Source organism: Hyperolius riggenbachi, chromosome 5 (assembly GCF_040937935.1).
Source record: "Hyperolius riggenbachi isolate aHypRig1 chromosome 5, aHypRig1.pri, whole genome shotgun sequence".
NCBI classification, from domain to species: domain Eukaryota; kingdom Metazoa; phylum Chordata; class Amphibia; order Anura; family Hyperoliidae; genus Hyperolius; species Hyperolius riggenbachi.
Genome location: NC_090650.1, coordinates 80,075,057 through 80,219,235, shown reverse-complemented (window position 1 = coordinate 80,219,235; position 144,179 = coordinate 80,075,057). Strand labels below are relative to the sequence as shown.

The following is a 144,179-nucleotide window of genomic DNA, read 5'->3' as shown; positions in this document are numbered from 1 at the left end:
CAGCAGTAAAGATGTCACCATGTGGTAAATGTCAGAATGTAAATTAGGGAGAGTAAGATTTTACAATGGGCAAACATTGACTAAATAATTTATACATAATTATTGTAAAAATGAAGCACTTTTTTGTTACATTATTTTCACTGGAGTTCCTCTTTAACCACTTCTCTGCACTTATCGGTTGTTTAGTGCTCTATGGACATTGCATGTCACATTTTCTTGACCATGCTTAACCTCTCCACACCTCTTGTATGCCGACACATTGGCTCAAGTGGAGATTCCAAGCATGAGCAGGGCACTCACACTTGTAAGCTATTGGGCTGCTGGAAAACCATGCAACATATTGTTTAACCAACAGAGGGCAGTGTTGCATACTTCTAGCAAAGACAACATTAAATTAAATGAATTGCTGTATGATTCACTCTGTAAAAATAAACATTATCTTCAAATACAGTAGAATCCCGTTATAGTAAACTTTGATATAGTAAACCTATAGTAAAGTAAGTAGTACAGATGGACACAGTATTTGCTAGAGCACAGAGGCGCCAGCAGGATAACAAATAATACAAATTTTAAAAAAATTGCTGGGAGGCAGTGGTGGACTTACCTCCGGAAAGCAGACATGATAAACTGTCTGAATTAAGTAAATAAATGTATTATTGTTACCCCAAAAGATGCAACGCGTTTTGCAGGCAAAGCCCACTTCATCAGGCAATAAAGTAGGGGACAAGCAGTATCTTGTCAGTAGCATGAATAGCGCTATTCGTGCTACTGACAAGATACTGTTTGTCCCCTACTTTATTGCCTGATGAAGCTGGCTTTGCCTGCGAAACGCACTGCATCTTTTGGGGTACCAATAATAAATGTATTGACTTAATTTAGACAGTTTATCTTGTCTGCCTCCCAGCAATTTTTTAAAAACCTTTATTACTTTTTATCCTGCTGGCACCTCTGTTCTTTAGCAAATTTATTCTTTATATAGACACCCCCTGAAAAAGATTTATACAAAGATTTATACTTCTCCCTGCTGTGACTGCCATTCACTAAGTTCTTTTGAAAATAAATAAAACCCTGTGAATCCCCCATGAAGAGATGGACTGGTACAAAATCTGTTTGTTCTGTCCGATTTCCATTACTTACTGTTAGTGACAGCAACATAAGAGAAAAGTAATTTATGGCTTATTTTACTCTGGAAGAAATGTACTTCTTATTTGAATGCATTTACATATTTTTTGAACTAGCTGATGGCCCAGCGTTGTCCAGGTATGTATTTGGCTGGTGTTGGATCCACCCACTTTTTCTAACCCTAACACTCAATTACTCGACGACCTAGTTTGCAGTATTTGGCATCAATAATTTGCATTGAAATTAAAGAAATCTAATTGGCTGTTTGTGGCTCCACCCCCTTTTCTGAAATTGAACCCTGGTGACCCAATGGCCAACTGTACCAGGTTTGAGGCTTGTGCCATTAACATTGCAAGAATGGCAGCAATGAAATATTCCCCTTGAAGCAATAGGTAAATTTTGATTTGCTTTTGTAGGCTCCACCCACTTTTTTGAATATTAACCCCAGTCACCCAGTGACCAACTGTGCAAAGTTTGAGAACCCCACCATTAACAGTGTAAAAATGGCTGCAGTTTACATTTTAACAAATTTGTATTTGTCTCCATCCACTTTTTGGTTCTGGGATAAAAAGGATCCTATATATTGTTCCAAGTAATGTACTATGTGTGTGCCAAATTTCATTCAAATCAGCCATTGTTGCATGCTTGAGTAACAAACATCCAAACTTTCGCATTTATAATATGAGTGAGATTTTACAATTTTCGCAATAGTGGTCCTTTAACACCACCGGGAATTTGAACGGCAGAGGGTGAGCTGTCATTTGGGTTGATTTGGGCGCTGCTGTTTAGCTGTGATTGGATTTCAGCTGTTAATTACAGTGGAATGCAAAAGTTTGGGCAACCTTTTTAATCGTAATTATTTTACTGTATAAATCGTTGGTTTTTAAGATAAAAAATGTCAGTTGAATATATCATATAGGAGACACACACAGTGATATTTGAGAAGTGACATTACATTTATTGGATTTACAGAAAGTGCAATAATTGTTTAAACAAAATTAGGCAGGTGCATAAATTTGGGCACCATAAAAAAGAAATGAAATTAATGTTTAGTAGATCCTCCTTTTGCAGGAATTACAGCCTCTAAACGCTTCCTGTAGGTTCCAATAAGAGTCTGGATTCTGGTATTTTGGACCATTCCTCTTTACAAAACATCTCTAGTTCATTCAGGTTTAATGGCTTCCGTACATGGACAGCTCTCTTTAACTCACACCACAGATTTTAAGTTATATTAGGGCCTGGGAACTGAGATGGCCATTCAAGAACGTTATACTTGTTCCTCTGCATGAGTGCCTTAGTGGATAGTGAGCAATGTTTAGGGTTGTCGTCTTGTTGAAAGATCCAGCCCTAGCGCAGCTTTAGCTTTGTCACTGATTCCTGGACATTGGTCTTTAGAATCTGCTGATACTGAGTGGAATCCATGCGTCCCTCAAATTCGACAAGATTCCCAGTTCCTGCACTGGCCACGCAGCCCCACAGCATGATGGAACCGCCACTATATTTTACTGTAGGTAGCAGGTGTTTTACTTGGAATGCTGTGTTGTTTTTCCTCCATGCATAACACCCCTTGTTATGCCCAAATAACTCAATTTTAGTTTGATCAGTCCACAGAACCTTATTCCAAAATGAAACTGGCTTGTCCAAATGTGCTTTAGCATACCTCAAGCGGCTCTGTTTGTGCTGAGGGTGGAGAAAATGATTCCTCTGCATCGCTTTCGCATACAGCATCTCCTTGTGTAAAGTGCACCAAATGGTCGAACGATTGTGAGAAAACGCGGAAAAGCCTCCGCGAGTACTCAGAGTAAGGCGGCTAATTCCGCGTCCAACATAGCAGCTGACGCGCATGGGCCTGCATCCACTAGCCTGACGGAGCGCGGAGAAACCGCCGCATGCCCAGTGAACAAGGCGGCGGATTCCGCATCCGACGCGGTGGTTTGCACGCATGGACCGACCACTAGCAGTATGGTTGAACGCGGAGGAACCGCCGCATGCTCTGACAGCGGTGCAGCTGGCCCCGCGTTCAAACCAGCAGATACATTACAACCTAGGTTCTCAACGTGTGGTACGCGTACCCCAGGGGGTACTTCTGATGGTTCCAGGGGGTACTCAGGCTTGATATACTTAACCAAGAACAACAAATTTAGAGTTTATATAAAATGATAAATCTTATTTAAACAACACCAAATTAGTGTTTTAACTAATTAAAAGCAATTGTAAATGCTTAGAAATTGTTTAGAACCAATGATCATGTACTACGATTAAATATATATTTGTCAAGGGGTACTTGTGATAATGTTTACTCTGCTAGGGGGTACTTGGTGAGTACAGGGTTTTAAAAGGGGTACATACTAATAAAATGTTGAGAAACACTGCATTACAACACATGTCTGGTGTGGCTGGGACTGATAGTCCACACAGATTCAGAAGGACGCGCGCGCGCGCTGAGAGGCAGAGCCTTTATGACAGTCAGAAGGGTGTCAGCTGATCCAGCCGGTCAGCTGACAATTCTACCAGGTTTCATTGGTCCAGCACTTAGGGGAGGCGCAGGAGAGCGCTGGTGTATATATACTGGGTGCTGGTCATTTCTCTGGTGTCTGGCGTTGTGATCACTACGTGGTAGCACTCAGACCTTGTCAGTATCTGTGATATTATCTGTTATTACTTCAGACTAGTTCCAGGGTGTTGATGATCAAGGAACTCACACCCAAGACTAGGGAACTGTATTACCATCCTGTTATATATCAGACTAGTTCCAGGGTGTTGAGAATCACGGAGCTCACACCTAAGATTAGGCATTGTTATTATCTGTTATGACTTTCTGCTTTCCTGACAACTCTCTTGATCTCTGAATTGGTACCTCGCTATATCTGATACTCTGTTGCTGAACCCTGCTTGTCTTAAGATTTTGTATCTGTCTGCTGTATCTGTATCTAAGCTGTCTGTCTGTTACCGACCTGGCCTGTCCGACCTCGAGAACTATCTTCCCTGTTGGAAGATAGTTCACAGACCTGTCAGTGACACTTCACCAATGGTGTCACTCACTCTCTGGTCCTTCCCACTCTCAGCCTGGCTCCGCCCCTTGGGGAGCATCAGACCTTTGGAAGGAACCAGATCTCTAAGCAGTATCTCGTGCTGCCTAGCACCCTCTATACGGGTGCTCTCCTCAAAGTATTACTGTTGCACCAAACACTCATATTACTCAGGTGTCCATAGGTCAGAGATATATCTGATTATTGGTGATACTGCAGATCAGGGGCGTAGCAATAGGGGGTGCAGAGGTAGCGACCGCATCGGGGCCCTTGGGCCAGAGGGGCCCCGAAGGGTCCCCCCCTTTATTACAGTATTAGCTCTCTATTGGTCCTGTGCTGGTAATAATCACTTCTATAGATGCTTTGAATAGTAGTAATCCTTAACACACTGTTCCCCATCCCCTTCTTGCACCTATGACACTGGGGTTGTACTTGGCAGGTTTTGGTGCGCCGCATCAATTGTTATGTATAGAGTGCTTGGGGGGCCCCATGTAAAACTTGCATCGGGGCCCACAGCTCTTTAGCTACGCCACTGCTGCAGATCATCAATAATCGGGTATATATCTGTATTCTCTGTGATACTGCAGATCACCGGTAATCAGATCCTCTCTGTGTTACACCGATCGTTACAGAACGCCAGACCCAAAATGCAAATGAACGCACACACCGACCGTCTGGGCACACTTACCACCTCGGTGGATACCATCAACAAAGTGCTGGGTAATCACCGGGCATTAATTGACACTTTGTCCGGGTCTTTACAAACCCTCCAGACGGCTGTGGATGAAGTGCGATCCCCTCCTAATACAGACATACGTATGCCTGTACCTGAAAAGTTTTCTGGTCACAGAGCTGATTTCCGAAATTTTAGGAGTAGAGTGTTATCTTACTTTGAGTTGAGACCTAGATTTTCAAGAACCATGACCCAAAGGGTCACATTTATTAAGACACTGTTAACAGGCGATTCTCAGACCTGGGCATACAGTCTACCCACTGGAGACTTAGCCCTAACCTCTGTAGATGAATTTTTTAAAGCTATGGCAATAATTTACGACGATCCAGACATTGCCTCGACTTCTGAGCGGAAGCTCAAGTTATTACGTCAAGGCAAGAGTCCGGTCGAGGAGTATGCTGCTGAATTCAGAAGGTGGTCAGTATCAGCCAGGTTGGACACCTATGCTCTGTTAGATTGTTTTTTATCAGGATTGTCAGATGAGGTCTCTGATCTTATGTTAAGTCAGCCTGAACCTAAGACCATTGATGAGGCCATTTCATCGGCCATCAGGATAGACCGTAGGCTACGCTATCAGAGACAGACCCGGGGTAGAAATCATGTTAAATTGGTGTCCTACGCTGCGCCTCCTGTGGCTCCACCTCCTCCCGTTTTGCCTCCACCCGAGCCGATGCAGATTGGCCGGTCAAAGTTATTTCAGGTGGAGCAAAGACGCAGGATTTCAGAGCAGTTGTGTCTTTATTGCGCAGAGGGGGGTCATAGAGTACAGAATTGCCCTAAGAAATTGGGAAACGCTACTGCCTAGGTGTAGTTGGGGGTAATACCCTAGACGTACAACTTTTACCCCTAGATGATAAAAGGTTGTTTCTTCCTTGTACGATTACATGGGAAGATAAATCTGAAGTGACTGAAGCCTTCGTTGATTCGGGCTCAGCGGCTAATTTTATGGATTACGAATTTGCTAAAAGATTGGGTATTCCGCTCACCCCGGTAACACCACCTATCCAGGTTACGGCAGTGGATGACTCCCCTCTGCAACGTAGCCGTCCCCTGTCTCAGACACCAGAGTTGGGAGTCACTATAGGGGTGCTGCATAGGGAGAAGTTGCACTTTTTTGTGTTACACATGACAACCTCCACCATTATACTCGGCATGCCTTGGTTACACCTTCACTCTTCGCAGATTAATTGGGCCACTGGTCAGCTAACTAGCTGGTCAGCCCATTGCTTCCATCATTGTTTAGTGAAGGTGACCTTGGGTCAGACCAGGATTCATGTGGAGGGAGTACCGGAACAATATTCCGAATTTTCAGATGTGTTTTGTCCCAAGGCTGCAGATAAACTACCTCCACATCGCCCCTTCGATTGCCCCATCGATCTCTGATCCGGTTGTATGCCCCCTAGAGGTCATCTCTACAATTTGTCTGGGCCAGAGAAAGTGGCCATGCAAGAATACATTCGTGAAAACTTAGCTAAGGGTTTCATTCGTCCTTCCCGGTCGCCTGCCGGAGCAGGTTTCTTTTTTGTAAAGAAAAAAGACGGAGGCCTTCGGCCATGCATTGATTACCGGGACCTGAATAAAATCACGGTAAAAAATCGCTATCCATTGCCTTTGATAGACGATTTGTTCACTCAGGTCACCAATGCTAAGATTTTTTCGAAATTGGATTTGCGGGGTGCATAAAATCTGGTACGGATCAGAAAGGTCGATGAGTGGAAGACGGCCTTTAACACACCCGATGGGCATTACGAGTACCTGGTGATGCCCTTCGGGTTGTGTAACGCCCCGGCCGTCTTTCAGGAACTCATTAACGAGGTATTCAGAGAGGTGTTGGGTAGATTTGTCCTGGTATATCTGGATGATATACTAATCTTCTCAGATAACCTCTCTGAGCACAGGGGTTATGTCAGATTTGTGCTGCAAAAGTTAAGACAAAACATGCTTTATGCTAAATTGGAGAAATGCATTTTTGAGGTAACATCTGTCACTTTTCTGGGTTACATAATTTCCACCTCGGGCCTTTCTTTGGATCCTGCCAAAGTCTCTGCTGTACTGGAATGGCCTCAGCCAGTGGGACTAAAACCTCTCCAGAGATTTTTAGGATTCGCCAATTACTATAGAAGGTTCATAAAGGGGTACTCCACAGTCATAGCACCCCTCACCAGTCTCACAAAGAGAGGGGCAGATACCAACCACTGGTCCCCCGAAGCTCTAGCTGCTTTCTCCACTTTGAAAGATTTGTTTTGCTCTGCACCCATTTTGAGACACGTCGACACCTCCTATCCCTTTATTGTGGAGGTGGACGCCTCAGAGGTCGGGGTAGGGGCTGTGCTGTCTCAGCGTTCTGGGTTGCAGGGAAGATTACACCCGTGTGCCTATTTCTCCTGTAGGTTTTCACCAGCAGAGAAAAACTACGATATAGGCAACAGGGAGCTCCTAGCCATTAAATTGGCCTTTCGAAGAATGGCGCCATTGGCTAGAAGGAGCAGAGCATACGATTACCGTTTACACTGACCACAAACATTTGGAATACATTGAGAGGGCTAAGAGATTGAGTCCCCGTCAGGCTCGGTGGTCACTGTTTTTCTCGAGATTCAGATTTGTAATTACGTACACTCTGGGTAGTAAAAACGTTAAAGCAGACGCTTTGTCCAGATGCTTTGAGCCAGAGACAGCACAGCCCTCAGACCCAGAGACTATTATCCCACAGAGAGTAGTATTGGCAGCCACAGAGACCTGGAAAGACTGGATGGAGACTTTAAGTCCCTTCCAGCAGGATGTCCCTGAGGGAAAGCCTGAAGGGGTGATGTTTGTACCACTGCCTTTTCGTCTCCAGCAGTGGCGGACATACGGCCGTGCAGGCCGTGCAAGCGCACAGGGGCCCCTCAAGCTCCGTTTTTGAGGGGCCCATTATGTATTGCAGGCGTTTTTTTTTTTGTTTTTTTTTTAGTTTTTTTTATCCCCGGGGGGCCCGACTCTTATCACTCCCTCACCTCGGCGGGCCCCCCTCCTGTTATGCTCGGCGCCTAGCGGGAGATACAGCTATTGTCTCCGGGCTGCAGCAGACACTAGAGCACCAGCCGCCTGTCCACTCCTGTCTCCTCCTCAGCAATACCGCTCTGCACTACTTCCTGATTCAGTGCGTGCAGAGCGGTATTGCTGAGGAGGAGACAGGAGTGGACAGGCGGCTGGTGCTCTAGTGTCTGCTGCAGCCCGGAGACTAATAGCTGGCTGTATCTCCCGCTCGGCGCCGCGCATAACAGGAGGGGGGCCCGCCGAGGTGAGGGAGTGATCGGGCCCTCCTCCCAGCCTCGGCAAATAGTCCACCCACCAGGTAATCTTATCTTTCACCCTCCCAGACCGACCAGCCCGCCCCCCAGGTAATCCTACAGCCCGCCCCCCCAGGTAATCCTACAGCTTCACCCCCCCAGGTAATCCTACAGGCCCCCCCCCAGGTAATCCTACAGCCCCCCCCCAGGTAATCCTACAGCCCCCCCCCCAGGTAATCCTACAGCCCGCCCCCCAGGTAATCCTACAGCTTCCCCCCCCCAGGTAATCCTACAGCCCGCCCCCCAGGTAATCCTACAGCCCACCCCCAGGTAATCCTAAAGGCCCCCCCAGGTAATTCTACAGCTCCCCCCCCCCGGTAATCCTACAGCCCACACCCAGGTAATTCTACAGCCCCCCCAGGTAATCCTACAGCCCACCCAACCACCCAGACCCAGGTATTCCTACAGCCCACCCACCCAGACCCAGGTAATCCTATAGCCCACCCACCCAGACCCAGGTAATCCTATAGCCCACCCACCCACCCAGACAATCCTATAGCCCAATCCAGGTAATCCTATAGCCCACCCACTCCCAGGTAATCCTATAGCCCACCCACCCAGACCCAGGTATTCCTATAGCCCACCCACCCAGACCCAGGTATTCCTATAGCCCTAAGACCCAGGTATTCCTATAGCCCAAAGGACCCAGGTATTCCTATAGCCCAAAGGACCCAGGTATTCCGATAGCCCACCCACCCACCCAGACCCAGGTATTCCGATAGCCCACCCACCCACCCAGACCCAGGTAATCCTATAGCCCACCCACCCAGACCCAGGTAATCCTATAGCCCACCCACCCACCCAGACCCAGGTAATCCTATAGCCCAAAGGACCCAGGTATTCCTATAGCCCAAAGGACCCAGGTATTCCTATAGCCCAAAGGACCCAGGTATTCCGATAGCCCACCCACCCACCCAGACCCAGGTAATCCTATAGCCCACCCACCCACCCAGACCCAGGTAATCCTATAGCCCACCCACCCAGACCCAGGTAATCCTATAGCCCAAAGACCCAGGTAATCCTATAGCCCACCCACCCAGACCTAGGTAATCCTATAGCCCACCCACCCACTCAGACCCAGGTAATCCTCCACCCACCCAGACCCAGGTAATCCTCCATCCCACCCTCACAGGTAATTTTATTAGCCCACACACCCACCTACCCTCCCGACCAGATAATCTTTTAGCTCACCCACCCTCCCGACCAGGTAATCGTTTAGCCCACCCACCCACCTGCAGCACTTTACAGAGTACATCGTTATGTCGCTCACTGTCCTTTAGAGGAGCTCACACTACTCCTACCATAGTCATAGTTGAATGTCTTATCATATTATTATGTATTTATATAGCTCTGACATTTTCTGCAGCGTTTTACAGAGTACATAGTCACGACACTGACTGTGCTCAGAGGAGCTCACTATCTAATATCTTCTATATGTATAGTAAATAGCGCATAATTTTTTATTAGGAGACAGGGCTTTACTCAAAGTTCCCTGTTGATGTCAACTGCTGAATTAACTGCTGCTAAGTTCATGTACCCGTCATCGCACGTACGATTGCACGTATTTTCTGGGCATATCTGCCGACTTGCTTGCACGTATTTTCTGGGCATATCTGCCGACTTGATTGCACGTATTTTCTGGGCATATCTGCCGACTTGATTGCACGTATTTTCTGGGCATATCTGCCGACAAGATTGCACGTATTTTCTGGGCATATCTGCCGACATGATTGCACGTATTTTCTGGGCATATCTGCCGACATGATTGCACGTATTTTCTGAGCATATCTGCCGACATGATTGCATGTATTTTCTGGGCATATCTGCCGACATGATTGCACGTATTTTCTGGGCATATCTGCCGACATGATTGCACGTATTTTCTGGGCATATCTGCTGACATGATTGCACGTATTTTCTGGGCATATCTGCCGACATGATTGCACGTATTTTCTGGGCATATCTGCCGACATCATTGCACGTATTTTCTGGGCATATCTGCCGACATGATTGCACGTATTTTCTGGGCATATCTGCCGACATCATTGCACGTATTTTCTGGGCATATCTGCCGACATTATTGCACGTATTTTCTGGGCATATCTGCCGACATCATTGCACGTATTTTCTGGGCATATCTGCCGTCATCATTGCACGTATTTTCTGGGCATAAGGAAATAAATATGGCAGCCTCCATATCACTCTCACCCCGGGATCACTTTAAATTACAGTTAGCTCCGCCCTTATCCGGTCATTGCCACGCCCATTTTTTGCCGCGGCGCTGCGTGCCGCAGGTTCTATCCACACCCATTTTTTGCCGCAGGTTATAGCCACACCCATTTTTTGCCGCAGGTTATAGCCACGCCCATTTTTTGCCGCGGCAGGTCAGGGGGGCCCACATTTGATATTTTGCACAGGGGCCCACTGCTGGCTGTGTCCGCCACTGGTCTCCAGATATTGCAGATGTTCCACTCCCACAAAAATGCTGGGCATCCTGGGGCCACTAGAACACAGGACCTTGTTGCTAGGTGTGCTTGGTGGCCTTCATTGGCAACTGACTGCAAGGAGTACGTTAGAGAGTGTGCAGTATGTGCATAAAAGCAAACCCTCCCGTCTGGCACCTGTGGGAACGTTGCAGCCTTTGCCCACCCAGAGTGAACCATGGACCCATTTCAGTGGCGGCTCCAGGAAATTTTTTTAGGGGGTGCTATGTAGGTGCTGGACCAATTTCCGGGGGAGCTGACGACCTGCGGCGCGCGAAGCGCGTCGCGCCAAAAATGGGTGAGGTTACAACCTGCGGCGCGCGAAGCGCGCCGCGGCGAAAAAATGGGCGTGGTCATGACCGGATGAGGGCGGGGCTAACTGTAATTTAAAGTGAACCCAGGGTGAGAGTGATATGGTGGCTGCCATATTTATTTCCTTTTAAACAATACTAGTTGCCTGGCAGCCCTGCTGATCTATTTGGCTGTAGTAGTGAACTGAATTACACCAGAAACAAGCCATGCAGCTAATCTTGTCAGTTCTGACAATATTGTCAGAAACCCCTGACCTGCTGCATGCTTGTTCAGGGTCTATGGTTGAAAGAATAAGAGGCAGAGGACCAGCACGGCAGCCAGGCAACTGGTATTGCTTAAAGGGAGATAAATATGGCAGCCTCAATATTATTCTCACCTCGGGTTCCCTTTAAAAGTGCAACGCAAAGACAGAGGGCCCAAGTTTTGGTGACCCTTTTCCCAGAAAATTCACATAATTGTGCAGGTTTTCTCAAGAAAATACACGTAATGTGAGCAGATTTTAACAAAAAACACGTCCAATGACCCCAATATGCACAATCGTTATCAGATATGGCCCCAATATGCACAATCGTTATCAGATATGGCCCCAATATGCACAATCGTTATCAGATATGGCCCCAATATGCACAATCGTTATCAGATATGACCCCAATATGCACAATCGTTATCAGATATGGCCCCAATATGCACAATCGTTATCAGATATGGCCCCAATATGCACAATCGTTATCAGATATGGCCCCAATATGCACAATCGTTATCAGATATGGCCCCAATATGCACAATCGTTATCAGATATGGCCCCAATATGCACAATCGTTATCAGATATGGCCCCAATATGCACAATCGTTATCAGATATAGCCCCAATATGCACAATCGTTATCAGATATAGCCCCAATATGCACAATCGTTATCAGATATAGCCCCAATATGCACAATCGGTAGCAGATATGACCCCAATATGCACGATCGTTAGCAGATATGACCCCAATATGCACAATCGTTATCAGATATGGCCCCAATATGCACAATCATTATCAGATATGGCCCCAATATGCACAATCGTTATCAGATATGGCCCCAATATGCACAATCGGTAGCAGATATGGTCCCAATATGCACAATCGGTAGCAGATATGGTCCCAATATGCACAATCGGTAGCAGATATGGTCCCAATATGCACAATCGGTAGCAGATATGGTCCCAATATGCACAATCGGTGGCAGATATGGTCCCAATATGCACAATCGGTGGCAGATATGGTCCCAATATGCACAATCGGTGGCAGATATGGTCCCAATATGCACAATCGGTGGCAGATATGGTCCCAATATGCACAATCGGTAGCAGATATGACCCCAATATGCACAATCGGTAGCAGAAATGACCCCAATATGCACAATCGGTAGCAGAAATGACCCCAATATGCACAATCGGTAGCAGAAATGACCCCAACATGCACAATCGGTAGCAGATATCGCCCCAATATGCACAATCCGTAGCAGATATGACCCCAATATGCACAATCCGTAGCAGATATGACCCCAATATGCACAATCCGTAGCAGATATGACCCCAATATGCACAATCCGCATCACCTGAAAAAGAAAAGAAAAACCCATTTACTCACCTACAGCCAGAAGACCTTCTTTCCCGACCTCCTGTCCCGAGTCCCGACCTCATTGTGGCGCGCAGCGCCCGCGCGCCCACGATCCTCTTCCTTCCCGACGTCACGACGAGACTTCCTGCCTGCATGCAGAGAGCAGGGCTACGGGAAAATGGCCGCCCGAAGTCTGCAGAACAGGGCTCCGGGCGGCCATCTTACCGTAGCCCTGCCTGCTGCTCCGTGCTGCCGGTGTGTGAACTGACTTGGCGTCTTTTAGACGCCTGAAGTCAGTTCACTCCAGGGGGTGCTTTGGGGGTGCTTGGACAATTCTAGGGGGTGCTCGAGCACCCCCAAGCACCCCCCTGGCGCCGCCCCTGACCCATTTGTCCATGGATTTTGTGGGTGAGCTTCCGAGGTCTGAGGGCATGTCGGTCATTTGGGTGGTAGTCGACCGTTTCAGTAAAAATGCCCATTTTGTGCCCCTGAAAGGACTCCCCTCGGCCCAGGAGTTGGCCGATCTTTTCATCATCCACATTTTCCGGCTGCATGGCATTCCGGAAAACATTGTGTCAGATCGGGGAGTCCAATTTGTTTCTAGATTTTGGAGGGCATTTTGTCATCAAATGGGCATGGAACTGTTATTCTCGTCGGGCTACCACCCACTGACCAATGGTCAGACTGAGAGAATTAATCAGTCATTGGAGCAGTTTCTAAGCTGTTATGTTGCGGATGCGCAAAATGATTGGGTCAAATTCTTGCCGTTTGCAGAATTTGCGCACAATAATTTGAAAAGCTCTTCCTCTGGATTTTCTCCGTTTCAGGTGGTAACTGGAAAGTTGCCTAAGTTCTCTCCACTGCCAGTAGCTTCCACTCCGTTTCCAGCTTTGCAGGCTTGGCAAAAGTCATTTAAGAACATTTGGGGGATCGTGAAAAATAATTTGGAGAAGGCTTTTCAAAGTCAGAAAGGTCAAGCTGACAAGAAACGTTCCATAGAGTGGAAGTTCCGGCCAGGAGTCTTGGTCTGGGTGTCCACGCGTCATTTGACCCTGAAACAGCCCTCGCCCAAGTTAGGACCCAGATTTGTGGGCCCTTTTCCAGTGACCAGGAAGATCAACAATGTTACTTATGCCATTGATCTCCCTGCCAGCATGCGTGGTGTAAGATCCTTTCATGTGTCCCTGCTTAAGCCAGCAGTTCATGTAGGTTCCACTCCTCCTCCTCCTGTGATGGTAGATGACCAACCTGAGTACGAAGTAGAAAAGATTTTAGACTCACGTGTTGTACAGAACTCAGTGCAGTATCTAGTTCACTGGAAAGGGTATGGTATTGAGGAGAGAACATGGGTACCTGAGTGTCGCATGCAGGCGGATAAATTAAGGAGGGAGTTCCACGCATTATATCCTGAGAAACCGGGTAGGAGCTGTCCGGAATCCACTCCTCAGGGGGGGGGGGTACTGTGAGAAAACGCGGAAAAGCCGCCGCGAGTACTCAGAGTAAGGCGGCTAATTCCGCGTCCAACATAGCAGCTGGCGCGCATGGGCCTGCATCCACTAGCCTGACGGAGCGCGAGAAACCGCCGCATGCCTAGTGAACAAGGCGGCGGATTCCGCGTCCGACGCGGCGGTTTGCACGCATGGACCGACCACTAGCAGTATGGTTGAACACGGAGGAACCGCCGCATGCTCTGACAGCGGTGCGGCTGGCCCCGCGTTCAAACCAGCAGATACATTACAACACATGTCTGATGTTGCTGTTATGACTTTCTGCTTTCCTAACCACTCTCTTGATCTCTGAATTGGTACCTCGCTATGTCTGATACTCTGTTGCTGAACCCTGCTTGTCTTAAGATTCCGTATCTGTCTGCTGTATCTGTATCTAAGCTGTCTGTCTGTTACCGACCTGGCCTGTCCGACCTCGAGAACTATCTTCCCTGTTGGAAGATAGTTCACAGACCTGTCAGTGACACTTCACCATTGGTGTCACTCACTCTCTGGTCCTTCCCACTCTCAGCCTGGCTCCGCCCCTTGGGGAGCATCAGACCTTTGGAAGGAACCAGATCTCTAAGCAGTATCTCGTACTGCCTAGCACCCTCTATACGGGTGCTCTCCTCAAAGTATTACTGTTGCACCAAACACTCATATTACTCAGGTGTCCAGAGGTCAGAGATATATCTGATTATCGGTGATACTGCAGATCATCAATAATCGGGTATATATCTGTATTCTCGGTGATACTGCAGATCACCAGTAATCAGATCCTCTCTGTGTTACACCGATCGTTACAACGATGCACAGTGACTCCATCTGCAGCAAGATGATGTTGTAGGTCTTTGATGCTGGTCTGTGGTTTGACTCTAACTGTTCTCACCACTCGTCTCTTCTGTCTATCAGAGATTTTTCTTGGTCTGCCACTTTGAGCCTTAACTTGAACTGAGCCTGTGGTCTTCCATTTCCTCAATATTTTCCTATCTGTGCAATCTCTGAGACAGTGTGAGAAAACGCGGAAAAGCCGCCGCAAGTACTCAGAGTAAGGCGGCTGATTCCGCGGCAGCTTGCGCGCAGAGACCTGCATTCACTAGCCTGTTGGAGCGCGGAGAAACTGCCGCATGCCCAGAGAACAGGGCGGCGGATCCCGCGTCCGACGCGGCGGTTTGCACGCATAGGCTTACTTCTGTTAGTACTGCTGAATGCGGAGAAAACGCTGCACGCTCGGACAGCGGTGCGGCGGATTCCGCATCCAAAACAGCAGAGGCATTACAACACATGTCTGGTGTGGCTGGGACTGATAGTCCACACAGGTTCAGAAGGACGCACGCGCGAGCGCGGAGAGGCAGAGCCTTTATGACAGTCAGAATGGTGTCAGCTGATCCAGCCGGTCAGCTGACAATTCTACCAGGTTTCATTGGTCCAGCACTTAGGGGAGGCGCAGGGGAGCGCTGGTGTATATATACTGGGTGCTGGTCATTCCTCTGGTGTCTGGCGTTGCGATCACTACGTGGTAGCACTCAGACCTTGTCAGTATCTGTGTTATATTAGACCAGTTTCCTAGGTGTTGATGATCAAGGAACTCACACCTTAGTCTAGGAATTCTGTTATTATCTGTGTTAATATCTAGACCAGTTTCCTAGGTGTTGATGATCAAGGAACTCACACCTTAGTCTAGGAATTCTGTTATTATCTGTGTTATTATCTAGACCAGTTTCCAAGGTGTTGATGACCAAGGAACTCACACCTTAGTCTAGGAATTGTTGATTATTTGTTATGACCCTCTGCTTTCCTGACCATTCTTCTGATCTCTGATTTTGTACCTTTGTCATTCTGATACTCTGTTGCCAAACTCTGCTAGCCTTTGGATTCTGCATCTGTCTCCTGTCTCTGTAGTTATCTGTCCGTGTGTTAACGACCTGGCCTGCCCGACCTCGAGAACTATCTCCCCTGTTAAGAGATAGTTCACAGATCTGTCAGTGACACTCCCTCATTGGTGTCACTCACGCTCTGTCCTTCCCACTCTCAGCCTGACTCCTCCCTGTAGAGAGTTCAGACTGACGGAAGGAACTTGCTGCGGAGCAGTACTCCTTATTGCTCTAGCACCTGATCTTCAGGTGCGGTTCTCAAAGTATTACTGTTGCATAACACTCTCATCACTCAGGTGTCCAGAGGTTAGAGATATATCTGATTATCGGTGATACTGCAGATCATCAATAATCGGGTATATATCTGCATTCTCGGTGATACTGCAGATCACCGGTAATCAGACCGTCTCTGTGTTACACCGATCGTTACAGAACGCCAGACCCAAAATGCAAATGGACACACACACCGACCGTCTGGGCACACTTACCACTTCGGTGGATACCATAAACAAAGTGCTGGGTAATCACTGGGCATTAATTGACGCTTTGTCCGGGTCTTTACAAACCCTCCAGACGGCTGTGGATGAAGTGCGATCCCCTCCTAATACAGACATACGTATGCCTGTACCTGAAAAATTATCTGGTCACAGATCTGACTTTCGAAATTTTAGGAGTAGAGTGTTGTCATACTGTGAGTTGAGACCTAGATCTTCAGGAACCATGGCCCAAAGCGTCACATTTATTAAGATGTTGTTATCAGGCAATTCCCAGACCTGAGCATACAGTCTGCCCACCGGAGATTTAGCCTTAACCTCCGTAGATGAATTTTTTAAGGCTATGGCAGTAATTTACGACGATTCAGACATTGCCTCGACTTCTGAGCGGAAGCTCAAGTTGTTGCGTCAAGGCAAGAGTCCGGTCGAGGAGTATGCTGCCGAATTTAGGAGGTGGTCAGTTTCAGCCAGGTGGGACACCTATGCCCTTTTAGACTGTTTCTTATCAGGATTATCAGATGAGGTCTCTGACCTTATGTTAAGTCAGCCTGAACCAAAAACCGTCAATGAGACTATTTCATCGGCCATCAGGATTGATCGCAGATTACGCTATCAAAGGCAGACCCGGGGTAGGAACAATGTTAAAATGGTGTCCTATGCTGCGCCTCCTGTGACTCCATCTCCTACTGTTTCACCTCCACCTGAGCCAATGCAGATTGGTCGGTCACAACTGTCTCAAGTGGAGCAGAGACGCAGGATTTCTGAACAGTTGTGTCTTTATTGTGCGGAGGAGGGTCATAGAGTACGAAATTGCCCTAAGAAGTCGGGAAACGCTACTGCCTAGGAGTAGTTGGGGGTAATACCCTAGGCGTACAGCTCTTACCCCTAGAGGATAAGCTGTTACTTCTTCCTTGTATGATTACATGGTATGATAAATCTGAAGTCTCTGAGGCATTCATTGATTCAGGCTCAGCGGCTAATTTTATGGATTTCGAATTTGCTAAGAAACTGGGTATTCCGCTCACACCGGTAAAACAACCTCTCCAGGTTACGGCAGTGGGTGATTCACCTCTGCAGCGTAACCATCCTCTGTCCCAGACACCAGAGGTGGAAGTCGATATAGGGGTGCTGCATAGGGAAAATTTGCAGTTTTTTGTGTTACGCATGACAACCTCCACAGTCATCCTTGGTATGCCGTGGTTACACCTTCACTCCCCTCAGATAAATTGGACTACTGGTCAGCTAACGAGCTGGTCAGCCCATTGTTTTCGTCATTGTTTAGTGAAGGTGACCTTAGGTCAGACCAGGATTCATGTGGAGGGAGTTCCGGAACAATATACTGAGTTTTCGGACGTGTTTTGTCCCAAAGCTGCCGATAAACTACCTCCACATCGCCCTTTCGATTGCCCCATTGATCTCCGTTCAGGTTGTATGCCCCCTAGAGGTCATCTCTACAATTTGTCTGGGCCAGAAAAGGTGGCTATGCAAGAGTATATCCGTGAAAACTTAGCTAAAGGATTCATTCGCCCCTCCCGGTCACCTGCCGGAGCAGGTTTCTTTTTTGTAAAAAAGAAAGACGGAGGCCTTCGGCCATGCATTGATTACCGGGGACTGAAAAAGATCACAGTTAAAAATCGCTATCCATTAACTTTGATAGACGATCTATTCACTCAAGTCACCAATGCTAAGATTTTTTCGAAATTGGATTTGCGGGGTGCATACAACCTGGTGCGAATCAGAGAGGGCGATGAATGGAAGACGGCCTTTAACACACCCGACGGGCATTACGAGTACCTGTAATGCCCTTCGGGTTGTGTAATGTCCCGGTCGTCTTTCAGGAACTCATTAATGAGGTCTTCAGGGAGGTGTTGGGTAAATTTGTCCTAATATACCTGGACGATATACTAATCTTCTCAGACAACCTCTCTGAGCACAGGGCTCATATCAAATTCGTGCTGCACAAGCTTAGACAAAACATGCTTTATGCCAAATTGGAGAAATGCATTTTTGAGGTGACATCTGTCGCTTTTCTGGGATACATAATTTCCACCTCGGGCCTTTCTATGGATCCTGCCAAAGTCTCTGCTGTTCTGGAATGGCCTCAGCCAGTAGGACTCAAACCTCTACAGAGATTTTTAGGGTTTGCTAATTACTATAGAAGGTTCATAAAGGGGTACTCCACAGTTGTAGCCCCCCTCATCAGTCTCACTAAGAAAGGGGCAGATACCAACCATTGGTCCCCCGAAGCTCTAGCTGCTTTTTCCACCTTGAAATAACTGTTTTGCTTGGCACCCATTTTGAGACACGTAGACACCTCTTATCCATTCATTGTAGAGGTTGACGCCTCTGAAGTCGGGGTAGGGGCTGTGCTGTCTCAACGCTCTGGGCTGCAGGGAAGATTACACCCGTGTGCTTATTTTTCTCTGAGGTTTTCACCAGCAGAGAAAAACTACGATATAGACAACAGGGAGCTCCTAGCCATTAAGTTGGCCTTTGAAGAATGGCGTCATTGGCTAGAAGGAGCAGAACATACCATTACAGTCTACACTGATCACAAGAATTTGGAATACATTGAGGGGGCTAAAAGATTAAGGCTCGGTGGTCACTGTTTTTCTCGAGATTTAGATTTGTAATTACGTACACTCCGGGTAGTAAAAACATTAAGGCAGATGCCTTGTCCAGATGTTTTGAGCCGGAGACAGCACAGCTCTCAGACCCAGAGACCATTGTCCCACAGAAAGTAGTGCTGGGAGCCACAGAGACTTGGAAGGACTGGACGGAGACTTTAAGTCCCTTCCAGCAGGATGTCCCTGAGGGAAAGCCTAAAGGGGTGATGTTTGTACCACTGCCATTTCGCCTCCAGATTTTGCAGATGTTCCACTCGCACAAGAATGCTGGGCATCCGGGGGCCTCCAGAACACAAGACTTGGTTGCTAGGTGTGCTTGGTGGCCTTCTCTGGCAACAGACTGTAAGGAGTATGTTAGAGAGTGTGCAGTGTGTGCTAAAAGCAAAACCTCCCGTCTGGCACCGGTGGGAACGTTGCAGCCTTTGCCCACCCCGAGTGAACCGTGGACCCATTTGTCCATGGATTTTGTGGGTGAGCTTCCAAGGTCTGAAGGCATGTCGGTCATTTAGGTGGTAGTCGACCGTTTCAGTAAAATGGCCCATTTTGTGCCCTTGAAAGGACTCCCCTCGGCCCAGGAGTTGGCCGATCTTTTCATCATCCACGTTTTCCGGTTACATGGCATTCATAGTGTCAGATCGGGGAGTCCAATTTGTTTCTAGATTTTGGAGGGCATTTTGTCATCAAATGGGCATGGAACTGTCATTTTCGTCGGGCTACCACCCACAGACCAATGGTCAGACGGAGAGGGTTAATCAGTCTTTGGAACAGTTTTTAAGGTGTTATGTTGCGGATGCGCAAAATGATTGGGTCAAATTCTTGCCATATGCAGAATTTGCGCACAATAATTTGAAAAGCTCTTCTTCTGGATTTTCTCCGTTTCAGGTGGTAACCGGAAAGTTGCCCAAGTTCTCTCCATTACCAGTAGCTTCCACTCCGTTTCCAGCTCTGGAGGCTTGGCACAAATCATTTAAAGCCATTTGGGGAAGCGTAAAAAATAATTTGGAGAAGGCTTTTCAAAGTCAGAAAGGTCAAGCTGACAAGAAACGATCCTTGGAGTGGAAGTTCCGACCAGGAGATTTGGTCTGGGTGTCCACACGTCATTTGACCCTGAAACAACCCTCGCCCAAATTAGGTCCCAGCCTCCCAGGTTTGTGGGCCCTTTTTCGGTAACCAGGAAGATCAACAATGTTACTTATGCCATTGATCTTCCTGCCAGCATGCGTGGTGTAAGATCTTTTCATGTGTCCCTGCTTAAGCCAGCAGTCCATGTGGGTGCCACTCCTCCTCCTCCTGTGATGGTAGACGACCAACCTGAGTACGAAGTAGAAAAGATTTTAGACTCACGTGTAGTGCAGAACTCAGTACAGTATCTAGTGCACTGGAAGGGGTATGGTATTGAGGAGAGAACATGGGTACCTGAGTGTCGCATGCATGCGGACAAATTAAGAAGGGAATTCCACGCGCTATATCCTGAGAAACCGGGTAGTAGCTGTCCGGAGTCCACTCCTCAGGAGGGGGGTACTGTGAGAAAACGCGGAAAAGCCGCTGCAAGTACTCAGAGTAAGGCGGCTGATTCCGCGGCAGCTTGCGCGCAGAGACCTGCATTCACTAGCCTGACGGTGCGCGGAGAAACCGCCGCATGTCCAGAGAACAGGGCGGCGGATTCCGTGTCCGACGCGGCGGTTTGCACGCATAGGCTTACTTCTGTTAGTACTGCTGAACGCGGGGAAAATGCCGCACGCTCGGACAGTGGTGCGGCGGATTCCGCATCCAAAACAGCAGAGGCATTACAACACATGTCTGGTGTGGCTGGGACTGATAGTCCACACAGGTTCAGCAGGACGCGCGCGCGTGCGGAGAGGCAGAGCATTTATGACAGCCAGAAGGGTGTCAGCTGACCAGGCAGGTCAGCTGACAATTCTTTCAGTTTTCATTGGTCCAGCACTTAGGGGAGGCGCAGGGGAGCGCTGGTGTATATATACTGAGTGCTGGTCATTCCTCTGGTGTCTGGCGTTGCGATCACTACGTGGTAGCACTCAGACCTTGTCAGTATCTGTGTTATATTAGACCAGTTTCCTAGGTGTTGATGATCAAGGAACTCACACCTTAGTCTAGGAATTCTGTTATTATCTGTGTTATTATCTAGACCAGTTTCCAAGGTGTTGATGACCAAGGAACTCACACCTTAGTCTAGGAATTGTTGATTATTTGTTATGACCCTCTGCTTTCCTGACCATTCTTCTGATCTCTGATTTTGTACCTTTGTCATTCTGATACTCTGTTGCCAAACTCTGCTAGCCTTTGGATTCTGCATCTGTCTCCTGTCTCTGTAGTTATCTGTCCGTGTGTTAACGACCTGGCCTGCCCGACCTCGAGAACTATCTCCCCTGTTAAGAGATAGTTCACAGATCTGTCAGTGACACTCCCTCATTGGTGTCACTCACGCTCTGTCCTTCCCACTCTCAGCCTGACTTCTCCCTGTGGAGAGTTCAGACTGACGGAAGGAACTTGCTGCGGAGCAGTACTCCTTATTGCTCTAGCACCTGATCTTCAGGTGCGTTTCTCAAAGTATTACTGTTGCATAACACTCTCATCACTCAGGTGTCCAGAGGTTAGAGATATATCTGATTATCGGTGATACTGCAGATCATCAATAATCGGGTATATATCTGCATTCTCGGTGATACTGCAGATCACCGGAAATCAGACCCTCTCTGTGTTACACCGATCGTTACAGACAGCTTTCTGTATCCTTCCCCTAAACCATGATGGTGAACAATCTTTGTCTTCAGGTCATTTGAGAGTTGTTCTGAGACCCCCATGTTGCTACTCTTCAGAGAAAATTAAAAGAGGAGGGAAACTTACAATTGACCCCCTTAAATACTCTTTTTCATAATTGGATTCACCTGTGTATGTAGGTCAGGGGTCACTGAGCTTACCAAGCTAATTTGAGTTCCAATAATTAGTTCTAAAGGCTTTGGAATCAATAAAATGACAACACTGCCCAAATGTATGCACCTGCCTAATTTTATTTAAACAATTATTGCACATTTTCTGTAAATCCAATAAACTTAATTTCACTTCTCAAATATAACTTTTTGTGTCTCCTATATGATATATTTAACTGACATTTTTTATTGTAACAACCAACGATTTATACAGGAAAATCGTGACGATTAACAAGGTTGCCCAAACTTTCGCATCCCAGTGTAGTTAATCTGGGCACAGGTGTTGACCTATTATACAGCCATAGAACAAACTATAAAGATTTAAGCCAGTAGTGGTTGGATTTCTTGCATGAAGGCAATGGGTGGTTATGATGATTGGCTGGGGTGAGGCATTGACTGGGAGAGTTAGCAGCCGTACAGCACCCGGCAACTTTCCCTGCATGCCACATGACATGCATGGATGGGAGCAGCATAGTGCTGTATGGCGCTTGAACAGTACAGAGAAGCTATCCCATTGTCAGAAGCTGGTAATGTGTGTTTCCACTGCTGCTCTGCATTTACACACGAGTGGGGCCCCCCAGACCCTGGGCCCTCCCCCCCGCCCCGGCATGGACACATCCCTCAGAAAGATTTAATACTGACACAAAAGAACATCCAACCAGATTGGGCTATCATTTATATCATGTGGCTAGCAGATGTCTCCTGTACTGTATCTCCAGCAATACCAGAACTATGTTGTCTCATGTTGGAACTATTCAATCTTTAACCTGTTTCTGGCTTGTGGTGCATCCTTCAAACTAGAGACAAGCCAATTAAAGGGCCTGCTATATAATGTATTATTGTCTCCCTGTGGCCTTACTTTTGTCACAAATGATTATATTCAGCACATCACTGAATGCTATTAAAACTATGAATGTTCCCAGTGTAAGCTATAGAGATCATGTTACGGCTGCTGGATTTTAACGGACGGGTTGCAGTGACAATGCTGTCATTGTAAATCAATAAATGTATGTGCACACAGTGAACCTCGCCTATGGCTATTAGGAAATATAATCCATCTTAAAATCCTTATGTGCAATATTTTGGTTCACCAGATAGTCAAAAGTCCAACCTATTTTGTCATGGCTGGTAGCTCCTAAAGATCAATGTACTCATAATGTATGCATCTAAAATGTCCTCTTCAGCCCCCTAATCCTCATCCTCATTCCACAAGTGTGTCTGACACCTGTTCCCCCAAAGCCTCTTTCTCCTTTTTTTCTTCATTATTATGGACAATGAGCACTTACCTACCTCTGGTGCCCAGATGGAGATGAGGGTGATAGTATGGGTGGGTGGGGGGGGGGGGGGGGGGGGGAGAATTTATGGTGTAATCTGAAACCCCTTTTGATAAGGACATCCTAGTATATCACTTCTCTTCTAGGTTTATAGGCAGGGCCACTGTCAGGGCTGTACAAATGGTACAGCCGTATGGGGCCCAAGCAGAGTCTGGGGCCCGAATAGCGGCAGCTCCACACAAGCCCCAGCTGTGAATCACTGCCTGGGCAGGAAGGAGGATGGCGTCTGTAGGCCCTGCCCCCGCATTTACAGTTACTGAAATTGGGGCACAATGTATAAAGTATTTAAATAAACTTTATCCAGAAGACCTCAATAGGGTGTATGATTCATCTGCCATTCTTTGATTTTAATGCATGTTTATTATTTTGCATATTTTACATGTAACCTAAAGAATAATTTTTCTTATGCGCCAGAGGCTACCCTGATCCTTCTAGAAAACCTCAGTTAACAGCCGCTCTTCCCTCCATACATGTGCAGCTTTGCGCTGCTGCGCAAGTGTGAGCTGCACTAGTGGCCGCGTCTGAGTGTGGCCGCACTTGTTCACAGAGGGGAGCATAGCTGCAAGCCCCATATTCAGGTAAAAGGAATTTGATTTTGTGCTCGACAATCCCTCTTTAAGTGATTGGCCACTTCTTAAAAGTTTTTTTTCCTTTTTTTGATAATCTTGTTTTAGACCTGTTTTTTAAATGCTCAGCTGCATAGGGAACATATTTGGCAACACTTCATATTTCTGCAGATAGTAAATTGGTGAGTGTATACCTATCCCCCTTACACTGTATCTACACTGTATAAATGTAGGAAGTAGTAAACAGAAGGCTTTGCATAGGTCGCAGGCAGTGGTAAAAAATATTTTTCTGGTAGAATGAAGATATGTTAGAACATCTGTCTTGTTTCCATTGATAAGTGTATTTTAATTAGAAAGAGTTAGGAAGATTTCTCTTTATTTGACATCACACACAGATAAGGGTATATTCATGTAGCCAGCGCTGATATCCCAGAGATGAAGGGAAAATGGAAAAAATGTCTGACATCTCCGCTATATTACTGAAGAATGCCTTTCACTTGTTTACTTAGGCTATTCACAGAACTGTGAGGAAGGTTTGCAGTAGAACAGTAGACAAAGGAGAGAATGTGCTCGAGTATAGATAGTGGGGTACTGGTGGTCCTTCAGTGTAGGTAGTGAGCTGTGGGTGCTCCAGTATAGATAGTGGGGGAAATGGTGGTGCTTCAGTGTAGGTAGTGAGCTGTGGGTGCTCCAGTATAGATAGTGGGGTAATAGTGGTCCTTCAGTGTAGTTAGCGAGCTGTAGGTGCTCCAGTATAGATAGTGGGGAAATGGTGGTGCTTCAGTGTAGGTAGTGAGCTGTGGGTGCTCCAGTATAGATAGTGGGGAAATGGTGGTGCTTCAGTGTAGTCAGTGAGCTGTGGGTGCTCCAGTATAGATAGTAGGGTAATGGTGTTGCTTCAGTGTAGTCAACGAGCTGTGGGTGCTCCAGTATAGATAGTGGGGTAATGGTGGTGCTTCAGTGTAGTCAGCGAGCTGTGGTTGCTCCAGTATAGATAGTGGGGTAATGGTGGTGCTTCAGTGTAGTTAGCGAGCTGTAGGTGCTCCAGTATAGATAGTGGGGAAATGGTGGTGCTTCAGTGTAGGTAGTGAGCTGTGGGTGCTCCAGTATAGATAGTGGGGAAATGGTGGTGCTTCAGTGTAGTTAGCGAGCTGTAGGTGCTCCAGTATAGATAGTGGGGTAATAGTGGTCCTTCAGTGTAGTTAGCGAGCTGTAGGTGCTCTAGTATAGATAGTGGGGAAATGGTGGTGCTTCAGTGTAGGTAGTGAGCTGTGGGTGCTCCAGTATAGATAGTGGGGAAATGGTGGTGCTTTAGTGTAGTTAGCGAGCTGTAGGTGCTCCAGTATAGATAGTGGGGTAATAGTGGTCCTTCAGTGTAGTTAGCGAGCTGTAGGTGCTCCAGTATAGATAGTGGGATGCAGATGGTCCTTCAGTGTAGTTAGCGAGCTGTAGGTGCTCCAGTATAGATAGTGGGGAAATGGTGGTGCTTCAGTGTAGGTAGTGAGCTGTAGGTGCTCCAGTATAGATAGTGGGATACAGGTGGTCCTTCAGTGGAGGTTGTGAGCTGTGGGAGCTCCAGTATAAATAGTGGGGAAATGGTGGTGCTTCAGTGTTGGTAGTGAGCTGTTGGTGCTCCAGTATAGATAGTGGGATACAGATGGTCCTTCAGTGTAGTTAGCGAGCTGTAGGTGCTCCAGTATAGATAGTGGGGAAATGGTGGTACTTCAGTGTAGTTAGTGAGCTGTGGGTGCTCCAGTATAGATAGTGGGATACAGGTGGTCCTTCAGTGAAGGTAGAGAGTTGTAGGTGCTCCAGTATAGATAGTGGGATACAGGTGGTCCTTCAATGTAGGTAGTGAGCTGTGGGTGCTCCAGTATAGATAGTGGGGTAATGGTGGTGCTTCAGTGTAGTTAGCGAGCTGTGGGTGCTCAAGTATAGATAGTGGGGTAATGGTGGTGCTTCAGTGTAGGTAGTGAGCTGTGGGTGCTCCAGTATAGATAGTGGGATACAGATGGTCCTTCAGTGTAGTTAGCGAGCTGTAGGTGCTCCAGTATAGATAGTGGGGTAATAGTGGTCCTTCAGTGTAGGTAGAGAGCTGTGGGTGCTCCAGTATAGATAGTGGGGTAATGGTGGTGTTTCAGTGTAGGTAGTGAGATGTAGGTGCTCCAATATAGATAGTGGGATACAGGTGGTCCTTTAGTGTAGTTAGCAAGCTGTGCAGGGCTGGGCCGAGGCAGAGGCTGGAGAGGCTCCAGCCTCAGGGCGCAGTGTAGGAGGGGGCGCACAATTCATTCAGTTGTCATTCCCAATTGTGTTTGAAGCAGAAAGAAATAGGAAAAGGGGATACATGGCAGTGACTGCAAGTCAAAAACTAGAGATTAAGGTATTGGGGAGGTTGGGGGCCCTGGGGCGCCTCTTAGTCTAGTAGCAATCAGTGTGTTACGGCTGGGGCGGAGGTATGGAGGGGCGCACTTTGGTGTCAGCCTTGGGTGCTGAAGGACCTTGTCCCAGCTCTGGGTGCTCCAGTATAGATAGTGGGATACAGGTGGTCCTTCAGTGTAGGTAGTGAGCTGTGGGTGCTCCAGTATAGATAGTGGGGAAATGGTGGTGCTTCATTGTAGGTAGGTAGTCTTAACTTGACTTCGGCTGTGCGGACGTGGTCACACGGGTGCTCACTACCGCTCGTGTCTACGGAAGATTACTGCGCAGGCGCAGTACCAGAAATCCTCGTACGGCGCATGCACAGTAACCTACTGGAGACGCCTGTGCGCAGTATTCGTCTTGTGAACGGGTGATCGGAGGAGGACGGCGTGGGACATGTCAGCTACAGGGGGCTGATAGAAGCCCCAGGTAAGTGTCATTTTTTTTCCAGCACTCCACAGAACACATTTACGAATTTAAAAGTAAAGATCTATGATGCGTTTGCGCTTCCTGTTGTCTTAATAATGATTTGCGTATAATTAATTAATAAAACTCTTATACATTTTCTTATGGCTCTTTCACACTGGAGTCCTATTCCTCCGTACTAACGCAAAGCCTAAACTTTGTGTTAACCAAGGTAAAACGAAGTCCATAGACTTTCATTTTACCTTTCACACCCGATGCTGCGTTTCGGTGCGTTGTGGTCCAACGCACCCGACAGCGTTGAACTACCGGGAGCCAGTATTTTGCCATCGGGTGAATAATAACTACCGCCGCTGATTGCGTCATACCACAGTATCCCGACGACACGCCGCAGGCTATTAAACGCTTGCAGGAGAACAGCTCCTGCACGCGTTGTATAATGTGAAAGTGCCCGAAACGCAAACGCGTACAAAGACACGCAAAACACATGAAAAAGTGTCTGCAGTAAAAAAAAGAAAAACACACTACATCAATGCAAAAATTACAAAAAAGAAAAAACACCTGTGGCAAGCACCAGTCTTGTTCACATCATACGCACTTCCGTGCGCATTTGCACATTGGGAAGCGCGTATGACGTGGTGACACGCAAGAACGGCAGAAGGGCATAGACAGCCCTTCTGCCGTTCACATCTACTGTGCTGCGATGATTTGCACGCATGCTACTGACAATTTAGTAGCCTCTTCCAAAACAACAAGACCAAGCTGCACTAAGCCTAAAATCCCCACACAAATCCTGAGCACAATATTACAACTGTATTGTGTGCCAGTCTATCATAAGACATTCCCTGTTCCCTGATGCGGAAATGTACACGCTACAGTATCTGAACTGAAATCTGTATCCTAAAAACATTTATATGAGTTAAACTTACCTGGAGACTGGAGTCTAAATACTCAAATTTGACTTTATAGCCAGGGAACTGTAATTTAGGTCTGGGCTTTTGTGGAATCTTCACTAAAAATAATTACAAGATGTAGGCCTCTATTCCAAGAACATCTGACACAGACAGAGAATTCATCATGAATTCATCACATGTCCACCAGACGGCGTTTGCTAGCACTTTGTGTAGACAGGCGGCCCCCCCATGCAGTTTCATCTGAGCAAGGCGTTTGCCGTGATCAGACGTGACATGAGATGAGGTTTTATGCCGCATGGTAACACCAGCCCATGTCATGGTTGACGTGTGGTGTTACAACCGCTGCCATTCGGCTGCATTGAAATTGCACTCCAATGGCAGTCGTGGGCGGCAGACAGGATGCTGAACTGCGTGACAAACAAACAGTTCAGGACTCAGGAGTCCATGGAAAAGAGGCCTTACTATTGCTCTGCTTATAATACTCGAGGCAGATCATTGTTGTCTGCGGTTTATTAAAGTGGTTTGAAAGTCAGCATTTTTACTTTGCTCTAAAATATTCCTCACCGCTTAAAAGCTACTATCGCAGAATTTTTTTTTTTTAGCAGAACATCACTGAAATGGTTAAACAAAGCACTCTGTCCTGCTATTCAGCTTCAAATCTGCATCCAAACTGGAGATAACAGTATCTTTGTTTGCATTCCAATGTTGATACTTGTGTGTAAACACGGTGTAACAAGTGAAAAGGAGCTCTCTGTGCTTCAAGCGCAAACAGCTTAGAACAGCTAATTAGAAGATGTTAATATATAATAAAAAAGTAGTTTGAATAAAATGCAATGTAGTAGTCCAGGGCAAGAAAAACTACTCTTTGAAAACTTGTAATTTGTAAACAGACAATATTACTTGTGCACAAAAGCAAATATGATAATTGTATGAGTAATAAAAAGTAGGAATGTTATGTCAGAGTTTCAGACTACTTTAACACTGGGTCAGAAGAAGGTATATAAGGAATGAGATCACTAAGGTGAAATCTCATTGGTTGCTTGCTGTGAGTTATAGTTCTTTGAGCCTGATACACTTACCAGTGGTAATATTGCCTTGCAGAGACAGCGCATGGAAATATTACCGGTACTACTGCCAGCTGTGTTCCGTGAGTTTTGCTAATAGTGCAGCCTGCGGTACTCGAGTAACAGGAGCATTGCTACAATAATACGCATTCGAAATTAAAAACATGAAGCATACAGAGACCTGAAAATAGTTTTTGATATCCTGATGACATCATCACTCTTGCACCATAGTGCGATCCCAGCACATGGCATTTGAGAGGCGTTGTTACTGCTCCTTCACCAGCTGTTTGGCACTGGACTACGCTTCTCACGATCTGTATTGTGGCCATATGTATTATTTCAGCAACGTATTCACTCATACGAGTGTGTATCCTGCCTACGATTACATTCAATGTACAGGAGAGACTTCCCATACCTGGATTATACACCGATAAGAGATTTAAAACATGCATTACATGAATAAGAAACCTACAAATAAGTAAAACAGACAGCAGGTGAGTCCCTATTATTACTATTTTTCCTTGTATCTCTTTGTTTTTTATACTGATTAAGCAGCCAAAACCTGATCGGCTGTTCTGAGAAAATTTGCTCCAGTTTCCTGTGCGGCCATCAACTATCATTTACATTATACCGTAGTTAGGGAAACTAAAGGGGACCTGAACTCAGAACTTCATCTCTGCTCTAAAAGATAAACAACAGCATAAAAACACTTATTTGTTACAGCTGATGCAAATCCTGTAAGGCCCCGTTCACACTTGCGTTTCTCTGCCAAACGGACCGGATGACCTGACCGGATCCGGATCGGATCCGGATCGGAACCGTGCGGTTCTGATCCGGATCCGATCCGGATCCGGTCGGGTTGCATCAGTTGTACATCAGGCTGTGATCCGGATCCGTTTGGCAAAAGAGAGTACAAATAAATAAAAATTTTGGGGTCTGGGAGGTCAACAGAAGGTGCACCTGTGGAATCAGGTCCTCCGCTGTTTAGGCCTCACCTCCACCTCCGACATACTGCCAAACAGCTCCAGCACGTTAAGGTCACTGCTGCTCCACTCCAAAATGCTTCCCATGTGTCCCCATCCAAAATCCCCGCTAGAATACGCATAGGCAGTGGGGTAGAGCGTCAGGTGTTTGTAGCCAGTGTGTTCTGTGCTTCCGTTTCCCATTGCTTCCTATTTACGGATTGTGCAGTCAGGCTCCGGTCCGGGTGCGTGGGCCGGATGATCCGGACCGAAAAATAGCGCATGTTGGAAAAGTGTCCGGATCCGGTCCGGCTCCGTGCTGTACGGAACAGACACGTGTGAATGTCCGCATAGCCTTTGCATTTCTATGCGGAAAGTGCGTTCCGTTTGTACAGTATACGGTCCGGATCCGGCCCGGCGAATCCGGACAGGGAACGCTAATGTGAACCGGGCCTAATAAATCTGCAGTGTGTCTACTTCCTGTTTTCATGGAAGCAGACATAGGGTTAACATCTGGGGGTTGATTCACTAAACCATGCTAACTCATAGCACGGCCGTGATAGCGTTTACGTGCGCAAACGTGAATTTTCGCTTGCAAATGCTGCAGTTTGCGCGTGAAAATTTGCGTCTGCGCGTAAACAAATGCTAGCGCGGCCGTGCTATGAGTTAGCATGGTTTACTGAATCAACCCCCTTGTGTTTACAATTTAATTGCTCTGCTAAGGCAGAGAAGATTCCTGAGCTGACACAGCTGAGAGATCAATTTTCAATCTAAAGTCTCTAAATACATGCAGGGTGCATTTCTCTAAGTTTTCTTTCTGTCCTGTGCAAGAGTTCAGGTCCGCTTTCACATGGGCTTTATGTGCTTCAGTTCAGGAGTAAATATTTATCCAAGTATTTCAAGACACAAGAAGGTCGTTCTTTGCTTTCTGTGAGTCCATGGACGAGCCTCCCAGCTGCACTGATAGGAGCAGTCTGAGTATAATGAATCATTTACAAGGACAGCATTTCCATGTACTTGGTAAGTTGGCTGGAACAATGAATTCCTTTTCACCAAAGCATTCTATACATTCTTAGTAAATCATATGCAGGACTGTCTCAACCAAATGTGGGGCCTCAAGAAAATATGCTTTAAGGTACCGTATCTAGATGCAATATGTTTTTTTTCCCCGAAATCTTGGTAGTTTTAATACTCACCTCTACTGATTGGAGAAATATTCATGGCTGCTGTCCAGAAAACTATAGTCCCAACTCTAATCTCTCTGTAAGCTTGGTTTACTAAAGCTACCCATACTCTATTATATGTTTGTAATAGATTAGATGTTCGATCTATTAACAGCATTGAATTTAAATCTATCAAACACTAGGCCTGATTATGTAACTGTTATGTGTTGCTGTGCTCTGTTGATTTGGTTGTCAAATGTTAACAATCTTTATTAATCCCCTTGGCGGTATTCCTGAGTGTAGCTTGGGCTATTTTTTACTGTAATTACCGGTAGCCCCAAAGATTCACTCATGAAGACCACTAGGAGAGCAGGGTACAGAGTGTGCAGCGGACCTCTAAGTCACTCACCTTCCCATGATCCAGCTACAGTAGCTTATCTTCTCCGTGGCTTCCCATCTATAAGCAGAGATCGTCACCTGTCACATGACAACAGAGGGAACTCTCAGCATAAAGTCTCCCCCCCCCCCCCCTTTCCCCGAAGAACAGGAGGAAGTCTTGCAGCATTTGGCTGAATCCAGGGGAGGTGATTGATTTACAGACTCCGCTGCAGACTCTGCATAGGTTGTAGTGGGACGCAGGGATTGGGGGGGTGGAGTATGGTTTACTAAACCATCAATACTGGGGGGGGGGTGCTCTCTGGCAAATTAAACTGGTGGGAAAGGGGGGAGGGAATGCCTGGCTACCTATAGAAAGGGGAGCACTCTCTGCCTACCTATACTTTGTGGACCTTTCTGGCTGTATTTGCCGGTGGGGGCGGGGGGCATTCTGGCTACCTGTACTGGGGTCACACTTTGACTACCCAACCCGACGGGCATACACTCTGGCTACTTACACTCAGGGGCAGGGCCGGGCCGAGGCATAGGCTGGAGAGGCTCCAGCCTCAGGGCGCAGAGTAGGAGGGGGCGCACAATTCATTCAGCTGTCATTCCTAATTGTGTTTGAAGCAGAAAGAAATAAGAACTAGATATTAAGGTGTTGGGGAGGTTGTGGGCCCTGTGGCCCTCTTAGTCTAATAGCAATCAGTGTGTGACAGCTGGGGTGGGAGGGATGGAGGGGCGCACTTTGGTGTCTCAGCCTTGGGTGCTGGAGGACCTTGTCCCAGCTCTGCTCAGGGGTCACTCTCTGACTGCCTAAACTGGGTGAGGAGCTCTCTGGCCGCCTATACTAAGCAGTATGATTCTTTCCAGAGAAAACATTCTACTATTGGTAGTGGTGCAAAGCTAGTGGTGGGAGTAGGGATATAGTGGTGCAGAGACAGTGACTGCTATGGGACCCAGGAACAGTTGGAAGCCCAGTTTGTACTCTCCCTATTACCTTTGACAGCCAGTTACTCGTACTTAAAGTGGATCCGAGATAAAAAAAACTAACTATAACAAGTAACTTGTCTATACATCTTATCTAAAGTTTAGATAGTTTACACAGCAAATCTAGCTGAAAACAGCTTCAATAGAATATGATTATTTCTTCCTGTAATACAATGACAGCAGCCATGTTGTTTGTAAACATTACACACAGCACTCAGCCTCTGAAAAAAAAACCTAATCCCCCCTCCTTCTCCCTCCTCCCCTCTGCCTCTGAAATCTCTGGCTAGTAATACCTCCCCCTCCTCCTGCCCAGATTGAGCTCACATGAGCCCTTGCTACTGTCAAGGCTCTTTGAAATGCTGTGGGTGAGGCTTGTTCAGTTTATAGGGAATTAGAGTATTAAAACAAAAACAAAAAAAGTATTTGGCTTGAGGAATGCCCTATAAACAATAGGAACACAATTATGCAAAAATAAAAGTAAAAGTTCATCTTGGATCCACCTTAGTTCCAGGGCTACATAAAATTCTTTGACCACCTTTGATTTCACGGCCAACATGAATGAGCAGTACTGAAGCACATGTCATGTTTTATTTTTTTTAATTTAATCTGTTAAAGAAACTACAAGTATTTAAGAAACCTAAAGCTCAAACTAAACATTCAAACAATAAGGTTATATTTATTGTTTTGTTTTCTTAAATAAGAAACTATACAGTTTAAAACAACATTACCATACACCAAAATCAGGAAAAAGGTTTACGAGTAATTGGACAGCTCAGTCGGTGCAGGGGAGATGGAGGGCAGAGGGAAACCACAGGGGGGTGGGGGGGGGCACTTATCTGACTGCCTGCTACTGAGGTGGCATGTAAAAACTCAAGCTAAAATACACCCAGGAGCATATGCAGGTAGTGTAGACAAGCCCTCTGAATGCCGTTGGGACCTGGGAAATAGTTTTGGTGTTTTGAACTGGGTCACGAACAAGTCTACATATTGCTGAGATTTGGGTTTCTGTGTTCAGGTGCGCATTCTCATTTGGTAATAAATGAATTTCAATGCATTTTTATCCACTTTTAACGGAAGCACAAAACCACTTAACAAGTTACTGTTACAAATATTTGCCACATGATTTTGAACTAATTTAGTAATTTAGGCCAAGTTTTCCAGATGATATGTAGAGATGGGCCGAACCTCCGATTTTAGGTTGGTGAACCTACCGCAAAAGTTCGGTTCGTGCGAACTTTCGCAGACCGCAATAGACTTCAATGGAGAGGCGAACTTGGAAATTTAGAAAAGATTATGCTGGCTAGAAAAATGATGGAAAAGATGTTTCAAGTGGTCTAATACCTGGACGGAGACATGGTTGAGTGGGATACACGTCAAAAGTCTCAACAAAAAAGATTTGACGCAAACCACTGTTTTAAGGTCAGAAATCACATTGAATGTTGAATTGCAGGCCTAAACTGCTTTACAGCATCTTGCATGTGTATACATCTATCAGAAAGTGTAATCCCTTCCTCCTTTCCTCCTTCTCAGGAGGATCTTGTCTTCCAGGGATTTGTAGGATGTCAAAAGCACACTCACATACATTGGCCAGGAATCAAACCCAGGTCAACTGCTTGGAGGGCAGCTATGCTCACCACTATACCACCAACACTACAGGCTGACGCCAGCCTAGCTGGCCTGGGAAGGATGAAAAGCTAGGTGGCCATGCAACTATTCCTGCTAACCTAAAGCTTACTTGTGTCTTACAACACATTGGCTTTAAGCCTCATCTACATGGGTAGATGAGGCGGCGATGTGGCTTATCAATTGAGCCGCTGATGCGGCTCCATTGATAATATCTGACAGGACGGATCTTGCTACCGCCGATTCCCTGCTCGTTCCCCGCGAGGGGACAATGGCAGGGAATCGAGCGGAAGATAAGCGGCGCGGAGACGAGCGGGGATGAGCGGGTATCGAATCCGGCGCACGCGCGGGTGAGCGGGGACGCGGCGGGGACGCAGTAGAGGCGATCCGGCGGCTAATCGAGCCGCCGAATCGCCGCCTCATCTATCCGTGTAGATGAGGCTTAAGACTTTACCAAACCCAATGCTCCAATATGGGGAAGCTTCTCTGTTTGCTGTTTTTTTTGTTTTTTTTAAAGCCAATGGGTACCGTTTCTAAAAACAAAAAGTCGGATACTCACCTAAGGAGAGGGAAGGCTCGGTCCTAATGAGCCTTCCCTCTCCTCTCCCGGTGCCCTCGGTGCTGCGCTGGCTCCCCCGTTCGCGTCCGCCGCCGCAGGGACTTCGGAAGGCTTCGGGAGCACTCGGGCTTCCGAAGACGGGCCGCTCCATACTACGTACGCGCGAGCGCGTCATAGAGGGCGCTCGCGCATGCGTAGTATGGAGCGGCCGCGTCATCGGGAGCCCGAGTGCTCCCGAAGGCTTCCGAAAGCTCCCGAAGGCATGCAGAAGTGGCAGTATTTGACCGAACTGGTCGAATACTGCCACGGGGGATCCTGCGCGGGACCGGGCACCGAGAGAGGAGAGGGAAGGCTCATTAGGACCGAGCCTTCCCTCTCCTTAGGTGAGTATCCGACTTTTTGTTTTTAGAATCGGTAAACATTCACTTTAAGTGTGGTGTCACAGTTCACTCATCTCTTCTACTACAAGAAAGGCCCAGGAGTAGTCTTAGGTACCATAATATCTATGTTACGGAAGGGCCCTTATTACACTTTCTCTTACAGGGCTATGGAAACCGTTTTGCCGATGCGATAAAGCGAGGTGCAAAAATGAAATCATGCCTAGCAGAGGATGGTTTAGATCCATCAACCTCTGGTAGGCCCAGCACACTTCTGCTGCACCATTCTGCAGTCTGCTTACATTTGTATACAATCTTTAAAGGGAAGGTCCAAGCAAAATAAAAAAAATTAGTTTCACTTACCTGGGGCTTCTACCAGCCCCATGCAGCCATCCTGTGCCCTTGTAGTCACTCACTGCTGCTCCAGTCCCCCACTGCCTGCTTGCCGACCTCGGAGGTCGGCGGGCCGCATTGCGTACATTTTTACGCATTCCCGCTAGTGCATTAACATTAACACATACATTTTTACGCGTTACTGGTTTAATGCGTAAATTTGTACGCGTTGCATCACTAACGCATAAAAATTTATGTGTTAATGTTCCTGCACTAGCGGGAATGCCTTGAGGTCTTGGTGAAGATGGACCGGAACCGGGGTCTCCGGCTCGAGGGGAGCTGACTCAAGAAGCGATGGCCTGGGTGTGAGGGGTCGTTGGTGATCTTTAATGCTCTGGAGTACAGCCTGAAATGGTAAAGGAGGTCCAGAGAGGGAAGGGATCTCCCGATGATCCTCTCTGCTGATCTGATGACCCTCTGCAGTTTGAGTCTGTCGCTGGCAGAGGAGCTGGCGTACCAAACCAGGATGGAAGAGCATAGAACAGATTCAATTGTAGCAGAGTAGAAGTTTGTCAGAAAGTTTTTGGGCCATACCAAACTTTTTTAGTTGACGGAGAAAGAAGAGTCTCTGTTGGGCTTTCCTCTGTGTGGAGGCAGTGTTGGCCTTCCACTTCAGGTCATTTGAGATGGTTGTGCCCAGAAGGCGGACGCTGGGGACTCTTTCCACCTCCTTGCCATCGATGCAGATTGGGGAGGCGCATCTCCTGAAATAAACAATCATCTCCACAGTTTTCGCTGTGTTTAGGACCAATCTGTTCTCTCTGCACCAGTGACAGACACCTTCAACCTGGTGGCGGTACTCTTTCTCATTGTTATTGGTGATGAGACCGACAATGGTTGTGTCATCAGCAAATTTGATTACTTTTACCGAGTCTGACGTGGATTTGCAGTTATTTGTATACAGAGAAAACAGAAACAGCGACAGGACACAGCCTTGTGGGGCTTCTATGTTGGTGATCCTAGGTTGTGAGGAGATGGTGCCCAGCCTAACAACCTGGGACCTGTTGGTGAGGAAGTCCGTGATCCACAGGCGTAGGGTGGGGTGGACTCCTATTGCGGCAAGATTGTCTTGCAGTATTTTGGGGCTGATGGTATTGAATGCTGAGCTGAAGTCCAGTAGGAGGATCCTGGCGTAGGATTCCGGTCTATCCAGGTGATCATAGACGAGCTCCAAGCAGATGTTAATGGCATCATCAGTGGACCTGTTTGCTCTGTACGCGAACTGGTGCGGATCCAGCAGTCCCTCTGTGGAGTGCTTAAGGAGGGGGAGCACCATGCTTTTGAAAGCTTTCATGATCACGGATGTAAGTGCCACGGGCCTAAAGTTGTTGAGGTCAAGGATTCCTTGCTTTTTGGGGACAGGGATAATGATGGACCTCTTGAAGCACGCGGGTACTTTGCCTCCCTGGAGGGGCCTCGTGAGGATGGAAGTGAGGGTGGGAGCAAGCTGACGAGCGCAAGTTTTCAGGCAGGCTGGTGACACTCCATCCGGACCAGAGGCTTTCCTAGCATTTAGCCTTAGCAAGTGTTTCAGTACGTCCGCCTCCCTCACTGACGGTGGGGGCGGGTTCGGGCCCAGGGCGTCAATGTCAGAGGATTGTGCAGGCGGCTGTGGGAGTCCTGCAGGTGTTGGCTGGTTCTCGAATCTGCAGTAGAAGTCGCTGAGACTCTCTGCCAGCTCAGTGCTGGGTGTAGCATGCTGAGGGGGAGGCTTGTAGTTGGTGGCAGCCTTAAGCCCTTTCCACACAGCTCGTGAGTCGTTTGAGGAGAGGTTCTGTCCCAGCTTTTCCGCGTAGCACTTCTTTGCGGATCTCAGTTCCCTGTTTAGGTCGTTTCTTTCCCTCTTGTAGTCCTCCTGGTTGCCGGACTTGTGTGCAGCTTCTTTGCTGCGTCGCAGTTGTCGAAGTTTTTTTGAGAACCACGGTTTATCGTTGGGATATAGTTTGAAGGATTTTGTAGGGATGCAGGAGTTCTCGCAGAAGCCAATGTACGAGGATACATTGTCTGCCCACTCGTCCAGGTTAGGCGATTCCAGAGCCTTCCAGTCTGTGCAGTCAAAACAGGCCTGAAGTTGTAGTTTAGCCTCACTTGACCACACTTTGAAGGATTTGGTGACAGGTTTTGAGGTTTCCAGGTGCCTTTTGTAAGTAGGTATCAGGTGGATGATGCAGTGGCCAGATGATCCTAGTGCTGCCCCCGGAGTTGCTTTCTATGCATCTGTAGAGGGAGGGCTCTGTAGGGTTAGGGTTAACTGTAGTAAATTATTGGGAAGTTTACCGATTTTAACTAGTGGCTTGTAATGATCTGTGCCCGTGTCATCCTGCTGGTAGCAGCACTAGGAACTTGAGGTGGACTTCAGCTGTCTACCAGCAGGTGGCGCTCATATTGCTGGGAGCAGTGCAATTCCTCAGCTCACCAGCAGATGGAACTGTGAAAGACTCTGGTTAGTCACCTGAGCAATGTGCTGCATATTTAAGGCCGGACTTCCTAGCAGCACATTGCTAGGTCATTGTGTCTTGTTCCTGCAGTGTTGTGACTCTGGCCATCTGTCCTGTATCCTGAGCTCCTGGTATTTTGACTCCTGCTTGTTCGACTAATCTCTTGTCTTCTGATTCTGTACTTCTGATCCATTCTGATTTCCTGGTATTTGATCCTTGCTAGTCTGACGATTCTTCTGTGTGCTGATTGTGTTGAGACGTGTCTGTATATATTGTATTATTGTATATATTCTCATATTGTGTGGGTTGCTGTATATATTTGTATAGATAGATAGATAGTCAGGGTTCTGGTATTTGTGGTGCACCACGCGTTGTTTGATTGTATATTGTATGTGTATGGTGATCTGCATTTGTACACTTGCATTATTGTAATAAAACACATTTATTATTCTACTCTGTTGTGCAGACGTCAGTATTTCTATTGTGATCTTCCAGTTTGTTTAACCAAAACGATTGCCATGCAGAGATCGTGGATCTGCCAGTCTGGTTCCAGTCACGACCACGATCTGCATGACCAATCGTTACAGAATGACCTAGCCCAACCATATATTGATCACAGAAATACTGCAGATTCATCTATCTGTACAAAGAGTTGGAATTTTGATAATGTGTACTACTATGTCTTGCTCGCTGAGGATAGCAAAAGTTATTCCTTCATATATTTTGCAGCTTACTCCAGAAAGCAGCTTCAGCAGTTATTGGAGTTAGTGCAAAACTATGTTAATCAGAAAATCTTGTCTGCAGAAGAGGTGCAGGACTTGCTGCAAGTCCTTCAATGGTTGCTGAAAAGTAAATTATCCAAGGATAATTTTCTTGATCCTCCATTTAGCCCATCTGATATTACTGTTTTGATTTCTATTTTGAAAAATGACAGGGAATCTTTCTTTAAAGAGACTCCGTAACAAAAATTGCATCCTGTTTTTTATCATCCTACAAGTTCCAAAAGCTATTCTAATGTGTTCTGGCTTACTGCAGCACGTTCTACTATCACCATCTCTGTAATAAATCAACTTATCTCTCTCTTGTCAGACTTGTCAGCCTTTGTCTGGAAGGCTGCCAAGTTCTTCAGTGTTGTGGTTCTGTAATGCATCTCCCCCTTCCAGGCCCCTCTCTGCACACTGCCTGTGTATTATTTAGGATTAGAGCAGCTTCTCTCTTCTCTCTTATCTTTTACAAGCTGGATAAATCCTCCTCTGAGCTGGCTGGGCTTTCACATACTGATGAATTACATATGGGCAGAGCTGTCTGCACTCTGCAGTAAGAAACAGCCTGACACTTCAGTGGAAGATAGCTGCAGGGGGAAAGAAACACACAAATGATCTCTTGAGATTCAAAAGGAAGGGTGTATACAGCCTGCTTGTGTATGGATGTATTTTCTATGTGTGGACATACTGTACATCAACCTACTTCCTGTTTTGGTGGCCATTTTGTTTGTTTATAAACAAACTTTTTAAAACTGTTTTTAACCACTTTTAATGCAGCGAGGAGCGGCGAAATTGTGACAGAGGGTAATAGGAGATGTCCCCTAACGCACTGGTATGTTTACTTTTGTGCGATTTTAACAGTACAGATTCTCTTTAAGTTCTACTCCAACAAAGACAAAAATATTATGCAAGCTTGTGTTCAATCCTTCCAATCATTAATTGATTTAAGAGTATGCAAATTTGAAAGAACCTCATTATTAATGTCTGCCTGGAAAGATATGTTAATTACTCAATGCAAACCTTGTTCTGTGACAGCAAAGAATAAAATACAAACTGGTTCTTTGTCTGTTACAATCCAGTCCAGTCTTGATTCTGTTTCTGATGTAGTTCAGTCAAGTTCTATTAATAGACAAATACATTATTTGCCGGTTAGGAACCAATCTCGTTTAGAACCTGTCTTTTGTGCAGCAGATATTAACTATCTAGCTGATCATTTAAAGAAGGATAGGAAAAGTTTTTTAAACCACTATTCTAAAATGGAAAATTCTTGTCTGCTGAAATATGTGCATGCTGTGAAAAGGATGAGTGGTTACAAATTGTGTCCGCAGAAAGCCGCCTCTGCCATGATCCAAGTTTGGGAGGAAATCTTGTCATTTGATGCAGATGCAGGCATGCATGTGATTGAGGAGTCAAATGAGTGGAGAGATTGCAGCAATCGAGTCAGTTTTGATTTTACTGCAGAAGAGATCAATGCTTATTATGGCTATTTGAAGAATGATAGGGAAGAGTTTATGTCATTCTATTTGCAACAAGATGAGGAGTTTATTAGGAATTGTATCTGTGGAGTAAGATCTCTGATGGTTAATGCCTTGTGTGAGAATGAGTCTGCCTCTGCTTTGATTGCCATCTGGCAAGAAATTCTTTCCTCTAAATTTCAATCTCATCCTCTCTCTGATAACCCTTATGTCCAGAGTTCACAACCTGCATGTCAGTTATCTGTACAAACTCCATTGCAAACTGCAGTCAGAACCACACCTTGGTCCTGGCAAAAATCATTAGAAAACAAGTCATCATCCAAAAAGAGAAAGAAATTCTTTCCTACCAACTCCATTCAGCATGTGCAGCCTCCAGCCGATTCCAGTCGTGTGCAGCCTCCAGACGATTCCAGTCGTGTGCAGACTCCTTGCAGCTCCATACAAACTCCATCCAGCTCCATACAAACTCCATCCAGCTCCATACAGACTTCATCCCAATCCGTGCAGACTTCACCCCGATCCGTGCAGATTTCACCCCGATCCGTGCAGACTTCAACCATGTCCATGCAGACTCCAGGTGATTTGTGTCCTCAGCAATCTCCAGTCTGTCCTGAGCAGTCCTTCGCCTTTCTTTGTGGACTCTCTTTCATGGACTAGGTTTGCTGACAGTGGGTCAGCCTGCCAGGCCTGCAGAGCTCCAGAATGTTTATCCTGCAGTATCCAGTCCTGCAATCCAGCCCGCAGAGTGTTGCATCCAGCCCGCAGAGTGTTGCATCCAGCCCGCAGGGTGTTGCATCCAGCCCGCAGGGTGTTGCATCCAGCCCGCAGGGTGTTGCATCCAGCCCGCAGGGTGTTGCATCCAGCCCGCAGGGTGTTGCATCCAGCCCGCAGGGTGTTGCATCCAGCCCGCAGGGTGTTGCATCCAGCCCGCAGGGTGTTGCATCCAGCCCGCAGGGTGTTGCATCCAGCCCGCAGGGTGTTGCATCCAGCCCGCAGAGTGTTGCATCCAGCCCGCAGAGTGTTGCATCCAGCCCGCAGAGTGTTGCATCCAGCCCGCAGAGTGTTGCATCCAGCCCGCAGAGTGTTGCATCCAGCCCGCAGAGTGTTGCATCCAGCCCGCAGAGTGTTGCATCCAGCCCGCAGAGTGTTGCATCCAGCCCACAGAGTGTTGCATCCAGCCCGCGGAACTTTGCTCCTTGCCTGCGGAACTTTGCTCCCAGTCCGCACAGGCTCAATTCACACAGTTTCAGTGCCAGTCCGCACAGACTGTATTGGGATCTCAGCCAACGGTCCAGCCAAGCGCTCAGCCAACGGTCCAGCCAAGCGCTCAGCCAACGGCCCAGCCAAGTGCTCAACCAAAGGTCCAGATCCATGAGGTTACACAGTCTGCTGTCCTGTCTGAAACTACTGAGCCTGCTGTCCTGTCTGAAGCCTCCCAACCTGTTAACTTGCCTAAAGTTATCCCGTCTTCTGTTTTGCCTGAGGTTATGCAAGCTGCTGCCCAGCCTTCACAGACTTTTGTTGCTGCTGTTCCTGTAGGTGCCAAGTCTGTTGATGTTCCTGCTCCTAATGGTGCTCAGACTGATGTTCCTGATGGTGCCTTGCCTGCTATGGTTCTTGCTTCACCTGGTGGTGCCTGGTCTGCTGGACTATTTGAGGGCACCCAGTTTACCATCCAGCCTGTTGCTGCCCTGTCCGAGACAATCCAGCCTGTTGCTGCCCTGCCCGAGACTATTCAGTCTGTTGCTAATCTGCCTGCAGCACTACCTGAAGCTTTTCAGTTAACTGCTCAAATGTCACAGGACTCTGCTGTTGCTTCCAAGTCTGGCGACTCTGCTGTTGCTTCCAAGTCTGGCGACTCTGCTGTTGCTTCCAAGTCTGGCGACTCTGCTGTTGCTTCCAAGTCTGGCGACTCTGCTGTTGCTTCCAAGTCTGGCGACTCTGCTGTTGCTTCCAAGTCTGGCGACTCTGCTGTTGCTTCCAAGTCTGGCGACTCTGCTGTTGCTTCCAAGTCTGGCGACTCTGCTGTTGCTTCCAAGTCTGGCGACTCTGCTGTTGCTTCCAAGTCTGGCGACTCTGCTGTTGCTTCCAAGGTTGGTGAGTCTGCTGCCGCTTCTGAGGGTATCCAGTCTGCTGCCGCTTCTGAGGGTATCCAGTCTGCTGCCGTATCTGAGGGTATCCAGTCTGCTGCTGCTTCTGAGGGTATCCAGTCTGCTGCCGCTTCTGAGGGTATCCAGTCTGCTGCCGCTTCTGAGGGTATCCAGTCTGCTGCCGCTTCTGAGGGTATCCAGTCTGCTGCCGCTTCTGAGGGTATCCAGTCTGTGGTTCCAGTTGTTGCTTCCAAGTCTTCGGTTCCAGTTGTTGCTTCCAAGTCTTCGGTTCCAGTTGTTGCTTCCAAGTCTTCGGTTCCAGTTGTTGCTTCCAAGTCTTCGGTTCCAGTTGTTGCTTCCAAGTCCGCAGTTCCAGGTGTTGCTTCCAAGTACGGTGTTCTTGCGGATCTCAAGTCTGCTCCGGCTCTTCTTGATCCTGATGGGTTCCAGTCTGTTCCTGCTCCTTCGGATCCTGATGATCTCCACGCTGCTGATGTCTCTGTTTCCCAATTTGTGTTTCTGCGTGACTCTTGCCAGTCACATCATGTCCAGGCTATCCAGCCTCTAAAGACTTTGGTGGTCCATCCATATTTTATGTTTTTTTGATTTCTCTCCCTCCCTGCCCACCCAGCCTCGGTTTTTCTATTGGGACCCAGGTGGGGCTAACTCTGGAGATCGTGTGGAGCGTTCGGAGTCCGCTCCTAAAAGAGGGGGGTACTGTAATGATCTGTGCCCGTGTCATCCTGCTGGTAGCAGCACTAGGAACTTGAGGTGGACTTCAGTTGTCTACCAGCAGGTGGCGCTCATATTGCTGGGAGCAGTGCAATTCCTCAGCTCACCAGCAGATGGAACTGTGAAAGACTCTGGTCAGTCACCTGAGCAATGTGCTGCATATTTAAGGCCGGACTTCCTAGCAGCACATTGCTAGGTCATTGTGTCTTGTTCCTGCAGTGTTGTGACTCTGGCCATCTGTCCTGTATCCTGAGCTCCTGGTATTTTGACTCCTGCTTGTTCGACTAATCTCTTGTCTTCTGATTCTGTACTTCTGATCCATTCTGATTTCCTGGTATTTGATCCTTGCTAGTCTGACGATTCTTCTGTGTGCTGATTGTGTTGAGACGTGTCTGTATATATTGTATTATTGTATATATTCTCATATTGTGTGGGTTGCTGTATATATTTGTATAGATAGATAGATAGATAGATAGATAGTCAGGGTTCTGGTATTTGTGGTGCACCACGCGTTGTTTGATTGTATATTGTATGTGTATGGTGATCTGCATTTGTACACTTGCATTATTGTAATAAAACACATTTATTATTCTACTCTGTTGTGCAGACGTCAGTATTTCTATTGTGATCTTCCAGTTTGTTTAACCAAAACGATTGCCATGCAGAGATCGTGGATCTGCCAGTCTGGTTCCAGTCACGACCACGATCTGCATGACCAATCGTTACATGGCTACTTCCAGTGCCCAGATTTCCGGAGGAGGGGCGACAGTTTCAGTAGGTTATTATTATTATTATTTTCGATTTATATAGTGCCAGCATCTTCCATGGCTGTGCCCAGAAAGAGAAGTAATCATTAGTTTAACAATGTAGGCTGCTGCTAAACAGTTTAAAATGGTCTTCTTGTGGTGAATCAGCTCCATGACTGCCATCTTCTGGCACATAGCTCCACCCCCTGCTGAAAAACTTCATGGTGTTTTCTCTACTCAGGATTGGTGTTTTTCAGCAGGGGGCTGGGCTACGTGTCGGAAGCTGGTGGCTACTAAGCTCCGGGCCTGATTCACTCCCCAAAGACCTTGCAGGTAATTATAACATTATAGGAGACCCAATGAATAGGAAATTAACACCGGAGGTCCATTTTAAAGTATGTGTAATGCTTATATTTTGTATTTTAAAGGTCATGTGTTACGTTTATCTTTTAATTAGGGTGCTGAACCAAAAGCAGAAGGATTATTCCTGATTCCTGAGCAATGTAATGCTTAGTTTCTGTGTAAATGTTAATCTCCATCTCGCACAAAGAGTGTTTTTGTTAACGACAATCTGTGACTGGGGCTATTTTTGCTTTAGGCACAGGAACCGTAAGTAATTTTATTTGGCTTGATGTTTTTGTTTTGTTTGGTCGGTCATCAAACCAGCAGCACATTTCCTTTTTAATATATGGCCAGGTACATAAAGCCAACTTCCAAATAGCTAAAGTGAAGCCCACAAGATTTTAGATGTTTACATATATGCAGAGAGCTTGGCGTAGCAAAGTATTATAAAACACTTTTATACTGTTTGCAGAAAATGAACTGAGCATAATAAACATGAAAAAATCTGTTTAACTGAATTAAGAAAACTATTTTAGAACCACAGTCATCTTAGGCTACTTGCACACCAAGACGTTGCGTTAGGTGCTACGTTAAGGTCGCATAACGTGCACCTAACACAACGTATGGTGGTGCGGGAGAGGACGGTAGAGTGACCCGCGTTAGGCGGCTCTATCCGTATAAGGTCTCCCAGAGTGGCGCTGATTGGCCGGCGGGACCACGTGATGCGGAGCGAGGCACTCCGCATCATGTGGTCCCGCCGGCCAATCAGCGTCCGCCAGTGCAGTGAATATTAAGTAGCCATGTGCGCGGCTACTGTAGCTGCATCTCCCAGCCTCCTCTCCGCCCCCCACTGAGCATGTGCAAACAGTCTAACGTGGCTATAGCCGCTCTAACGCCGTAGCATGCTGCACTTTCGGAAGAACGTGCAGCGTTACATGTAACGCAACGTGGGCTGTGTGAACAGCCCACTTGTGTTACATTGCTGTGCGTCGGGAGCGTTACAGGCGCACTAACGTGCGCCTGTAACGTCTTAGTGTGTAAGCAGCCTGACAGTAGAATATCAGTTATTCAGCACCAACAGGGATTGGCTGGTGCTGGATAGTTGTGCTTTCTGGTTGATAAGTTATGTGAGGATTGAGTAAACAAATGGTCTTATCTATTTGTCATAAATCAGCTAACATCCTCTGAAGACCCTATTTAGATGTGTTCTTTCAGTGAAGGCATCTTAATGACATGTTTTTAAGTTTCCTCCAAAAAATCTATGTATCCCCTTGATGTTGCATGAATATACAGTTGTGTTCAAAATTATTCAACACCCCCCCCCCCCCCCTCCCTGAAATTGAGTGTTTTGGCCAGTTTGACATGATTTTGACATGATTGTGATCATTTCAGTCATCTTGTTTACAATTAAATCAAAGAGGCACTTGTAAGTCAGATAAATATAACATAACATTTATAATGAAATAACCACAAATGTCTTTTCTGTGTTCACATCATTATCAGTTTTATTCAACCCCCAAGTGACATTAATTCTTAGTACTTAGTACAACATCCTTTTCCATTTATAACAACTTTTAAATGTGAAGCATAGCTTGACACAAGTGTCTTGCAGCGATCTACGGGTATCTTAGCCCATTCTTCATGGGCAAAATCCTCCAGTTCAGTCACATTCTTAGGCTTGCGCGCTGCAACTGCTTTCTTTAAGTCCCACCAGAGGTTCTCAATCGGATTTAAGTCTATTTACTGCGATGGCCACTCCAAAATGTTCCAGCCTTTAATCTGCAACCATGCTCTAGTGCAGAGTTCCCCAACCCGCTCCTCAAGGCCCACCAACAATTCATGTTTTGCAGAAAACCACAAACATGCACAGGTAATGTAATTAGTGTCTCAGCAGAGCTGATTACCTACCTCTGTGGATTTCCACAAAACATGCACTGTTGGTGGGCCTTGAGGACAGGGTTGGGGAACACTGCTCTAGTGGACTTGGAGGTATGCTTGGGATTATTGTGCTGTTGAAAGGTCCAACGTCTCCCAAGCCTCAGGTTTGTGACGGACTGCATCACATTTTCATCCAATATCTCTTGGTACTGAAGAGAATTAATTCCCTGTACCTGCAGAAGCAAAACCGCCCCAAAGCATGATTGACCTCCCGCCATGCTTCACAGTAGGCAAGGCGTTTTTTTCTTCATAGGCCTAGTTCTTCCTCCTCCAAACAGATGTTGATCCATGGGCCCAAACAGTTCTAATTTTGTTTCATCAGTCCACAGAACACTATCCCAAAACTTTTGTGGTTTGTCCACATGACTTTTAGCATACTGCAAACGACTCTTCTTATTCTTTGGAGACAGCAAGGGGGTGCGCCTGTGAGTTCTGGCATGGAGGCCTTCATTACGCAGTGTGCGCCTTATTGTCTGAACTGAAACTTCAGTACCCGCATCTGACAAATCAGTTCAGTAATCAGTTCAGTAACAGCTCTACTGTAACAGTATTTGAAATCTGCTACACAAAACCGCTCCAAAAAACGCTAGACATGTTAAGAAAACCTCTGTAAACATGCCTAGAGTCGCTCTGAAAATCTGCTTCAAAAACCGCTAGCGTTAACAGATCTGCTAGATGTTTTGGGTGTGCACTGGCCCTAACTGTGGACCTATAAGTCCATATAGTTCATAACAAGGTTAGACACTTGTCTTTCAGTGCCTAAGAAAAGTGTCTAACCTTAAAGCCAGGGCTACCCTTACCCTGGCCTAAGACTTGTCTATCAGTTTTATACGTGCGTTTTTCTGCATGCATTTTCTGACAGTGTTACATGGCTGTCTTTTTTTTTTTCTGCATGTGAAAAATGCATTCAAGTGTGCATTCGACCTGCGGTGGGCTGGAGAAACCCCCTAGTAAGTACCGATTTTGTTTATTTTTACTGCTCAGGGTCCCTTTAAGATTAAACATTCTAGAAAATTGCTAATTTTTAGGACATTCAGCTCTTATCAGGTAACACAAATTTGGTAAGGCAGCTGGTTTTCGTGTCCTTGCTGTCAAAGGTGGAGGAGCAGTCCTCCTGATGGAGAAATTAGTCAAACCACACAAGTACCGGAGACTCTGATCAGCTGCAGGTCATCATCTGAAAGGACTCGCTGTAACATTAACAGGGTCACATTTTTTCTTGGCAGTAGTCCACTTCTATTGCAGTAAGGTCACACACATTCTGCAATGATTATCTAGCTTTGTGAAAGGATGACTGCTTTTTGCTCAATTTGTAAGCAAACTTGAAGGGAGAAAAATCACTTCAGGTTTTATACTTAAAGGGAACCTAAACGGAAGTAAAAAAAAAAAAAAAGACTTTAACTTACCTGGGGCTTGTACCAGCCCCCTGCAGCTTCCCTGTGGCCGCGCTGTCACTAAAATGATCCTCTAGTCCCTGCAGCGACTCTCTTTCTGTCCACGGGAGCGCGATCAGGAGGCAGGGCCGGCGCTACCATTAAGGCAAAGGAGGCAGCTGCCCCAGGGCCCCAATGCTTGTAGGGGCCCCCAGTAGCTACAAGAGGAAAAAATTTTTTCAAAATCGGCCTTATAGTTTTTGAGAAAATCGATTTTTAAAGTTTCAAAGGAAAAAAAACACATTTAAAAACCTGCCGACTTTAATGGTTAATAGCAAATCCACCTTAAATGCTAGAAACCCTAAATGTGCAGGGTATGTTAAGGAGATCATTAGGAATAAGAGGAAAAAACTATTTTTTTCAAAAAGACCTTATAGTTTTTGAGAAAATCGATTTTAAAGTTTCGAAGGAAAAAAAGTATACTTTTAAATGCGGTAAATGTCACTTTTAGTAGCAAACCTAACGGTAGTGTAATTTTACATGCATCAAACGAAAGCGCAATAAATTTCCTGACGGGGTTTCCAGGGGGTCTATACGCAGCCGCAGCGCTTTGGCCAGGGATCGCTATACAGCCGCAATATGGCTGTATGAAGATCCCTGGCATGTTTTCCTATTTTCCCAATTTTTTTTTTTTTATGTTTAGAGTGTGGGAATTTAAAAAAAAAATTGTGGGGTCCCCCCTCCTGAAACTTTTTAACCCCTTGTCCCCCATGCAGGCTGGAATAGCCAGAATGTGGAGCTCCGACCGATTGGGGCTTCACACCCTGACTATACCAGCTGCAAAAAAGGTCTCTTAATGCCGATTTTTGTTCCGGGGTATATGTTGGGGGGCCCCCCCAGGTTTATTTTGCCCTGGGGCCCCATTGTTGCTTAAACCGGCCCTGTCAGGAGGTGTGCATCTAAATGACAGAGGGTCGCTATGAGCGATCGGAGGATCGCTTTGAGACTGCAAGAGCACAGGGAGGCTGCAGAGGGCTGGTAGAAGCCCCAGGTAAGTTAAAGTATTTTTTTTACTTCCGTTTAGGTTTCCTTTAACTTCTTGGCGACTGCGTCACGCCACCCCAGGACTGCCTAATGCCAATCAGCGTAAAGTCCTTAGGGAGGAGTTTGCAGGGGATAGCACGCGCCGATGAGAGCTCCTCTCCGTCATCAGCCTCCCAGGAGGCTTGGAGACTTTTAGATGGCTAAACCGCCGTCTAATAACCGTGTCGAGCGCTGCGATCCAAGACAGCGCTGAACTGGAGACAGCTGTGTGACACCGCTGTCCTGCTGGGGCAGACGGAAGTGATCAGCTGTCATAGGCTGAGGCCTATGACAGCTGATCATGGTAATTGGCTGGTGGAGGAGGGAGCGCTGTCCTAAAAAAAAATAAACAAAAAATGGTAAACCTTATTAGAAAAATAATAAAATAAATATTTGGTAAAAAAAAACATTGGGGGAGCGATCAGACCCCACCAACAAAAAGCTCTATTGGTGGGGAGAAAAGGGGTAGGGGGGGGGGGGGGGGGGGTGTTCGCTTGTGTGCTGAGTTGTGCGGCCCTGCAGCGAGGCCTTAAAGCTGCAGTGGCCCATTTAGTGAAAAATGGCCTGGTCCTTAGGGGGGTTCAATACTGCATCTGGCATGTTGTTTCAGTGATGTTCATCTGGTAAAGCTGTTCAACCAAATAGCTCTTTATAACTACCTGTCCCTGAGTAATTTCAAGAAAGCGTGCATTGCTATTGCACATGCGTGAGTCCAGGATTGCGCAGCAGCAATACATTCGCCCTCAGATCTAAAAAAGGAGCAGTTCTGAATAGTTGTTCGACCGAGCAGAGCTGGTTAAATAGCTTTATCAGCAGACAGCACTGGAATAACGGGCTGGATAGAGGAACAGGAAGGCTGTATTTTATCCAGAGACTTCCCACTACTCAGGTACCTATCAAATCTTAAAGAGAAGGTCCGAGGAAAATAAAAAAAAAAGATTTACTTACCTGGGGCTTCCTTCAGGGGTCGCCTCTGTTACAGATGCTGACCTCGCCAGGTCGGCATCTACTGTGCCTGTGCGAGTACCACTCGCAATCGCTCTGACGTGGTCTCGAGTGTTCTGCACAGACGCAATAGTTCTGAGCCTACGCAGAACTCTCCAGACCACGTGAGCGCGATCGTGAACGGCATTCACGCAGGCACAGTAGATGCCAGTTGGTGTCTGTAACAAAGGGGATCCCGAAACGCCAGCTAGAAGCGGAGCTGTGGCAAGGGACATATCGGCTGCCAGGGGCTGGAGGTGGGCCCGGGTAAGTAGATCTTTTTTATTTTTAAAAAACTCCTCGCATCTGTCCTTTAAGCAAGTTTTCTCGCTTCAGGTTTACCTTCAAGAACTGGTCGATCAGCGTGGCAGATTTTCTTCACAGAGATAATGGCAACTGGTTTCTACGGGCCAGTTCACACAGTCGGCTGCCACGTCTTGTTTCGCCATTGGGCACTGTTTCCCAAACCCAATATACGTTAGAAGCACCATGCAATATCTCGGAAAATTCAATCAACCGCAGCGCTTGCTCAATAGTCAACAAAGGATGGTAAGCGCATTGAGATTAATGCTTCCATCCACCTCAATGCGGGACAAAGTGGATCCCAGCGGTAAATGACGAGGATGCACACCGGCAACCGTCTGTCTAAAGGTGCCAATTAACTGTGCAATTTTTCACTGAATGCGATTTGAATGATTGTAACTAATCGGAAGGCAATTATTGATTGTTCACCTTTACTGAACGATTCTTTCTTTAAATGCGATCATAAAATCCAACTTTTAGATCGATTTTATCCTATATGGAATCAACCAAAGAATCATTCCTTATCGATTGCCTTCATAAACGGCAAATTTTCTATAAAATTCGATTGTAAAAATCGTATCGAAAGATCACATTTGGTGAAAAAATTGTACCATTAATGGGCACCTTAAACTATCAAGAATACCTGAGGCGACTTACTTTGTACAAATGGAGAGTGCAGGCATGTATGTATGTGCAAGAATCCACATGCCCACTGCTCCCCTGTTCACCTCAGACCACTACAGTCCCTGTAAAAGCCCCTGTAAGGCCTTGTTCACATCTAAAATCGAAATCGCTGACGGCAGCGATTTTTGATTTCTTGTGCTTTTTCTTCCCCTCCCGGCGCTCCACTGTGCGCTACGATTTTGTGCAAAGCGCTTTTGTGGAGCAATTCCGTTTTTTCCCTTCCTGACTTCAGTCAGGTAGTGAACTCTTTGACCTGGAAAAGAATACAATGTATTATTCTTAAAAACGTGAACGCAAAAAAACCCAAAAACATTTTGTAAGTGTTTTGCGTTCTTCCTATGCGTTCCATTGTAGCAAAATCTCCCCAAAAATGATACAGGCATCGCTTTGCGCAGCGCAAAGCAGACGAAACGCACTGATATGAACCTTCTCATAGAGAATTATTGCACAAGCGTTTTGTGGGCGATTTTGAAAATCGCCTGTGCTTAAAAAGAGGCTGAAAACGCCCTAGATGTGAGCGAGCCCTAAGTGTTCCTGTCAGCCAAGTCATGCACTACTGCCACAGGAGCAAAAAAAGTTACGGAATACGAATGCTGAACAAGAAAAAAAGGTACTATTCCGGTAGCCACTGAGCTAAGTAATGTACTGATTCATGTATTTTCTGGCTGTCTCGCTGCAGCCAAATGTATCAAAAGTGAGTTAATTTAATTTAATTAAGCCGGCGGCAATGTAACAGATGAAGCCGCCTGCCTCTCTCCTATACAATACTAGCAGCCGGGGACATGAGTGTCCCCCCAGGGTCGTTCGGGAATCCTGCCGTTCGTTCTTGCAGAGCGGGTGCTGGCAGAAGCAATGTCTGCAGCCTCCCCGCGCTGCTTCTTTCTTGCGACGAACGACCCTCGGGGACACGCATGTCCCCCGGCTGCCAGTGTTCTATAGGAGAGAGGCAGGGGGAGGAGAGGAGGCAGAGCAGAAGCCGGCAGCTTCATCTGTTACATTGCAGCCGGCTTAATTTAATTAAATTAACTCACTTTTGATACATCTGGCCGCAGCGAGACCGCCAGAAAATACATGAATCAGTACATTGCTTATTGTAGCTCAGTTACGCACGCCCGGCTAACGGAATAGTACCGAAAAGAGCATCCTGATGAGTAAAGTCAAATGGTCATTAGAAGGTCTTGCTAATAGCAAGATTCCAGGAAGTGATGGAATCCCACTTCTGAAAATCTTGCATGAAGTTGCTGTTGGCAATTGCATCAAATATGGAAAACACAAGAGTGGCCATTGGATTTAAAAAGGTCAGTTTACATTCCAATCCCAAAAAACACATTTATCTCGCATTCTATGCTCAAAATTCTACAATCCAGACTGCAGCATTGTATGAAGCGAGAACTGTCAGATGTGCAAGCTGGGCTGGTTTTAGAAGGAGAGGCACAAGGGACTTTCAGATTGCCAACATTCAATGGACAATAAAGAAAGTAAGGGAACCCTAGCAGGGGCATAACAGTAGACCATGCAAGGGATGCAGCCGCAGGGAGGACCAGAAGCCACAGGGGGTCCCGTAGGGGGAGAAGTTTCTTTTCCCTGTCCTGAGAGACAAAGTTTTCTTGTACTGCGTCTGCACAGTAAGCTTCTGATGACGCACGCGGGAGCGAACACGCGCGCCACCACAGTTAGATGAGATACTGCGTTAGTTAGACCGGGGAACGGCGGATCATTGGAGCACGGCAAGGGCCTCAGGTAAGTGTAATGATCCGCTCAGCTGTCTGCACAGGCAGACAACTGTTTGACCATTCCTTAAGTCTGAGGGCTGCAGGTCTCTGGAATAGAGACCTGTCTTCACTTTGCAAGTTTCAGACCTCCTCTGCTGCTGAGGAATTTGCATATACTTGTCATGCTGATTGCCTAGTTGCCTCCTTTGAAGGCTTGTAGTATAAATACCATGTTCTCCCAGAGTCCTTTGCTGGTCATGATGGTTTGTTCCTGCTAACACCGGGAGTGTCAGCCTTGCTATTGTTTGCTAAAGATTATCTTAGAGTATTCCTTGGGACTGTGCTAGGCATCCCTTCTAGTGCAGTCAGGTTGTATTATCTGTATTGCCGTGTTCTGTCTCTCTGTCTCGATTGTCTTGTCGCCAGCGGTGGTCGACAGGAAATCGTTCTGTCTGTCTGGGAGTGTAGACCAGAGCTGTGGTTGCTACTGGCTGCTCCATCTGTTTGGATTGCATTTGCCCTAGTGGTAGTGGCTGTGCTTCCTTCTGTATTTTACCTTGGAGGTGCTAACCAGAGCAGCGGTTGCTACTGGTAGCCCCATCTGTTGTCTTTCTGGATCGCATCCGCTCTAGCGGTAGCAGCGGTGGTTCCTTCTGTGTTCTGCCTTAGGGGTGCTAGCCAGAGCAGTGGTTGCTACTGGTAGTCCCATCTGTCTGTCTTGTCTGGTACGAACGCTTGCTGTAGGCTCGGTGAGGTAACCGTTTACCAAGTTGTTATGATCGCTTCTGCAGCGTTTACTGCTGACTGCACTGGTATTGCAAACCAAGCAGTTCTAATGTCATTACATGCATTTGCTTGCATAGTTTGGTTTGCACTTAAACTAGTTGCTGATTCCATCTGCAGTCGCTCTGAAGTTTATGACAGTTTAATATGCTTTTGTGTAAACAAACATTGTCTGCTGCAGTGGAGGGGCGGTCCCTTTCCTGCAGGCTGCATATCATTGTCTGCCTTTTCCTGCTATCAGCCTGTGATTAATTACCATTCACTTGTGTGGGAATCTGCAGGTCTGCTCCCATTGGATGACCTCAGTATAAAGAACTGCTTCCTGCAATGCCTCATGGGCTATCATAGTTTCAGACTCTATCTGTTACTCTGCTCGTGCCCCACCTCGTTCCTGGTCCGTGTGGACTGCGCTGACTCCTGCAAAGGGGTCAGCGAGTCCTCCTAGTTCTGCTCTTGTTCTAGAAGTTGCTACTTGCTTGTCTTGTGTCATATATTGGTTCATCGCCAATATATACGCATACTTGCGCATTTTGTTATTTTCCTTGTATTCGTGTTACGTACACGAACTGTTTATTTCCTGTGTTCAGTTAGTCAGTTTTCCAGCACGTTTTGGTAGTTTGCGCGTATCGTGAACACCCGTGCTGAGTTAGTTATCCTGTTCCTGGTCCTGTTTGTGGATTGCGTTCATCTCTGCGAAGAGATAACGAATCCTTCTGAATCCTGTTCCTGGTCCTGTTTGTGGATTGCGTTCATCTCTGCGAAGAGATAGCGAATCCTTCTGAGTCCTGTTCCCTGTATTACTTCAGTCTTAGTCAGAGTTCCTGCTTCTGTCATATATCGGTTCATTGCCAATATATACATATGTTAGTCAGACGTTACGAATAGTTTCATTGATAGCTGTAATTGTAATACGCTAGGAAAACATACTTATTGTATATTTATCTGTGTTACGTTCATCTATCTCGATCCTGCTATTCCTGTCTCTCCTGTCCTGTCTTTGTGAGGCACGCCATCGCCGCAACGCATTGGCTGCCTCATTCCAGTCTGTCTGGTCTTGGACGCTTGCTGTCGCTAAGTAATCGCTAGCTAGCAAGCGTTCATTCTGTCTACCTGTCCTGATCTCCTCAGTCCTGGTTTATGCGCTCAGCGCTACTTTGCGCTGAGACGTTATTACGAAAGTGTTTGTGGCTGTTCAGATCTGCACCGGCTCTGTGCACCACAATCTCCTATTGGAGTCAGTCCTCTCCTCCACTAAACTGGGGATATCCTGATCCCTTGTGCTGGTGTGTGTACCTCCTTCACGTCAGCTTATGTGTTGTATGCTGACTGTGGAGATTACACCCCCAAGCTTAACATCATGATAGCCCCATTACCAATCCCCATTGTGGGGGGGGTTCCCAGCAAAAATGACACTGTTTGTTATGGTTCCTGTTCCTTTAAGAAATTTGAGAAGCTCAATTCTGAAACAGAAAATGAGTTTTTTTCTGAATGTGCCAGGTTCCTGGCCAATCCTGAGCTCCAGGCTACTCCTGTTTCAACGTGGGCCCCCCAGCTAGTTTATGTTTTATTTAAGGGAAGATTGTTTCAGTGGGCCTACGATGTCTTGGATCATACCAATTTAAAAGAAAGACCACTGGAATTTCTAGCGTTTGTGATCCATAACTGGCTGCGCAAAACCGATTTGCCTAGCCCTTTTGATAAGCTCCTGGCAGCTTGTCAATCAGCTGCTCCTTCTACTGCCTACAAAAATAATCAGCAAGCAGATAATTGTTCTGATAACTTTTCTTCTGCTAAGGCAGCAGGGTCTAAAGCCAAACATAAACGCTCCAAAAGAAAAGCGTTACAATCAGCGGAGTCGTTGCCCTTGGCGACTGCGCATCAGATCTGTAACGAGACTCCACCATTAGCAGATAATGAAATTCAGTCACCATTCAGGGGAGTCAAATGGACCTATGAAACTACTAATGAACTTTCATTGCTAGCCAGGGAAAATAAAGGTTCTTGTTTAAATGAATTATCTGAATATGATTATGAAGATATATTACAGAGTATTGAACAGATCAATTTATTCGTGCAGCAAGGGAAATTTGCATACACTACAGTTCAATACTTGCTACAGGTATTGGAGATCCTTAGGAATAAGAAATCGGCCAATCACCTGCTAAATAACCCAATGTATGTTTCTGCCACTAACACATTTGCAAACTATGATCAGCCGGAATGCTCAGCTGTTAAATATGCATGGGATCCTCCATTTGAGAAAGGAGAGATGGAAGCTCTGGTCTATGAATGGAAGAAAGATGCAAGTTCATTTTGTCAGTTTTACAGTGCAAAAAGTGAATTAGTATTGAATGCATGCATTAAGTCTGCTTATAACCTAATAAAAACTGGTGTGTGTGGGTATGACTTTGTGGCTCCATTGATCGATGTGTGGAGAATGATTCTGGACGATTTTTATGCAATTCAATCAGTTGATACCAGGGAAGACACACTGTCAAGTGGAGATTGTTCCACTTCCTCAGTTCCTGAGGACTCGCCTGCTTCAGCACCTTTGGCTGATTCAGCGAGTGATTCTGAGCTCCTTTTGTGTGAAATTGAAGTTCCTGTAATTCCACCCTGTACCATGGATAACTCAGTGTTACTTCCCAGTAAGACAGAAATTACTAATACTTCCTTAATCTTGCCCTGCACAAATTTCTCAGCAGAGGACCCAGAGGTCCTGCTGACTTTCGAGTCCAGCCTAGCCAGTACTCATGACTCTTTGTTTAGTGAAACAGACACCAGAAAAATCTTGCCTGTCTCTGCAAACACTTCTGCAGAAATTACCTGTGTTAATAAAGTTCAACTCCTGTCTGATCCAGCAGATGCCAATAGATGCACTACATCAGTTTCCGAGTCCCAGCAATCCTGTCTAGTAAACTCAGAACCCCAGCATCTGAATTTTCCAATTTTACAAATGAATGGTGATTCAGATGCGCAAACATTGTGTCTTGATCTTCCTGTTTCTACACCTCGCTCTAGTTTCGTGAATAGCTCAGAGCATCTGCTATGTGAACCTGAAATCGCAGAATTATTACCTTGTTCAGAAAATTTTCCAATAAATTTGCCCTGTACCATGAATTGTGCAGTAGATCTCTCCAATGAAACTCAGGTCACAGAATCATTATGCTGTCCAGCAGGTGCTTCCATGGTTTTGCCCTGCAATATGGACTGTTCAGTGATCCTGTCCAGTGAAGCTGTGGTCGCAGAGTCTTATGCTTCACCCAGTACTTTGGATACTTTAAACCCTTTAGCAGAGGAGGCTGAAGCACTGCTTACCTCAGTTGGTGTTGCAGTAATATTCACTTGTCTAGCAGCTGTTTTGGAATTACAGTCTGCTCTAATAAAACTTGATGAATTTCTGCCCAGCGAAGCAGAAGCCATTGAAATATTGTCCTCGTCAGCAAGTGTGTTAGATACCTTGCCCTGTACACAGTCTGATTTAACCAATGTTGTTGAGTCCCTCTCCAGTGTTGTAACAGCCGAGGAACTCCAGCCCTGTCCTCTGAATGTTTCAAAAGTCTTGCCCTGTAACATGGATAATTCTGACTCGCTGGAAAAAATAATAGAAATCTCAGAATTTCAGTCCGGGTTAATGAGTGTTTCTGAAACCCAGCCCTGTATCCTGGAAAATTCTGGTTCTCTGGCCGGTGTGGCAGAAGTTCCAGAGCCCCCTTCCTGTCCAGTGAGTTACTCAGTTTTGCCTAGTTCAGTGGGGATTGCTGCAATATTGACTTGTTTTGCAGCCCTTCATGAGCTCCAGTCCAGTGTATTTGATGAGTCTCTGTCTAGTCCAGAAGAAGCTATGGGAACCCTGTCTAGTTCAGTGCATACATCAGAAGATTTGCCCTGTCTTGTAAATGCCCCTGAACATGATTTGTTAATAACCCTGCTGGAATCAGCGACATCTAAGTCTGATCCTGCAGTTTTTAGTGAGAATCCAGTAACTATGAAGTCTAGTCATGATGAATTTTTTTTGCCCAGTTCTGGTTTCGGTCCTGTCTTGACTGACTTTGAGGTTCGCAGTTCCTTGACATGCCCAGAGGTTTCTCTTGTGCCGGTGTGCCCAGATGTGCTTCGTATGCCAGACTGCCCAGATGTGTCTGTGTTAGCGTGCTCACGTGCTTCCCTAGTGGAGACATGTTCTGATGTTGCCGGTTGGCCTGCATGCCCGGAGATGGTTCTGGTCCCTAAAAGCCCTGATCTTGATGTTTGTCCTTGTGACCCTGACTCTGGAGTTGCCCTGGGTTCCATAGGGGTTCTTGATAGTTCTCCATGTGAGCCTAAGGGGCGTTCTGACCTGTGGGGATCTCTTTGGAGCTTCCAAGTGTTCTGGGAGATCTCTGAGGAAACTTGTCCTGGTACCTTGGACTGGTTCAACGGTGGGTTTTGTGTTGGTAGGGACAGTTCCGGTGGGCATTGCAAAGGCTTTGGCGTTTTTGGACAGTCCTTGGAAGGCGGTGGGTATCGCGCAGAGAGTTTCTTGGGGTTGTTTTCTGGAAGTCGTGGTTCTGATGGGTGTCACACTGAGGCTTGTAGTGCTGACGGGCATGGTTCGGTAGGTTCTGGTTCCAATTGGTCTAGTTTTGGTGAGACTGATTCGGGAATTTGGTTTTGTCGGACGGATCCGACCTTCATGAATTTTCAGTCAGATCAGTTTGCTGGATTTCCCACTTCTGATTTTTTGGTTTGGGTGGTTCAGGAGAAATATGTCAGTTTTCATAGGCGTCCAGAGGCCGCGTTTAAGGGAGGGGGTACTGTTATGATCGCTTCTGCAGCGTTTACTGCTGACTGCACTGGTATTGCAAACCAAGCAGTTCTAATGTCATTACATGCATTTGCTTGCATAGTTTGGTTTGCACTTAAACTAGTTGCTGATTCCATCTGCAGTCGCTCTGAAGTTTATGACAGTTTAATATGCTTTTGTGTAAACAAACATTGTCTGCTGCAGTGGAGGGGCGGTCCCTTTCCTGCAGGCTGCATATCATTGTCTGCCTTTTCCTGCTATCAGCCTGTGATTAATTACCATTCACTTGTGTGGGAATCTGCAGGTCTGCTCCCATTGGATGACCTCAGTATAAAGAACTGCTTCCTGCAATGCCTCATGGGCTATCATAGTTTCAGACTCTATCTGTTACTCTGCTCGTGCCCCACCTCGTTCCTGGTCCGTGTGGACTGCGCTGACTCCTGCAAAGGGGTCAGCGAGTCCTCTTAGTTCTGCTCTTGTTCTAGAAGTTGCTACTTGCTTGTCTTGTGTCATATATTGGTTCATCGCCAATATATACGCATACTTGCGCATTTTGTTATTTTCCTTGTATTCGTGTTACGTTAATATATCAGTGTCGCTGATATATACGTACACGAACTGTTTATTTCCTGTGTTCAGTTAGTCAGTTTTCCAGCACGTTTTGGTAGTTTGCGCGTATCGTGAACACCCGTGCTGAGTTAGTTATCCTGTTCCTGGTCCTGTTTGTGGATTGCGTTCATCTCTGCGAAGAGATAACGAATCCTTCTGAATCCTGTTCCTGGTCCTGTTTGTGGATTGCGTTCATCTCTGCGAAGAGATAGCGAATCCTTCTGAGTCCTGTTCCCTGTATTACTTCAGTCTTAGTCAGAGTTCCTGCTTATGTCATATATCGGTTCATTGCCAATATATACATATGTTAGTCAGACGTTACGAATAGTTTCATTGATAGCTGTAATTGTAATACGCTAGGAAAACATACTTATTGTATATTTATCTGTGTTACGTTCATCTATCTCGATCCTGCTATTCCTGTCTCTCCTGTCCTGTCTTTGTGAGGCACGCCATCGCCGCAACGCATTGGCTGCCTCATTCCAGTCTGTCTGGTCTTGGACGCTTGCTGTCGCTAAGTAATCGCTAGCTAGCAAGCGTTCATTCTGTCTACCTGTCCTGATCTCCTCAGTCCTGGTTTATGCGCTCAGCGCTACTTTGCGCTGAGACGTTATTACGAAAGTGTTTGTGGCTGTTCAGATCTGCACCGGCTCTGTGCACCACAATCTCCTATTGGAGTCAGTCCTCTCCTCCACTAAACTGGGGATATCCTGATCCCTTGTGCTGGTGTGTGTACCTCCTTCACGTCAGCTTATGTATTGTATGCTGACTGTGGAGATTACACCCCCAAGCTTAACACAAGTGTTTGCGTTCTCTATTTCGTGTTTGTGTTTCATTGGTTAGTTAGGGTGGCACGCTTATCACTGGGTGCCTAACGCGCGGTGATCGTGCTTAAACGCGTTTGCTGTTGCGAATGAGTGCGGTGTTCACGTTTAGCTAGCGTTTGTTATTTTCCTTGACGTTCTGATCATTGTTATTGTTATGTCTTTCCTGCTACACTTGTGCTCTGTCTAATCTGGTCTTGTGTCTCTATTGGCAATCGCCACTCTTGCTATTGCGTTCCCACTTCTGTTCCGTTGTTGTGTGTTGACCGTTGCTGGATGGCGGCTGGATTGGTGGACACACATACATTCTATCTCTGTGCTTATTTAGTCTTGTTTCCCTGTTGGCAATCGTCATCTCTTGCGATTGCGTTCTCACTTGGTTTCTGCTGTTGTGTGTTCGTCGTCGCTGGGTGGCGACTAGATTGGTGGACATACATACATTCCTTCTCTGTGCTTACTCAGTCTTGTTTTGCTATTAGCAATCGTCATCTCTTGCGATTGCATTCTCACTTGGTTTCAGCTGTTGTGTGTTCGCCGTCGCTGGGTGGCGACTAGATTGGTGGACATACATACATTCCTTCTCTGTGCTTATTCAATCTTGTGTCGCTGTTAGCAATTGCCATCTTTTGCGATTGCTTTCCCACTTGGTCTTCACTGTTGTGTGTTCATCGTCGCTGGGTGGTGACTAGATTGGTGGACACACATACTTTATCTTGCCCTGCATTGCTTCCCATCGTACAATTCCTCTCTGGCATCTGTGGCAGTACAGAGGGGTTGTTCCTCTGTTCTCCACAGCTCCATCTACCGGCAGGAATTCCCCTCTACAGGTGCATAGCACCACCATTGCTGGGTTCTCTCAGATTATACGCTTGTGGAGGATTTCCGCAGTGTCAGCGCGCATCCTGTGCGCTGACCACGGAAATAATTACACAATCGTTACAGTAAGTGTCTGTTTTTATTTTCTCCTCTCTTCCCCCCCTGAGAACCCCTTTAAAGAGAAAATTTAACCAAGGATTGAACTTCATCCTAATCAGTAGCTGATACCCCCTTTCCCACTAGAAATCTTTACCTTTTCTCAAATAGATCATCAGGGGGGCCTGTACATATCTCCCAACTTTTTGAGACGAGAAAGAGGGACACTTAAGCCATGCCCCTGCCACACCATTGATCACGCCCCCATCACACTCCTAGTCACACATACCATAGAAGTTTCATAAGAAAAATATGTTGTTTTATAATTCAAACCACACTTGTCCTTTCTATCCTGGTTCATTTTCCTTCATATTAAAATTAGTAATATATCAACTTAAAGGATGGGAATAAAGTTTAGAGTCAATCAAACACATTTTTTAGTAGAGAAATATATATATATATATATATATATATATATATATATATATATATATATATATATATATATATATATATAGTCCTGAAAGAGGGACAAATGAGGAGGAAAGAGGGACAGAGGGACTGGGTTCCCAAAGAGAGACTGTCCCTCCAAAAGAGGGACAGTTGGGAGCTATGAATGGCTTACGTGGTGCAACCCCACCCTCAGTGTGATGTCAAGACCATGGTCCAGATAGTTGCTGTCTGTGAACCTCGTTGCATTGTGGGAAATACAGGGTTTCCAAACAAGTACTAACTCCCTCTGTGCAATGAACTCTCAGTAAAGAACATTCCATACAGATCACCCGGCAGAACTAATGATGTCCCACATGTGACAAATTTCAGATTGTAAATCAGGGAAAGATTTTACAATGGGCAAACACTGACTAAATCATTTGTAAATGAATACTGTAAAAAATAAGCAACTGTATTCATTATGTTATTTCCACTCTTTGAAACATCAGGTAATCTTCCTAAGTCCTAAAGCTAGATGTACAACGGTTAGTTAAACGAATAAAACAAAAATAATCACAATTGGTAATGTATTTATTGAAGATAGGATTCAGGAACAGATACAGTATGTGAAATTGATGAAAGCAGCGCTAAGATGGCTCCCTGTTGGAGACACACACTAGCAGCTCTTGTACCTCTAGCGTCAGACAGCCACAAACACGTCTACCCCACCCACAAGTGTCGTATAGGGAAACACGCCTACTCAGCTGTAAAGCTTATCTAGACTGGGCACAGGGGCGGCGACGCTTCAGTCGGGGGCGGCGGGGGGTGTGACTGTTTGTGGGGGGCGGAGATTACGTCCAGTCTTCCCTCAGAGCAGAGCACTCTGGAAGGGGCCCAGGTAAGCGGTCCGGTGCAGGGCCAGGCTTGCTGCATATGGGAATAGCGGTATTGATAGGAAGGTGAGTGGGCGTGGCCAGGTTGTGGCGGAGTGATATTATCCTGGTGTGTTCTGGGGCTGCAGGATTTGCACACTGATCTGCAGGCTCAGGCTGAGCTCTGGTCACCGCTGTCTCCAGCTGGATTATGGGTGAGCAATACATGTAACATACAGAGTAGAAGATTTGGCATACACAGAAGGGGCTATTGCAGTGGTAGGGGGCTGTGCTCACTTCAAGCTTTCAGTGATGTTGGAGGGACTTGGAGGAATTTTTTTCATATGACTGTATTGAAGGGAACGTAGCTTGAAGTCCACAAATCTCTTGTAATCTACTGGAGCTTTCTGGAATACACAGTGATTACACTGTGTTGTTGTTTGTGTTGGCTGAGATGTGTATCTATAGATCTACTGTATTTCATGTGACTGACATCCTGAGCAGATTTATAAAGTATACAGTGAACAACTCACTTCACCTGCTGGTTCTGAGGAGCTCACAATTCTTATGCTGGGAATACACGGCTCGATTCTGGTGCCCGATCGGTTTGCCCGCTCCTTATCTTCTGCTCGTTTCTCTTTATATTTTTTTCAATTCACTTCAATAAGAAATCGAGCGGCAAAACGATTGGACGGTGATCGGACGTGTCGGAAATTATCTATTGAGCGATCTGAAAGGCTCAAAATCGAGCCGTGTATTCCCAGCGTTAGTCTTTCCAGAGGTTTGTGGTTTTGAAATCTGGAAGGAATATCAGAGTGTGCATTTTGGATGATAATAATGTAGGGAGTACAGGTGTTCCCTGACATTGGTTGACTTACAGCTGTCTTTAGCATTAAGGTGCCCATCACGACACAAACCATTTATACAGTATTGCGCTTTCCTCCTGGTGGCCTTAAAGAGCTTCAGGGCTGCAGCCACTTAGGGCACTCTCCACAGGTTACCAGCAGCATTAGGGAGCATTGCTTAAAGACTCCTTACTATTTTACGTACTGGCTTGTGTTGGCATTCGAACCCAGGTCAAGGGCGCAAACCCTACATCAAAGGCAGTAACCTTACCAGTATGCCATCCAGCTGGCCTGGTACAATCTCCCGGGTGATCGATCAGAGACGATGGTTTGGGCACAGAAACGGAGACAAAAGTCAGCATGATCATTCTGAAAAATGGTATGATTAATACATTGATTGTTAATTATTGAGCAGCAGCAGCATCAACACTGCCTGGTTCGATCAATCTTGCGGTTGATCGTAAAGGACTTTGTACTGTTAATGGGCACCTTTAGGCCTGGTACACACCATGCATTTTTCCTATGAAATCGACAGGAAATTTCCTGTCCGATAACTTCCAATGCTTCCGATCGAGAAATGGATCGATTTTGTGCAGTACTGATCTCACAATCCATCTCTTTCTCAATCGGAAGCAGATCGTACCTTCTGGAAATGATCAAATGATGAGTAATTTCCTGTTGCTCTGATTGGAAAATTGCATGTCGTGTACCATGCATCATGCTGGGCATACACGGCTCTATTTTGCCCCTCGATTCTACCTCTCGATCAATTCGCGGCTCGATTCCACAGTCAATTCTCTTCCGCTCGTTTTGTTATTTTTCCATTCACTTCAATTCGGAATCGAGCGGCGAAACGATCAGGCGGGAGATTGGGCATGTCGGATATTATCTATTGAGCCGTTGTAATAGCTCAAAATCGATGCGTGTATTCCCAGCATAAGATTCAACTTCTTCAGTGATCTGCTGAACTACATACAATTTGGCCAACTTTCACTGTTGCAGTCCCTGGTGTGCGCTGCAAGAGTATATTATCTTTTTGTGTTTCCCTCCTCATATGGGCTTTTTGGCAGAGACCCTCTGTTCACTGATTTAGAGTAGGGATGGCCAACTCCAAGTTGATGCAGGATAACTTACATTTTTATGCTAATACGTATATGCAGCTTGGAAATTAACCAATCAAATGAAGACTAGGTGAGGTTTGACTGGTCAATTTCAAGTTGCTTATATTTGCATTAAAAATTGGCATAATCCTGCATCAATACAACATTTGGTGCTAGTCTACTTTAGGGGACCCAGCAGGAAACCTCATAGGGAAGAGTTCTCCAATCACAACACCCTTTACAGCATGAAGCAATGTGATTGGGCAAATAGGATGTAGTAAACTACGCCCACACTATTTGGCCAATCACATTGCTTCATGCTGTAGAGGGTGTTGTGATTGGAGAACTCTTTTCCTGCTGAGTACCCTAAAGTAGACCAGCGCCTATAATTTTTGTAAAAATACAAAAAGCGGGCACCACCATGTAAAATATAGTTCTTTTTATTAAGTAATTATAGCGCATACCGTTTGTTTAAATGTAACAGAACCAAGCTGTAGTATCGACAGCCATGCTGCTTCAGGCGTATAGCCTTTTTTTTAATTTTTATTTTTTTATATCATATCAATCTTTTAGTTATAGTTCTGTCACACAGGATTCTCAATACAGAAATATTTGCATCTTCTTGACCATCCCTAATTGAGAATAAACTGTTCCCTGAAATGATCAGGGAAATAGATTATTTTGTTAAATGCCAATGTATAGAGTGTTGGTTAGTGACAAATTACCCATTTCTTATTTTATTGCCTAATTCCATTCAACGGAACATATTATTTTGCAATATAAGTGGATTTTGGGGTGCAGTTTAGGCACTTTTGGAGTTGATGCACAAAGATGCAATAATATTGCTGTGTGCAGATAGCGCACAACCATATTACCGTTTCTATCTGCAGCAGGTTCCTGTATTTTGCTATTACTGTAGTGTGATTCACAGTACTCGAGTACCGCAAATATTGTTGCGCTAACAGTTTCCAGACCAACATTGTTGGAATCTACTTCCTGCCAGTGGCTGTGTGGTGCTGACAAGACCTAGATTCCAATTATTTGCCGCCGCACACCCTCGCCGTCCTTCTTCCTTGGCCATTCTTGCTGCTGTTTGGCATTGCACCTGCTCTCTCCTGTCTGTTACTGCAGAACTTCTGCATTTCGGTCAGGAGCCAATGCCATTGGCTCCTTACCACATGATTACTGTTGGCCAATTGCAGAGCACAGTAGGGCAAGGATGGCTCTGGTCCTTAAAGCAGATCCGAGATGAAAAACTAAATATAACAAGTAACTTGTCTATATATCTTATCTAAAGTTTACATATTTTACACAGCATATCTAGCTGCAAGCACCTTCAAAAGTTTGATTATTTATTCCTGTGATACAATGATTGCAGCCATGTTCTGTTTGTCACATTGTCACAGGCTGAGGGCTGGAGATGCTATCAGCTTGCCTGTCTGTAAATTCAGTCCCCTCTCCTCCTCCCCTCTGCCTCTGAAATCAATGGCTAGTAACCTCCTCCTGCCCAGACTGAGCTCCCATAAGTCCTTGCTACAGTGCCAAGGCACAAAAGCAGCTGTGGGCGAGGCTTGTTTAGTGTATAGGGAATTAGGGCATTAAAACAAAACAAGTGTTTGGCTTGAGGAATGCCCTATAAACTATATGAAAGGAACGCAATTATGCAATGAGTAAAAGTTTATCTCGGATCCACTTTACGGGGCCAGAGCTGTCCGGTCCCAAAAGAGTTAATTTTATGATTTAGTATTTTTATGGCGCTGACATCTTCTGCAGTGCTGTACATAGTATATGGTTTTGTCACTTAACTGTCCCTCACAATCTAATCCCTACCATAGTCATATGTCTTTGTATAATAGTCTAGGGCCAATTTTAGGGTGAAGCCAATTAACTTCTGTATGTTTTTTGGGATAGTTACATAGTTATTTAGGTTGAAAAAAGACATATGTCCATCGAGTTCAACCAGATGTTGGAGTAAACTGGAGGAAACCCACAGAGACACGGGGAGGACATACAAATTCCCCAGGCTGAGATTTGAACCGGGAACTCAGAGCTGCAAGATGAGTGCTAACGACAATGTCAGCGTTCTGCCTGCTAACGCGTGTTAGTAATGCTATCACTGTAGCAAGGCTCGCATTACTTAAAGCGGATCTGAAAAATGTTGAGAAAAAGTTTCACTTACCTGGGGCAACTGCCTGCCCCCTGCAAGCTCCCTGTGCACATGCTATTACTATATGTTCCTCTGGTCCCCCGCCACAGCTGCATTTCTTCACCGGCAACTTACAAGTGGACGGCCACTGCGCTTGCGCGGCCCTGGCCAAGCGCATCTTCGCTCACATTGCCAGTAGAGTCCTGCATAGGCCCAGTACGAGAAAATATCTACTGCACCTGCGCAGGACGCTCCCGGTGAAGGGAGTGTGTACGAGGACGCACGTGGCCTGGGCCGCGCAGGTGCCATGGATGGCGGCTGTGAAGGTGATCCGCGGCGGGGGACCGGAAGATCGTATGGTAATGGCACAGGGAGACTTCAGGGGGCTGGTGGAAGCTGCAGGCAAGTTTTTTTTTTTTTTTTTTTTTTTTTGTTTGTTTGTTTTGTTTATTTTTAACTCTGGTCAGTTCCGCTGCTTCAGGTAATAACAGTGATATTGCTGTGCGCTGTCTGTGCACAGCAATATTACCGCAGCTTCGTGCATCAACTCCATTATCTCTGATGTTTGCCATCACTGTAATACTTCTTTCTCGTTTTCAGTGCATTGGAGAATAGTGTTTTTCCCTTTTACACCATGTTTGAGGAAAGTGGAGTTCCTGTGTGGCACTTGCTAACTAGAGTCCTTTTGTATGTCATCTATTAAACTGTGTTGGTACACATTTACAAGATGCTAACTTAAGAATCCCCTTGATCTCTTTACAGGGCATTGAGCATGGAGCCTCGACAATGCTAGGGTTACAATGGGCAGCGCCGCTCTCCGCTGTTTCTGCTATGGGTGTCTCTTCACCTCTGTGACCTGGACGCTTCTGTTGTTTATATATTTTAACTTTAGTGACGAGAGCCAAGGTGTCAGACATGTGCCCATCAAGGGGCTGGAGCCTTACAATCCCTATCCAAAAAAAATCTTCCCCCGCTTCTCCCGGGGGTCAGTTGGACATTCTGATGGGTCCCACAATGGTCGAGCTGCAGAACAGTTGGGAAATCACGTTGGGGACTTTGCGGATTCCAATGGCAATTTCTCTCCTGAAATGGGTAAGGCAGAAACGTATTTTTTTTTTTTTTTTGTTTTTTGTTCCTTGTGAAGTCTGAGTAAACAGAGCCACTAAGGTTTAGTACATGTGGAGCTAATATTCACTTCTGACCAACAATGCCATCAGATTATATTGTTTGGGAATTGCAGCTGATAAATACTGATCAATCATACATTAGACAATGCATTTATCAATAGGAATTTTGACACCATATGACTGGGACAAAAGACTGGGCAGAAAAGGCACAGTGCACCTAAAGGTACCCATACATCAGGCGACTTAGAGGCCAATCGACCATCCAATTTGACAATTATCGAATTGGATGAAAATCTGTTCCGCCGAGTACATGCCCAATTGACGATGCAACCAATTTTAGTCTGAACATGTCGATCGGACATGCTACAAGTTGTTGGGCCGTTGTGGTCGGTCGGATGCGCAGTGGTAATGGCGAGCGATATAGGGACAAGCGACAAAGCCCCCAACGCTGTGCCCCGTGCACTATACATTACCTATCGGATGCCATCCACCGTCCATACACACGCCCCATGTGGTTGCCTGCGCAGATTGCTCCCGGCGACAGGAACGAGGCAAAGTGGCTGGTAGGCCTGAACGATTTTAGGAAAAGATTGAATCGCACGATTTCTGTCAAATTGCGATTTCGATTCACGATTTTATTTAAATCAAGATTTAGCACTATTCACCATGTACATTAACATTTACAAACGCACATCAACAGAAAATGACATTGTACTATCCATTTGTGGTGATTATTCGGGATGGCAGCTCTGTGAATGAGTGCAGTACAGACTTGCTATGAAAAGGGAGGGAGATTGCGAGTGACAGATTAGCGAGGGGCACTCAGAAGCATGAGGACAAATTATTAAAATTAAATGAATAGACACACGTATATAAATTAAATACATTATTCATATACATACTAACACTTATTTTAAGCTGTCATGACAGATGACTGAAAATGTTGGTGAAACTTACTGCATCCGCCCAACTAGATGCCACTCTGTGCCCCCCGCACTCTCCTGGTATCAAAAGATCCCGGCTGACTCACCTAGTCTGGCACTGCAGTAACCTCAGGAGGCCCCTGCTGGAGACGCACCGGCCTTCCGTTTCGGAAGTGGCTCTCCCTCTGCCCTGTTAGGCCTTGCACGTGCCGCACCAGTCTCTCATAGCCCTGCCGGGAGAACCACAATTAGCGCAGACCGGCATGTACTCCCGGAACCTGCCGCTTGCGGAATACGTCACTGAGTTGAGCCGCGGAACGCAGGAAACAGACGTGAGTCACTGAGCCTCCACTCGCTACTGTGCACAGAGCAGCAAGGAAAAGGACTGCGCCGCCCGGGGGGATATCTTCAAAAAAATCGCCGCAGTGACGATCTCAAGATCGTCATTTCCGAAATCGCGATTTCGATCTTAAAACGATAAATCGTTCAGGCCTAGTGGCTGGTGACATTAAAGAGGAAGCTGTTAGGTATAAGGTCTCAGAGAAAAAATACACATATATCAGTAGCTAAATATTGGCTGTACTTTACATTACATATGCATTTCACTGTCCACGTTTGGATTTCACAGAATTTTTATAAAGTATTTGCAGAGAATGATGCTCCTGACAGCTCATGGCAGGCTCCATGTTTGTCTGTCTCCTATGAAGCTAATTGTGATGTCATATCCTGCTTTTCACGATTTACATGCTACCGTTGGGAAAACTAATCCAAAAACATGGCCTGACATACCACTGCTATGCAGACGACACCCAACTATATCTTTCCTTCAAGCCTGGTGTGACAGACCCAACTCTAACTATAAACGCCTGCTTACGTGAACTACAGCAATGGATGAATGACAACTGGCTGAAACTAAATGCAGACAAAACTGAAGTCCTTCTGATTGGAGGGCAGAGCATGATAACAAAACAACTTAACTTGCAGTCTTCACCACTGGGAATAGGAGGCTCGGATCTACGCAGCTCTGATCATGTGCGTAGCCTGGGAGTTCTAATTGATGGGGATTTAAACTTCAGAACTCAAATCTCTGCTGTGGTGAAATCATCCTATTTTCACCTGAAGAACATTGCAAAAATCAAGCACCTTATCCCCCCAGAAGATCTGCCAATCTTAGTCCACGCCTTCATCACATCCCGACTGGACTACTGCAATGCTCTATACACTGGCCTTCCAAAAAAGGCCTTGTACCGCCTACAGCTGATACAGAATACTGCTGCCAGACTGCTAACCAACCAACCCCGTCACTGCCACATAACGCCAGTCCTGCATTCCCTTCACTGGCTACCTATAGAATGGAGAGTCCTATTCAAGATCGGCCTACTGACATTTAAATCCCTGAATAATCTAGGCCCTGGATACATGAAAGATATGTTACAGCTGCGTAGCAATCCCCGCATTCTCAGATCCACAGGTTCTAATAATCTAGTCATACCCAGAGTCCACTTGGAAACTTTTGGTCCCAGAGCCTTCTGTCATGCTGCCCCTACGTTTTGGAACTCCTTACCTCAACAGATCAGGACAGCCCCATCCCTGGACGTGTTTAAATCCAGACTGAAAACCCACCTGTTCAGTCTGGCATTTGCAGAAATATACCGTATTTTTCGCCGTATAAGACGCACTTTTTCTCCCCCAAAAATGGGGAGAAAAAGTCCCTGCGTCTTATACGGCAAAGGCAGGGAATCCCCAACTTAATAACGCCCGCCGTTCCGAACCGCCGACCCGCCGCCATGTTGGGGATTCCCTGCCTGCTTTCCCTATGCCTGCCCGAGTCTCCTGGCCCCCCCGGATGAAAATGTCAATAGCAGCGGCAACTTACCTTTGGCAGGCTCCTGCGCTGATCCTATATCATCGCGCTGCCCCCCGCTAGCCTCCTCCCTCTGTATCTGGCCCCCCCCCCCCCGGGTGAAGGAATAAGTATCGGCAGCTTACCTCCGCAGTGCGCCCGCGATGACTGCAGACGTCCGTCTTCAGGGCACTTCTCGCTCTAGTGGCCGGCTTTGAACTGCGTGTCATCAGTTCAAGCCGGTCACTAGAGCGAGAAGTTCTCTGAAGACGGACGTCTGCAGTCATCGCGGGCGCACTGCGGAGGTAAGCTGCCGATACTTATTCCTTCACCCGGGGGGGCCAGATACAGAGGGGGGAGGCAGAGGAGGCTAGCGGGGGGCAGCGTGATGATAAAGGATCAGCGCAGGAGCCTGCCAAAGGTAAGTTGCCGCTGCTATTGACATTTTTCATCCGGGGGGGCCAGGAGACGCAGGTGGGAGGGAGGAAGGCTGGGGGGCACTGGAGGACATATGGGGGGCACTGGAGGACATATGGAGGACATATGGGGGGCACATGAGGGGCACATGAGGATACACAGGAGGACACATGGGAGGCACAGAAGGACACATGGGAGGCACAGAAGGACACATGGGGGCACATGAGGACACATGGGGGGCACATTAGGATACACAGGATGACACATGGGAGGCACAGAAGGACACATGGGGGCACATGAGGACACAGGACACATGGGGGCACATGAGGACACATGGGGGGCACATTAGGACACACAGGAGGACACATGGGGGGCACAGGACACATGGGGGCACAGGAGGACACACAGAAGGACACATGAGGATATGGGGGGCACAGGAGCACACATGAGGACACACAAGGTTATGTACAAGACGCTCCTGGAATATGGACGCACCAGGTTTAGTATTTTTTTTCCCCTGGTTTTTGCCCTCTAAACCTGGGTGCGTCTTATATTCCGGAGCGTCTTATACGGCGCGAAATACGGTAACTTTTGTTGTGTGAATACTTCATCCTACTAATTACTGAATCTGAGAGAGCCTAAGCGCTTTGAGTACTATGGGAGAAAAGCGCTATAGAAATGTTATTGTATTGTATATTGTATATCCTCCCTGCTTCCCACAAAAAAGATAGCAATGGACAACACTACTGTGCAGTGAATATTAATTAGCCATGTGGCTAGGAACAATAGCAGTATACTCTAACACGGGGGTGCTCAATAGGTCGATCGCGATCTACCGGTAGATCGCGACCGCCTATTTGGTAGATCGCGGCCTTTTGGCCGCGTCTATACCTGCCTTGTGTTGTAACTGATCAGCCGCGGCTGTCAGAAAATGGCCGCGGCTGTCACAAAATGCTTCCCAGCGCACGGAGGGGAGAGGCGCGGCTGTCCGCACAGAGGTGTGGCTGAAGGGGAGAGGAGCCAATTGCGAAGCTTCTCCTCTCCCTCCTCTCTGATGGGCAGGAGTTGTGGCCACGCCCCCCCAGGTCCCGCGGGTCTTCAAATCACGCGAGACACGTATCATCCATCTTGTGTTCTGAGACACGGAGACGAGAGGCTGCTCGGATACGCCGGAGAGGCTTTGAGGTGGGCACATAAGGTGGTGGTGGGTCGGGGGCTTTCATGTCACTGGCTTTGAGGTGGGCACATTACGGTGGTGGGTCGGGTCGCGGGTGAGGTCGGGAGGATGATTACTGCGTGGTAGCGGTATTTGCAGGGGGAAGGGGATGCCATGTGCTACCAAATATGGTGGGAAGGGGGGCTTTCATGTTACTGTCTGGGGGGGGGGGGGGGGGGTATATTTTGTGCATCTGCTGCCAAATATGCTGGGGAGGGGGGCTTTCATGTTACTGTGTGTGGGTGGGGGGGGGGGGGTATTTTGTGCATCTGCTGCCAAATATGCTGGGAGGAAGGCTTTCACGTTACTGTGTGTGTGTGTGTGTGTGGGGGGGGGGGGGGGGGGGGATTTTGTGCATGTACTGCCATTCTGCCAAATATGCTGGGGAGGGGGGCTTTCACGTTACTGTGTGTGGGGGGGGGTTATTCTGCCATGTGCTGCCAAATATGCTGGGGAGGGGGGCTTTCATGTTACAGTGTGTGTGTGTGTGGGGGGGGGGGGATATTTTGTGCATCTGCTGCCAAATATGCTGGGGAGGGGGGCTTTCATGTTACTGTGTGTGTGGGAGGGGGGGATATTTTGTGCATCTGCTACCATTCTGCCAAATATGCTGGGGAGGGGGGCTTTCACGTTACTGTGTGTGTGTGTGTGTGTAGGGGGGGGGGGGGGGGTATTTTGTGCATCTGCTGCCATTCTGCCAAATATGCTGGGGAGGGGGCAATCAGCAGCTACTGTCCGGACTATGCATCCCTGGCAGATTCCATCCAGTGCAAGTCATCAGATTAGGTAAGGACCAGCAATGTTAATATCATAATTTTATTAGTATTATTATATCTATATCAGTCATGGTTGTGGTGCAATTCTGATAGCAGAGTCCAAGATATCTACCAACATTTCCCATGCTACATTTAGCCTTTATAATGCTGTTATATGACTATACAAGACTTGTATAGTAATATACCAGCATTATTAATGTTAAGTTCAGTATTTGAAATGTTGGTAGATCTCCTGGCCTCGGCGAATTTTAAAGTAGCTCGCGAGCCGAAAAAGTGTGGGCACCCCTGCTCTAACAGAACATGTGCCCTGTGATTTTTTTCAGTGCTGGCTGCTGTTACAAGCTGCTGTAACATGAGCCTGTAACTTCTCACTGAATGAAAGCAGCCTTAGGGCGTGATAGGGAAAGGAAGGGGATGACCCAAGGTACTGCAGTGGGGAGAAGAGGCAGCCCCAGAATGCTTTGCAGTATCTGTTATGCGTCCTGCCGGCCTCCTTCAGAGCTTGGGAATAACCAGCCTTGCTGTTCAGCACACATCATAGTAAGGGAGATTTTAAGCTTCAGTATTGCCTTTTTGGCTTCCTTCTAAACTGTTTAACACAGGAGAATAGAGGTTTAAATTAGCTTTTGCAGCCTGACAGGTACACTTTAAAGTAGCTGAAAACAGAAGTGAGGCGCGGCGGGGTACCAGAGGATAGTTTTGTCCCAGTACAGGCACAGGATGTCTGCAGGGGGCCAGAAGAAGCCCCAGGTAAGTTGAGCTTTTTTTTTTTCTAATAACTTACTGTTGTATTTTAAGGATATTATTAGCACCTAAATAGATGGTGATCAGCCTGTAAACCATGCAAGAGCAGCAGGGATGGTGTCAGCCTAAAGTGAACCTAGGAAGGGGGGTAAAGTTGGATACTTGCCTCAGTAGAGAGAAGCCTCTTATCCAGAGGCTTTTCCAGAGGCGTCATCCTCCCTACCGGTGCTTGCGAGGACTACCTTCCTAGTGGCCATGCTCCTGTGCATGTACGAGCGCGACCTCACTGCGTGCAGATGCAAGTAAGGCCCTTGCCTGCCCAGTAGGACAAAGCTGCTCGAGTAGGAAGGTGAAAATCTGTGGTGGGTCACTTTTCCTGCTTAGTATGCAGCCTTGCTACCTCAGCAGCACTGGCTGCTGTTGCATATCGGACTCTGAGTTCCAGCGAGTCATCATTGTTGGATCAGAATCCAGTTATGACTCGGTCAGTATCCCCTCCCCAGCTAACATCTGCCTGGCTTTAGTATTGAAGCAGCAGCCAGATGATTACATTCCCAAAGGCCTTGGATGGAGTGCAGCAGGGGTGGGAAGTGACATGGGTGGCCTTCTCAAGGAGTAAGTTCAGCCAAACTCCCATAGCTTACTGAGGCCCAGTGAAGCTTCTTCAGTGACAGCAGCCAGTTCTGCTGAGGTAGTAAGGCTGTGTATGGTATAGTCTGTACAGACCGGCAGTGACCCACAGGATCACTTCGATGCTGAGGCTTCTTTGGCTGTCGCTTATTTCAGACTTATGGTTGCAGCCGTATGATATGTGCATTATATGTAGTGGTGAGTATCCTTCATGTATAGCTGTGTACAATACTCAACTGCACTAGAAAACTGGGCTGTCTCTTTGGCCTACAATTTCCTTACAGCAATGTGGTTAAAGGACACCTGAACTGAGAGCTTTTATGAAGGCTGCCATGTTTATTTCCTTTTAAACAATACCAGTTACCTGACAGTCCTGTTGATCCCTTTGGCTGCAGTAATGTCTGAATTGCACACCTGAAACAAGAATGTGTCTAATCCAGTCCCGCTTCAGTCAAAAACCCTTCATCTGCATGCTTATTCAGGTTTTATGGCTTAAAGGAATACTACCAATACCCAAGTGTTCTAAAATGACAATGTACAAATAATGTCTAAGTAGCTGTGTAAACCTTTTCCTACTTTTCATGTTAAATATCAGAGTAAAAAGCTGTAATTTATTGAGGGTAGGATTTAGCTATATTGGGACAAATCAATTGCAGAAGGGGTGTCTGCTTCAATGCACAGCCAGTTGCATATCAGACTACAGAAAGCAAATATCAAACATATCAAACTCTGAAAGCAAAAACAGTATGAAAAGCTGTGACAATTAGTTATATTTCCTCTGCTCTCTTCAGACACTTCAGTCAGAAACACAGGACACAGAAGCTGCAGCTGTTGGGAGCTTTCTCTCTGTCACACACAGAGTTACACATAGGCCTCAATTCACTAAGATCATGCTGGAGATAATAAGGCAAGAGAAAACTTACCTCCACACGTGAGAGAGTTATCTTACTTCTTCATTCCGTAAGTTACCTCTCCTGTAGTTAATTTACCTCCTCTGTAGTTAATTTACCTCCTCTGTAGTTATTTTCACATGCAGCCAATTAACAGCCTGTCTTTAACTCTGGAGTTATTTTAAGGATTGGAGAGTTAATTTAAAGACAGAAGAGTTAACTTTAGGCTTGCCTGAAGTAAAATGTTTCCTGAATACTACATGCCCTATCACCATGGTAACAACTCTAGAAGAGTTATTAAAGACAGGAGATAAGTTTAGTGAATTGAGGCCATAGAGTTAACTGATCGAGTGTGAGGGCAATTTCCCCTCTCCTCATTGCTCAGTCTGCAGGTCAGTTTTGGTGTCAGTAAAGTTTGAAAGTATTTTGATAACAGTAAACAGAGGTTGCTACTAAAATGTATACACCAGTACTTAGCAGCACTTCCAAACAATTCCTTTGTCAATTGAAAAAAATATGTGAATCGCTAGTATTCCTCTGAAGCGGAACTCCAGTGAAAATAATGTAATAAAAAAAAAAAAAAAATGCTTCATTTTTGCAATAATTATGTATAAATGATTTAGTCAGTTTGCCCATTGTAAAAGCTTTCCTCTACTTGATTTACATTCTGACATTTATCACATAGTGACATTTTTACTGTTGGCAGGTGATGTCAGTGGAAGTAGCTGCTGCTTGCTTTTTTTGGCAGTTGGAAACAGCTGTAATCGGCAGGGCTGTGGAGTCTGAGTCGTGGAGCCGGGCAATTTTGGGTGCCTGGAGTCGGGAAAAATGCACCGACTCCGACTCCTAATGAATTTGTAACTGTAATTAAAATAGAAAATATGATAAAATGTTCTATTTCTCAGATAATAGTCATTAAAAATAATGTATATATACAGTAATAGCTGTGCTTAGTCCACAAAAATGAAATAAACCAATCAAAATTAGTTACTTATGCTGCTTCAATAAAGCAGTCCCCGTATTTTTAAGGTCAGATATACATATCTGATTGTGACTGTATATATGATGTGTACACAGGAATCTCTTATATATACTAAATAACATCTATGCTGTAAGAATAAAGCCTGATGTATAGCTGTGTCACTAATAGAGATGGTCAATGAGATGGAAATAATTCTGCACTGATGCTGATTTATGCAAATGTATGCACTCCCTTTGCTCATGAAATCAAATAATTTGATATGTTGTTAAAATTTGGTTTGGTGACTACAAATTAAAGGGTACCTGAGACTGATGAAAAGTAAAGTTTTATACATACCTGGGGCTTCCTCCAGCCCCCTTCGGGCTAATCCGTCCCTCGCTGTCCTCCACCACCTGGATCTTCTGCTAGTCCTGGTAAATCAGCCAGTCAGCGCTGTCCGGCCGCATGCCGCTCCCACAGCCAGGAACATTCTGCACCTGCGCAATAGTGCTGCACAGGTGTAGTATGCTCCTGGCGACGGAGTGTGTGCATGTGCACTACGCCCGACTGGCTCAAGTACCTGGACTCATAGCAGAATATCCAGGTGGTGGAGGAGGACAACGAGGGACTGATTATCCTGAAGGCGGCTGGAGGAAGCCCCAGGCATGTATAAAACTTTAATTTCATCTGTCTCAGGTTTACTTTGTTACACAGTAGTACTATACTCTACATATGCACTCCCCACATAGCTGCAGGGAATCCACTGAGAATGCTGTGCACATTGAATACAGAGGTGTTGTCTGTTTACAATCTCCTCATTCCCCTGCAGAGTACCTGCACATCATTCTTACATGTACCCACACTTACATTGCCTAGGTCCTGATAGATGTTCTTTGTTCCGGTTTGTACCTTTTACAAGTACTCTTACCAAGGACTAGTTTTAGTCTAAAGGGAATAAATATAGTAGTCTACATATCCTTCTCACTTCAGTTATCTTGTAAAATTCCTAAGCGTTGGCAGTTAAGAGACGAATTTCATGTTACATACTTTTAATCAACAAAATTGTAATATGCAAATTAGAGGAGTCTGAGTCGGTGGAATCCTAAACTGAGGAATCGGAGTCGGTGGATTTTTGGACCGACTCCACATCCCTGGTAATCGGCTATTTCCCACAATGCAATGAGCTTCACAGACAGGAAACTGCCAGGACCATGGTCCTCACATTTTTCCTGTGGGAGGGGTTTCACCACAATATCAGCCATACAGAGCCCCCTGGTGATCCGTTTTGTGAAAAGGAATAGATTTCTCATGGGAAAGGGGGTATCAGCTACTGATTGGGATGAAGTTCAATTCTTGGTTGCGGTTTCTCTTTAAAGTATATTGGAGGTACCAGATGATCAGCAGGACAGCCAGGCAACAATTTTATTTTATTTATACAGCACCAACCTATTATGCAGTGCTGGACATTAGTTAAGGTTACAGACAATATTTAGGGGTGTCATACAGCAATAAGACAATACAGGAATACAAGAAAAAACAGATCACGCAACACAGTATGAGTACAAGATAATGCTTAGTCAGTCACTGGATGGGAGCATGGGGATTTGGCAAGTTGAGTTAACCAAGATTCATAGAATGGGTGTACGGTGATGGAGGTGCGTGAACAGGTAGGAGCCAATCACATATGTTCTACATGTAGCATTTTCTTGGTGATTGCATTATGATTCTCACTTACTGGAATGAGAATCGCTAAATGCAATTGCGAAAAATTGTGGAACACTGCAACTCAAAATCCCAATTGCAGTGCGATTTGTGATCTGCTTTGAGGAGTGTGAATGGGGCCTTAAACATTTTAAGATCTACCAGTACTCAAGATCAGCATTGTCCGTATTAATACCGTATATTCCGGCGTATAAGACGACCCCCCCCAACTTTTCCAGGTAAAATATAGAGTTTGGGATATACTCGCTGTATAAGACTACCCCTCTTCCAATGCACACCATATAAAAAAAAAATCATATACTGGTGCTATGTATGAACAGATATTGGTGCTGTGCTGTATGTGGTATATAACAGTATACAGGTGATTGGATTAGTCAACTCTCTCCCTCTCCATAAGCGGATTTGTCAGCTCTACCGGTATGGAAGAATAGATTGCTCTGTGCACCTCTTTCACCCGTCCAGCCCGCCCTTGTATCCTAGTTACCTCCTTCTCCGCCTCTCACATGTGTGCCAGCACCTCTTCACTACAGTCCTCAGCAGTGAGATCTGAGAAGCAGTAACAGGATAGGGTGGGCCAGACGGGTGGAAGAAGCGTGTTCTATGGGCACAGCGTGATCTTTCTTCCATACCCTGGGCATCCCAGACCTTGCAGCGTGAACGGTGAGCTCCCCTCCAGCATATGCGGTAACTGCAGAATCTCCATCACCTGGTAATTAGTCATCAGCATGTCGCATATATGCATCACGTAAACATCAGCATGTCCCGTATGTGCATCACGTATCAGCATCGTGTATCACCCGGCGGATAAGACGACCCCCAGCTTTTCAGAAGATTTTCAAGGGTTAAAAAGTAGTCTTATAAGCCAGAATACACTGTAATTTTAAATAACCTACTTTTTGTAGATGGGTTTGTGCCAAAAAAAGAAATAAAAATCGTAATGGTGACACATTTAGTCATGTGCAGGGCTTACTTGTACCATGTAAAGCTTTGCACATCACAGGTGTGTAGCCACCCTGGCGTTCTATTTCCCCAGGATTTCCGTGCAAAAAGTGGTTCAATTAATTTCCCATAATTTTCAACCAATTTTTTTTTTTTGCAATCTTTTTTTTTTTGTATTGAATTCAATACAGGTTATTGTATTGAATTAAATTAAAAAAAAAAAGTGTTTGCTGCGAGATTTTGATGATGCTGTGTGACACTGGTTCCATCAACGCCGATCGACGGGGGACATGTGATCTCCAAGGGAGAAGCAAAATCCGCCAAGGGACATGGAAGAAGGCACCGGGGAAGCTATCAGAGGTACGCGACGAGGGATCAGCATGCCAATGGTGAGTATAAGACCCAGATGTATAGCCAGGTATAGTTAGCCAGATGTATAGCCAGGTATAGTTAGCCAGATGTATAGCCAGGTATAGTTAGCCAGATGTGCAGCCAGGTGTAGTTAGCCAGATGTATTAGCCAGGAATAGTTTAGCCAGATGTATAGCCAGGTATAGTTAGCCAGATGTATAGCCAGGTATAGTTAGCCAGATGTATAGTTAGCCAGATGTGCAGCCAGGTGTAGTTAGCCAGATGTATTAGCCAGGAATAGTTTAGCCAGATGTATAGCCAGGTATAGTTAGCCAGATGTATAGCCAGGTATAGTTAGCCAGATGTATAGTTAGCCAGATGTGCAGCCAGGTGTAGTTAGCCAGATGTATTAGCCAGGAATAGTTTAGCCAGATGTATAGCCAGGTATAGTTAGCCAGATGTATAGCCAGGTATAGTTAGCCAGATGTATAGTTAGCCAGATGTGCAGCCAGGTGTAGTTAGCCAGATGTATTAGCCAGGAATAGTTTAGCCAGATGTATAGCCAGGTATAGTTAGCCAGATGTATAGCCAGGTATAGTTAGCCAGATGTATAGTTAGCCAGATGTGCAGCCAGGTGTAGTTAGCCAGATGTATTAGCCAGGAATAGTTTAGCCAGATGTATAGCCAGGTATAGTTAGCCAGATGTATAGCCAGGTATAGTTAGCCAGATGTATAGTTAGCCAGATGTGCAGCCACGTGTAGTTAGCCAGATGTATTAGCCAGGAATAGTTTAGCCAGATGTTTTGCCAGGTATATAGGGAGCAAGATGTTTGCCAGGTGTATAGGAGACAGATGTGCAGCCAGGTGTATAGGAGACAGATGTTTGCCAGGTGTATAGGAGACAGATGTTTGCCAGGTGTATAGGAGACAGATGTGCAGCCAGGTGTATAGGAGACAGATGTGCAGCCAGGTGTATAGGAGACAGATGTGCAGCCAGGTGTATAGGAGACAGATGTGCAGCCAGGTGTATAGGAGACAGATGTGCAGCCAGGTGTATAGGAGACAGATGTGCAGCCAGGTGTAGGGAGTCATATGTATAGGGAGCCAGGTTTGCGGGTGCCTCTGCCCCCCCCCCATTGCCCCCGATGCCCCCTGACTCTGGCCGGGTGTCCCTTCTGTGGGGGGGCTCCCCTTCTGTGCTGGCTGGTAGTGGCCGGTGGGGATCCCCTCTGTGGGGGGGATCCCCATACTGTGCGTGCAGGTGGCTGGGTGGCCCTTCTGTGTGTGTGGGGGATATCCCCTTCTATGGGGGCTAGTCATGGTCTGTCGGGGACACCCCCTTCTGTTGTGGGGGGAGGTGGGTGTCCCCATCTATGAGGGCTGTGGGTGGCCTCTCCCTCCTCTTCCCCCCATCCCTTCCGATCCCCCGTGCCCCCCCCCCCCCCCCCCAATCCCGTGTCTCCCCCGTCAGAAGCCCTGATCTACTCACCTGAGGGCTTGCTCCTGCGGCGGAAGCGGCGCACTTCCTCCTCCATCGCGAAGTCTCGTGTTCTCTGTAATTACTGTACGCGGCTTGGTGACGTCACCAAGCCGCGTACTGTAATTACAGAGACCGGGACTTCGGCGATGGAGATGGAGGGTGTGCATCTCGGCCAGCGCAGGAGAAAGCCCTCAGGTGAGTAAAGCAGGGCTTTTGACTGACAGGGGGGAGACACGGGACGGGGGGGGACACAGGATCGGGGGTGAGGAGGGCACGGGGGACAGAGAGGGAGGAGGGAAAGGCCACCCACAGCTCTCATAGAAGGGGACACCCACCTCCCCCCCCCCCCCCCCGCACAGAAGGGGGTGTCCCCGACCGGCCAAGACTCGCCCCATAGGGGGGATACCCGCCCCCCCACACACACACTACAGGGTCACCCGCACGCACATTACGGGGATGCCCCCTCCCCCCCCCCCCCTCCCCACAGAGAGGATCCCCGCCGGTACCGGCCACTACCAGCCAGCACAGAAGGGGACACCCTCCCCCCGCACAGAGGGGATCCCCGCACCAGCCACCCGCAGCACAGCAGGGGACACCCTCCCCCCCCCCCCCCACAGAGGGGATCCCCGCACCAGCCACCCGCAGCACAGAAGGGGAATCCCGCATGCTGCTGAGCACATTCTCTGCTCCGATGGCTGCACAGGGATTCCCCAGGGTGGCTGGATGCTAGTTCTGCACGCTGTGGGTAGCACAGATCGCTACCCACAGCGTGCTGACAGGCATCCAGCCATCCTGGGGAATCCCTCTGATGAGGGAAAAGTGCAGCCGGCGGGGCAGAGAAACAATAAATCTCCCTGGCAGTATTGACGAGCTCAGCTCGTCAATACCGCTTTCAGCAAGTTTTTCCTGGACGAGCTGAGCTCGTCAATACCACCAGGGTGGTTAAAGAGGCACCGCAAAAACATATAAAAAAAATGCAATACGTTATTCAGCATACCCAACTTTACATTAATGATCCCGGTTTCAGCAGCAGAAATGCTTCCTATAAATTGCTGTATAATGGTAGGTAAACTTGCCCTCCCAGTGGTGTTTTGCCTAGGCTATGTTATGCAGCCTTCTGCTGCAGAGCACTCTATGAGACCAGGGGCCATATGCAATTCACTTTTTCACCTGATTTTTCTCCCAGGAGGTAATTTTTCTTCTCTGATTTAAAATAACTTTTCAGCACTTTTCAACTAAAAAGTACCAAAAAGTTGGTGAAATAGTACTATCAAAATTATTTTGAGTATTTTCTTGCTTTCTGGTGGCTTAAAAGGCAATTTGACAAGTTTAAAAATATCACCTAGGAGAAAACTCAGGTGAAAAAGTGAATTGCATATGGGCCCATGTGTCTCTGCTCACTTCAGAGCACATAAGCGGCAAACATTCTGCAGATACTTGCCTGTGGAGAGGGAAGTATCTGGATCCTATAGAGTCTTCTTGTCCCTCCCTTGGTGTCGTGGTTCCTGTTCGAATTCGCCACCTCAAGGAGCCTTCAGAAGCACTTATGTTCCCAAGTGCTTCCAAAGACGCATGCGCAATGCAGAGTCGCCAATCTTCAGAAGCACTTGGGGACACGAGGGCTTACAAAACCTGCTGAGGGTCCCCGAAGGTGTATTCAAGCAGTTGGTTGAATACCTAGAATGGTGGGGACAGAACGAGGGCAAGGAAGGCTCATTTTATAAATATTATGTAAGCAAGTTTAATTTAGTGACGTTCCTCTTTAAAATTTGTCTGCCTGGCTGTGGGACACTAACACTTACTTCATAGCTGCAATTAACTTTGAATTCTTATAGTTAAATCCCAGCTCCTGGACAAATATTTATTTTACCTTTTGGATTGTTTGCCTAGGAGTTGTGCATCTTTTGGAGTGTTGCCTGCTTCCTCACCTATGAGAATTTTATTTCCTGTGGGGACATTTCTCCTGACAAACCACTTTTTTTTTTAATTACTCCTATGGTGAGGAAAAGGTAGAATCTGTTATTGTTTGAGCTTGCTTTCTTCTCCCAGGGACTATTGGGTTTTCTTCGGGGGCAGAAAGTGAGTAAAATCTCTCCAGTGACAACAATAATGGTCTCCCTCCCCCAAGTTTTCTAGCCTTTTTCTTCACTATCCAAAAGTGAACTTCATTTGTAAGCAGCTTTGAAACTGACCAAGTGAATCCCATATTGACTCCTTGACCATTTTTCAGGCTGCATGCAAATGCACAATTCTACATCAATTTGGTATTGCTGGCAGTAATTGCTTGTACTTGCTGCATTCCTAGCTTCCGTAGACTATGGGCCTGTTTCGACTACACGTGGATTCTGGATGCAGAAAAACAGACTCCAATGAATGCCTATGGGCCTTTTTCCATAAACGTGGTTTTTCTGGTGCAGATTTCCCAAAGGCATTCATTTGAGTCAGTTTTCTACATCCAGAATCTGCGTGTAGTGGAAACCGGCCCTAATAGGCAGTGTGTACATAGGCCACATTGATCTATGGAAGCTCAGACCCCTGAGGTACAAGCAGATTCCACCATCCTGACAGTGAGGAAAGACTGGCAGCAAGGAGAAGGCCTCATGTGCTATGCGATGGAAGCACTAGCCCTGCTGTGGTGTATGTCTTGCTTGTAAGTCAGGTTAGTCGCTAAGTGCAAAAACTGTACAAACGGGCAGAATCTGAATGGTCTTTTGCAGAGTGTCCAGGTCAGTAATTGGGAAATATGAAAAGTGCTTCTCCAGGCATGGCTGCCTCCGATTTCATCATGTTTAAATAATAAAGTTGTGCTGGCAGAGGGCCTAGTCACGTAACGTTTGCCACAGATTATTTGGCAAAATATAAATAACATGATTCATACCTACTACTGCTGCAATTCCAAACATTCACTCTGGAGATAGGTCCTTTTTGGCACAGAATAAATTGTTTTTCTGTAGCTGTACTTCTGCTTCATTACATATCCATCATCTGTGTGGCAGATTGAGGATCTTGTTCCTGCTTTAACAGTGATCTTGGAATGGTCTTAATGAAAGTGAAGGAAGAGTTGGATTGGGGGCAAGGTCTGATACTCACCTGAGACCTCTGTGTCTCATTGTGCTATACACTGTACTGCAGCTCTCTGTCTGGAGTGCGGCTGCATCTGACCCACTGTCTGGTCCCTGAGTGGGTTCCCACTGGAGGGCAGCAGGCAGCCAAAGCATCCATGATAATGTTTGGGTCACGTATGTGATTTGAATGTATGGTGATATCCCTCGCCATATGGCCCTGTTACAGATAAAACACAGAGGGGTCGGCACCACCAAGAAGTATAAATATAGCTCCTTTTTACCATTAAACACAGGGTTTTAAAAACTCAACTCAAACAAGCTGCCTGATAATGTAATACCGCTTTGTTAAAATAGATGTAAAATCAGAATGCACTCACATTTTCCAGTAAAATCCATGCGCATATAAAAATACACATGTATGCTGGCATCTCCATCTGCTGTCCAGGCTCCGCCCAACTAGTTTTGTCACATTATGATTTATCAGGGCAGGGGCATGGCCTTTGCATTAAGGAGACACCTTATATGCTAATGAGTCATGTGATGTGGCTGCTTCAGCTATGCCCACAATGTTAGCATTGATTCTTAAATGGTACCTATGATATATTTACTACTACCTCAGTCCAATCCATTTCTCTGTATTTATTACCCCTTAAAATACTAACCTAGCTATTGCATTGGCTGGGAACTACATTACCCATAATCCTGCACACCTGCATGGCTACCTCTTTCCTAATCTGCATCATGTTTCTCAACCAGCGCTGACAGCCCATTAGTGTCAAACGAGTGTAATATTGCTCATGAGAGACTGATTTTGAAGTGACTGTTGAGCGCTATTGACCATTTCTTCTGTGTGTTAAATCTGAAGCTACGTACACACATGCGACAACGATCGTTGTCAACGACGAACAAACTTTTAATTGATGAAAGAACGACCTAAGTAAAGTTGGTTTTAAAAGGTGTGTAACGATCAGATCGTTAGAACGAACGTTACATCACGTAAAAGTAACTATTGTGCCTGCGCATAAAAATGAAAAGTTCCATGTAGAAATAGTGAAATGCGCATGTCAAGCCTAGTACGAACGATCGTTTCCAACGATGTACTACTTTTGCAAACGATCGTCGTTGGGAAAAATCCGCCAAGCTAGATCATTCGTTTTGAACGATCTAGCTCGTCCGTCGTTAGACTTAATGGTCGTTGGCTGCTTTTTTTTTTTTTTCAAACGATCGTCGTTTTGAAAGGATCGGGGAACGATCGTTTCAAACGACTATAGTCGCATGTGTGTACGCACCTTAAGGGGTTCACTCCCTCAGAGGTCGAGTGATCCAGCTGCTAAACTGCATTGATATTTACAATTTTTTATACTGCAACCAAACTGTGTTCTGCTATATAGGAGGTGTGGCTTTTGAAGGAGCGCACTTGACTCTCTATAGTTAGTTCTTTAAAATGATTTTTCAGCATTTCGCAATTAAAAAAAAAAAAATAGTAGAAAAAGTACTATTAAATTAAGTTTGCATTTTCTTGCTTGCTGGGGGTTAATGAGGCACTTTAGTGACAAGGGCCCATATGCAATTAACTTTTTCTCCTGAGTTTTCTCCTAAGTGATATTTTTAAACTTGTCAATAAAATGCCTTTTAAATTACCAGCAAGCAAGAAAATACTTTTTGAAAGTACTTTTCTGTTTTGAAAGTACTTTTCTGTCTACATTTTTTTTTTTTTTTTTATTGGAAAGCATTGAAAAGTTATTGTAAAGAGCGGAAGAAAAATTTATCACCTAGGAGAAAACACAGGAGAAAAAACTAATTGCATTTGGCCCAGGTGTGAAAAAAAAAAAACTTGTAGAAAAATGGAATTGCATAAGAGCCATTGGCCTCAATTCACTAAGCTCATCTCCTGTCTTTAATAACTCTTCTAGAGTTGTTACCATGGTGACGAGGCATGTAGTATTCAGGAAACATTTTACCTCAGGCAAACCTAAAGTTAACTCTTCAATCCTTAAAAATAACTCCAGAGTTAAAGACAGGCTGTTTATTAACTGCATGTGAAAATAACTACAGAGGAGGTAACTTAAGGAATGAAGAGATAAGATAACTCTCTCTTATGTGGAGGTAAGTTTTCTCTTGCCTTATTATCTCCAGCATGATCTTAGTGAATTGAAGCCAATTGACTTTATACTGATCTGTCTTTATAACCATTTTTTTACTTACACTAATCTGAATACATTTTTATTGCTAGTCATACAATCCTTTCCTCTTTTTTTTTTTTTTAATTTTTTTTTTTTTTTGCTTCTTTTTTTTTTTTTTTCTTCATGCCTGATCCTTGAAAATAAACTGAGATAAACCATTGTATTTATCCTCCTACTCCTAAAAATGACTTTTAGATATCCCATGATTTTTATTTTAGATTTAAACATTTCCAAAGTAGATTGGATGTTTTGTTTAGTCTCTGCTCAGTGGCAGCCTGATAAGGGTTCCAAAGTTAAAATACTTGAACTATTCACTTTTTTCCCCCCTCTCAGAAGTTGTATTCTGCCAGGAAAACTTCTATGGCTGTAATTTGCTTATCAGTGATGTCTACTATATTCCTGACAAGGTACCGACCAGACAGAAACTGTCACTTCCATGCCTAAAAAAATTAACTCTTTCAGGCACCAAAATAAAGCAAGTAAAAAAGCCTGGTTATTAATGTTTTGTACTGTACATACACAGGTTTCTGATCATGTCACATTGGGTTCACTTTAAGCTACGCACACAGCAAAAGATTTTTTTTTTCCCTGCCTGTGTGTTTGAGGTTTTATGCTGGGCATACACGGATAGCAGGGAGGCTTATCAATCGAGCCTGATGGACGAGCGGTGACGTGCTGGCTCGATACCGGCGCAAAAACGGTCAGTGTATGCCCAGCATTACTCAAGTGTCACCTATGTAATGCCACGTGTTTCTGCATAACATTAAATGGTTGTCTTCATTTTGTGTAGCAAAGTGATTTTGGTACCACAGAAAGCTCTGACCATGCATATTTGCTTTACTGTCTTCTAAAAATACTGTGTGGTTGTATAGGTTTACTGGCCGTCTACAGTGCCTTTCCCAGCAGCCTTGGTTATTATGAATAGCCTATGCTGTGCTCTGCAGAGGGAAACACACAGTACAGTGTTACAGGCGCTGCACATCTGACCTTCTGCCTACATGTCTGTAAATTCTGTGTACTGCACTACATGCTTTAATTCTGATGAAGGTTTAGTCCAACCCAAACTGTCTCCATTGTGGGCATGTGCTGATCAGGGCAATCCTGTGATTGAAGGAAGATCTTCTGTTGCATTAAAAGGTTTGTATCTGGATTGGCTTCAGGCAGTCGGCAGCTGTGCCAGACAGGGGCAGTTCAAGCCACAATAGGGCCCTAGGGCAAAATTGGCCGCTGGGGATCCTGCCCCCTACCCCAGCATATTCATCCCTCCCAGGGTGACTGGTCATGGAGAAGGGGCAGCCAGCTTGGCTGAAGACAGGCAGCAGTGCGCTGGTATAGGCGACCATTAAGTGCAGGGGGCATAAGTCTGGGGAAGACTTATGGGGGGGGGGTTGGCCCTGGAGTGCTCATGGGCCCTGGGGTAATTGCCCCCTTAGCACGGAGGGGGGGGGTTGGATAATTGTCCGCTCTTGCTGTCATTGCATATGGTACTACAGTGCCCTGATGATGGCTTTGGTGCTCGGCTGTTAGGAAGCTGGAAATGCGCATTTTGTTTTTGGCTTCGCTGTGGCTACATCAGCCGCATAATTGTTCCAGATGGGACATTTAAAACTACTGCATCCAAAAAAAATCAGCTTGAGAAACATTCAAATGACTTTTCTTTTATTATTTAAGAGGGGAGCAATGGCAGGTTTCATAATTTCTGTATTGTACATCTGCTGCTGTGTCCTCAGCAGAAGATAAATCTGTTGTGGATCCAGCAGAGAGTTGCTAGCGACTTAGCAACTGAGTCACTATATTCAGAGGAAATGGAGAATGCCGCAGCGATCAATCACCAGGACATGGACAGCAACAAAACGCTACAACGCGTCTGCCGGTGTGACGAGGAACACGAAGCGTCCAGCTTTCCTGGCTCCAGAGGTGTTATGATAGACGGCTATGAGGACCCCTGGAGGTGCCTGAGCTGCATACTGTACATAATTACCATTGCATAACTCAAGGTTCCCTTTACTCAAGGTTCTCTTTAAAGCACACGTCTAGAGTTCCAGAAGACCTTCCATTATAAGTATATGAGGCATGTCACAAGTAGCTGTAAACTGCATTTCTGAGTAAAGAGGGAAACGTGCCCAGAAGTGGAAAATCTGTGCAAGTCATTTCCTGTGTGATGAGTCCAGAGCAGGCTGCTAAATGCTGCGTGTTTCCCCTTTCCTGGGCTTGCTTTGCTCAGTGTGTATTCCCTTGTGGTTGGAATGGTATGCTCTGTAAAGTTCCACTGACCTGTTCAACATACTAAGACCAATAACACTCATCGGTCAAAACATTCACGCCATTCTCACACCAGAAACCAGCGTTATAGGTGCGGTGCGATCGCACCATAGCGTTACAAATAGCCTTTGGCGATTGCTGCAGTAATCTCGCTTCTGGCTGCAACCCCCCCCTTCCCCCTTCCTGGCGTCTAACCCCAAGACCCATTTTCTGATGCTCAATTCCCCAACCCCCGAACCTCCCCACCACCTTGCAATTTTCAAAACTACATTTCAAAATGATTTTCAAATAAAAATACCAAATAAGTAAATACCAAAGATGAAACATTTTAAAAACTATAACTTTGTAATTTTCAAAGCGATATTTATCGGGCGCGCAAAGTTCTGCTTTCGGCACCCAATAGCCGATATTTGCATTGCGCCTATGGCGGCCTCCAGGTAGTCCATTAGCCGCGGGTGCCTAGTTTTCCTGTTTCTGTTTGATCGGTTAGGCTAGAAAAATTTGATTAGAGTTTGCTCCAAATCCATCATTTTCTACTCTGGGCAATACAAAATAATCTAGAGCTGCACTGCTTTTTCTGGTAGGATTCATTTGTAAAACTCATTTCTAAGCGATTGCATAGTCTTTAAAGTATAGTGTCACTTACCGGGGGCTTCTGTCAGTCCCCCACAGTTGTCCTGTACCTGCGCTGGTCCTCAACATTCCTCCGTTCCCCCGCCGTGGCTCAGTTTCAATTCTGCTGTCCACGGGCATCCTCGTACGTGTTCACGTTGGCAAGAGCGGCCGTCCTGCGCAGGTGCAGTAAGAGAAAACCACTTTAAATTTTAAATTAAAATCAATCTGTTTATGGCCACCTTCATTAATAGTTTATATCCTTAAAGGACACCCGAGGTGAAAATTAAAGCAAGAAAGGATAAAAAATGACTTTTAGATATCCCACATTTGTATTTTACATTTAAATTTACTTTTTTTAAGGTTTGACTGTTTCATTGTTTCTGCTCAATGACACATTCATTGAAGTATGCCAGAGCTAAAATGTATGAACCATTGACCCTTGTTATCTTTCCTGGCTCTGAGAATTCAATTTCTGCTAGGAAAGTGTTTTTTGACTGTAATAGCTTATCACTGTGGGCTATACTGTAGTCTGACTCAGACAGGAACTGTCACATACCTGATTTTCTTTTTTTAAACCTTTGAGGCAGAGAAAGAAAAAAGGAACACAGCATTGTTATTAGCGTGCTTGGCTACATACATACATACATACATACATACATACATACATACATACATACATACATACATACATAGTTACATAGTTATTTTGGTTGAAAAAAGGCATACGTCCATCGAGTTCAACCAGTACAAAGTACAACACCAGCCTGCTCCCTCACATATCCCTGTTGATCCAGAGGAAGGCGAAAAAACCCCCACAAGGCACGGTCCAATTAGCCCCAAAAGGAAAAATTCCTTCCCGACTCCAGATGGCAATCAGATAAAATCCATGGATCAGCATCATTGGGCATTACCTAGTAATTGTAGCCATGGATGTCTTTCAACGCAAGGAAAGCATCTATGCCCCTTTTAAATGCAGGTATAGAGTTTGCCATAATGACTTCCTGTGGCAATGCATTCCACATCGTAATCACTCTTACTGTAAAGAACCCTTTCCTAAATGGCTAAAACGCTTTTCCTCCATGCGCAGATCATGTCCTCTAGTCCTTTAAGAAGGCCTAGGGACAAAAAGCTCATCCGCCAAGCTATTATATTGCCCTCTGATTTATTTATACATGTTAATTAGATCCCCTCTAAGGCATCTTTTCTCTAGACTAAATAAACCCAGTTTATCTAACCTTTCTTGGTAAGTGAGACCCTCCATCCCACGTATCAATTTTGTTGCTTGTCTCTGCACCTACTCTAAAACTGCAATATCTTTTTTGTAATGTGCCCAGAACTGAATTCCATATTCCAGATGTGGCCTTACTAGAGAGTTAAACAGGGGCAATATTATGCTAGCATCTCGAGTTTTTATTTCCCTTTTAATGCATCCCAAAATTTTGTTAGCTTTAGCTGCAGCGGCTTGGCATTGAGTACGATTATTTAACTTGTTGTCAATGAGTACTCCTAAGTCCTTCTCCAAGTTTGATGTCCCCAACTGTATCCCATTTATTTTGTATGGTGCTATACCATTGGTACGACAAAAAATGCATGACTTTACATTTTTCAACATTGAATTTCATCTGCCATTTATGTGCCCATATAGCCATCCTATCCAGATCCTGTTGCAATATGACACTATCTTCCTGAGAGATTCTCCACAATTTTGTATCATCTGCAAAAATGGCAACATTGCTCACTACTGCATCTACTAGGTCATTAATAAATAAAGGGCACTGGACCCAGTACAGACCCCTGTGGGACCCCACTGCTAACAGTCTCCCATTTTGAGTACAATCCATTGACCACAACTCTTTGTTTTCTGTCCATTAGCCAGTTCCCTATCCATGCACACAGACTCTTCCCCAGTCCTTGCATCCTCAACTTTTGCACCAGACTTTTGTGGGGAACAGTGTCAAAGGCCTTTGCAAAGTCCAAGTATATCACATCTACAGCATTCCCAATATCCAAATTAGCGTTCACTACCTCATAAAAGCTGAGCATGTTAGTCAAAAAGGACCTGTCTTTAGTAAACCCATGTTGATGCTGTGAAATAAGATTATTTTCTACTATGAAGTCATGTATAGTATCTCTTAGTAACCCCTCAAATAGTTTGCATACAACTTCTGTGATGTTAAGCTTACAGGTCTATAATTTCCTGGATCTGATTTTTTTTGCCCTTCTTAAATAATGGGAAAGCGTGGGCTGTATGCCAATCCACGGGAACTCTGCCAGTTGAAAGAGCGTCACAAAAGATAAGATAAAGGGGTTTATAACTAAACTTAATTCCCTTAGGACCCGAGGATGCATGCCATCCGGGCCAGGTGCCTTGTCTATTTTGAATTTATTTAGTCTTGCCTTCACTTCTTCCTGCGTTAAGTATTTAATGTTACAGTTAGAAGATTGAGACTCTTCTGCCTCTGTAATTTGCAACAGTGCTATTTCCTTTGTAAAGACAGAAGCAAAGAAGCATACGTACGTACATACATACATACATCTCTCATCATGTAGCGTGTCACTTTGGGTATCCTTAAAATGTAGTATGTTAGTTTGCTCAGTGTTGTCTAAGTTCTGCTTGCTGGCCAGTGACATACCTCCCTCTCTAGCTGCCTGGTGCACGCATCCAATTTTGATTGGCCACTCACTGAACAATTTTACTACTTCCATGTGGTAAGAAAGTTTGCCTACACAATCTATTCAAAACCTGTTGGCCCTTAAACTGCATGGAAGTGGTAAAATTGGCAGATCAAAAATTGAAGGTGTGTACCTGGCTTAACTACGTCAAAACCACTCTACGCCAACTGGCGTGGACACGGCGGCAGCCCCAGGACCTCCTAACGCTGATTGGCGTAAGATCCTTGGGGCAGAGTTTGCAGGAATTATGCGTGCGAATCCCCGTTCTGATGACGGAGCTCTGCTAGGAGACTGTTAGACGAGGAAACCGCCGTCCAATTAACCTGTACTGCGCTGCGATTTAAGGCAGCGCTGTACTGGGGACAGCCGTTGGACACAATAAAAATACATAATAACATTTATTAAAAAATAACATAAATATTTGTAAAATAAACATCTCGGGGGCAATCAGACCCCACCAACAGAGAGCTTTGATGGTGGGGAGAAAAGGGGGGGGGGGTGTGAAATCACTTGTGTGCTGAGTTGGACGGCCCTGCAGCGAGGCCTTAAAGCTGCAGTGGCCTATTTGTTATAAAATGGCCTGAACTTTAGGTGGGTTTAACACTGCGATCCTCAAGTGGTTAACTAGAGTTCCCACTTTATTACTATGGCTCTTAATCAACCCTTTTTGCTGCTGAACCCTTTTGTCACAGAAGAGATTATAATATGTATAAATACATTCTTTAGTTATCGTACATTGATACTTTATTTTTATTTTTGTTTCCTGTTTTAGGAATGATCTTCAATGAACAGGACCAAGATGTACGGGACATTGGCTACCAGAAACATGCCTTCAATATGCTGATCAGCAATAGACTGGGCTACCACAGAGACATCCTAGACACAAGAGATCCCAAGTATGTGCATCCTGCACTTTCTTTCTGTTTTAAGAAAGCAAACTCTTGTTTTCCTTAGTATTTTAGTAAAGGGGCTTTTAGGACCATTGTAGTCCCTTACACACTCCAATGAGTTCTGGTTCACCATGAGCTTGCTGGTTAGTCTGTACCTCTCGGTGTTACAAGCCCTACTCCATAGAGCCAAATTAATCCATTCCATGCACTGATGAGGATCAAACAATCCGAAACAGTCTGTATTCATGTTGGATTATGGCTCTGTACAAATTAACAAGCTGACACATCATTGCATTCCAGCAGTTCTGGAGGTGTGTTTAGCTTCTAAGGGTAACAATGGTTAATTTGCATATATTCAGCAGTGATGCACTGGGAGACATCTCAAGCTCACTCCAACCTGAATTATCACAAATTCTTTCTGTTTTAAGAAAGCAAGCTCTTGTTTTCCTTAGTATTTTAGTAAGGGGGCTTTTAGGACCATTGTAGCCCCTCACACACTCCAATGAGTTCTGGTTCACCATGAGCTTGCTGGTTAGTCTGTACTGCACTGCAGAGCTGTCTGCTAGTGTCTCTGTACTTGCATAGTTACATCAGTAGGGGAGGAGTGAGACAGGATTCTGGTGAACTGCTGTCAGGTGCTCTGTAGAGATCCTCCCATTCATATCTTATGAGTCTGTACAGAGGCACTTGGATCACAGAGCTGATGTGGTGAGCAGAGTAACAGCTGAGCATCACATGGCAGCACAAAACATTCCACAGATTTTATGGTTGCCTCCGAATAAACTATATGTCCTCCCAGGCCAGCTGTGTATACTGATGATTGTTGCATAAACCTCCATATGGTATATTTAACTAGTCATCCTCTTCATATTATTATATGTGGGGGTGTGTGTATGTATATGTTTGTGCGTGTGATTGTTTCTGTTAAATAACTCACTCACTCTTTATTCTACATAAAATGGGAGACTGATGTTGGTTGAGTATGTCCTAGTTCATTAAGGACCCTTTCAAACTTAGTCCCTTGCGGTGCAAAAAACAGTATCACCACATGATGCAATGATGTTCTTGTGGGGCTTTCACATTAAGGGCTTAATTCACAAAAGCATGATAACTGATAGCACAGCAGTTATCACGCGATCTGCCGTGCACAAAGTTTTGCATGAAGAATTACGTAAAGGATTACGTTCGCGTGCGAAAGAAAAAAGGAACACATCCTAGTTATTAGTGTGCTTGGCACTGTACTTATCAATGTCTATCTCATGTCACACGTCACTTCGGGTATCCTTTAACAAGTGTCAGTGTAGCAAGATAACCAATGTGATTAACCTCACTTTATTGGTGTTTTTACTATTGTGGTTAATAGGTGTATTTTCTTGTACGTTGTCAGGTGTGTGAAGAAGACCTACCCCACAGAGCTGCCCCTTGCCAGTATTGTCATCTGTTTCTACAATGAAGCTTTCTCTGCTCTTCTGAGAACAGTCCACAGTGTGTTAGATCGCACGCCAGCTAATCTTCTGCAAGAAATAATCCTGGTGGATGATAACAGTGAGCTTGGTGAGTGCTACATCTGATTTCTAGGCACATATAAGGACATCTAGGAGCACAAAGGACAGATACAGGCCACACAACCACAAAATGCTTCAGGTCTGTCAGTGGCATACATGGGCGCAGGGGATTGCAGCTGGTAAAATATCGCTAAACTTAGCGATATTCTACTACTGCATTTTGATAGTAAAATATTGGTAATATTGACCGATATTTTACTGTTGCTAAACTTAACCCAACTCTCACACAGAAACCTCCCCTGGTGATGCCTAACTCTAAGGGCCCATTCACACTTGAGCGTTTTGCCAGCGATTTCGGCAAAACGCTTAAACACTAGCGCTTTGCAAAGCGCTAGGGTAATAAAAGTCTATGGGCCTGTTCTCATTTGGGCAATTTGCGCTAATCGCCGCAAATCACCCAAAAAAGCTAAACACAAACACGTAGCCTGCACCATTTTCAAGCGATTTCCCGGCGATCGCATTTTACTGCTATAGAAGCGCAAAACGCAATCACTAAAAAATCGGCAGGTGTGAATGGTGTTTTTTTTTTTTTTTGCCGTTAATCGCCAAAAAAAGCCAGAGCAAAACGCTAGCAAAATCGCTAGCGTTTTGCGATCAAGTGTGAATGGGCCCTACATCCCTCTCCAAAAGCTACTATGAAAGTACATTTCTGGGCTGGGCAGAGGCCCCTCCCAGGTTTCGGTAGAGGGATGACCTGGCACCAAAACAATCATACATCTAGAAAATAGTAGCAATGGACGCAGCTCATGAAATTACATGCATTCAGTATTGTCTCCATTCCCCCAGATGATCTGAAGATGCAGCTTGATGACTATATTCAGGAGAACCTTCTGAAGAAAGTGAAATTGGTGAGAAACGAGCAGAGGGAAGGCCTGATCCGTGGAAGGATGGTAGGAGCTTCCCATGCTACAGGTACAGTGTGGATAACGATAACATTTCTATAGCGCTTTTCTCCCTTAGGACTCAAAGCACTTAGGCTCTCTGATTCAGTAGTTGGTAGTAGGATGAATTATTAACACATCAAAAAATTATATTTCTGCAAATGTCAAACTGAACAGGTGGGTTTTCAGTCTGAATTTAAAGAGCACCCGAGGTGGGTTACTGCAATCAATATTAGGACACAGAGGCACACTCTACATACAATGCCCAGCCTCTGTGTCCTTAGTGTGCCCCCAGGTTCCCCCCGTACACTGCTGTCCCCCATTATAAAAACCGCCAGGCTAACGACACACAGATTGTCGCTAGTCTGCTGTTTACCTTCTGGCTGCCACTCACCGCCGCTCCCCCGCCTCCTGTATAGCACGGCTCCCCGCCTGTGTCCCTTCCCTCCACACCACCGGAAGCTTCCTCCAATTGGCTTACAGAGGCGGCCAGGGAAGGGACACAGGCAGGGAGGTGCAGGAGCGGTGGTGAGTGGCAGCCAGAAGGTAAACCGCAGACTAGCGACAATCTGCGTGTCGCTAGCTTGGCGGTTTTTATAATGGAGACAGCAAAGTATGGGGGGGAGCCTGGGGGCACACTGTAAGGACACAGAGGCTGGTGATTGTATGTAGAATGTGCCTCTGTGTCCTAATATTGATGTAACAAACAAAACCTCATGTTCTCTTTAAACACGTCCAGAGATGGAGCTGTCCTGATCTGCTGAGGTAAGGAGTTCCATAATGTGGGAGCGGCATGACAGATGGCTCTGTGACCAAATGTTTCCAGGTAGACTCTGGGTATGACTAGATTATTACAACCTGCAGATCTGAAATTGCAGGGATTGCTACGCAGCTGCAACATTTTTTTCATGTATCCAGGTCCCAGATTATGTAGTAATTTTAAATGTCAGTAGGCCAATCTGTGTACTGCCTTAAACCTTTAAGTGCCAGTCAATAAAAGCTTTTCATTTCTAAGTAACCTGCCATCTAATATGAGGGAAACGAGGCTGTACATCACTCTGCCCAGTAACGCTTCCTTCAGCAGGATGGTCTGGCCTGCACCAGGTCTTTGAAGAAGGTGAAAGTTAGAGGAACAGACAAATGGTGATGTTGTATAAAGTGTGAGTGTCCATAGAGGAATTTCCTTTCCTCCACGTGTCGAACTCCATGCCAGTGTTTCGGATGGACTGAGAAAGAGAGGAATGTGTTCTACCTGATGAACCACACCTTTCCTGATTCAGACCCATCGATTTATTTGAACTGTCAAAAATGTGTGAGGACCTCTGCCCTCGTAGGTCCGGTTTGACATACCTGCTCTAGACTCAAGTGTTGTGTGTATCCCCCACAACTGTACCAGGATGATATTGCTGCTGCTGGGTTTTTGGAAATGCCATTTGTTTTCCCTGGTATTCTATTCAATAGTTGTTTATTACTGGTGAGTGAAAGTACAGAGATGAGCATTATCAGGACTTCACACCTAACTGGCTGCATACTGGCTGGTGCCTGCATAAGGAGTGAAATCGGCGGATAAGCAGTCGAGGAGTAGGAGCAATTTTGGGTACCTGGAGTTGGTGGTTTCATATACGGAGTCTGAGTCAGATGCTTTTTGTCCCAACTCCCCCCTTCCCCCGTAACCCACCCACCCCCGCCTTTCTCAGATTTGAGCTGTCCTAACAGGAAATTCTGATTGGTTGCTGTTGACAGGGAGATATTTCCTGTGTCTGATATTTTTCATTGTTCATTTGCCTCATTGCTGACCTTTTGATAGTTATGAACTGAAGAGCTGCATTCACTGAAATGTTTAAACCTCCTTTTCTCTCTAGCAGCACTGGTGACAGGTATACTTTAAAGTACACCAGAAGTGAGAGAGATATTGAGGATGTCAGATTTATTTTCTTCCAAACAATACCAGTTGCCTGGCAGTCCTGCTGATCTTTGGCTGCAGTAGTATCTGAATCAAACACCTGAAACTAATAAGCCACTAACTACTCCAGTCACACTTTAGTCAGAAACCTCTGATCTGCATTTTTGTTCAGGGTTTCTGGCTAAAAGTATTGGAGGCATAAAACCGGCAGGACAGCTAGGAAATTTGTATAACAAAAGGAAATAAATGTCGGCCTCTGTATTCTTCTCACTTCAGTTGTGCTTTGAAGTGATAGGCCACACCTGTTTCAAAATAAAAAACCCCAAAACTTCAGATATGTACAGTTCAAGGAAATTTGCAAACACTAAATCTTATGACTTGCTTTGTTTCTATAGAGGCATCTCAAGCACAATTGCTACCAGATTTGTAGGTTTAATTGGTGTAGGTGTCTCCTTCTTCAGAGTTATAATGCTTCCTGCTTTGTGCAGATACTTTCTCATGCATTAATATGAGAGTTACTGAAGTCTTACTGGCAGGAAAAACGTAAGTCACAATCTAAGAACCGTTCACAATAGGGGGGGGGGGGATGTTTTTTGTACTTACAGGTGATTTTAGGTAGGTATAGCTAGCTACAAACTGAATGTGTTATTTTTTTTAATAACTTACAAGATTTGTGTAGTACTGACACATTACTTTTTTTTTTTTTTTTTTCAATTTTTTTTAGTTAATAAAGGCTCATAACAACATTGTATCCAATATACATTTGTATAAGAGGGTACAGTGCAATAAAAACATAACATACTGAGACTCTTATATACTTAGATGACTATCTAGTAGTAGGCAGTATCTGCGAACTAATATATAATATTCACAGCGTAGCACCTAGCTCCGCTTCTGCATATATTATTGTAGTAATGGTACGAAAAAAACGATTAAATTTGAGCCTCGTGAGGCTTAAAGAAAACCTGAACTGAACATTAAAAGTCAAAATAAGCATACACCAGTCATACTTACCTTCCATGTAGTCTACTCCTCAGTGTCTTTCTCCTGCCCCGCGTCCTGTTTGTTCACTGTGATCAAGGGAATTTTCCGTCCTCCATTTTAAAAATGGCCATTACCCATAACAGCTTTCTGGTCAGCACACAGTTACACTGTAACATCGCCCACTTGAGCCATAGGGAAACATAGACATTACCTGGTACATCAGTTTTCCTCTCAGCTATAACTGACAGCAACTGATATTTTACTGACAGCAACTGATATATTTCAGATCTGACAAAATATTGTCAGAACTGGAAGGGATTATTGTCAGAAGAAAATGGTGAGCTTCTGAGAGGAACGGATGGCAAGGTAACTATGTAATGTTCATTTGAAGTTACCTCATGTGTTTATTTTAAATATTTTTACTCAGTACAGGTTCTCTTTAATGATATTCATAAGTTAGGAGAGGGTGTCAACTTAGACACTCCCCACCTATCCCCGTAGATCAGAAAAGAGAGGAAGATAGAGAAAAGAAAAGTTAAAGAGAAGTCAACCATGAGACCATTACCCATTCCAAGTGAACCTAAATGCATAGCATTCAAAAGGATATATCGCCCCCACATATTACTTTTTAAAACTATAGTCCAACATCACTTTAAAGATTACCTTAAAAAATGTTTTATTTTTTTTCTTAATAGCTAGTCCCTTTTAGCATAAATGCCATAGTTGAAACGCAAAATCCCGTGGCAAAAATCCACAAATCCACAACTTTCCAGGTCATGGATTTTGCTGCCTACAGGAGGCAGAGCTTTGCGCTGTAGCTTGGCCTCCGGTTGCATCAATCTCCACGAAACTCCGCCTTACCCCGCCTCTCTCAGTGAAAGAAGACTTAGAGGGGCGGGAGGAGGTGGAGATCTTCGGAGATTGACGTGAGTAGAGGCAGAGCTACTGTGCAAAGCTATGCCTCTACCCGGAAGGAGCCCTGAATTTTGCTCCGGGGATTTCGGGGTGATTAAGGCCTTGTTCTGCAGCGGGGATGCAGCGTTTCAGCTATGGCATTAATGCTGAAGAGGACTGGCTATTAAAAACCGATAATTTTTGAGGCTTCAGATTCTCTTTAGGGTCTCCACTTTTTAAATTTTGAATTAGAATATTACTGTGATATTTTTTTTTTTATTTTTTTTTATCACTATATCTACTTTGGAAATATTGAGCAGATGGTTTTATTTTCCAGGTGATGTGCTGGTTTTCCTGGACAGTCACTGTGAGGTGAATGAAATGTGGCTGCAGCCGTTACTGGCACCCATCAAAGAAAATTCTAAGACGGTGGTGTGTCCAGTCATTGACATCATCAGCGCCGACACACTAATGTACAGCTCCTCCCCTGTTGTGAGGGGGGGATTTAATTGGGGTCTCCACTTTAAGTGGGACCCAGTGCCTCTGTCAGAACTAGGAGGACCTGATGGATTCACTGCTCCATTCAGGTAACAAAATACTAACAGCTTTTATGTTTTCTAACCAATTGTCTTTCTCTGGCTTCACCCAACATAAATGTGAAATTTGTGTAGAATCCAGGAGATAAAAGGCTAAATCAATCAAGAGCAATTTTAGATGTACTAACCAAAGCGCAAAAATGTGACAAACTACCTTCCTGCCCCTTGATGCGGCAAAATACAGCACAAAAGATCCTCATACAGTGAGAGGCTGTTGTGCAGTTTTAGAATACATCCAGCCACACCCTAATCCTGCGTATTGAGCTAATTCATCCACACAGCATAAATGTAGCTTTAAACAGTGGCTGACGGAACAAACGCAGTCCCCACCCACTCTGAACTGATTTAGCTAAAGGCCTCCTTTTATGTGTGACATGGCTATAGAAAATCTGCTGTCAGTGGGCTATGCTCTGCTACCTTTATATCTGATCCTACTGCTTTAAATGTGGAGAACCAAGAAAAGATATACCGCTCGACTCACAAAACGGAGACAGTGCTGGAACTAGGGCTGCCCAGCCCGGACTCGATGATAGGTGAAGGAGATCCGCACAATGTCTCAACAATCCATACGTTTATTCAGGACGTTTCCCATGCACATAAAAGAGAGGTACTCCGACTGACATGTTTCGAACCTACATGGTGCTTTAAATGTGACTGTACGAAGCATTTGGGTTGATTTACTTAGGCTAAACAACATAAGTAATCCAGCAAACTGTTAAGCGGCAGGTATATGCAACCCTCACCTTTGTCTATACTAAGACACAAAGGATAACGCTAAAGGAGATCCTCAGCAGAGATGGGAGTATCTGTCCATAGGACAGCTTTAAGCTGTATACTCCAGAGTGGAACGATCACCTGTACCCATCACAAATATTCTTGCACTGTCTCACTTCCACCACTAGAAGTCACTGTTAAGTTAACAGAATACAGGCTTTGAATTATGCTGAGGGATAACCTGTCTTGTGATGTCTTCTGAGTGCACCTTGAAATGTAATGTCGTGCTGGTGGACCTGGCTGTTGTCGGAATACTGCAGAGATTTAGTAATGGGGATTTTATGTGTTTAAAGCTAGCTTATTTCATTACTGTATGAGAGCTTCTAGACACATTAGCATGGGTTATGTTTCCCATATCCTGCTTTTATCGCTTAAGTCTGTTTTGAATAGAAGTATGTGAGCTTTCCCAGTCTCCAAATTCTTAAAGTATCCAGAAAAGGGATCACACATAAATAACAATGAATTAATTGAAGTGTGTTTTTGTTCTCCTGAGTACTCCATGAAGCCACGCGCAGCTCCTTTCCAGCATTCCTGTCATAGCTGTTCTTGTACTCCGTGTCCCGGATCACAGAAGTACAGTGGAGTCCTCGCCAGCTCCTGTTGTAATATGAAGACATGACCTGGATCAGTGTAGCTGACTGGAATCTGAGGGATCTCTCTGACCAATAACAGGATGCTATTAGACTGGGAGCTGGATGGGGTTTTGGAAAATGTTTTGTGGTCCATGTTGGCTGCATCATTTTGTATTGCTATAAAATTAGAGCCACAATATGGAAGTGATTTTGATTTTTCCAGAACTGGGCTGCCGTGACTAAATATTTCCCAGAAACCCAACAGACCATCATCTGGTGTTTTTTCTACCACACTAAATAAAGTGTAATAATTGGCACCTCCGCCTTGGTGCTGTAGTATATGTCTCCTCATCCGTCAACAATTACCGCAATGGTGAACGAATGTTGAAGTAAACTTAAAGGACAACTGTAGTGAGAAGAATATGGAGGCTGTCATATTTGTTTCCTTTTAAACAATACAAGTTGCCTGGCAGCCCTGCTGGTCTATTTGGCTGCAGTAGTGTCTGAATAACACCAGAAACAAGCATACAGCCAATGTTGTCAGATCTGACAATAATGTCAAACGCCTGATCTGCTGCATGCTTGTTCAGGGTCTAGAGCTAAAAGTATTAGCAGAGAATCAGAAGGACAGCCAGTCAACTGGCATTGCTTAAAAGGAAATGAATATGGCAGCCTCCATATCCCTCTCTCCCTCCTTCACTAAACATCTGTAGCTAGAAAGCTCAGCCAGTGTCTTTCATCCTCATGATAATCCACTCCTGCATCCGCTGATGTTTACACAATCAAGAAGTGCTAGAAGTTGTGTGACAAGGAATAACCAGCCAGCCAGTCACTGAGTGGGGGAGGAGCCACAGATCATTTATAGTTCATTAAACCCTCAGGTGGCAGGATTTGCACTGAGTGGCAGAGGTTTCAGAGCTGGTAATCTGGACCAGGAGGGTGAGTTTCTAATGCAGTGCTTGGAATGTTTGAAGGGAAAATGAATTGAGAGGCATATGGTGGCTGCCATAATTTTAAATCAAACCCGAGGTGAGAATAATATGGAGGCTGCCATATTCCTTTTAAGCAATACCAGTTGCCTGGCAGCCCTGCTGATCCTCTCCTCTCCCTCTAATACTTTTAGCCATAGACCCTGAATACGCATGCAGCAGGTCGGGGGGTTTCTGACAATACTGTCAGAACTGACAACATTAGCTGCATGCTTGTTTCTGGTGCAATTCAGTTACTACTGCAGCCAAATAGATCAGCAGGACTACCAGGTAACTAGAATTGTTTAAAAGGAAATACATATGGCAGCCTCCATATCCCTCTCACCTCGGGTTCACTTTAATAACTGTTGCCTGGCATCCTGCTGACCTCTTTGGCTGCAGTAGTGTCTAAATCGCACATCTGAAACAAGCATGCAGCTAATCCACTCAGACTTGGCCAGAAATATCTGATCTGCATACTTGTTCAGAGTCTGTGGCCAAATGTATTAGAGGCAGAGACTCAGTTGGACATTCAGGAAATCTGTATAGACAAAGAAATGTTATTGTTTGAAGGCCATTATGCTGCTGTGTATCTTTTAGAGCAGAGAGGAAGTTCTGAGTTCCCGTCCGCTTTAAGACTTCACCATTACAAAATATAAACCCCACTTCTTGTGGATGCTCCACTTCTCAGATTGTCCCCTAGAAGGCCTCCGTATAGCCTACAAGAAAACGTTATGTAAGCCTTTCAGATGTTCAGCACAGTCTATAAATTTCCCTCTACCACCACAGTAAAAACAGTCCAATAATAAAAATCCTCTCCATGAGCCAACGACAAAGCTGAGGACACCGCACTCACCAGGCTGTAAAACCCCACAGGACAATTAGAGTTACTCTTCAGCATGAACAGCACTGGGCTGTGCTGGAAAAGATGGCACGAGATTCCATGGACTCCAGCTCAAAATAAACATTACTAAGATTTCATAGTGCAGAATCTTTATTAAAAATTGCATTCTGTGTCGGCGTGGTAGGAGCAGTGTGCCCTGCATATGCTGAATTAGCACTTTTTGACTGGTTACTGTCTCTGTGAGTTGGATCTAGTTAAACAGGAAAATGTCATGTTTTAAGATGAGTTTTTTTTTTTTTTTTCACCCATTTGGATTGCATTTTTTAATAAAAAGATTTAGCGCTGAGATCTGTCATCTAGTGGATAGTTTTAAATTTCCTGCCATCTCAACACCTTTTCCACTGACGCCCCAGTGCTGCTTTCTGTCTCCGGATTAGCGCAGACACTAACTGGCCTGTGGTGAGTGTCATGTCCTCTGGGGTGAAGCTGGCTCATGGATAGGATCGTAATACTGCACTGTTTTGACTTGGATGGTGGAGGTGGATTTATAGACTGTGTGCTGAATATTAGAAAGACTAACATAATCTATGAACTGCAAGGAGAAAGTCATTTTGTTTGGCTGCTTTTTACTCTACCGGTAATTGCTTTAGTTATGGGAATTTAGGCACTGTGTTATTTTCTTATGTAAAAAATAGTTACTTTGGGGGCTGCTCACCCTTCCTGCCACACTTTTCTTCCAGAAAGATGATCTGTTGTGTTGGTAGCATGTGAGGACACTCATGTCTAAAGGTCCATACACCGGGCGGATCGCTCAGAAACAGCCTTATCAGTCCAGCGACAGACTGTACACACGCTGTATTGTCTACTAAAAACACGCCCAGCAGGAGGTGACGACGGACCCGTCGTTGCCTTTGATCAACCGTGTGTACGGACCTTAACTGGGACTAAACTGATGAACAAATGTAATCTTCTGATTCTCCACATAATCGCCTCCTTTCCTTAACCACTTCCCTATGACTTGAATATAAAGGTCCGTACACACGCCGGACTGCAGGCAACGCCGGGTCTGTCGTCACCTCCCGCTGGGCGGGTTTTCAGCAGACAGTCCGGCGTGTGTACAGTCTGTCAGCGGACTGATACGGCTGTTTCTGAGTGATCCGCCGGGCGAATCGCTCAGAAACAGCCGTCTCAGTCTGCAGACAGACTGTACACACGCCGGACTGTCGCTGGAACGCTCACCCAGCGGGAGGTGACGGACCCGTCGTTGCCTGCAGTCCGGCGTGTGTACGGACCTTAAAGCAGGCCATACACTGGCCCGATTTGCGCTCGTTTCGACAGCAGATTCGATCACTGGGATCGAATCTGCTGCCAATCGTTCACGCTACACGCCGAATTTCGATCCATTTCGTCCGATCCCGTCGATCGTGCCGTGCGGAAAATAACCGTCGATCGCCCGCGGGTAAAGAGCGCATCGCTAGCGGCGTTCGAGTGCCCGACGACCGACGCAATAGAGCCCGCATACATTACCTGCTCCGCCGGCGCGACTGCAGTCTCCCGGTCACCGCTGCTCCGTCTGCGCTCTGGTCTCCAGGTCCGGCATGCCTCACTTCTTCTAGCCCGGCAGGAAGTTTAAACAGTAGAGCGCCCTCTACTGTTTAAACTTCCTGCCGGGCTAGAAGAAGTGAGGCATGCCGGATCTGGAGACCAGAGCGCAGACGGAGCAGCGGTGACCGGGAGACTGCAGTCGCGCCGGCGGAGCAGGTAATGTATGCGGGCGGGCGGGGGCAGCAGCAGCAGTACCACCACAACAGATTGTGAACGGTTTCAGGCTGAAATCGGTTCACAATCTGTTTGCTGTAAAGGTAGCCATACGATCCCTCTCTGATCAGATTCGATCAGAGAGGGATCTATCTGTTGGTCGAATCTGATGGCAAATCGACCAGTGTATGGCTACCTTAAGTCTCTGCACTCTCCAACAAAATCTTAGATAACACTGTTTATTTATCTCTGACCTGATAAGATCACTACAGAGTTGTAAAGTAATGACAACAATCCCCTCTCCTACTCCCAGGGAATTCAATTGCAGAGTTAATTAGTAAACAAGTGTAAAGTGAACAATCTAGGAGAAGATAGTAGCAGATTGTATACAAAGTGTGGGTTTCATGTACAATAGAACTGTTTTACATTTAAGCTAGAATGTATGAAAGTGGATAAATTGTGTATTTTTTCACTTTATTTCCTTATTTTCCCTTTAAAATCCATAGAAAATAAGGTAATTACTAAAAACAAATATCAGCCACAAAAAGCCTAGCTTTTCCTTTGTCCAGGAAAAAAATACATAAATATTTTAGTTGCGATTATTGATAGTTTATTGCCAAAGTAATCAGAGCTGAGCTGAACGGGGAAAATGACCAGGGTAAGGGAACTGGTTAAGCATTTGCAAATCTTGCAATCCTATTGTTGTAGTTGTATCACACTCCTCACCATTTATGTTAATGCTGCTGAACAAACAGTTACTGGAAATCTGCCATCATGTGACCAGCTGCTTTGTCAGAAAATCACACTATGATCTGCTACTTCAGTCTGCTGTTTGATGCTTTTGAACCAAACTCGATCTTTATTTGGATATTAATAGATCCAAATTTATGCTCCTGCAACATGTATATGTTATGCTTTCTTGTTATTGAAGGACGTAGCACAATCATGAATTAACAGATTTTATTTATTTTTTTTTAAATTCCAGGTCTCCCACTATGGCTGGAGGTCTTTTTGCCATGGACAGGGAGTACTTTAATACACTGGGCCGATATGATAGTGGCATGGACATCTGGGGTGGAGAGAACCTGGAGATTTCATTCCGGGTATGTAACCTGTCACAGGCTGAATAAAGTGGATTTCAGGAAAGATGCTAATGTGGACTAAGCAACTTGAGGATCTGTATAAAAAAAACAAAACAACTCTATGGGGATACTTGCCTCCCGAGTTTTTTTTTTTTACATACAGAGTCACTTTAAGATTACCACTGTTGTCTACTATATAGCACAATACTACTGGCTGCTATACTGATCCTTTTACCTCTAAAGTGGAACCGAAGATGTGCTGTATGGCTTTCAACTTAGAGGGCAATATGTACATTATAAAATGCAGACCTTTCTGCTTTTGAATCCTCTTGACTGCACCCCTCATCCTCTTGCTGCTGTAGCAGTGTTTGAACCCAGTGATGGATGATGACTAGAGTCAATGCCTAGTCAAAGAGCTTTGGCTCTTCCTGACAGTCCTTTTTTTTTATTTTTTTAAATTTATTTATTTATTTATTTTTTTGCAATCTGAGGTGGAAGAAGATGGGCCTTAGAAAGTGGCAGTTGGCCACCTTGACTGAGTGAAAAAGCAGGCGATTTGGGCGCAGCCGGCACCACCATAGGTTGTAATAGGAATTCCGGCTATAGCGGCGCTCAAAAGACTGAGCTCAAATTACTTTTAAAACCATGTAATTCAGCCGCCAGCAATAGCTGAAAGCCGAATTACATTCCCCACCATTCACAGTGACCTGGAGGGGGAATAGTAATTAGCGCAGCTGGGACTTGTGCAGGAGCAGGGTAAGCTGTATATTGGCTTTATCCTGCACCCAAATCTCCCAGCGGCTATTTCATAGGTATGCTTACACAGCCCACCTGCCTAGGTTGCTTTGTGGATATTCCTGCTCTTGCTGAACCGCCTCTGCTCCTTGGCCCTGTCCCACCTGCCTAGGTTGCTTTGTGGATGTTCCTGCTCTTGCTGAACCTCCTCTGCTCCTTGGCCCTGTCCCACCTGCCTAGGTTGCTTTGTGGATGTTCCTGCTCTTGCTGAACCTCCTCTGCTCCTTGGCCCTGTCCCGCCTGCCTAGGTTGCTTTGTGGATGTTCCTGCTCTTGCTGAACCTCCTCTGCTCCTTGGCCCTGTCCCACCTGCCTAGGCTGCTTTGTGGATGTTCCTGCTCTTGATGAACCTCCTCTGCTCCTTGGCCCTGTCCCGCCTGCCTAGGTTGCTTTGTGGGTGTTTCTGCTCTTGGTGAACCTCCTCTGCTCCTTGGCCCTGTCCCGCCTGCCTAGGTTGCTTTGTGGATGTTCCTGCTCTTGCTGAACCTTCTCTGCTCATTGGCCCTGTCTACTCTCCACTGCATCAGGGAAATTGCAATGGTTTTGTGAAGAGGGTTAATTGGAACTAAAAACATTGTTCACACACAGGAATGTGGCACTGCACTGGTGGAGAGGGTGGAGCAGAAGTTCATGACATCACCCACACATTTCCTAATAAACTATGCTAATTTCCAGGCTGTCATAATAATCCTGTATCTTTAATACTTTAAGCCACTGACCCAGAAGTAGTATGGACATCAGGTGCTGTGAGTAAAGTTTGGCCATATTAGCTGCATACTTGTTTCATGTGTGCTAGCCCAACAGCACTGCAGCCAAAGAGATCAGCAGGATTGCCGGGCAATTGACATTCTTGAGGGCTTATTTCCACGGACAGTTGAACTGTGTTCAGCAAGCAGTTGCCAGGCAGCAGCAGGCAGTTGTGAGAGTTTGAGAGGTATTTCACTGCCTATTAACAGTCCGTGGAAAACAGGCCTTAGGGCTGGAACCCACTAGAGCGATTTTGTGAGCATTTAGGGAGCGATTCAAACCGCTAGCGATTTCCCTCAACGCTTAGCTAATGTTAATAGATGGGCCAAATTCCACTGGAGCGATTACGATTACCAAAATCTCAAACGCAGGACATGCAGCACTTTTAGCGTTTAGCAATTAGCGTTAGCGTTTCTGCAATGTAAAGTATATAAACACTGGCATAATCGCTCATCAAAACCTAAACAGTGCGATTTTGCTAGCGTTTTTACATTACTGCACACTGTAAATAAGTTAAAATTAGTTGAAAGGACCAATCAGAATTTAAACCGCTAATCGCTACACAATCGCTGAAAAAAAGCTGACACTTTTTAAAAACTCTAACAAAATTGCTCATGAAATCGCTCTCAAACTGCTCATACAAAAAGCTAGCGATTGCGATTAGCGACAGAATTTTGTAGTGGGTTCCAGGCCTTACTGTGTTGTCCCTTTAAACACACTTAATTCAAGTAGGGAGATGAGGTGTTCTGACTTCATACTTGTTGCAAGGAATACTGAAGATCGCTTCTATTTTTCTACTCCTTGTTTAGACTAGTGGTTTGAAGACTGTTTTGTCTATTTTAAATAAAACTTGCCCTCCATGTGCAAACTTTTATTTTTTGCCATCGACTCGCACTTCTCGGTCCTGGCCAAAAAGCTGTGAAATGCTCTTGTGCCTAGTGAAGTCATGGTGGGTGGATATTCGAATGCAAGTACTGGTTGTTTGGAAGTGAAATAAAGTAACTAGGGATGTCCCCTGGGTAGGCCAGGCACAGCTGCGGCAGAGGAGTGAGCATGGTATTTTAGTATGAGGTTATGAGTTCAGCTATAGTGTATGAGTTTTTGCTATAATAAATTTATAGCTAAGCCCTGTGAGGGTTAGTGTTGGGCGATTGGGTAGCAGGGAGGGACGTTTGTGTTAGACATGCAGATAGGGGTATGCTTTAGTGATCGGTGTGCAGATAGGGGTAATATATGGGAGGGGGGTCAGTGTCAGGCATGTACGTAGGGGTATTCTTATGCTTAGGGAGTTGGTGTCAGTCGAATCAGTAGGGATTTGCTTGAGGAGGGGGATTAGTGTTAAGGTGGCCACTAACTGTCCAATTTCTAGCGAAATCTCGTTTGAGCGGTCAGAAGTTCTGATCGGATTGGTTGTAAATAATCTCCGTTGATGGGCACAATCAATTACGAATGATTATAAAAACAATCATCCGATTGAATTTTCGCCAAACCAAAATTTGGATTTTCTTGTTGGTTGTGATAGGAAGCAAAGATTGGATCGTTGATGGTGTAGTGAACAATTTCATTTCCGATCCGAATTTGATCGCTCGAACGATTTCTCGCTAGAAATTGGATCATTGGTTGCCACCTTTAGGAGATGAGAAAGAAAATGGTAGAATATTGGTTATGGAAAATTACCAATATTGTAATTCTTGGCAATACCCAGGTATTGAATACAAAATTCAACTGGCATCTCTTATAAATGTACTAAATTTTCCAGTTTTGATTTTCAGCTTGACTTTGCATTAATCAGTCGAGTGTTTTTGATTTACCTTCAGTCAAATCTGAACAGAACATGACAAGAAAGTGTGCCTGTTGAAGCTTACTGTTCTTTACACGCAGACATAACGAGGTTGAACTTTTTTTTTTTTTTTTTTTTACTGAAGAAAAACCTGCATACATATATCGTACACCACCGTCAGTAAATGCAGCTTCTTTAGAACAGTGAGAACACAGTGAATACAGGAAATAACAATCCCATTCAGATCAACATTTTATTCTACACACCCTGACATCTTGTGGTTGTTTTACTATAGTGCAGTTTAAGGTAATCTGTTGATACTTCAACATGGCCAAGTATCTGATCTATTCTGCAAATCTCTGCTGTAAAGGAGAGCTGGATTGTGCCAGTGTTAGAAGGTAGTAATAATGGAATCTATTTTGTCGGTTTCAGATCTGGATGTGTGGTGGAAGTTTGCTCATTGTACCATGCTCTCGAGTGGGTCACATCTTCCGCAAGAGACGTCCATATGGCTCACCGGGGGGACATGACACTATGGCCCACAATTCTTTGCGGTTGGCTCATGTGTGGATGGATGATTATAAGGTAATCATAGATTATGGAGATGTATCTGTTAGGGAATTCACAAGCAATTTACTATTTAAAGTGGACCTGAACTCAAGCACTGGACAGAAGGAGAACATAGAGAAATGCACCCTGTATGTATTTTAGAGAGTTTAGCCTGTCTTATTCCCCCTCATCTATGACTAATCACCACCATAATTTTATCTCTCAGCCGTGTCAGCTCAGGAATCTAGCTAATTTGTAAACACAGGATTTTAACAATTTATCTGCTTCAATGAAAGCAGGAAGTAGACACTGCAGATTTATTGCAGGATTTGTATCAGCTGTGAAATGTTGTTTTTTAAAGGTTATTATGCTGTTGCTCATCTTTTAGAGCAGAGAGAAAGTTGTGAGTTCAGATCCGCCTTAATAAAAAATCAACGTTTTGACTGTGCACCTTTCATTGCTTCCCGTGTTACATTTTGTCTTCTGTATTTAGGAACAGTACTTTGCCCTCCGACCCGAGCTCAGGAACAGGGACTATGGTGACATCAGTGAACGTTTGGCATTGAGAAGCCGGTTAAAGTGCAAATCCTTTAAATGGTACCTGGACAATATCTACCCTGAGATGCAGATATCTGGGCCCAACGCCAAACCCCAGCCGCCTGTATTTGTCAACAGAGGCCAGAAGCGACCAAAAATCCTGCAGCGTGGGAGGGTAAGCAGCTAGGATTCTACCACTTTCTGCCCAGGGGTGTACAACGTCTATAGTCTTATCTGCAGCTACCTCCTCCTTCAACAACGGCCCCTTTTTATGAGCGGTCATTTGAACACTGAATTATATCAAAGCATTCTTAGCGAACTGTATTACATAAATTCTATTAAAGGAAGCGTCTGACATTGAATTGTGCATCAAATAAGAATATTTGTAATGTGTACATTTTAAAGCGGAACTGAAATGACAAAAAAGTGTTTGACTTATGCTGGGAACACACGTTTCGTTTTCCCGCACGATAGAAGCGTTCGATTGATAATTTCCGTCATGTCCGATATTCCGCTTGATTGTTTCACCGCTCCAATTCCTCATAGAAGTGAATGGAAAAAAAAAAAGATAAGAAAAGCCATTAGCACAGGACACTACTGCAGGCTAGAAAGATACGCGTGACTTCTAAGTCGACGGTAGGACAGTACCAAAAGTAGCTGGCGGCGGGAGAACATAGGATCGTGGAGGACAGCCATGGGATAGGAAGGCTGCACGTGGCTGGCAGAAGCCCCAAGTGAACCTTAACTCGAACAAAAAAAAAGTTTCACTTACCTGGGGCATCTACAGCCCCCTGTGGCGGGGGACCAGAGGACATGACTGACTGCGAGGGCACAGGATGGCTGCAGGGGGCTGGTAGATGCCCCAGGTAAGTGAAACCAAGGTACCATAGTTTTTGGACCTAAGACGCACCTAGCTTTAGAGAACAAAAATCAGGGGGGAAAAAATACACTCAACCTGGTGTACCCATGGTGCAGGGAAGTAATGTGGAGATTCCCTCCCAAGTAATATAAGAATATAACACTAAGTGGCTGTTTGCATTAGAAGGTGACCACCAGTGTCCGCCTGGCAAAAATCCACTGCTATGCATATAAGAGGGAAGGACACAGGCAGAATGACCTGTCCAATACCAGCAGATGTTCGATACCAGCCCTACAGAATCATTGCCTTCTTCTGGGATGAATTAAAGGATAGCTTAGTTCTAACAATATGGCAAAAATTATGCCTTGTTTGTGTATGGGGGGTAGGACAGAAGCTTACCGCACCTCCCTTGCCCCGGAGTCGGCCTCAGTAAATTGGCCCATTCCAAAGTCCTGGTCGGTGCATGCGCAGTATGGCTGTGGGAGGACACAGGCACTCCCGCAACAAGAAGAATAACGCACACTAGACTTGAAGTCGGTGGGAAGCACAATCTCGAGCAGACATATTGCGCATGCACCACTTAGTATGTCTGGGTCAGAGGGCACATGCATCGGTACTACTTCCCTTGGGAGTGGGCGTGTACTCCTGAGGACATACTGCGCATGTGCCAACCAGGACTTCGTAATGCGCCAATTTACAGCACTACTCCCCACACACACAGGGTATCATTTTTGCCATATTGTTAGGAATAAGGTATCCTTTAACAATAAAAGAGCAAAGAGCGAGAACATTTGTGCCATATTACCCACAGCCTCATCCACATAATCTCTGGGAAGCAGCCTCTGACCAGGATGCTCAGAGTAAGACATCACTACTGGAGACCTGCCCGGTTTAAGGGAATATATTTTCCATCAGTGTTACACATCATGAATATTGATGCAACTGTACGTTTAGCATGATGCTCAGTGCTTATATACAGAGGCATAGCTAGGGCTTTCAGCGCTCGGGGACAGACAGTTTTTTTGCGAATTAACTATTTCCAACAGGTTTGGATCTGAGCATCATTGTCAGACTGGGATGTGTTTTTGGGGAAACTCCATGTCCGCTCACTTAAGAAATGCCATTTCAAAGCTTGGTATTGGCAAGGGAAAAATGTTATTCACAAATAGCAGTAGAGCAGTAGCAGATTTAAAGAGGTGGTGGGGGGGGGGGGGGATACCTTTTATCCAGCACATCCCGGAGTCCACTGTCAAAATGATGCAATAATTATGAATATGATCTCGTAACGAGAATTTGCATTGCTAATTGAAAGGCTAATAAATTAATCTGCATAATTTAATTGTGTTCTGCATTTGATTTGGCGTCCAGAAAAATCAGTTGAATGCATCAGTTATCGCGGTGCATTTAATGAATCCTGAATGATTAAATAAGCTAATGAGCTGCTGGAATATCTGCTGGCACACTGTGATCTGGAGTGGTGCCCGCATGTAAGGAAACCAACTCTGAGGAATATGAATGTGGTTATTTCTTAGGCCTCGTTCAGACTATATGCGCTGCCGTGCGCATTATGGCAGCGCGTATAGTGTGCGACACGCAAGAACGGTAGAAGGGCATAGACAGCCCTTCTACCGTTCCCATCATATGCGCTGCGTGGCAGCGCGATTGCGCTATCGCGTACTGCACGCATTTTTGTGAATCGCAGCGCAGATCCCATTCATTGTAATGAATGGGAACTGCAGCGCAGCACATAGGAGCGCAGATGGCGTGCGATTGGACGCGTTGCGTTCCGATCGCACAGCCATCTGCGCTAAATGATGTGAACGAGGCCTTAGGGTAATAACTGGCAGCTGCTGGGCAGTTATACTGCTCTAACAGATCTCACACACCTGTGGCAAACATGCAGGCATCTGACCACCGTATTCAGTCTGGGACATACTCTGAGTATTGGGGTGTTTCCACATTGAATGCGTTGCAATGCATATTACCATCAATGCAATTCTATTCCTGTTGGACATTCCACATCAAGTTATATTTTATGACACAGCGCACATATGATAGTCCCACTTGAGCCTCAGACCCAAACTCTTCTAGTCCGTCGTATTTCCTTGACATACAGCTGAAGTTCGTGATGCAGATAGCCTTTACAGTGCGCACCACCACCACACCCTCAAGATGGGACACTCACTGCTAGATATTGACCCTCTATCAGATCGGGTCCACAGCATCTGCAGGGATATCCAGGCCTCCCTCTGCCTATCATGATCACCACGGATCCTCTTTAAAGGCTCAAATGCAGCTTCATATCAGAAAGCACCTCAAAACAAACCAATTGGCTCCATAGTGCAAAACTGTATTTAAAGTTTATGAAAAGTTATGGTAAAACACTCACATGCTGTAGACTTATCAAAGCACTGAGTATTTATGGGCTCAACCCCGATCGTGGGTTGTACGGCAGGCTCTCAGCAGCGCTGTCTCTCCGGCTAACGCATACCACGCCAACCTCACTTCCGCCCTCTGCGTTCCACGTACACGCGTCCCGGCCCTTGTTTTGTCACTTCCTGTGACTCATCAGGGCCATGCGCGTACGATAGTACGTGTGGAATGGGCCTAAGAGGGGCATATGGTGGGTATAACCCACATCTAGATATGGGGTCCAACAGACCAGCATGGAGACGACAGGGCCAGAGAGGACCCCCTGGAAGCAGAGGGGCTTATGGACATAGAGGAACGGGTCTAGGTGGACCTCAACCACTGAAGTACTACCCCAATTATGGAGTCCAATACAGAATAGATATGATCCACTTTCACAGCAGGGGAGTTGTGAACCTTTTTTGGAGGAGGACCCACAATACCAACAGAGCGATTGGACAGATCAAGAATATATCAGGCATACCCCAGGCAAAAGAGGTCTAGAAGAGGAACAAGGGGAGGGAGAAGGCAGCATAAAAAAGAGGAGGTAGTGGAGGGAAAAGATATTTTTAATTTGAGTGGGGTACCTTTAACTAAACAGGAGACAAAAATGTTGAATGAGGGCTTGAAATATGCCCCTAAGAAAGGCCTTAATATGTTTGACAACTATATAGATCCCAAAGTTTACTAGAAAATTAAATCTTTAAATATTTTTTTGTGTCGGACTATACACAATCACAGGTGTTAGTTGATAGATTATTGGAAAAAGGGTATGAGGAGTAATTTTTGAATATGGAACAACGTAATGTGAGAAACATGAATAGGAGTGAAATGGTACATGGGCACAAGGATAAGGGGGATGAGAATCCTAGTTTAGCATTTGTCAGATTTCAATTGTCAGTATGAATCTTTGCAAAACATGTTTTATAAATATTGGGCTATACTTCTTTCAGATACAGAATTAAACTGCATATTGCCAGAAAAACTGAAGTTTATGTATCGTAAAAGTCCTAATTTGAGGAATTGCCTGTCTCCAAGTTGTGTGGAGCCAAAGAAAAAAGAAGATGGACCTTACGGTTGGCAAACTCCTGGCTTCTTCCCATGTAGAAAATGTAAAGGGTGTAGGGAGGCAAAGGCCTCGAGGAGGAAGGAAGTAGTCAGTTTGTATGACCAAAAAACAACAAACAACTAAGATTAGTTGTTTCGTGTAATGACCTGGGTGTGGTATATTTAGCTTGGTGCCCTTGTGGCTATCAGTATGTGGGTGAGAGAATAGGGAAGCATGTTAGGAATATTACCAATGGTCTGGTGGGGCATAGCCTGTCTGCCCACTTTAAAAAGGTACACCAAAGTGATCCAAGGTATTTGTCCTTTTGTGGGTTGGAGAAAATGCAACGAAATTGGAGGGGTTGTAACTTTACCAGAGAAGTCTCTAAGAGGGAAACCTGGTGGATATGCCATTTGAATACTTTAAAACCAAAGGTATTAAACATAGATATTGATTTGATGTGCTATTTGAGTAATGATTAGTGGTTGACGCTGTAGCTTTAAGGAATGTGGTGATAGTGGGGTTGCCTCTCAAGATGTGGAGTTCATGCCCCTTTGGGGCAAAGTGTAAGGGGGGCTTCATTTGATATTTGTACAACTGTACCTCTGATCTAAGGTAGATGAGTGTAACCACATGCATAGGGATGATCATTGTTGGACCTATATTTGATTTGGGTGGAGGAGGAGGTTTCACCCGATCTCCTGTAGAGTGGGGATATTTGGCTGGGGAGGAGTTGTGTTGTGAATTTTGTTAGGTGTTTTTGGGGGGGAGGGGGGGGGTATTTTGTGAAGGGGGTTAGGAGTTGGAATTATTTAATGGTTTTGGGGATTGGCTGCGGCCGAACAATGTATTGTGGGCAGTTTATATTGCTATTTAATATATAGTATGCATAAGTATTTTTGTGTAACGGCAGGCTCTATTGCGTGCTGCCTCCGGGCGGAGTGCTCACCTTGAGGGGCGGGGTAGCTGGGAGTGTTGCTAGGGTTATACATACAACTAGTTTTGATAGCTATAGATGACGGCAAAGCTGGGAGGGGTTTACAGCATAAGTTCTACACGTACCATGGTACGCACATGCCCCTGATGAGTCACAGGAGGTGACGAAACCGGTAGGACCGGGACGCGTGTACGTGGAACGCAGTGGGCGGAAGTGAGGTCGGCGTGGTGTACGTTAGCCAGAGCCCAGTGAGACAGCGCTGCTGAGAGCCCTCCTCCAAAAAAGGTTAATTACTCCCCTGCTGTGAAAGTGGATCATATCTATTCTGTATTGGGACTCCATAATTAGGGTAGTACTTTAGTGGTTGAGGTCCACCTAGACCCGTTCCTCTATGTCCATAAACCCCTCTGCTCTCGTGGGGGTTCTCTCTGGCCCTGCAGTCTCCATGCTCGTCTATTGGGCCCCATATCTGTATGTGGGTTATACCCACCATGTGCCCCTCTTAGGCCCATTCCACACGTACGCGCATGCCCCTGATGAGACACAGGAAGTGACGAAACCTGTAGGGCCAGGACGCGTGTACGTGGAACGCAGAGGGTGGAAGTGAGGTCGGCGTGGTGTGTGTTAGCCGGAGCCCAGTGAAACAGCGCTGCTGACAGCCTGCCGGACGGCCCATGATCGGGGTTGAGCCCGTAAAAACTCAGTGCTTTGATATGTCTACAGCATGTGTTTTAGCATAACTTTTAAAAAACTTTAAAGGCACCTTCACTGTAAAAAAAAAAAAAAAAAAAAAAATTTTGTTAGTTACCTGGGGCATCTACTAGTCCCCTGCAGCCATCCTGTGCCCTCGCAGTCAATCAAGGCTCCTCTGGTCCCCCGCTGCCAGCTAGTTTCGTTTTTACCGGCTAGGAGTCGGCCAGCCGCCATGCGTACGTTTTTACGCATCCCTGCTGGTGCAGGAAGCTTTTGCAGACATCAACAAGTACATTTTTACACGTTACGTGTGTAATGCGCAAACGTGTCTTAAAGCTGGGTTTGCGTCAAGATCTTGGGTCTTCCAGCAGCACCCAGAAATGGATGGCAACAAAGCGCTGGAGAGTTTTGAAGTGGCCAGCAATGTGTCCAGATCTAAAGCCCATTGAACACCTGTAGAGAGATCTTAAAATTGCTGGGAAAAGGCGCCCTTTTAATAAAAGAGAACTGGAGCAGTTTGCAAAAGCAGAGTGCTCCAAAATTCTGGGTGAGAGGTGTAAGACACTTATTTCTGGTTATAGAAAGCTACTGATTTCAGTTATTTTTTTTCCAAAGGGTGTGCAACCAAATATTAAGGGTGCCAATAATTTTGTCCAGCCTATTTTTGGAGTTTTGTGTGACAGTATGTCCAATTTGCCTCTTTTCTTTCCCTCCCTTTTTTTTGTTTTGTTCCACTGCACAGAAAGGGAATAAACGTATAGAAAAATGTGTGTTACTGCAATACTTTTCTGTGAGAAATACTTGATTTTTTTTGGGAAAAATTCTGGGGTGCCAACAATTTCGGCCATGACTGTAGAAGCAGCAGACCGTGTCCTTGCCACTTTTTACACCTGGGATTTCAGTGCCAGAACTCCAGATCCAATTACTTTAATATAATCTTCACCTGAACTGTTGATCCTAAAGGCTGACTAATTAACTTTTTTTTACCATAGACCAGATTACCATAGAAAAAGTGATTAGGAGCATCAGGCAGTATAAAACCAGCAAGCTCTGTGGAGTCATAATTTTTTTTTTTTTTTATTTATTTTTTTGTGGTAAACACTTCCAAAAGTCATTCAGCCATCAGGATAGGTTAATGGCAACTTAACAATCATTTTTCAATTAAGTAGTATCTGACTGCTTGCCAAATTGGGCCACTCTCAACCTGTGTATGGAGAGCATTAGCCATTGTGCCCCTCAGCTAAATGTCCTTTTTTATATAATGTGGGGAAAGGGTTAGAGGCCGCCAAGAATAATTTTTGTTCTTGGGGCCGCCAGAGGGCATAAAGTCCCTTCAGCCCCAAGGAAAAGATGTGCGGGAACATACCTGTTAAAATGGAAAAACCTCACTTTTAAAGGCAGTGAAATAAATTTATTATTATTATTAATAATTTATTTTTTTCTTTGGAGAAATTCAGTAATGGAACCCTGCCCTATCCTTGTCTCAGACCACGAACTCAACCCCAAATCGCTAATAAATAAGGATGAGTGGGTGAAGGCAAAATTCAGGGGACTAGCAGATGCAGGGTGTGGGGGTTTACCTCACCTTGATCGCTGCCTCAGGTGCCAGTGCTCCACGTACCTCTACATCCTTCCCATAATTCCTCCTTCCAGCTGTGAACATAATGTTAGCATATTATATCCGTCAACAGACCTAATCATTGGGAATGAAAATATTTTTTTTTTTTTTCAGTTAATGAACATGCAAACAAACCGCTGTCTTGTAGCCCAAGGTCATCCGAGCCAGAAGGGGGGGCTTGTGGTAGTTAAAGAGTGCGACTTCAATGACTCTGAACAGGTACGTTTTTCTTTTTGCTATCCATGTCTGTCATGTCTGGAGCAATACTCTTGTTGTGTACTTTCACATCATTTATCAAAAGTGCACAAATGTGCCCACGGACACCCAGTCACATTTAGTTGGATTTAAGCTTTCCCTGGCCTGAGCTATAAAAATAACCAAACAAACACACCAATCAGCCACAACTATTAAAGCGGATGCAATCTCTTGCACAACACACAATGAAAAGTCTTTATTCCACATAGCTGCTTAGGACATTCACTGCACTGTGCTCAGTGTTTAGCCAGATCAAACGATCTTATCAGTAGCTGTGACTAGACTGCAGGAGCTCTGTCATGAGCTGTGCTTCCTTGTATGTAAACACTAAAGGTGGCCACACACCATACATTTTTTTTAAATATCTGTTCAATTAAAGAATAGCAGTACATTTTTCTGACTAATTGTAACAATTCAAAAATCTGACCAATATACCACACACCTGTTAAATTGTTCCCCAATCCTGAATAAAATAATTGAAAGCTCAGAAAAAATTGATTGGAACTGTATATCAAGTAATTAACAATCCATCACACACCATACAGTTCTTGATAAAGCTGGTCTGAAATTTCCAACATGCCAATCTCCAAAAAGTGAAAAAAGCTGGAAATCCGATCAGGATTCATCAATCGAAAACGAAAGCTTTAGATTTTTTGGGGGGACAACCGATCGTAATGATCTAATTGGCGAACATGTATCTTTTAATTGTATGGTGTGTGGCCACCTTAAAGCGGAATATAACCCTGCATTTCATCTTTGCTCTAAAACAGTATTTACAGCATATTAAATGCAACCAGCATTTTTTTTTTTTACTAGACCAGCATTGAAAGGGTTACACACAGAGCTTGAAAGTTTAGTGCAGTGAAATGCAGACACATCCAAACTTTAGATAATGTTATCTTGTGTTTACTTAAATGTATCAAGTGAGGAATGTGACACATTCTCTGACTGTGGAGAAGCTGCTCAACACACAGTCAAAGCATGTCTGCCTGAATAAATGAATGATTAAAACCGGTTATTAACAAAATGCAAAGTCAGCTCACAAAGCAAAAAACTGTACTTTTGGGAACCTATAACTTCTAAATTAATAATACTTATGCACAAATGCAAATATAACCGTATGACATATAAAAAGTAGGAAACATGTTTTTATTGAATATTATGTCAGGGTTTTAAACCGCTTTAAGGCTTAACCTGGAAAGTGAATCCAAGTATTTTTTTTTCCCATAAAGGTTATCATGATGTAGCTAATCTTTTAGAGCAGAGAGGAAGTTCTTAAGGTAGCCATACACTGGTTGATTTGCCATCAGATTCGACCAACAGACAGATCCCTCTCTGATCGAATCTGATCAGAGAGGGATTGTATGGCCGCCGTTACTGCAAACCGATTGAGAATCGAATTCAGCCTGAAACCGTTCACAATCTGTGGTGGTGGTGCTGCCGCCTTTGCTTCCCCCCCCCCCCCCCCCGCATACATTACCTGCTCCGCCGGCACGACTCCCCCGGTCTCTGCTGTCTTCTTCTCCGCTCTGGTCTGGTCTCCGGGTCCGGCAGGCTTCACTTCCTGTCTGGGGGAAGTTTAAATACTAGAGCGCCCTCTACTGTTTAAACTTCCTGCCGGGACAGGAAGAAGTGAAGCCTGCTGGACCCGGAGATCAGAGCGGAGAAAAAGACAGCAGAGACCGGGGGAGTCGCGCCGGAGGAGCAGGTAATGTATTGCAGCTGTATTGCGTCGGTTGTCGGGCACTCGAACGCCGCTAGTGACGTGCTCCCTACCCGCGGGCGATCGACGGTAAATTCCCGCACAGAGCGATCGACGGGACCGATCTATTTCGGGACGAAATAGATTGAAATTTAGCGTTAACGATTTGACAGCAGATTCGATCCCAGTGATCGAATCTGCTGTCGATCGGCGGGGAATCGGCCTAGTGTATGGCCAGCTTTAGTTTGGATTGTAACTGTAACAAAGGCATCTGGTAAGGGGTTTGGATACATTGAGCAGTGAGTGTCAAGTCAGTTCTCAAAAATGTGTTGATTTTAAGAGCCAGGCTGTGATTGCCGGATAGCTTGGGCAGAGATTCTTCAAAACGGCAGGTCTTGTGTGGGATTCCTGGTATACGTTGGTCGGTACATACCAACAGTGGATATTGAAGTACAGCTGATGAGCCAGTTATGGGGTCATGCACACTCGAGACTGACTGATGTATATGTGAGTGAAGGGTAGTCTGGTGTGGTCCCACAGAAGAGTAGCTGTAATTCAGATGGTGAGAAACTAAATACTGGTCATGAGAGGTGCCAGAACATACACTGTGTCGCTCCTTGCTGTGTGTGGTGTTACAGAGCAGTCAGAGTGCCGGTACTGAGCCCTGTCCACTCCCAACCGCACTTACTATGGGTGGAAGTGCACTGTGGGAGAAGTAGCGTATGTATGTACTGTATGCATTTTATTAAAGCGGTCCAGGCAGCAGCATATTGGCTGGCTGCTGAACATTTCTGCCATCAGCAGTGATTCCACCAACCATTATAATGAACACACAAGTAGTCAGGTCCTTCCTAGTGATTTGTGTGAGGATCGCTATGGTCCTATGACTGGAGGCACAGTGCCGCTCATCCCCTAGACTCAGGGCTATTGTGTACTGCATTACAGGACCTCAATTCTGGAACCTATACCAATTTAGGCAGGAGTTGCTGCCTTCAAAGATGGAAAAAGGAAGCATTGGACTCGCATAGAACACAAGTGAGCTGCCCCTGACCCCGCGGACTTAAACTAAGAACTTCCTTTCTGTTTTAAAATATAAGCAACAGCATAATGACCTTTTAAAGAAAAACATTTGTTAGTTACAGCTGACACAAATCCTGCCATAATTCTGCAATGTCTACTTCCTGCTTTCATGGAAGCAGACATAGGGTTAGCATCATGTATTTACAAATAAGCTGCTCTGCTGAAGCAGCCAGCTGACATCACAGAGATCAAATTGCACTTGTGATTAGTCATAGATGAGGGGAGAATTAGACAGGCCCACTTTAACTTTCTAAACCATAAAGTTAGTAAGTAACTGTAAATTAAGTGCCCCAAGTGAGATCTGCATTTGTGAAATACAACATGTAACCACTGCTTAGCACCAAAGCAAGACTTCCAGTAACCTAAATCTAGCAGTAAATGCATAGCACTGAGTCTATTCATTGTAAAATGCAAATCAGAAGTGAACTGCAAATGCTTATACTGTACCCCCACCCTGACATGCGTGGTCCTGCATCGCGGTGCTGCCTAACCTCAATGCTGAAGACTATAGCATTATATTTTATACAGTGATCCTGTGGCCTTCCTACAAAAGTACAAAACTTTTTATTTGGCACTCATAGCAGGTACATGAAAGCAACAGAAGTTCAGAAATGTTGACGTTGCTATTCTGTATCTGCAAGCTGTACCAAATAGGTTTTTTTTTTTTTTTTTCCCTCCTGTACTTTTATATGGAACACAGTGATCCTGCAGACTTTCTACAGCTCAACAATTGGAAAATGTCACAGAATAGAGCATGGTTAGCTCTGACTAGTCTGAAGGCTGACAACTGAAATATGCGATAAGCGTCAGTACCCATTTTGAAGGAGGCCTTTATATGAAGCAGCAGAAAGGATATGATAAAGGAAATGAAAAGCTATTGAAAGGATAGAGATCTGTATGTGGGTTCACTTTCACATGTACCAGCTGCTTTATGCAGACCCCATAAACCCTGTCATGGCTGCGGTGTTCCCTGACGGCAGAGGACTCTGGATCTGCTGCTAATGTCCAGATTCCCAGAATCCAAACAAGTGAACCAAACTCGACACTTATTTCTGTTGCAACATCCAGTACCAGGAACTCTATATAGCAGAAAAATCTGGTCCACTTTTATCAGGAAGAAAGACTTGGGACTCCACCTGGGTTTGATAGAGAAAACTCATTTATCCAATGAATGCCTATTGTTGCCACCGGACACTTTCTGAGGTCTTTTGAAGTCCATATCTCTGCAGGCCAGAGCATGGCAACACAAGGGGGCATACCCAGTATTGAGATATTTGGTACCTGGGTTACAAGTATAGTGTAAACAGGAACAGAGGCGCCAAAAGGGTAAAAACAATACTTAAAAAGTTTTTAAAAAGTTTTAAAATATGCTTTAAGAGGCAGTGGTGGACTTGCCTCCTGCAAACAGACACAACAAGCTGTGTATTCAGAACAAAATCAATTTATTGGTACAGTCCGGGGGGTAGTTACAAGTAGTTCTACAGCAACTATAAAAACCGTTAAAGAAAGGGAGTCTATATATAAAGTGATATATTCAAGAAAGGATTGAGGTGCAAAAGGTAGATAAATGGGACCCTCACAAAAATTGGTTGCTAATTGAGCAGCCACCCAAAAAGGATACCGGAATTGTACTTTGTTCATTTACTTACCAGGCGCTTCTTCCAGCCCCTGTATTCTTGTGGGTCACGCACTGTTCCCCTGCTCCTCTTCCTTGATCAGCTTTGTGGCTTGGTAAAGTGTGCGATTCAGTGAAGTCGTGCATTACTGTGCATGCGCTGGCCCGGAGGCGCACCTCCTAGATCATGCTTCAATAGCCTGGCGCGCTCTGTGCATACGTGGTTTCAAGTCTTAACATAGTGTGCATGTGCAGAGCATTCCAGGCCACGGGAGTAGTACACGACTTGGTTAAGTTCCACACTTAACTGGGCCACACAGTGGATCAAGTAAGAGTAGCGGGAGGACAAGGCAGAACCTACAAAACTATGGGAGCTAGAAGAAGCCCCAAGTAAGTAAACACTTTTTATGTTCAACTTTGGTATCCTTAAAGACATGCGAGAAGAAACCTACCCCCACTCAAGTCCAGGCTGCTGGAACAATGGCTATTTTGGTTGCTCTCCTAAAAAACGAAATAAAACCATTAAACTAAAAACAGCCTCTAAGCAGAGGCATGAATGAGGGAAGCAAGGGTTGGAGGCACCAAACCATATAAAATAGTTAAAAACAGGTTAAAACCAGAGGAAAGTTGTTGGCTTACCTCTCCAAAAGATCAGGTCAATGTGGTCTTTGACTGTGTGCTAATAAATAACTGTCCAACAGGTTTCACATGACTGCCCCGCTTCCTCGGGTCAAACAATTCAAGCATCAGGCTTTATCAAATACAAGCACCAGAGGCTAACCACTCCCTCTTTTTATTTAACCTCTTAAGGCTTAAACCCCTTAGTGACCAGGTTATTTTTTTACAAAATGGTGCACTGCAGCTCTAATGGCTTGCTGCAGAGCACTACATACTAGCACACGGGAGACTCACCACCCTCTCCCCCCCCACCTTTCAGCCCACCAACAGATTTCTGTTGGTGGGCTCTGATCGCTGCTGCATTTTTTTTTTTTTTTTTTTTAAGTCTTTAATTTTCCATACGCGCCCCCCCCCCCCCCCCCCCCCCCCGACAGCCAATCACAGCGATCGGCTCTCATAGACATCAGCCTATTAGAGCCCATCGCTCTCCGAGTTTTCCAGGGGGACAGCCGTGACGCTTGCCATAGATTGCAGCACTACTACAGTGTAAATAGATGGCGGTTTCACGGTCTAACAGTCTCCTATCAGCGATCGCCCCTGGGAGACTGATGACGGAGCAGAGCTTCTTCATTCAAGTGGGGATGCGCTCGCAGTCCCCTGCAATCTCCGCCCCCAAGACTTGACGCCAATTGGTGTTAGGCGGTCCTAGGGGAGCCGCTTTGTTCACGCCAATTGGTGTTAGGAGGTTAATACCTGTTTATAACAATGTTATATTTTTGGGAACGCCAACTCATGATTCCCTACACCATATCAATCAGGTGGCTGCTCAGAGCGAGTCACCTGCAGACCTGGCCTTTTTTATGAAAGCATACCTGAAGCCAGCTAATATGTAAAAATAAGTTGCTTCAATAGAGGACGAGAGAAGAGACTTCCCTGATCTTCCTACACACCCCTGTTCCAGTGCTGGGGCCCGTTCTTTTAAAAAATATTCAACATTATTGTGTATTATTGATTGCGGCCACGGTGCCCTTGACTGCAGGCCAGAACCTTTTTTTTTTCTTCTTTACTGCTGCGCTTTCCTCAATGTGCATGCGCAGGCACAAAGTGCGGCCTGTACAGTAGCATGGACCATCTCGTGCTTGGCTTTTTATCCCCCATGTGTGTCTGACTCTGCCACAATGCAGATGCAAACCCCTCTGGTGCAGGAAGGCCCCACTTGTACAAGGAGAGTGTAGCCACGAAGAAGAGGCGGGTCCTAGCCAGTAGCTGAGGGGTCTTGGAGGATCGGCAAAGCCTCCGAAGCATCCAGAGGTTTTCTTTAGCAAAAAGCTTCAGGTTAAATTTAAAAATACTGTAGTTTTTAACAATCCAGGCTGGATTTTCTGCAGGTTCCTGAACACTTCCTGCCTATAGAGAACATAAGCTATTGTGTCGATTTTGTTTTATAGGTTTGAAAGCAAAGCAAACCTTTTAGGCTGCTTTCGCAGTAGATCTACTACAGTGCACATCCACAGAAATAGGGTTGCACGGAAACGGTCTTGACAATTCACATTGCACGGTTGCAGTGCGACACGCACAGTGCATCATACAGTCAATAGACTTGTGCTTGCACCACACACTGAACCACGCACATCGTCCAGTAAGGCACAGCAGGAAGTGCCCCGCTCTGTCGGGTCTCACCGCACCGCAAAACTACCAGTATTAAAGGCCCTATAGCCTTCCAGTGCAATTAGATTGTTTGTTGCGACGCAACAGATGTGTGAAAGGAGCCTAAGCGAGCCAGGCAAAAAGGGCCCCTGGATGTCTGGGTGCTGCCATAGGCTGTAATGTAAATTACGGCTAAAGCATCGATCAGAGGGTAGTTTGGGCGTCGGCAACAGACTGAGCCCAATTTACAAAAAAAGAAACTGTGTAATTCAACCGCAAGCAATAGCCAAAGTGCATCTATCCCCAGAGACCATGGCGGCCTGGAAGAGGAATAGCAATTAACACTGCTGGGACTTTTTGGAGGAGCAGGGTGAGCCTTTTTTAGGCTTCTCCTTGTGCCCAAATTTCCCAGCACCATTTTTGGATGTACGTGCCTAAAGAATTACTGCAATTCCTTATACATCTCAAGCAGATTGGATTGGAATGGTGTTCTAAACAATTATGTAATGCAGTCATGTCCCTGTTGTGCTGCCTGTAATATACCACGTCTCCCCCGAAAATAAGATCTATCTATCTATCTATCTATCTATCTATCTATCTATCTATCTATCTATCTATCTATCTATCTTATTTAATTCTACTGTGTACTGATAAAATTTGTGTTTTTAAGTTTGACACCCCTGCCTTATTCTCGCCACCTGTGGTTGTTTGAGCCACACATCCTCTTCCAAATGTCACTGTGATCGTGCGGGGTGTTGTGTAGCTGTGATGGTGTGGCGACCCGCCTCCAGGAGCCAACAGGCACAATGCCATCACTGGAATTTCAGAGTTGCTGTAAATAAAGATGAAGGAGTTCGGAGAGGGAGATAATCCACCCTTGTGCAACTTGGGGTAGTGGGCAGATTAAAAAAAAGAAAAGTGTACATGAATTTCTATTTATTTTTTCTTTAGGTGCTGTTTACACACTATTACTGCAGATATTGCTAACTGCCGTATAATGGAAGAAATAGAGATATTTTTTCACAGTTCACTTTGGGATTGTGTGGGTGGCATAGCCACATTTAACTACACATACAATAAATATGGCTTTGCAATTTATGCATTTAAATGCATAAATATGGCTTTGCGATTTATGCATAAAATTAATGTTTTATAAAGTTATAAATCATTAAATAATGTGCATTAAACCATAGGATAAACTTGGTCCCCCAAAATTGCTAAATAGTCTCGGCTTTTAATTCTTCCATGAAGGGAAAACATTGGCCCGGCAGATTTCCAAGAGATAGCACCCCAGATTATCACAGAACCCCCGCCATGTTTTACGGTTGGGAGAAGGCAGTCTGGATGAAATTCTTCTTTCGGCTGTCTCCAAATGTACACTCGGCCAGAGGTTGGAAATAAGGTAAACAATGATTCATCAGAGAAAATCACATTTTTTTCCACTGCTCGAGGGACCAATTCTGGTGGTTTTAATGCTGGGTACACACTGAGATTTTCTGGCCAATTTACTGTCAGATCGATTATTTCCAACATGTTCGATTTGCTTTCCGATCGATTTCCGAGCATTTTCCGATAGATTTCCCATTAAAGTGCACGGAAATGCTCGGAAATCGATCGGAAAGCAAATCGAACATGTTAGAAATAATCAATCTGACAGTAAAACGGCCGGAAAATCTCATAGTGTGTACCCAGCATTAGACCACTCTAAACGCTTTGAAACATTTGTCTTTGAGAGCAGAGGTTTTCTAATTGCAGTTCTTCCATGGAATCCAGATTTGTGCAGCTCTTGACGAACAGTTTTTGTGGAAACTGTGTTCTGTAGGTGTTCATTCAGCTCTGCAGTGATTTTAGGAGCCGTGGTCTTGCGAGCTTTTCTAACAATTCGATTTAGTCACGGTGTCTCTCAGACAACTTCGACTTTCGGCCACAACTGTGCTTTGCTGAGGACGTTTTTCCTTCTCTTGCAAAGGCAGTCATTACTTTTGAGACAGTACCTCTTGAAATGCCAAGCATTCGGGCGGTTTCTGTTACAGTAGTGCCTGCCATACGAGCATCAACAATTTGGCCTCTTTGAAAGTCTGAGAGATCTGCCATTTTTATAAATCATAACCAAATTTGGTTTAAATATCTGTAAAAAAAAAACCAATTATTTTAATTAAACATTATCAAATAACAAAATAATTAAAAAAAAAAAAATTAAGATGTCAAGTTTTGATTGCTTAAAACATGTTCAAAGATTATGATAAGAAAATGTTAGTAGTTTCCATTATTTTGTCCAACCCCTGTAATATTACTGCAAAACTACAGAAAAGCTCATTCCAAGGGTAATTAAGCAGGACCCCATTTTGAAATGGTTTACCTGAAGTAACTCACTGCAGTTACACTGTAAATATTTGTGATGACTTCAGTCTCCACTGATAACTGCCAAGGTCAACTGATCTTCCTGTAATTAAATTTTTTTTACTTTGGCACATTGTTTTGCTGAGTGCAACATGAAAGCTTTTGAAACACCCACTCACAAATGTTCCTTTTTGATGCGCTTAAATAGTATACTGTCATTTTTAAAGGGAGCCCGAGGTGAGAGGGATATGGAGGCTGCCATATTTATTTCCTTGTAAAAAATGCCTGTTGATCTTCTGGCATAAGTAGTGTCTGAATCTGGTTTTACTGGATTATCCGTATGCTTGTTCCAGAATTTTGACTCTGAGTACCTCATCTACTGCATGCTTGTTCAGGGTCTGTGGCTGAAACTATTAAGAGACACAGGATCAGCAGTATGCCAGGCACCTGATATTGTTTAAAAGGAAATAAATATGGCAGCCTCCATATCCCTCTCACCTCGGGTTCACTTTCAGTTTTTCTTCTATTTAGTTTTGCACCCATGCATTCTTGGCAGCACCCTTGATAATGGAATTTATATCCTATAGGGCAGCACGGTGGCGTAGTGGTTAGCACTCTTGCCTTGCAGCACTGGGTCACCGAGTGGGATTTCTAGCCAGGACACTCTCTGCATGGAGTTTGTATGTTCTCCCCATGTCTGCATGGGTTTCCTCTGGGCACTCTGGTTTCCTCCCAAATCCCCCAAAACATACAGACCTAGACTATGATACATACACTACTACACGATGCATACATAGACTTACGACTACAGTAAAAATTAGATTGTGAACTCCTCTGAGACACCGGTAAGTGACAAGACATTATATTCTGTACATCGCTGTGGAAGATGTTGGCGCTATATAAATGTGGAAACTATCATTGGGCTCTATTCACAAAACTTCTGTAGCCCTTTCAGGGGACAGTGTTATTGTTTCTGTTTGACATATTTGTTGTAGTACTGGGTATGGCAGACAGGTGAAGCCAAACAGGCGCATAAGAAAGGGAGTGGCAACAGGAGCCTTTGGAGAACTGGTTATAACCAGTTCTCCTCACAGAAAGTGCGCAGTTAGGCGGTGGAGAGCGAGGGGAGAGGAGGCACCCAGCGCTGAGCTAATGATTACCTCAGGATGGCAGAGGGAATCCGGGCACATTGATCAGAAGCAACTCAGACGCAGATAGGACGCTGTAAAGATGGGAGATGACATAGGCCACAGCTGGGAAACCATAAAGAGGCAGAGAAGCCAGATCCATATATGAAGCAGCAAGCAAGACCAGTGGCGGCTCCAGGAAATTTTTTTAGGGGGTGCTATGCAGGTGCTGGACCAATTTCCGGGGGAGCTGACGACCTGCGGCGCGCAAAGCGCGCCGCGGCAAAAATGGGTGTGGCTACAACCGAAAAAATGGGCGTGGTCATGACCGGATGAGGGCGGGGCTAACTGTAATTTAAAGTGAACCCAGGGTGAGAGTGATATGGTGGCTGCCATATTTATTTCCTTTTAAACAATACTAGTTGCCTGGCAGCCCTGCTGATCTATTTGGCTGTAGTAGTGAACTGAATTACACCAGAAACAAGCCATGCAGCTAATCTTGTCAGTTCTGACAATATTGTCAGAAACCCCTGACCTGCTGCATGCTTGTTCAGGGTCTATGGTTGAAAGAATAAGAGGCAGAGGACCAGCACGGCAGCCAGGCAACTGGTATTACTTAAAGGGAGATAAATATGGCAGCCTCAATATTATTCTCACCTCGGGTTCCCTTTAAAAGTGCAACGCAAAGACAGAGGGCCCAAGTTTTGGTGACCCTTTTCCCAGAAAATTCACATAATTGTGCAGGTTTTCTCAAGAAAATACACGTAATGTGAGCAGATTTTAACAAAAAACGTCCAATGACCCCAATATGCACAATCGTTATCAGATATGGCTCCAATATGCACAATCGGTAGCAGATATGACCCCAATATGCACAATCGGTAGCAGATATGACCCCAATATGCACAATCGGTAGCAGATATGGCCCCAATATGCACAATCGGTAGCAGATATGGCCCCAATATGCACAATCGGTAGCAGATATGACCCCAATATGCACAATCGGTAGCAGATATGACCCCAATATGCACAATCGGTAGCAGATATGACCCCAATATGCACAATCGGTAGCAGATATGACCCCAATATGCACAATCGGTAGCAGATATGACCCCAATATGCACAATCGGTAGCAGATATGACCCCAATATGCACAATCGGTAGCAGAAATGACCCCAATATGCACAATCGGTAGCAGAAATGACCCCAATATGCACAATCGGTAGCAGAAATGACCCCAATATGCACAATCGGTAGCAGAAATGACCCCAATATGCACAATCGGTAGCAGAAATGACCCCAATATGCACAATCGGTAGCAGAAATGACCCCAATATGCACAATCCGTAGCAGATATGACCCCAATATGCACAATCCGTAGCAGATATGACCCCAATATGCACAATCCGTAGCAGATATGACCCCAATATGCACAATCCGTAGCAGATATGACCCCAATATGCACAATCCGTAGCAGATATGACCCCAATATGCACAATCCGTAGCAGATATGACCCCAATATGCACAATCCGTAGCAGATATGACCCCAATATGCACAATCCGTAGCAGATATGACCCCAATATGCACAATCAGCATCACCTGAAAAAGAAAAGAAAAACCCATTTACTCACCTACAGCCAGAAGACCTTCTTTCCCGACCTCCTGTCCCGAGTCCCGACCTCATTGTGGCGCGCAGCGCCCGCGCGCCCACGATCCTCTTCCTTCCCGACGTCACGACGAGACTTCCTGCCTGCATGCAGAGAGCAGGGCTACGGGAAAATGGCCGCCCGAAGCCATGCACTGCAGACTCGAAGTCTGCAGAACAGGGCTCCGGGCGGCCATCTTACCGTAGCCCTGCTCTGCTGCTTCGGGCTGCCGCTGTGAACTGACTTGGCGTCTTTTAGACGCCTGAAGTCAGTTCACTCCAGGGGGTGCTTTGGGGGTGCTTGGACAATTCTAGGGGGTGCTCGAGCACCCCCTTGCACCCCCCTGGCGCCGCCCCTGAGCAAGACAGATGTCAGATGAGTATTAGTAGTGTGACTGCCAAGTGCCACAGTTACCTTTCAGAGCAATAGTAAGAAAGACAAAGAGAGAAATAATTCATTGTTGATTGTTAAAATAAAGAGACAGTAACTACAGGATTAAAGGATCATACTCCTCTGATAAAAAAGTGGCGAACCAAGGTCTGCCTGCCTAACACAAACTGAAGGAAACAGTCACCTTTTTGAAGTGCTGAACAGTGTATACATTATAGCAGTGTTCTGTCAATGTCTGAAAAACTAAAGGGGCCCAGACACTTAACAATTTTCCTGCCGATATACAGCAGATTCGATCACTGTGATCGAATCTGCTATGAAATCGTTGCGCAAACGCTGACCGAACGATCGATTTCCGTCTGAAACCGATCGTTCCCGTTGATCCGTCAGTGCGGAAGATTTCGCTCGATCGCCTGCGGGTCGGGAGTGCGTCGATGGCGGCGTTTGAATGTCCGACCGACGCTAGCGGCAATACATTACCTGCTCTGCCGGTGCGTATCCCCGCTGTCACCGCTGCTCCTTCTCCGCTGGGCTGCATGTCTTCCTGTCCGGACAGAAAGTTTAAACAGTAGAGCACCCTCTAGCACAGTACAGTACTAGAAGTACAGTGAAGCTGGAGCCCAGAGCGGAGAAGAGACAGCGGAGACCGGGGTACTCGCGCCGGCTGGATCAGGTAAGCAGCTTCAAAGATGGTGAATTTTATTTCATGCTGAAATCTATTCACAATCTGTTTGCAGTAAAGTCAGCCATACGATCCCTCTCTGATCAGATTCGATCAGAGAGGGATCTATCTGTTGGTCGATCTGATGGCAAATCAACCAGTGTATGGCCACCTAAGACTGTGTTCAGGTTATATCACAGTAAAGCTTGACCTGTGTTGCCAAAGAATGTATTGCCTTCCTTGCCACCCCCGTTTGATGTGTAGCTCAGCCTCCAACTGTTTTTTTTTGTTTGTTTGTTTCTGGGACATTTTTCCTGCTTTGCAGTACCATACCCTTGATCGCATACTAATTTTTAGCCAGTCAGTAAAGCGGAGATACTTACAGGAATTGCATTGTAACAGAGCATTTATGCAAGAGAAAAAGAGAAATTGTGAAGCCAAGTTGCCTTGAACCCTGTGAAAGAGAAGGAAGTGTAGTGGATGGAGAGTGACAGCTAAGAAGAAGAGGTCTACTGTCTGTGTGAAATCCTTGGATCATACTCACTCCTGTGGAAATCCATCTTTAAAGGAATCTAAGTCCAGGAAGGAGAAGCCTTTAATTTCCTGAGCATTGATATTATAAGTGATCCCTAAGTCATCTATTTATTTTATTTCTTTTCTGTTTTTCTTTTATTACTTTTATGTTTATTCTGTTATTTCTTATTTTCATGCCCATAGTCCTTAGAGTGTATAAAAAAATAGGAATACAGCTGGAAAAGAAGGAATTTGAAATATTCCATAGCTACAAGGGAGAAAGTTGCTTGGATACGATAAACAAGAGATTGTGGCCTGGTGTACACCGTGCGGTTTTTGAAGTGTTTCACAAACCGCTTCCGCCTGTGAAAACGCTTGGCTAATGTATCTCAATGGGCTGGTGCACACCAGCGGTTTGAGGTTTTTAGCAAACCCGCAAACATGGGTCCTGCAGCCCTTTTGCGGTTTGCAGATGCATTTCTGCCTCAATGTAAAGTATAGCAAAAGCTCAAACCGCTCTGGAAAACGCTAGATCAGAGCGGTTTTCCAGGAAGTTTTTGTTACAGTGGCTGTTCAGTAACAGTTTTACTGTAACAATATATGAAATCTGCTACACAAAAACGCTCCAGAAAACGCTAGGCATGTTTAGAAAATCTCTCTAAACAGGACTAGAATCACTCTGAAAATCTGATTCAAAAACCTCTAGCGTTTTGAGGATCTGCTAGTGGTTTTGGTGTGCAATATAGCTTGGACTTGGTAGCAAGGGACTGAGGGCCAAATTCCACTTGTGTGGTGCGAATTGCTGCGGAAAAAATTCGCATGCGGATGCGAATTTCGCATGTGGTTGTATGCAAATTTTCATGCGAATTTGCATGAATGACGCTGTATGCGAATTTAACCAGGCGAATTTAACAGGCAGTGCCTGTGTGCTTTTCAATTGATTCCATGCGAATTTGCATATACCGGCATAGTGGTATGCGAATTCTGATGGCTCTGCCATGCGAATATTTGACGGAGACGAAAACACTCAGAAATCCTGACAAGTGGAAACAGTCCCATCCATTTGTATTGGCTATGCGAATTCGCATGCGGCAAACGCATGCAAATTCGTGATAGTGGAAATGGGCCCTGAGACTGATTGGGACTGAAGATTGCTCGGTAGACCTATTTATATCCAAGCCGTCAGCTGAAAAGAATATAATACGAGGGTATATTTGTAGTGAATGATATTTAAGAAATGTAAAAATATGATACAACAAATGTATGATATTTACTTGTTAAAGTAATTTTAGCTTGAACTTTCCTCTCCAGCTTTACTGATGCACCGACTGTGAAGAAAAGATTACGTTGATATATGTTGTGTGAAGGAAATAGTATATTGTGAGTTAATATTTTGGGTTAGATACTTTCCACTTTGACCATTTGTTAGGTCACAAATAAATTCTTGATATTGTTGTATAAGTCAGTGTCTGGTGGATTCGTCTCAGTGAGGCCCAGTGCACACTGAGCGGTTTTAGCAGCGATCAGCCAACCGCATCCGCCTGTGAAAACGCTTGGGTAATGTATTTCAATGGAATGGTGCACACCAGCGGTTTGAGGTTTTTAGCAAACCGCAAACGTGCTTCCTGCTGCATGTTTGCGGTTTGCAGAAGCGTTTCTGCCTCAATGTAAAGTATAGGATAAAAGCAAACCGCTGTGGAAAACCCTACATCGGAGTGGTTTTCCAGACGTTTTTGTTACAGAAGCTGTTCAGTAACAGTTTTTACAGTAACAGTATTTGTAATCTGCTACACAAAAACGCACCCAAAAACGCGCGGCATGTTTAGAAAACGTCTCTAAACATGCCTAGAATTGCTCTGAAATCAGCTCCAAAAACCGCTAGCGTTTTGACGATTTGCTAACGGTTTTGGTGTGCACTGGGCCTTAGGTAGGAACGAAGAGTCAAAACTGGTTACACTTCTCATAAATGACTTAGCACCTAATTGATAAAAATAGCTTTTCAGCACATTTTACAAGCAAAACAATCACTCTAATTAAGTTGTTCCTGATTAACTTCATTTCAATATTACTTTTCTTACCTTAATTAGATTATAGTTGTGCTCTTTGGGAGCTTAAAAAAGTAACCTAGATAAGGTGAAAACAGGTGAAAAGCTTTGTAAATCCTGCGCATTGTGTCCCGTAAGGTGGCCATACACTGGCCCGATTCGCGGCCGTTTCGACAGCAGATTCGATCCTGGGATCGAATCTGCTGGCAATCGTTCGCGCTAAACGCACCCGCCGATCCAATTTCCTCCCGAAATCGGGTCGATCGCGCCGTGCGGGAAATTACCCTCGATTGCCCGCGGGTAGGGTGCGCGTCGCTAGCGGCGGCCGATCCGATCAGGTATACATTACCTGAGGCTGGCTCCCGGGCGTCTTCTCCGCGCTGCACCGCTCTGTTCCGGCTCCATCCCGGCGCTTCCTGTGTCACTGCAGTGACCAGGAAGTTCAAATAGAGGGCGCTCTATTTGAACTTCCTGGTCACGGAGTGACACAGGAAGCGCCGGGATGGAGCCGGAACAGAGCGGTGCGGTGCAGCGTGGAGAAGACGCCCGGGAGCCAGCGTCAGGTAATGTATACGGGGGGGGGGGGGGGGGGAAGGGGGCAGGAGCAGCTCAACAGATTGTGATCGCTTTCAGGCTGAAATCGATTCACAATCTGTTTGCAGTAAAGGCAGCCATACGATCCCTCTCTGATCAGATTCGATCAGATAGGGATCTGTCAGCTGGTCGATCTAATGGCAAATCGACCATTGTATGGCTACCTGTAGAGTCAGTGCTGCTTTATACAGCAGAATGGTTCGATAAAGCCAGTTGTATTGCTCACACAGGAGGTTCAGTATATATTTAAACTTATCCCCATAATGGTTAGATCCACAATAGCGCTGTCCATAATTAGGAATATCTTATTGAATATTTGGATCGCTTTTTTAAATTTATTTTATTTCAATATAAATCTAATTGGATACTTTTTCAGATCTGGACTTACAATGAAGAACATGAGTTGATATTGAGTAATCTGCTGTGTCTGGATGTGTCAGAGACTCGGTCATCGGATCCTCCTCGTCTGATGAAGTGTCACGGATCCGGGGGATCTCAGCAATGGGTGTTTGGAGTAAGTGCAATACTATGTATACAGCTCATTTCCCTCTGCATTTCTCTTACTGAATCATCATTTATAAGACATGCATGTTCCTTCTGAGGATGTTCTTATTTCAATACCTGGAAGAAAATCTGATTAAAGGTTAGAACAGTTTAACAGTACTGGAGGATTGGCCAAGTAAATAGGCTTCCAGCATAAGGATTTTTTTTTTAAATTTAACAAAAAGGAACAAACCAGGCCCAGATATACCTCACAGATGTTCTGGCACCCTAGACTTCCCCCTCCATGAACCTACAACCCCAACCAAACTGCACCGCAAATGAGCTGGCTGGCCCCGTTGTCACTTCTCCCTTATTTCTCTTGCCTGTCATGGGTAGCGACAGGTGCCCCTTAGTGTTAGGTAGCCAGACGTACCCTCAGTATTAAGTAGCTAGAGGTGCCTCCAAGTATTACATAGCCAGAGGTACCGCCAGTATTAAAGGAAACCAGAGATGAATGCTTTGGCACATAATAAACATATCCCCCCAATAGATTTTACAAAATAAATACTATACCTGGTATTTTCACCGCTCTGGTGTGCCTTTTTTTTTTTTTTTTTAACTAAAACTCCATGCAAAACACAGTTCATCAGAAAAGCATATTAGTTAGTGGACTGTGTGCAAAATGAAATCCCCATTTCTAATAACATCTTATGACTAACAAATATAGATTAAAAAAAGCTATTTCCTCAGCACTAGCAGCTCCTCCCATCTCATAACGCTCTCTGTGATGCTGCAATAATACAGAACAGGAAAGCAGAGCCAGAAGGGGGCAGGTTTGAGCTTGAAAAGACATCAGAGAAGACAGACTCAGCTATAATGATTCCTGAGCAAAGCCAGACTGAATGCTCAGCCGAGGATTTTATCAGGGTTGATAACAAGCAGGCTGAGCAGTGAAGAATGAAACAGAGAGCAGGGTAGGTGTTTTCTCTAATGTTCCCACTGATATATATATATGGTAAAATACATGAGGGTGCTTCGTCTCTGGTACACTTTAAGTAGCTAGAGATGCTCCTGACTGAAGGGAGATCACGTCAGTGGAATGCAGAGAGTCGGGTGAGTGACCTCACATTTATGTTCTGTATAGGGAAGGAGGAAGGGAGGCACTGGGGAGGGATATGAGCTGCCTTTCCATCATCAGGTGCCTGTAGGCATGAGCCTACAGTGCATTATGGTAAATCCGGACCTGGAACAATCTCTCCCACCAAAGCACTTTGTATCCCATCCATCCTGCCTTATATATATGTCACAGTGAATTCCGGGTTGTGGAGCTGGTACAAAAATAATCTGACTCCTCAGTTTATGAAACCACAAACTGTGACTCCAGGTGCCCCAAAAATCACTCCTACTTATCCCTGCCAGGGCCAAAGATGACTACCAGACGTGTTCTTTGCTTTAGAATAGGAAGTTTTGATTTCAAAACTTTTTTTTTTCCTTCTTAAAGCGGTATTGTCACCATAAAAAATCAAATTTCAACAGCAACTGGTCTGAGTGTATTAAGTGATAAAGATGCTAATCCTGCATTCAAAACTTTTTCTGTTGTTATGGTTTGTAGTTATCACATAGTTTAGGAGCACTGGCCCTAGTGCCAAACAGTGCCAAAAAGTTGAATGCTGGGAGTTCTTTTGAATGCTGGGAGTTCTTTTTATCTATAATATATTCCTCCTCTTCCATTTATTTCCCTGCCTAGCTGATCACTTGTGTTTACAAGCAAGGCTGAGGTGACTCAGTGATTGGATGTGTAAATAAAAAAAAAAAAAACTCTGGGAGGAGGGCAGCTAATGAATACACAATGAGCAAGAGAAGGGAGGGGGGGGGGGGGACAAGAGTCAGGAAGGTTATGATGACAGCATTAACTTGGCAAGATGGCCACTGCCTAGAATAGGATTTTCTGCTTTTCCTTTATAAAATTCACAGGAATCATTACGTGGATAGCACAATGCATCTGTTATGTAAGTAGTAGTAGTATTTATCTACCTATATATGTGTTTTTTATTTCTAGGTTAGAATGGGTGTCACTTGTTCTTTAAAGAAGTTGTAACATAAATATTTGCCAGCCTCTTAGTAGAATTCCTTTCATCAGTGGGGTTGGAGTATAACCACTCATTATAGCTCATTCACAAATCACTGTTTCTTTGTTGCCTTCTCAGCTATTGTATTAATTTCCTAAGTTCCTCTCTAGTTGTGGCATGTGGGCTGCCACCCTTTACAGCCTCTACTGGCACTGCTTGGCCTTCTTTGTTACATTGTTACATAGTTACATAGTTAAATAGTTATTTTGGTTGAAAAAAGACATACGTCCATCGAGTTCAACCAGTACAAAGTACAACTCCAGCCTGCTCCCTCACATATCCCTGTTGATCCAGAGGAAGGCAAAAAAAACAAACCTTACAAGGCATGGTCCAATTAGCCCTAAAAGGGAAAAATTCCTTCCCGACTCCAGATGGCAATCAGATAAAATCCCTGGATCAACATCATTAGGCATAACCTAGTAATTGTAGCCATGGATGTCTTTCAACGCAAGGAAAGCATCTAAGCCCCCTTTAAATGCAGGTATAGAGTTTGCCATAACGACTTCCTGTGGCAATGCATTCCACATCTTAATCACTCTTACTGTAAAGAACCCTTTCCTAAATAAATGGCTAAAACGGTTTCCTCCATGCGCAGATCATGTCCTCTAGTCCTTTGAGAAGGCCTAGGGACAAAAAGCTCATCCGCCTTCATGCCTTATTATGGAGTATAACACAACTTAGACCTACGTACATTTTATTACAATACATTTAAAGACACATCCAAGCACTATAAAAAAAATCCACTTACTTGGGGCTTTCTCCAGCCCCTGCCAGCTGTCCTGTGCCCTCGCCGCAACTCCGCTCACCTTTGGTGGCCCGGGGTCCCCTCTGGCGCAAGATCCCCCACTGCGCATGCGTGAGTGACTCTCAGAGCCACACTGACATCGACCGGACTTTACTGCGCAGGCGCAATACAGTCCGGATGACGTCAGCGCAACCAATGAGCCCGCATGCTTGAGTGCAGAAGCCGACCTGGCGAGGTCGGCATCTCCACTGGAGGGGACCGGGAGCCACCGGAGCTGTGGCAAGGGCATAGGACGCATGCAGGAGGCTGGAGGAAGCCCCTGGTAAGTGGATGTCTTATAGTGCTCGGACCTTCCCTGTAATTGTTCAGTCTAGGAGGAAACTTTGCTACCAACCTTAAGCCCGGTACACACTTTCAATCATGATTTGCCAATCCCTGACCAATCTCACAACCTACATGTAGTGTGAAGGTCAACAGGTATTGAATACTATGAGCAGATTGTGTAGGTGTGAACCCTTATACTACATGAAGGTGGTAAAATTGGTCTGTGATTGGCCAGTTATAATTGGAAGTGTGTATCAGGCTGTAGGCTGTGCAGATGAATGACACAATACACAGATCTGACCTGAACTCTAAAGGTGGGTACACACGTCAGATAAGTCTTTGGAAAATGAAAGATCGCAGACCTATTTTACCCCCTTCCATGTAGTATGAGAGCCATACTCTACACAGTCTATTCTATGGAGCTGATCTCCCCATCAGACAGAAATATTTGCAAGATGCTGCACACAAAGATGCTGTACACATTCAACAGATCAGTTCCTGCAAAAGATCCGTTCCTGCAAAATGCATTCAAAGCCTATGATATCTGCAGATCTCATACACACCTTGCTTAAGGGACCATCATCTGCAGATCAGACAATTATCTGCAGATCTGAAGATCCAACCTGGTGGATCTGATCTGCAGATAATTTTCCGTTAAACAAGGTGTGTATGAGATCTGCAGATATCATAGACTTTGCAAAAGATCAGTTCCTGCAAAATGCATTCAGATACTGATCTGTTGCATGTGTGCAGCATCTTTGTGTGCAGCATCTTTGTGTGCAGCATCTTGCAAAGATTTTTTTCTGATGGGGAGTTCAGCTCCATAGAATAGACTGTGTAGGTATAGCTCTCATACTACATGGAAGGGGGTAAAATTGGTCTGTAATCTTTCATTTTCCAAAGACTTCTATCTGACGTGTGTACCCACCTTTAGTATCCTATGGTAAACGCTGGATAAATGTGGTGGTGTCGCCCCACCCCCAACCATGCCCCAGACAAACATTTCTTGGTGAACGTTCCCCCCCCCCCCTCCCCTCAAATTATTTAGCTGTTGCCAAATCTCCCCTGTCCTTACCATGCAGCACTTGGAATCTGTATCCTGATCACTCAACACTTTGACACCCATTGTGTCTCAGTACTTTGCCAAATGTCATGGTGGGTTGGGGGGTTTACAAACACTTCCCTGTCTCCATTGCTTAGAGCTTGGCAACACCCTGTATCTTCGTGACCTAGCATTTGGAAAACCCCATTCCTCCCCTGCCCCCAACTCCTATTATTGCTTAATACTGTCCTTATCACTCAGCACTTGGCAGCCTCCTGTGTCTCCATTGCTCGGCACTTGGCAGCCTCCTGTGTCTCCATTGCTCAGCACTTGGCAGCCTCCTGTGTCTCCATTGCTCGGCACTTGGCAGCCTCCTGTGTCTCCATTGCTCGGCACTTGGCAGCCTCCTGTGTCTCCATTGCTCGGCACTTGGCAGCCTCCTGTGTCTCCATTGCTCGGCACTTGGCAGCCTCCTGTGTCTCCATTGCTCGGCACTTGGCAGCCTCCTGTGTCTCCATTGCTCGGCACTTGGCAGCCTCCTGTGTCTCCATTGCTCGGCACTTGGCAGCCTCCTGTGTCTCCATTGCTCAGCACTTGGCAGCCTCCTGTGTCTCCATTGCTCAGCACTTGGCAGCCTCCTGTGTCTCCATTGCTCGGCACTTGGCAGCCTCCTGTGTCTCCATTGCTTGGCACTTGGCAGCCTTCTGTGTCTCCATTGCTCAGCACTTGGCAGCCTCCTGTCTCTCCATTGCTCGGCACTTGGCAGCCTCCTGTGTCTCCATTGCTCGGCACTTGGCAGCCTCCTGTGTCTCCATTGCTCGGCACTTGGCAGCCTCCTGTTTCTCCATTGCTCGGCACTTGGCAGCCTCCTGTTTCTCCATTGCTCGGCACTTGGAAGCCTCCTGTGTCTCCATTGCTCGGCACTTGGCAGCCTCCTGTCTCTCCATTGCTCGGCACTTGGTAACCCCCTTATGTCCCCTTCAATCAAAAATGAATCGGCGCTTGCCAACTTCTACGTGAACAGGCGTATTTGACATACATTATTAGACTCCACGCCATTTTGAGACCTATGATGACACTTCAGTCAGTTCCTATGCATACGATTTTTTTTAACTGGGTTTATTTTATTGAAACTTTTTTTTTTTTTTTTTTTAACTATAAAAGTGCACGTTTACAAGAAACTCTCTAGATTTTTGACCACTAGAAGCACAGGAGCTGTGCCATTATTACCAGCTCCTTTTGTGTGTGACTGGAGCCCTTTGATGAAGAAGACCATTGGGCTGCCACACATACTGCAGATTAGTGTGCCAGAGGGACCCAGCCCTGTTTTCCTGGGTTGTAGTAATTGCATCCTAAGCTGCTAGCCAGAGAAGATCTCATTAGGTGTGCGGAGGTCATGGACCAGGCACGCTGCTGAAGTACAAGTTGTTTTATGAGCCTTTTATTGCTGCGCATGTCAAGACTCCAAAACTGACAGACTATTCTTTCTCCCTTACAGAAAAACAACCGGCTGTACCAAGTGTCTGTGGGCCAGTGCATGAAGGTTGTGGACTCGCTCAGTCACAAGGGATATGTTTCCATGGCAATCTGTGATGGGTCGCCATCCCAGCAGTGGCATCTGGATAGCTGAGCTTTAGAGGGGGCACTCTGGCATCTTGGCCGCTGGACTTTTCACAGACTCTGTATGGCACAAAAAGCCATCTGCTGCTATTTTAATATGGTACAATTTTCTGAAATGTATGGTTGGACTGGAAGTGCTGTGCGGACAGGTCATCTGTATACGCCTATTCGCACAGCAGGCCACGCCTCCCAGTAATGATGTACAACATACAAAGTATTAGAGGGTGTAATTAAGTTTTTAATGTTCATAAAACTGATTTGTTTCATGAAGATAATTTAACCATTTTAAATTTTATTTACCTTTTTAAAGCATATTCTTCATAAGGCTCATAATTACTGTTAAAAACTAACCCCGGTCGTGTGACTGGCATTCATTTTTAGCTATAAGGAGCACCCTGTTACGTCAAGAACACTAGATTGCTTTTACATGGCTTGTGGCATTTCTAATAAAACTGTGTACATATTTTGTTTGACTGTGGTTCTTCTAGATGCCAGATTGTATAGTCTCTTCCAAACTAAACAGTCTAAAATGAACATTACGCGTATCATGTTTTCTTAACCACTTGAGGACCCTGGGCTTTAACCCCCTTAAGGACCAGGCACTTTTTTTCCATTCAGACCACTGCAGCTTTCACGGTTTATTGCTCGCTCATACAACCTACCACCTAAATGAATTTTGGCTCCTTGTCACTAATAAAGCTTTCTTTTGGTGCTATTTGATTGCTGCTGCGATTTTTACTTTTTATTATATTCATCAAAAAAGACATGAATTTTGGCAAAAAAATGATTTTTTTTTTAACTTTCTGTGCTGACATTTTTCAAATAAAGTAAAATTTCTGTATACATGCAGCGCGAAAAATGTGGACAAACATGCTTTTGATAAAAAAAAACCCATTCAGCCTATATTTATTGGTTTGGGTAAAAGATATAGCATTTACAAACTATGGTGCAAAAAGTGAATTTTCCCATTTTCAAGCATCTATAACTTTTCTGACCCCCTGTCATGTTTCATGAGGGACTAGAATTCCAGGATAGTATAAATACCCCCCAAATGACCCCATTTTGGAAAGAAGACATCCCAAAGTATTCACTGAGAGGCATAGTGAGTTCATAGAAGATATTATTTTTTGTCACAAGTAAGCGGAAAATGACACGTTGTGACAAAAAAAAAGTTTCCATTTCTTTTAACTTGCGACAAAAAAAAAATGAAATCTGCCACGGACTCACCATGCCCCTCTCTGAATACCTTGAAGTGTCTACTTTCCAAAATGGGGTCATTTGTGGGGTGTGTTTACTGTCCTGGCATTTTGGGGGGTGCCTAATTGTAAGCACCCCTGTAAAGCCTAAAGGTGCTCATTGGACTTTGGACCCCTTAGCGCAGTTAGGCTGCATGAAGTGCCACACATGTGGTATTGCCGTACTCAGGAGAAGTAGTACAATGTGTTTTGAGGTGTATTTTTACACATACCCATGCTGGGTGGGAGAAATATCTCTGTAAATGACAATTTTTGATTTATTTTTTTACACACAATTGTCCATTTACAGAGAGATTTCTCCCACCCAGCATGGGTATGTGTAAAAATACACCCCAAAACACATTGTACTACTTCTCCCGAGTACGGCGATACCACATGTGTGGCACTTTTTTGCACCCTAACTGCGCTAAGGGGCCCAAAGTCCTATTCACAGGTCATTTTGAGGCATTTGTTTTGTAGACTACTCCTCACGGTTTAGGGCCCCTAAAATGCCAGGGCAGTATAGGAACCCCACAAGTGACCCCATTTTAGAAAGAAGACACCCCAAGGTATTCCGTTAGGAGTATGGTGAGTTCATAGAAGATTTTATTTTTTGTCACAAGTTAGTGAAAGATGACACTTTGTGAAAAAGAACAATAAAAATCAATTTCCGCTAACTTTTGACAAAAAATAAAATGTTCTATGAACTCGTCATACACCTAACAGAATACCTTGGGGTGTCTTTTTTTCTAAAATGGGGTCACTTGTGGGGTTCCTATACCGCCCTGGCATTTTACGGGCCCAAAACCGTGAGTAGTCTGGAAACCAAATGTCTCAAAATGACTGTTCAGGGGTATAAGCATCTGAAAATTTTGATGACAGGTGGTCTATGAGGGGGCGAATTTTGTGGAACCGGTCATAAGCAGGGTGGCCTTTTAGATGACAGGTTGTATTGGGCCTGATCTGATGGATAGGAGTGCTAGGGGGTGACGGGAGGTGATTGATGGGTGTCTCGGGGTGGTTAGAGGGGAAAATAGATGCAATTAATGCACTGGGGAGGTGATCGGAAGGGGATCTGAGGGTTTGGCCGAGTGATCAGGAGCCCACACGGGGCAAATTAGGCCCTGATCTGATGGGTAGGTGTGCTAGGGGGTGACAGGAGGTTTGATGGGTGTCTCAAGCTGTGATTAGAGGGGGGAATAGATGCAAGCAATGCACTGGCGAGGTGAGCAGGGCTGGGGTCTGAGGGTATAGGCAGGTGATGGAGTGCACTAGGGGCAGATAGGGGTCTAATCTGATGGGTAGCAGTGACAGGGGGTGATTGATGGGTAATTAGTGGGTGTTTGGAGGAGAGAACAGATGTAAACACTGCGCTTGGGTGGTGATCTGATGTCGGATCTGCGGGCGATCTATTGATGTGGGTGGGTGATCAGATTGCCCGCAAGGGGCAGGTTAGGGGCTGATGGGTGGCAGTGACAGGGGGTGATTGATGGGTGACAGGGGGTGATGGGTGATTGACAGGTGATCAGTGGGTTAGGACAGATGTAAATAATGCCCTGGCGAATTGATTAGGGGGGGTCTGAGGGCAATCTGAGCGTGTAGGCGGGTGATTGGGTGCCCGCAAGAGGCAGATTAGGGTCTGATCTGATGGGTAACAGTGACAGGTGGTGATAGGGGGTGATTGATGGGTAATTAGTGGGTGTTTAGAGGAGAGAATAGATGTAAACACTGCGCTTGGGTGGTGATCTGATGTCGGATCTGCGGGCGATCTATTGATGTGTGTGGGTGATCAGATTGCCCGCAAGGGGCAGGTTAGGGGCTGGCTGATGGGTGATTGACAGGTGATCAGGGGGGATAGATGCATACAGTACATGGGGGGGGGGGGGTCTGGGGAGAATCTGAGGGGTGGGGGGTGATCAGGAGGGAGCAGGAGGCAGGGGGGGGGGATAAAAAAAAAATAGCGTTGACAGATAGTGACAGGGAGTGATTGATGGGTGATTAGGGGGGTGATTGGGTGTAAACATGGGGGAGGGGTCTGAGGGTGATTAGGGGGCGGGGGGGGGGGGAAATCAGTGTGCTTGGTGCAGACTAGGGTGGCTGCAGCCTGCCCTGGTGGTCCCTCGGACATTGGGACCACCAGGGCAGGAGGCAGCCTGTATAATACACTTTGTAAACATTACAAAGTGTATTATACACTTTGTATGCGGCAATCGTCTGGTTAACATCCCGCCGGCGGGATGTTGCGGCGGGTGAGCGGAGCCAGGCGGTGGCGGAGGATGACGCAGATCACAGGATCACAGATGACGCGATCGCTCCGCCCATGCCCTTACAAGGACCGCTGCCTCTGTGGGTGAGCTGGTCCTTGCGGGCTCCACTTCCCGGCCACCGCTGTGCGTTAGGCGGTCGGGAAGTGGTTAGTTATGCCTTCCCCGTTTTTTTTTTTTTAACTCAGAAATCCTGTGTGCCGACTTTCGGCACTTAGCACCGCCCCTTGCAGATGGATGCTGTTGCACTCTGAATCTGATAGTGTTATGGCACTAGTCTAAGGGGGCGGTGCTATGTGGTGGCATCTGCAAGGGGGCGGACGTAAGCGCCGGTGTGCACACGTGGTCTCGGAAGGCATTATAACTTAAGAGAACATGATACATGGCATGTTGATTTTTAGACTGAATAGTATCTTGAAGGGTAACTAAAACAAAAACACACCATTACTTCTATTAAGTCTTATAATATATAATTTCCACTCACTCAATGAACGTGAAAATTTTAAAATAACATTTCTAGGTATAAATAAAAAAGTGAAACAAAACATTTGCAACACTAATGCAATGCCAATAATATCTGCTGCAGTAGATGGCCAGTTCCCAGCTCTTCAACATCTTCATGCTTCTTCGCACTCCTCTCCCTTCCAGTCTGAGCTAATCTCCCTGCACCTCCCATAGATACTGCAGGGATGGAGGTCAGGCCCTGATCCCCAGAGAAGCCACTCCTCCCTGAAGTTGCTGCAGTGGAGATGCAGTCAGATTCTCCTGTGATATAAACTTCAACACTGGGGTTACCTAGTGACTTGCAGAAAGCCAAACTGTCGCCCAAGGAGGGGGAGGAACATAGGAGGTGTTGGGCTGCTAGAGGCCAGGAGCTTGGCACAGACCTAGATGGCAATTGCTGTATGCTCCTACCTGACGAAGCAGGGTCATAGCTGCAAAATGCGTTGCAATGGACCTTGGAATGTATTACATTTTTCTGTTAACATGAATACGTTTTTGTGTCTATTTGGAGGAGGTAAGTCCACCACTGCCTTAAAATTTTTTAAAGTTTAAACTATTTTTATTCTACTAGCACTTCTGTTCCCTTGTTGAACTTCTCTGTTTGAGTCCACCCCAGGTGGAGGGGTGATACCCCTTTCTTCTTATCTACAGAGAGCGACTTCTTAACCCTAAGTGGGAACATGTTTAATCTTCCCACCTGTATTTACGGTGGTTGCCTGAATGGTAACCCTTGTTTGTGAGTATAAAGATACTGTCATCTCATCCTTCACCAGTACATACTACACTATATTGGGCTCTCTGTTTCTGTATAAAATTACGGTACTTTAAAAATGGACCTGTTACGGACTGTTTCTCACTGCATCCAATCTTCTGCATTTTGCACTCCTTTGCAAAACGCAAGAAAATCGGATGCATGTCCAAAATCACATTGCACCGATGTGACCTTATCTGTGTGATTTATAACGCAAATGTTGGTCCTGCTTCGTTTTTGTGTAGGAAGTTGAAGAGCACAGGAAAAATCACACGGACAATCTGTGTTCTGTAATTTTCTTGAAAAACAGCAATACATTTGCCAATGGAGGAAGGATTTTTTTTGTAATTGTACCATGCAACCTGTTGTTGGTAGAGGAAATTCAAAATCCTAGTGGGTTTGATGCCGAGTGTGATTTACATTGTGAAACCGCTCCTGCTGTTGTAGATAAGTGATCAATATTCAAGCTGCAGAAAATGTGCATTACTTTGGGAATTAGGATTTCATTGACAATCCCTAGTTACAAGCATAATACGATAACATTTGTAAATTGCTTTTCTCCCATAGCACTCAAAGCGCATAGAGAGATGTCTCAGATCAATACAGGGTTGCAGGCTGGACTGTGTTACAGATTAGTCAGTTGTTCATAATTGCCACCTGTTTAGTCTGGCATTTATGAACCACTTTTCCATGGACTGTTGCAGTTTGGCCTCAAATGCTTCCAGGGATGGAGATGTCCTGATTGGTTGTGGCAGTAAATTCTTAAGTGTAGGGGCAACATGACAGAAGGCTCTGTCTCCAAAGGTTTTTAGGTAGACCATGGGGGTGATGTGACATGACTTTGCACAATCTGAGCCCTGGAGGACTTGTTAAGATTTGAATGTCCATGACCCACCATAAACTGAATTCTTCATAATCTTTTTTTTTTTTTTTTTTTTTTTTTTTTTTTTTTTTTTTATTGGTAGCCAGTGGACTGAGCAAAAGTGTTGGTGTTATGTGGAAAGGGCAGGGTTGGCTAGTTAACAGCCTTGTAGTAGAGTTATGTACTAATTGTAGGTGGTACAGGTCTTAGTTTGGAAGGCCCGTTAAGAGAATATTGCAGTAGATTTTAAATATTTCTGGTCTTACCATACACAACATTTGCAAGAGGCTAAACTAAAATTTTTAGAAGGCT

General features: G+C 45.3%; 1 protein-coding gene across 3 annotated transcripts; it reads left to right on the top strand.

The window, feature by feature from the left end:
• Positions 1–61,051: 61,051 nt before the first annotated feature.
• Positions 61,052–138,714, top strand: GALNT11 (polypeptide N-acetylgalactosaminyltransferase 11). 3 transcript variants are annotated; one of them, XM_068235909.1, is made up of 12 exons: positions 61,052–61,110; positions 65,938–66,267; positions 90,764–90,887; positions 92,269–92,435; positions 93,233–93,358; positions 97,446–97,695; positions 103,606–103,723; positions 107,456–107,608; positions 108,066–108,284; positions 115,788–115,892; positions 132,285–132,422; positions 138,130–138,714. In XM_068235909.1, exons 2-12 carry the CDS (start codon positions 65,976–65,978, stop codon positions 138,259–138,261), a joined length of 1,824 nt encoding a protein of 607 aa, XP_068092010.1. In that variant the 5' UTR covers positions 61,052–61,110; positions 65,938–65,975; the 3' UTR covers positions 138,262–138,714. The 3 variants fall into 3 exon arrangements, with proteins under 3 accessions (XP_068092010.1, XP_068092011.1, XP_068092009.1); XM_068235910.1 differs by having other exon boundaries at positions 61,103–61,171; XM_068235908.1 differs by lacking the exon at positions 61,052–61,110 and adding an exon at positions 61,203–61,299.
• The last annotated feature ends 5,465 nt before the right edge of the window (positions 138,715–144,179 follow it).

Coding starts and splice junctions, on each gene's coding strand:
- GALNT11 (XM_068235909.1), top strand. CDS start 65,976: ATGGGCAGCGCCGCTCTCCGCTGTTTCTGCTATGGGTGTCTCTTCACC. Junction 66,268..90,763: donor CAATTTCTCTCCTGAAATGG/GTAAGGCAGAAA, acceptor TTCCTGTTTTAG/GAATGATCTTCAATGAACAG. Junction 132,423..138,129: donor CTCAGCAATGGGTGTTTGGA/GTAAGTGCAATA, acceptor TCTCCCTTACAG/AAAAACAACCGGCTGTACCA.